The sequence below is a fragment of the Leucopleurus acutus genome (genome assembly GCF_964270905.1).
Source record: "Leucopleurus acutus genome assembly, chromosome: 6".
Taxonomy (NCBI): domain Eukaryota; kingdom Metazoa; phylum Chordata; class Mammalia; order Artiodactyla; family Delphinidae; genus Leucopleurus; species Leucopleurus acutus.
Genome location: NC_139149.1, coordinates 60,718,632 through 60,862,810, shown reverse-complemented (window position 1 = coordinate 60,862,810; position 144,179 = coordinate 60,718,632). Strand labels below are relative to the sequence as shown.

Sequence of the window (144,179 nt, the reverse complement as noted above, 5' to 3'; positions counted from 1 at the left end):
ATTTTTGTAATTGAGATATAATTCACATACCATAAAATTCACTATCTGAAAGTACACAATTCAGTGGTTTTTAGTATACAAGGCTATGCAACAATCACTATATAATTCCAGAACATTTTCATCACTCCATCTCCATTACATTTTTTAAAGCTTTGTTTGGCTTTTAGTGAACAACGTACACTTTGACTACATCTCAGTCAATATAATTATTCTATTTTATAATCACTCATAGTATTTACTGTATGTCAGACACTGTTCTGCACATTTTATAAAGAATAAACCCTATGTGGGAAGATTCATATCAGCATCGGCATCATCCCATGTTACTGAATAAGAAACTGAGACACGGAAAGGACAGGAATCTTAAGAACACACAGCTAGAAGCAGCTGAGCTGTAATTTGAACCTAAGATGCCTGAGTCCATGCTCCTCACCACACCTGCTACCTCTTTTTTTTTTTTAGCGGTACGCGGGCCTCTCACTGTTGTGGCCTCTCCCGTTGCGGAGCACAGGCTCCGGACGCGCAGGCTCAGCGGCCATGGCTCACGGGCCCAGCCGCTCCGCGGCATGTGGGATCTTCCTGGACCGGGGCATGAACCCGTGTCCCCTGCATCGGCAGGTGGACTCTCAACCACTGCGCCACCAGGGAAGCCCCCCTGCTACCTCTTGACTGAAGCATTAAGATTTAACAACCAATCAACCAGAAATAAGCAAACACGTAACCCTTAAGCATTAAGAGCCCATTTTCTTCCTCCTTTATTTATTTATCAGTTACGCTTGGCTGTGATTTTTTTCTAAACGTGAATGAAGAGCCCACCACTGGCCCTGGGCTAGGCTTTGTAAGTGACATAAAAATCAAGAAGCCCTGGTCCTTGCCCTTCAAGAGTGAAGAGCATGGAACAACAGTACAGGTAGAAGGTGATGTACAAACACGGGCATTCAGACATGGGAGAGTGTGGCCACTGGTGACGGCAGAAACCTGGGACTTACAGTTCCCAAAAGAATCATAAATAAGGAAATAGTTCTGGGAAGACCAGAGGGATTGTTTTCTTTCTTTAAGATGAAATTCAGATTTCTTTACATAGGTTGAATTTGCTCATGAATTGGGCAAATATTCTTTCACTTTAAACTCTATTATTTCATTCGCAGGTGACTAAAAACACATTGCTCTCCTTTTACCTTAATAATGCTACCTCCTACATTTAAATTTTCTATACACTGTCATTTATAGGGGCTGTTTTTAGATAGCAGCACACACTTTGACAGAAACAATGTCACTGAAAAATAGTATGTAGATGTGATTTGGGGAATTCAAATGTTTTTTTTTCTAAACGCACAGTACTAGGAACAAAAAAACAAACAACCCAATCCAAAAATGGGCAGAAGACCTAAATAGACATTTCTCCAAAGAAGATATACAGACTGCCAACAAACACATGAAAGAATGCGCAACATCATTAGAGAAATGCAAATCAAAACTACAATGAGATATCATCTCACGCCAGTCAGAATGGCCATCATCAAAAAATCTAGAAACAATAAATGCTGGAGAGGGTGTGGAGAAAAGGGAACCCTCTTGCACTCTTGGTGGGAATGTAAATTGATACAGCCACTGTGGAGAACAGTATGGAGGTTCCTTAAAAAACTACAAATAGAACTACCATATGACCCAGCAATCCCACTACTGGGCCTATACCCTGAGAAAACCATAATTCAAAAAGAGTCATGTTCCAAAATGTTCATTGCAGCTCTATCTACAATAGCCCAGAGATGGAAACAACCTACGTGTCCATCATCGGATGAATGGATAAAGAAGATGTGGCACATATACACAATGGAATATTATTCAGCCATAAAAAGAAATGAAATTGAGCTATTTGTAATGAGGTGGATAGACCTAGAGTCTGTCATACAGAGTGAAGTAAGTCAGAAAGAGAGAGACAAATACCGTATGCTAACACATATATATGGAATTAAAAAAAAAAAATGTCATGAAAAACCTAGGGGTGAAACAGGAATAAAGACACAGACTTACTAGAGAATGGACTTGAGGCTATGGGGAGGGGGAAGGGTAAACGGTGACAAAGCGATAAAGAGGCATGGACATATATACACTACCAAACGTAAGGTAGATAGCTAGTGGGAAGCAGCCGCATAGCACAGGGAGATCAGCTCGGTGCTTTGTGACCGCCTGGAGGGGTGGGATAGGGAGGGTGGGAGGGAGGGAGACGCAAGCGGGAAGAGATATGGGAATATATGTATATATATAACTGATTCATTTTGTTGTGAAGCTGAAACTAACATACCATTGTAAAGCAATTATACTCCAATAAAGATGTTGAAAAAAAAAAAAGATGATGTGGCACATATACACAATGGAATATTATTCAGCCATAAAAAGAAATGAAATTGAGCTATTTGTAATGAGGTGGATGGACCTAGAGTCTGTCATACAGAGTGAAGTAAGTCAGAAAGAGAAAGACAAATACCATATGCTAACACATATATATGGAATTTAAGGGAAAAAAATGTCGTGAAGAACCAAGGGGTTAGACAGGAATAAAGACACAGACCTTCTAGAGAATGGACTTGAGGATACGGGGAGGGGAAAGGGTAAGCTGTGACAAAGCGAGAGAGAGGCATGGACATATATATACACTACCAAACGTAAGGTAGATAGCTAGTGGGAAGCAGCCACATAGCACAGGGAGATCAGCTCGGTGCTTTGTGACCGCCTGGAGGGGTGGGATAGGGAGGGTGGGAGGGAGGGAGACGCAAGAGGGAAGAGATATGGGAACATATGTATATGTATAACTGATTCATTTTGTTATAAAGCAAAAACTAACACACCACTGTAAAGCAATTATACTCCAATAAAGATGTAAAAATAAATAAATAAATGTACAGTACTAGGAAGCTTGCTATTGGAAAAATTCTGTAAAGAATCCGTCAGTAAATTAAGAAATCCTTTGAAATCATATACACAATTATTTGCTAATTTTCCCCCAAACTCTGATTACTATAAATATCAGGTGTTCTTATTCAAGACACACCTGAATTTTGGCTACTTCGTAATCTACACTTTGTAGCTCCTTGCAAAAGAAATTGCACATCCTAAGTTCAAAGGTCTGGACCAAACTAAGATCTCTCCTAGACATTGATCCTCATGAAACCTTGGGCACGTAGAAGTGACTGTTATCTCAGATTTGTTGCCCACATATGAGGTCCTAAAGCATTTTTATAAGCAAAGCTCCCATACTGGGAAACCCTGGATTATTTAGGGCTCTGAAGAACAGTCCGCCTGGTCTAAGGTATTTGTTTATAAAACTTTTAAAGTATATTTTATATATTTTTAAATATTTTTAATGTATTTTTTCCTACTAATCATGTAACAGGAGAAATTCTTTTCAGAAAATAATGCACCATCGATAATAACTTTATTGTATTGATAGGAAGTTTGGGGTTGGTGGGCTATTTGGGGGGAGGGTAGTTAAGTGGCACAATATATTACACTGTAATTTGAGAAAAATGGGCAAACCTAGAGAAATACTACTGTTTTAGTTAAGTAAGCTGGGCAGCAGCTCCCTCTTGTGCTGAAAAGTAAGTACTGCAGCCACTGAATTGAAATGGGAGAAAGCATCCCTTAGTAGATACACATAAAACTTGCTTAAACTAAGAGCTTTCCCCAAATGCTCTAAGCCCAAGAAAAACATAGTGTTTAGTAACTCTTTATTTAAACTAGCACATATATCACCAGTAATACTTATTTAATGAATCCTTCAAACATTTATTGAGCACTTACTGGGTACAGGGATCTAGGTACACTCGGGTGATTACACAGTTGCAGCTCCCACATTGCTCACATAGTTTGGTGCATCTAGATGTCACCTTTCTCATAATGCTTTTGCTGGTCCCCTGTCAACTGTGACCTCTGCCTCCTCTGAACTGTTCCCCTTTTCCCCACCCCACTCCCCCGAGACTGAGTCATCTCATGCCTTTCCCCCACTGTCCTCCCTTTACCACAGTTGGTCATTTTCTTATCACCCTACTGGGTTGTAACCTCTTGGAAGGCAGAAGTCACATCTGATCCACTCCTAGTTTTCCCACAGCCCCTCATTCCATGTTCGTCCAGTTAGGATTCAAATGTATATTTGTTCAATTGAACAAAATTACAAAGCAGTAGGGCTAATTAAATTTAGAATCCGGTGGAGAATGTATTTCACCGGCTTTGTACACGTAACTCTCAAACACGGCAACATTTTGCTGCCAAAATGCATGTTGAATTTCTCATCAGTTTCTGTGGTATAATAAGGACACCAGTGGAAGGTTAGATTTATTCTACTCTAGAATCCATGATGTCGGAAAGAGTCTGCTCCGTCACCTCCCTGCCTGTCATGAAAGGATGCTGCAGTGCAGAGGTGTGCCTGTGAGTGCCACGTCCGGTACCCGAATGTGAATGCTTGCTCTGGCCCAGCCACCTGGGGCGCCAAGGTTCTAACTCAGTGCTTCCCACACTTGTGAATTTCAAGTGTAAGCATAAAATATTTTAAAGAAATTGTTTTCAGGGACTGACATGAGTCTGCTAACATCTTATATTGCTAACTATGAACAGTTTTAAAATCATCATTCATTATGACCTTCAGTTTATGGGGAAAAAAAGAACTTTTAACACCAAAAATTAGGAAGGGCATAATCTCAGAATAAAGAAGGTTTTTTTTTTTTCTGTTGAATACATTTAACTCTAGTTCTGGACCGCACATGGGAATCCAAATATTGGAGAGAGAAAGCGGAGGGCACACGCGAGGGAACACACCTGACACCCATCTTCTGCCCACGTTTCTCCTAACTGGCCTCATAGTTTCTTTTCATTGGATCATCCTCTCACTCAGGTTTGCCTTGTTGTGTGTGAGAATGAGCAAGAAGCCACGTCCCTGGGGAACAGGAGCTCAAGTGGAAACCAGCTGATGCTGAAGCCCGAGTGAGGGGATTGTCAAATGAAAAGCTCTGAATCCGATAGAGGAGAAAGGCGGGCGGAAGGTGGGAGCCAGGTGATTGCCTTCGGTGCCACCCTCCACTTCTCTCCAGTGTCTTGGTCCCAGTGTGTGGTTTGGTTGGCTGGATTGTAGGGGAGCATGCGGACGGCCTCGTGTGGGTTATGGGGAGGAAGGGGAAAGAGAGAAGGAATTGACCCCAATTGCTGGGAGCAAACTTCTCTCCTGACTGCGAGGTAAACAGCCGAGTGAGAGCCTGCAGCTGTCTTGTGCTCTGCTTCCTAGAAAGGCTTTTCAAATAGCCTTTTCTACTGCGTCACCTCCATACGACCAAGCCGTCTGATCTCAGGAAGGGACTGGTGGTGGAATTCTCTCCCTCCCACTCCAGGACTCAGATTAAAAAGGGGAAAGGCTCTCAGTTACTCCTCTCACAACCAGAAAAAGGGGATGCGTGCGTGCGTGCGTGCGTGTGTGCAGGGGCTTAACCCAGACTGAATGTCTGTGGGCAGCAGTGAGAAAGAAACCTATAGCTTGCATCCCTCGCATCACTCCTTAAATTGCCTTAAACATACCACCCCCTCCCAAAGAGGGGGAGCCCATCAGTGAAGGGCCAAAGGGGCTGATGGCCCACCGAGACAACGCCCCAGCCAAGAGGACAGTCTTCCCAGGGCTCTTCTGCAAAAATGACAGCCTCGGTGCTCACGTTACTCCTGGTTCCGCAGAGTCCAGGGGGAGCCCCGCCACCAACAAGCAGGTGTCCCTCTGAGTCAGACAGGACCACTGCAGAGCACTGGCCTTGCCGGTGGAGACCTCTTCCCAGACCCACTCCTGCCCGCAGCACAGCCCCAGGACTGATTCTCACATGCGCCTGCAGCACTCAATGTGTAAGACCATGGTTCATCTCCCTCCTCCTCTTACCGTCTTTTCTCACACCAACAGGAGAAAGCTCTCAAATCACCTTTAAGGTAAAAAAGAGAGCAAATGAAGAAAAAGCCCTGCTAATCTTCTCTGCACATTCTGGGTAAATAACATACCGAAAATGTCACGGTTGAAATAGACAACACCTGAAACTTTACACCAGTTACCAGTAACCATCCTCCTGCCTTCAGGGCATGGGAAGGACAACTCATCACCTGACGCTGAGCTTTCCAAACTCCTCTTTATCTTTTCCCCAAAGGGCTCATTCTGTCCTTAATCTCTTAAAGCTCCACACCCTGAAAGGGTCTAGCGTTGTCTCCATTTGTTCCTCAGGAAATCTTGGTCATCTTCCCTCCAGTTTCTCTGGACCTTCCATCACCTTCCACCATTCCCCTCACCCTCATTTGGTTTCTCTTCCCCCTTCTCCTAAAGCCGGCTCCAAAATAACCCCAGTGACTGCTGGGAGAAAAGAACCAATGCAACAGTTTGTTTCTAAGAGGCAATCCCTCTTCATGGCATTGGCTGTAACAGAGTTTTACTTCTATAACTTAAGTCCCTGTGACCTAAGGCTCTTAAACAAGAGTTGCCAGATAAGGTACAGTACAACCAGTTAAATTTGAATTTCAGATAAACAACTAACTTTTTATTATAAGTATATTCCATGCAGTATTTCAGACCCTGTGTTATGATGTGATTTCTTTCATGTCATGATTCCTACTCATCTGGTGTGAAACTCATAGGATTTAAGCTGTGTTAAGTAATTCAAGATGGAATTGCAGTGGCCAACACGAACTTCCATATTATTTGTTTTGGAACATCCAGTATAGGACTGTGGTGTCTTCGTATGATAAATTGTTACTTTAGATAAGGAAATTGTTTGGTAATGTCCTCGGAAAAACTTCACTGGAACAGGAGGAGCAACTGATAGAGACAAGACCCCCTGGGGCGCAGTCTCATTCGCTTCTGACAGACTCCTTAACATGGGACCCCTGAGTCCAGTGACTTGAAGGCTCTTCGCTGGAGAACCCAGCTCCACACTGCTGAGACCTGATCCAGGGACACCGGAGGCCCTGTCAGAGCAGAGGGTGACTTTCTTTTTTTTTTTTTTTGTGGTACGTGGGCCTCTCACTGTTGTGGCCTCTCCCGTTGCGGAGCACAGGCTCCGGATGCGCAGGCGCAGCGGCCATGGCTCACGGGCCCAGCCGCTCCGCAGCATGTGGGATCTTCCCGGACCGGGGCACGAACACGTGTCCCCTGCATGGCAGGCGGACTCTCAACCGCTGCGCCACCAGGGAAGCCCCCAGAGGGTGACTTTCTATTCACGCTTGTCGCAAGACCTGTTGCTGGACCAGAGACCACTGCCTGTGTTAGACGCCTCCTTCCCAAACTTCTCCCGGGACTGGTTTATTACCCACCCTCTTTTCCTCCCTACTTTGACTAACCTGTGTTTCATGCTAATTGTGTGCAATAATCCCAGTGATTCATGAATTGAATCTTGGCTACGTTTACTTTATCACTAACCCTGTAATTCTCACCTTACTGCTGGGCCCTGTGACACAACCTTTCCTCGCTAATCTGGCAATCCTGTCTTAAGTAGATGTAACAATAGAAATGACCTACCACTCACTGAGCACCTAGCATGTGCCCTTTAATTAAGGAGACCACATGTGTCACTTTGTCGGGGACAGTGCCACTAGGCGGGCTCCTGTGGAATTACTAATAACGCCCCGTTCACGCTCTCAAGTGTTTCACTTTGGGTCCTTATAAAGTATGTTCCATTTTCATTCCCATGACAATGCTACACAAGGACGTTTTATTACCTTCATTTTGCAGACAAAATTGATTTTCAGGAGAAAGAAATAATTAGCCTAACGTCATGAGGGAAGCAAGGAAGTAGCAGTGCCAGGATTATGGCCCAGCCTGCCTGCCCACTCAAGGCCCTTCTCTGGGCAGACGCAGCCCCTCTTGGGAGGGAGGCTGTGGAGCTGGTGAAGAAGTCCCAACTTCCACAGGGCTTACTCCCTTTGTCCCTTCTGGACTTGGAATCAAAACTGTGCCCACCTACAGAAGATCTAAGTAGACATTTCTCCAAAGAATACATACAGATGGCCAACACGCACATGAAAAGGTGCTCAACATCGCTAATCATTAGAGAAATGCAAATCAAAACCACAATGAGGCATCACTTCACACTAGTCAGAATGGCCATCATCAAAAAGACGACAAATCATAAATGCTGGAGAGGGTGTGGGAAACGGGAACCCTCCTACACTGTTGGTGGAAATGTAAATTGATACAGCCACTATGGAGAACAGTATGAAGGTTCCTTAAAAAACTAAAAATAGAGCTACCATATTATCCAGCAATTCCACTCCTCAGCATATATCGGAAAAAAACTCTAATTTGGAAAGATACATGCATCCCAATGTTCATAGCAGCACTATTTACAATAGCCAAGACATGGAAGCAACCTAAGTATCCATCGACAGATGAATGGATAAAGAAGATGTGGTATGTGTGTGCGCGTGTGTGTGTGTATATATATATATATATGAAACCCCTTTTACAATCTCAGGGTCTGTGGGTCAACTTTCTTCGTAGCCACAGGCTTCCGTGGATTACATTGGAATCCACCTTTCTTATCGTTTCCTGCGCCAACGAAAATTCCACTTCACATCCAACCACCACTTCGGCTTCGAAGCTGCTGCTTGATACTGACATTCTGTAGATGTTGTATGACTATTTCTTTACGTATCTATTTATTGATGAGGCTCATAGGCCCTTTAGTATTAATTAGTACAACTGACTTCCAATCAGTTAGTTTCGGTACACCTCGAAAAAGAACAATAAACCTAATACTGACCCTATTAACAAACACAATACTAGTCTCATTACTCCTACTTATTGCCTTCTGACTTCCTCAACGAAACATCTACGCAGAAAAAACAAGCCCCTATGAATGAGGATTTGACCCTATAGGATCCGCCCACCTACCCTTTTCTATAAAATTCTTCCTAATAGCAATCACCTTCCTTCTCTTCGACCTAGAAATTGCCCTCCTACTACCCCTCCCCTGAGCAACCCAAACAAACAACCTAGAAACAATACTTATCATAACCCTGTTTCTACTTTCAGTACTAGCAACCAGCCTGGCCTACGAGTGAACTCAAAAGGGCTTGGAGTGGGCTGAACATGGTATTTAGTTTAAAATAAAACACGTGATGTCGACTCATTAGATTGTGATTAAACTCATAACTACCAAGTGTCTCTAGTACATATAAACATTATAATAACCTTCACCATATCCCTTATAGGTTTACTAATATACCGATCCCATCTAATATCCTCACTACTTTGTTTACAAGGTATAATATTATCACTGTTTATCCTAGCAGCCCTAACAATCTTTTTTTAATTTTTTATTAATTTATTTATTTATTTTTAGCTGTGTTGGGTCTTCGTTTCTGTGCGAGGGCTTTCTCCAGTTGCGGTGAGTGGGGGCCACTCTTCATCGCGGTGTGCGGGCCTCTCACTGTCACAGCCTCTCCCGTTGCAGAGCACAGGCTCCAGACGCGCAGGCTCAGTAGTTGAGCCTGTAGCCTCAGTAGGCCTCATGGGCCCAGCCGCTCCGCGGCATGTGGGATCTTCCCGGACCAGGGCTTGAACCCGTGTCCCCTGCATTGGCAGGCAGATTCTTAACCACCGCGCCACCAGGGAAGCCCCTCTAACAATTTTAAACTCGCACTTCACCTTAGCCAGCATAATACCAATCATCCTACTGGTATTCGCAGCCTGCGAAGCAGCTCTCAGATTAGCCTTATTAGTAATAGTATCGAATACATATGGGACCGATTATGTACAAAACCTCAACCTTCTCCAATGCTAAAAACTTATCATCCCCACAATCATACTAATACCCCCAACCTGGCTATCAAAAACAACATGATCTGAATCAACTCCACAACCCACAGCCTATTAATTAGCTTCACAAGCCTACTTCTTCTTAATCAGTTCAACGACAATAGCCTCAACTATTCATTAACATTCTTCTCCGACTCCCTTTCCACACCACTACTAATCCTAACGGTATGACTCCTCCCCCAATCTTAATGGCTAGCCGATCCCACCTACTCAAAGAACCACTAATCCGAAAAAAACTTTACCTCCCAATACTAATCGTGTTACAAACACTTCTAACCATAACATTTACGCCACAGAACTAATCCTATTTTATATTATACTTGAAGCCACACTACTCCTCACCCTTATTATCCTTACCTGCTGAGGTAACCAAACAGAACGACTTAATGCAGGACTCTACTTTCTATTCTATATACTAACTGGATCACTTCCATTCCTAGTGGCATTAACATATTTACAAAACACTGTAGGCTCCTTAAATTTCCTATTACTCCAATATTGAACCCAACCACTACCCATCTCCTGGTCCAACGTCTTTATGTGATTAGCCTGCATGATAGCATTTATAGTAAAAATGACCCTCGGCAGCCTCCACCTTGGACTACCCAAAGCACACGTAGAAGCCCCATCACAGGCTCCCTAGTCCTTGCAGCCGTACCACTAAAGCTCGGGGGTTATGGCATGCTGCAAATCACATCAGTACTTAACCCTCTAACAAAATATATAGCATACTCTTTCCTTATGCTTTCCTTACGAGGAATAATCATAACTAGCTCTATCTGCCTACATCACACAGACCTAAAATCACTCATCGCCTACTCCTCAGTCAGCCACATAGCACTCGTTATCGCAGCTATCCTTATTCAAACCCCTTGAAGTTATAGAGGGGCTACCGCCCTAATGATTGCTCTTGGCCTCACATCATCTATGTTGTTTGGCCTAGCAAACTCAAATTACGAGCGAATTCATAGTCAACCGTAATCTTGGCCTGAGGCCTGCAAATTCTTCTCCCACTGGTAGCCACTTGATGACTACTAGCAAGCCTAACAAACCTCGCCCTACCCCCTACCGTTAACCTAATCGGAGAACCGTTCAGTCGTGTCAACTTTCTCATGATCAAATCTCACTATTATCCTAATAGGAAGCAATATTGTAATTACAACCCTGTACTCCATGTATATACTAATCATAACACAACGAGGCAAACATACACACCATGTCAATAACATTATACCCTTCTTCACATGAGAACATGCTCTTATAACCCTACATATCTTCCCACTTCTACTCCTATCACTAAACCCCAAGATCATCTTGGTCCCCTGTACTGTAGATATAGTTTAAAAAACACACTAGATTGTGAATCTAGCAACAGAAGACTAAGACTTCTTATTTACCGAAAAAGTATTGCAAGAACTGCTAATTCATGTCCCCATACCTAATAGTATGGTTTTTTCAAACTTCTAAAGGACAGTAGTTATCTATTGGTCTTAGGAACCAAAGAATTGGTGCAACTCCAAATAAAATAAACCTATTCTCTTCTTTGGCCCTCATTACATTACTAATACTAATTATTCCAATCATGATAACTAGCACGAACTTCTACAAAAATAACAAATACCCATGATATGTAAAAAATACTGTCTCCTGTGCTTTCATTACTAGTCTAATCCCAACAATAATATTCCTTCACACAGGCCAAGAAATATTCATCTCAAACTGACAGTGAATTACCATCCAAACCCTCAAACTAATACTTAGCTTCAAAATAGACTACTTCTCAATCATAGTCGTACCATTGTTCATCACATGGTCCATGACAGAATTCTCAATGTGATACATACACTCCGACCCTTGTATTAACCAATATTCTTCAAATATTTACTCCTCTTGCTTATCACCGTACTAATCTTTGTTACAGCCAACAACCTCTTCCAACTTTTTATTGGATGAGAAGGAGTAGGAATCATATCTTTCCTGCTTATCGGATGATGGCTCAGGCGAGCAGACGCAAACACAGCTGCTCTTCGAGCAATTTTATATAACCTCATGGGAGACGGCGGATTCATCATATCAATGGCATGATTTTTTTTTTTTTTTTTTTTTTTTTTTTTGCAGTACGCGGGCCTCTCACTGTTGTGGCCTCTCCCCTTGCGGAGCACAGGCTCCGGACGCGCAGGCTCAGCAGCCATGGCTCACGGGCCCAGCCGCTCCGCGGCATGTGGGATCCTCCCGGACCGGGGCACGAACCCGTGTCCCCTGCATCGGCAGGCGGACTCTCAACCACTGCGCCACCAGGGAAGCCCAATGGCATGAGTTTTATCTAACACAAACGCATGAGACCTACAACAAATGTCCACGCTCAACCAAAACTCTTTAAACCTCCCCCTCACGGGACTCGCACCAGCCGCAGCCGGAAAATCAGCCCGATTGGGACTTCATCCCTGACTCCCCTCAGCAATAGAAGGTCCTACCCCAGTCTCGGCCCTACTCCACTCAAGCACAATGGTTGTAGCAGGAGTTTTCCTACTTATCCGATTTTACCCTTTAATAGAAAACAACAAACTCATTCAAACAAGAACGTTCTGCCTAGGAGCCCTTATCACCCAGTTTACAGCTATCTGCTCCCTCACCCAAAACGATATTAAAAAAATTATTGCCTTCTCTACCTCCAGCCAACTAGGTTTAATTATAGTAACGACTGGCCTCAACCAACCTCATCTAGCATTTTTACACATTTGCACGCACGCTCTCTTTAAAGTCGTATTGTTCCTATGCTCTGGGTCTATCATTCACAACCTAGACAACGAGCAGGACGTTCGAAAAGTAGGAGCGTTATTCGAGACCTTACCCTTCACTGCAACAGCCCTTCTCATTGGATGCCTAGCACTAACAGGAATACCTTTTCTCACCGGATTTTACTCTAAAGACCTAATTATCGAAACCGCCACTACGACTTATACCAACACCTGAGCCCTATTAGTAACTCTAACCGCTACCTCCCTCACAGCCATCTATAGCACTCGCATTATCTTCTTTGCACTACTAGGACAGCCACGCTTCTCTCCTTCAGAGACAACCCCTCTTAATCAACTCCATCAAGAGCCTGTTTATCGGTAGTATTTTTGCTGGCTTCCTCATCTCCAACAGCATTCCTCCAACAACCATCCCCCTACATTTAAAATTGACTGCCCTTGTAGTAACAACCTTGGGCTTTGTACTAGCATTCGAAATCAACCTTAACACACAAACCTTAAAATATATACACCCATCAGACTCCTCCAAGTTCTCCACTCTCTTAGGATACTTCCCCACCATCATACACCACCTACCTCCTCATCTAAATCTATGAATAAGCCAAAAATTAGCAACCTCCTTACTAAACTTAATCTGACTAGAAACCATCCTACCAAAGAATACAGCCTTCATTCAACTAAAATCTTCCACATTAGTCTCAAATCAAAAAGGCCTTATCAATCTCTCCTTTTTATCATTCCTCAGCATACTCCTATTGAATTACCCCGAGTAATCTCCGTAATAACCACAACACCAATAAATAAGGACCAACCCGTAACAACCACCAACCAAGTACCATAACTATGTAATGCCGCGATTCCCATAGCCTCTGCACTGAAAAACCCAGGATCACCAGTAACATAAATAACTCAATCTCCACATCGTCATCCTTCAAAATATAAAGTCCCATTAAAAACGCTACTACCAACCCTAAACGAAATGCCCCCAGTACAACCTTATTAGAAACCCAAACCTCAAGGCCCTGTTCCGTGGCCATAGCCGTCGCATAACCAAACACAACCAATATTTCCCCTAAATAAATCAGAAGCACCATTAAACCTAGAAATGAACCACCAAAATTTAACACAATCCCACACCCAACACCACCCCCCACAATCAACCCTAGACCCCCATAAATAGGAGAAGGCTTCGAAGAAACCCCACAAAACTCATCACAAAAATAATGCTTAAAATAAATACATGTCATCATTATTCTCACACGGACTTCACCCATGACCAATGACATGAAAAATCATCATTACCATTCCACTACGAGAACACCAATGACCAACACCCGAAAAACCCACCCGCTCATAAAAATTCTCAACACATTCATCGACCTCCCCACCGCATCAAATTTCTCCTCATGATGAAACTCTGGCTCCTTACTAGGCATCTGCCTAATCCTACAAGTCCTAACAGGCCTATTCTTGGCAATACACTACACACCAGACACAACAACTGCCTTCTCATCAGTAACACACATTTGCCAAGACGTCAACTCCGGCCGAATCATCCTGTACATACGTGCACATGGAGCTTCCATGGTTTTTATTTGCTTTTATGCCCATGTAGGACGCGGCCTATACTGTGGATCCTATGCCTTTCAGGAAACATGGAACATTGGAATTATCCTGCTACTGATAGTCATAGCCACCGCATTCATAGGCTACGTCCTACCCGGAGAACAAATATTCTGAGGCACAACTGTCATCACAAACCTACTCTCAGCAATCCCATATATCGGCACCACCCTTGTCAGATGAATCTGAGGTGGTTTTTCCATAGGTAAAGCAACGCTAACACGACTCTTTTTTTTTTTTGCGGTACGCGGCCTCTCACTGTTGTGGCCTCTCCCGTTGCGGAGCACAGGCTCCGGACGCGCAGGCTCAGCAGCCATGGCTCACAGGCCCAGCCGCTCTGCGGCATGTGGGATCTTCCCGGACCGGGGCACGAACCCGTGTCCCCTGCATCGGCAGGCGGACTCTCAACCACTGCGCCACCAGGGAAGCCCCAACTAACACGATTCTTTGCCTTCCACTTCATTCTCCCTTTCATCATCACAGCACTAGCGGCCGTTCAACTATTATTCCTCCATGAAACAGGATCCAACAACCCCACAGGAATACCATCCGATACAGACAAAATCCCATTCCACCCCTATTATACAATTAAATATATACATTTACAAAATACATCTTGGGCACTTTATGGTTAATCTTAGCCTCATTAATACTAGCACTATTCTCACCCGACCTGTTAGGAGATCCTGACAACTACACCCCTGCAAACCCACTCAGCACGCCACCATGCATCTATTCGCATGCAATTCTATGATCAATCCCCAGCAAACTAGGAGGAGTCTTAGCCATGCTGCTCTCAATCCTAATCCTGGCATTCATTCCAATACTCCATACATCTAAACAATGAAGCATAATATTTCGGCCCTTCAGTCAATTCTTGTTCTGAGTATTAGTGGCAGACTTACTGACACTAACATGAATCGGAGGACAGCCTGTGGACTATCCATATATATGGCTGTTGGACAGCTTGCATCTATCCTATACTTTCTTTTAATTCTAGTATTAATACCAATAATTAGTCTCATTGAAAACAAGCTCCCGAAATGAAGAGTCTTTGTAGTATAACACAATACCCTGGTCTTGTAAACCGGAAAATGGAGAACAGCACATCTCCCCAAGACTCAAGGAAGAAGTACTATGCTTCACCGCCAGCACCCAAGCCTGAAATTCTATATAAACTATTCCCTGAAAAAGGATATAAGACATTCACAAAACTACAGTGCTATGTCAGTACTAAAAATAATTCATTTTACTACATACATGCTATGTACACTGTGCATGTCTGTATATATATATATACACACACACACACAATGGATTACTCAGCCATAAAAACGAATGAAATAATGCCATTTGCAGCAACCTTGATGGACCTAAAGATTACCATACTAAGTGATGTCAGAAAGACAAATATCATATGATATCGCTTATATGTGAAATCTAAAAAAAAATGATACAGATGAACTTATTTACAAAACAGAAATAGACTCACAGACATAGAAAACAAACATGTATTACCAAAGGGGAAAAAGGGGGGGAGGGATAAATTAGGAGTTAGGGATTAACAGATACTACTATATGTAAAATGGATAAACAACAAGGATTTACTGTATAGCACAGGGAACTATTTTCAATATCTTGTAAAAACCTATAATGGAAAAGAATCTGAAAAAGAATACATATACATGTATGTATAACTGAATCATTTTGCTGTACACCAGAAACTAACACAATATTGTAAATCAACTATACTTCAATATAATAAAAAACAAAAACAGACAAAAAAAACTGTTCTCACGTTCATTGTGGAAGATTCTTCTCCAAGCAATGAGATCCCCACCGCCAATTTAACTGAAGTAGGTGAAAAGCTCTCCACTAACTTCAGAGAAGCCCACTGGAGTTTCGGGTTCATACCTTAAAAGGACACACTTCTTGTGGTGACACCAGAATCACTGAGAGGAACTGTGAAAACAAGGTGTTAGAGGCAACGATGAGATGGGATAACATACTGGCCTTTCCTTCAATCCTAACAGCGCAGGTTGGCAGGCCCAGAACAGACAGAGATGGGGATGAGTCTCCCGTCTGGTCATCATGTTTATACCTCAGGACTCTTCTATTCTGTATCCACACAGTACACCTAGCACATACACTCATTATGTGGAGGCAAAACGCTAGACGCTCCCCAAACTGCCGCTGAGCCCCACCCTCACGGGCTTAGGGGCTAGGGGAGAGTCCAGGTGAGTCTCCTGGGGAGGCGTCAGGCTGGTTTACTCACCTGGCCCAGCCGGCCCTCTCTCTCTCCTTTGCCTGGAACGGTTTGGGTCCAGTCCTCCCTGGTACCCAGGGAGTTCCTGCGCCTGTTGGTTGGGCAGCAAGAGGGTCAGGGAACACTTGAGCCTGGAGCGTGGACTCCAGTCAGTACGTGCCCATCGATAAACCCAAGCGCGAGCCTTGGCCCGGCGCTTTGCCGCACGTCTCACGCAATGCTTCGGCATCCCCAAGAGCTAGGCACGGTCACTGGTCCAGTTTCAACAGAGGGAACACTGAGACTTGGAACAGTCAGGTGGCTGTCTAGGTCACACAGGCAGACCTTTCTCCAGGTTGGGGAGCCAGCACGGGAACCTGGCCGTCTGCTTCCGCCTGAACCATGGCCCCAGGTGCAAGGCTCTTGGGGTTGGGGGGAGGGCTGGAAAACACAGCACTAAAGCCTTCTGGGCAGGGGCGGGGTTGGGGTGGGGCTGGAGAGCAGAGCAGCAAATCCTGAAGGCGCTTACCCCGTGCAGACGCCACCCTAGCTGCTTGGCACAGATTACGTCGTTTAACCACCACCTCGGCCCTGTGAGCCAGGGTTTTATAGATGACAAAAGAAGCACGGGGAGATTAAGGAACCTGCCCAAAGAGACCTAGAGAGTTAAGTGGTAGATATGTCAGTGCTTCTACGTTCTTGCTTCCTGAACTTTAACTTGAATATGAATCACCTGGGGACCTTGTTAAACTCACTAGGGCTGGTGTTGGGCCCCAATCTCTGCATCGCTAACAAGCTCCCCCGACGCTGATGCTGCTGACTCAGGGCCAGTTTTACGCTCTCTTGCCTTTTGGTAGTTCAGCTGCCTTTTTATCATCAATTAAACTCGTCCAAATGGCTCAAGGGTGTGAGCAATAACTTTAGCTGATTTTTATTGAGTGCTTACTCTATAGCAGGCCCTGTACTAAGAGCTTTCTGTGGATTATCTCATTGATTAAAGGAAGCAGTGTCCCGTTTGACACACGAGGAAACCGAGGTGCACAGTTTAAAGAACTTGCCCAAGGTCACAAAGCCAGTGAGCGGCAGTGCTGGTCCCGTTTGTTCTTGCAGCACACCTGGGAAGCAGGGAAAGCGGAGCATTGCTAGCTCGTTCTATATATGGAGAGATTGTTCAATATTTTAAAGCAGGGCCTGGGATCCATCTGGTTCTCATAATACAAAATCCAATGCCTTTTCCCTTTCCCCCTCCCTAACCATGAACAAACAATTCCAGTAAGAGATTTCTCCCTTCAGACAGATCTGAAGGAGTCCTAAACCAAACCATTATCATCCCCCCGGGACTTGAACAACGTTCCTTGCTCAGCTGTCTCCATTTTCTTAAAAAATCCATTATGCTGGTTAGAATCCCGGGAGGCCTGCAGCATCTCGGGGAAGGAATCAAAAGCCTCCAGAACTCCTGGAAAGGCCCTTCTATTGCAGACAAGGGTGCATTTTCCCAGAGTCACTTATTACCAGGTTTAATTGGCAGCAGTGGTGCCAGGTATGTCAGGCCCAAAACCTGATGTAAACTTTCAGTGACTTTATGCAAAAATCCACAGGATGTGGTTGTTTTCCCTCCAGCCCCTCAGTCCTCAGCTCCTCTCCCCTCTGCTTTCAGGTACTGTGCCCCTCCCTCCCTTCTTTTTTTTTTTTTTTTTTTTTTTCCGGTACGCGGGCCTCTCACTGTTGTGACCTCTCCCGTTGCGGAGCACAGGCTCCGGACGCGCAGGCGCAGCGGCCATGGCTCACGGGCCCAGCCGCTCCGCGGCATGTAGGATCCTCCCGAACCGGGGCACGAACCCGTGTCCCCTGCATCGGCAGGCAGACTCTCAACCACTGCGCCACCAGGGAAGCCCCCTCCCTCCTTTATTACACATTCTCTTCTCCAACTTGCTTTCCAGAAAGGAGACTGGTGATTCCTTTCTAAACTGCATTCTAAACTGATGACTGATAATGTTTAAACAATTGTATCGGGACTTCCCTGGTGGCACAGTGGTTATGAATCTGCCTGCCAATGCAGGGGACACGGGTTCAATCCCTGGCCCGGGACGATCCCACATGCCGCGGAGCAACTAAGCCCATGCACTACAACTACTGAGCTTGCACTCTACAGCCTGCGAGCCACAACTACTGAGCCCACGCACTGCAGCTACTGCAGCCCGCATGCCTAGAGCCTGTGCTCCACAACAAGAGAAGCCACCGCAATGAGAAGCCCGCGCACCACAACGAAGAGTAGCCCCTGCTCGCCGCAACTAGAGAAAGCCTGCTCACAGCAACGAAGACCCAACGCAGCCAAAAAATAAATTAAAAAAAAAATTGTATCAATTATTCCAAGTGCTGGGAATGGGAATGGAGGACTTAGAGATTCAAACGATTCCTGCACTTGAGAAGTTTACAGTTTAGTAAGGGTAACAGATACAGAAAGAATTTCAGTAGAAAGAGGTAACTTCTCAGATGTAGACATCTCAAGGGCACTATGGGAGCCCAGAGACCTTATCAAAGGAGATGCCATCACAGGTGAATTCTGAAGACTGGGCCAGAGGCAGCCAGTGGAAAGACATTCCAAGCAGAAGGAACAGCATTAGCCAAAGCACAGAGGCATGAAACAGCTCAGATGGGTGGGAGCAATGCTATACTTTGAGGCATAAAACGTAAATCAAGGAGTGCCCGAGGACAAGACTGGAAGGTAAAATAGAAGGAATGTCAAGGGGCTTGGAGTTGCTTCTCTAGGCACTGGTTCTCAAATTGCGCCTCGGGGTTCATTTTGGAAGCCAAGCATGGACAGACGTCTGAGCTCCCACCCTGCAGCTCCCCTGCCCTTCCACCAGGGCAGCTCGGCCTTGGCTGGCTTTATATATTTGGTGTTGTGCATAAAGAGAGTTCTGCTGTCAGAAGACATGTGCAACCAGTGCTGTACCTGACGGGGCACCATCACAGAGGAACTCGGGACTTCAGGGATTGGGGAGAGGCTGAATTTGGGGTTTCCTCTAGTTGGCAGATGGCCAAGGAGCTCTTTCTCTCTACAGGCCAGGAAGTGGCCGTTTCATTTCCTGATTCAATTGTGTGATGAGGAAGGAAGTGGGAGCTGCTTCCTTCTTCCCGGCTGAAGGGAAGGCCGAGCTAGCTAGCCCAGCCTGCCCCACTGACCCCTCAGCCCTCACTAGCTCCACCGGCCACACTGGCCGCATCAGCCCTCCGAGTCCAATCTCTCGAGTCCAGCCCACAGGGGCTTATCACTCCAGTGACCCTTGATACCAAGTTATGACTATGGGTTTGACAGGCCCCACCGTGCTGCCGGAACTGGACTTGCTGATGGAATCTATCCATTTGAAAGTCTTGCTGGGTCTCCCCATGACCGCCATGACTTACCTCATTGATGAATAGCCCACGTAAGCCAGTCTTATCTTCCCCTCCTGCCAGAGGACCTGGTTCTCCCAGCGCTCCACACCAGCCTCCCCGGCCTGCCGGTCACTTGGCCAGGTCATGAATATTCTGGTTCTTTTACGTTCTCCACATAAACCAAGTCCCTCAGCCCCTAATCCTGACTGCTGCTCTGCGGGACACCCTCCCTTCAGGCTGCCTGACTGGTACCACCCCGGCCCCAGGAAGGCAGCCTCAGTAATTCATCCTCCAGCACCACCTTCCAAGAGTGCTTACCAAGACACCGCCAGACACTCACGAGCCATGTGAAGCTGACTTTCTCCATGGGAAAGCATTAGTCCAGAGGGCAACAAACATTTCGAATGTGCACAGTATCAGCACAAATGTTTGAGGGTGCAACTCCCCGCCATAGACTGATGATGACTTACAGATTATAATCAGGTGTTACTGTGATACTCCATTGTGTACATTATTAAACATACACAAAAATATAAATTAAAGTGAATGAGTTAGAGGTAAACAGTATTTTAAAGTGCTTTATTATTAATGGTACAAAATTTTTGCTCTCACTTTAAAAATGCAACAAGAATATTCTTTCTAAGAGGACTATAATTGAATATGTTTCATTTTAAAAAAATTAATAGACTTTATTTTGAGAGGTAGTTTTAGATTTACAGAAACATTGAGCAGAAAATACAAAGAGTTCCCATATATCCACTCAAAACCCTCCTCTCCCCAGTTTCCCAGATTAATAACAGCTCATATTGGTGTGGTACATTTGTTATAAAACAATGAGCCAATATTGATATATATTATTATTAACTAAAGTCTGTAGCCGGCATTAGAGTTCACTCTTCGTGTTGTACATTTTATGGGCTTTGATGAATGCATAACGACACGATCCACCATGACAGTATCATACACAGTAATTTCATTGCCCTAAAAATTCCCTGTGCTCCGCCTATTCATCCCTCTTCCCTGGCCCCAGCCCCTGGCAACCATAGATGGTTTTTTTTTTTTTTTTTTTTTTTTTAGCGGTACGCGGGCCTCTCACTGTTGTGGCCTCTCCCGTTGCGGAGCACAGGCTCCGGACGCTCAGGCTCAGCGGCCATGGCTCACGGGCCCAGCCGCTCCGCGGCATGTGGGATCTTCCCGGACCGGGGCACAAACCCGCGTCCCCTGCCTCGGCAGGTGGACTCTCAACCACTGTGCCACCAGGGAAGCCCCATAGATCTTTTTAGTGCTCCATCATTTTTTACAACCTTAGTTTAACCCTTTGTGATAAAATTGAATTGGGAGGTCCAATTCCAAGTACACTACTTGCTTTTGAACCACGCGGCTGGCATAGCAGAAGAGGCCTCCCAACGAGTACCTGCTCCCCACGAGGAAGAGGAGCACTGGGTGCACTTAGGAAATCACAGTAATTGTTTCAGTCTCACTCACCTGTTATGTAAAGGTCTCTATTGACATTCAGCTGGTAAATTTCTCTGGTCCCTGCAGTCAATAATTTATTCTTGAAAGGTTATTAGAATCTGATGCATTTTACAAGTTTAACAAAGGGCTCAGCTGTCCGCCTCTCTTCTAAAATATGTTGATAGGAAGGTTTTTAAGCAGATCTAAAATTCTTCTCCAAGTTTTCAAAGTAAATAGATATAAAGGTTTTTATAGATAATAAACTTGATTTTTTAAAAAAAACAAAACCATAGGATGATGGAAATACTTCCAAATACCTCTTTTCAAAAATACTTTCTAGAGTACAAATTTCTTTTCAAAGGCTGTTTCTCTCACATCATTAAAATGTCACTTACATTAAAGGGATAGATTAAGAGAACTTATTTTTTTCTAAACTATTAAATAGGTAGCACACTGCTAACGACCATTTATCATCACAGAAAAGAAGAGCAAATTTAGAACGCTTGCCTTTTTTGAAAAGAAAAGGAATACACACACTTGAAGATTTAAAAAGTTTTAGGTTCAGTAACATCTTTAAGTACTTTCACACAGATAATGTCTTCACAAATTACAGATTTTCAGTCAACCCCATCTCATAGATTCTACTGTTTAATTTTATCATCACTATTTTGATATGTTTTATATTTTTACATATATTTAACTTTTGTAATTTTTAAAACCTACTGCAGAAGGTTGAGTTCATCACTTGCCTGGGTCTGTGACACATTATCATTCTTCAAAATACCCTTGGGATATTTTAGCAAGTGCCCTCCTTACCTTTTAAAGGGCTGTCTTCCAGATCAATCATCTTTTAACAGCATCTTCACAAAGTGTTTTTTAAAGTGAATATCAATTTGCCACAATAAATAAACAAATTCAGCCTTCCCTGCCCCCTTCCAGCATCCTCCACTTCTGCAGGTGTACAGCATGGAATAACCATCCCAGCACGGCTACACTTCCACAGGGACTCCCTGTGAATGCTGAGACTGGGAAGAAAAAGGCCCACTCTGAGTCCTGGGGGTCACCCCACTTCCTGGTTATGGTATTAAGGGTCCACTTATCGCTGGTCCTCCAGCTGTGCCACCTCATCTCACTGAAGTTAGGCGCCTGGATCCTTGTTACAGGAGGAGGACATTTGGAAAACCTTGTGCCTTTGGAAGCTCCTAAGGTCTTCGCAGGTACCTGCCCTGGCACCTGACCAATGAAGCAAGGCTTAATCATCCATCAGAGTCATCAGAACAAACGCCTTTCATGCCATTAAGTCCATTCCCCACATAAATAAAACCTACAGCCCGCTTGACACCATTCTTCATCTGAAGGTCACAACTCCTGCCAGCAGCCCCCTCCCAGACACTTACTTGGGACCTGCCTGCCAGTTGTGTTTCAATCGTCGTACCTTCCTCACTGCTCCTGTAGGGGCACCAGAAACCAGCAGTTGGATCAAACTCCTCTGGACTTGTGCTCCCTGCCACCACCCTTTCCTGCCCCCTGTGCTGGACACTGAGGGTTAACTGCCTTTCAGTTCCTCTTTTATGTGAAAGGACATGATGTCGGGTCCCCGGGAAACATCGGTTAGTGAACAGCTGTGCCTGCCTGTGCTGGCCATTTTCCATTCCTCCCTCCAATCCTGGGGGGCTGACCTGTGCGGACAGCATGGCGGGTTTCCTTGTCCTCTGGCTCCTGACTGGGTTCACGTGGTGGTGACACTGGCAGGAGAGAAGTCAGGGTATTTATGGCTCCAGTCCCACCCCAGGGTCACTGTGGCTTGACACCATTCTTCATCTGAAGGTCACAACTCCTGCCAGCAGCCCCCTCCCAGAGCTGAAGCTACCCTCTCACATTCTGTCCCCTTCAGGCCTGGGGGCAGTAATGGCAGCGTCCCTTGTTCCTTTTCCTAAACACCTTTGTAAACAATTCCTTGATTAAGCTTTCCTATATTACCTCATTTGAGAAGATTTCTGTTTCCTGATGGAAACTGCCTGCTGTACTGTCCAAACAGCAGCTGTGGTGTAAATGCCATTCTTTTGTTCTTGATGTGATGCTGGGTCAAATAGGAAAATGGGTGTGAGTAATGAACAAGGATGATGATAATAACAACAATAATAATGAACTTTTCTTGAGTGCTTGCTAAGAATCAGACGCCATGTGTATTCTTTTACATGCATGAACTCATTTGAACCTCACAACACTTTCATGAGGAGAGTGGTAGGCAGCCTCTAATGACTCCAGTGACCCCTGACTGCTAATATTCACACCCTTGTACTACACCTTCACCCCAAGTGCAGGCTGGATTTAGTGACTTGCTTCTAATGGCTAGAATGTGGCAGAGCAATGAGGTGTCCCTTTCAAGATTACAAAAAGACCGTGGTTTCCATCTTGGGTGCTGCCCGTTGCTCACTTACTCTGAGGGAAAACAGTTGCCACGATGTGGGCTGACCTATGGAGACATCCATGTGGCAACGAACTAATGTCTTTAGCCAACAGCCAGTGAGTGAACTTGAAAGTGCATCCTCCTCCAATCAAGCCTTGAGATGACGGCATCCTTGCAAGAGACCCTAACCCAAAACACCCAGCTAAGCTGCACCCAGATTTCTAACCTCTAGAAATTATGAGATAATAAGTGTGTGTTGTTTTAAGTCATTAAGTTTTGAGGTAATTTGTTACACGGCAACTGATAACTAATACAAAGGGATGCCATTTTTATCCTCTCTTTAGAGATACAGAAGCTAATGCTTAGCCACCTGCTCCAGCTCATGCAATTAGGAAATCAAAGAGTCAAGACAAAACACCTGACAGAGAGTCTGTGCACTTAACCATTACACTTATGGCCTCCTGATGAAACAGTCTATGAAGGGAATTTAAGTGTTTATAAGAATTAGCTATTTCCATTCTTCAGTGTTGTCATTCAAAGTATAAATTGGTATCATGTTTTGGAGAGCAATTTGGCAGGATCTATCAAAAGGTGCAAACCCTTCCACCCTGCACCTCCACTTCTAGGATGCTAATTTACAGAAGGACACAGGTGTGTCGGCATTTAAGCGCATGAATCTTTATTGCGTATTTCTAAAAGGCAAATAACTGGAAGCAACATAAATGTCTGCTAATAGGGGATTTGGTTGGATTATGATTCATCATACAGTGAAAGACTACATAGCTATTAAAAAGAATGAAGTAGATTTATATTTAGGGAAATGGAAAGGTAAACCTATGTATCTACAGTAGGTAGGATTCTAGGATGGTCCCAAGATTTCTACTCCCGGTACACACATATTTTCTCCAAGTTGTTCAATCAAGCACTAATATAGATGCTGCTGTAAAGGGATTTTGTAGATGTACTTAAGGCCCTAAATTAGTTGAGTATGGGATAGGGAGATTGTGCTCAATGGACCTAATGCAATCAGCTGAGCTTTTAAAAAGGATTGAGCTTTTCCTGGTAAAAGACATTGAAAGTGTGAGAAGGATTCAATGTGAGGGAATTCTCCACTGCTGGCTTTGAAGATGGAGGACGCTAGAATGCAGGTGGCCTCTAGGAGCTGAAAGCAGCCACTTGGTGACAGCCAGTAAGTAAATGGGTACCCTAGTCCTATTACCATAAGGAACTTAATTCTGCTAATAATGATTTGAATGAGCTTGGAGGTGGATTTTCCCCAAAGCCTGAAGAGAAGTACTCAGCCCTGGCTGAAACCTTGATTTCAGACTGTGATGCCTTGAACAGAGAACCCAGTCATGCCATGTCCAGACTTCTAACCTACAGAACCATGAAATAATAAATGGATGTTGTTTTAAGCTGCTAAATTTATGGAAGTTTGTTATATAGCAACAGAAAAACAATGCAATAGATTATTTAGTGGGAAAAGAAAGGCAAATTACAGAAGAAAATGTGTAGTATGGCCCCGTTTATTTGGCTTTTCATAAATATTTGCTGATTTTTTTAAAATTAAGGATATATAGGAAAAATATGGAGAAGAATATATATCCTACTATTACAGTGGTTATCTCTGGAGAATGGGATTGCAGGAGTCTTTAGCCTTCCATACCTATGCTTATGGAATACCTGAATTATTTAGAATGAGAATATATTTTTAATAAGGAAAGAAGATGATTAAATTTGCTAGCTTGGACTAAGGTTTAAATTCATCACATTCAATTCTCACTGTCTTAAGTTTTTTTGGAATAAGGTGTGATACTAAGTACACCCTGATTCTCTGCAGCATCCCCTTGACCTAGCCTGGTGCTCTTGTCCCACATAACATTCTATGTTCTCCCTGCATTAAGTCAGAAGAGAGAACCCAAATCACTTGTCAGTATAGAGCCTTTAACCAGATATACCTGAACCCCAGTAAGTCTGTTCAAAGATCAATAAGTTTTCTTCTTTTGCTATTTGGCAGCAAGGAACCTGGATGCTAGTCAATTCAGGTCATTCGCACCAGCAGAAGCTCAGAGGTGGAATAAACACAAGAAGTAGGGTCAAGAGACAGTATGCACAGTAGTTAGAGTCAGGGCGTTGCTGTCAAAATAATCTGGATTCTGATGTTCACAAGTTGAGTGATCTTGGGCAGGTTGCCTAAGTTCTTTAAGTCACAGTTTCCTCATCTGTAAAATGGTGACAAATATCTATTCAGTTAATTTGCCTTGAGAATTAAATGAGATACTATATGTAAAAGGACCTAGCTTAATGCCTGGAATATTCATTCATCCAGTGGTCATGAGTACTAGAAATGTGCCAGGTGTTGGGAGTACTGTGGTGAACCAGTTGCCTTCACATGCCCCTCCCCCCAAAGGGGACTACTGCCTTGGGGGAGGGGTGAGGAGACAGGCATTTAAAAAGTAATTGCAATAAACAAATAATTGTTATAAGAGGGGAAGTTCTAAAACACCACAAGCCTAGTTTAGAGGTTAGGGTGAGTCCCAAAATGGTAGCTCTGAAATGATAAGCACATATATATCATTAATAACATTGGGTTCTGGTAAATTTGTCTTAATTTTGCCAGTCTCAATGTCCTTCTATCTCCCTCCCTTTTCCTTCTTTCCCAAGATCATTATAATATTCCTAGCCTAACTTTGCCTTCAAGCAGCATTCAAGAAGTCATTTTTTCTTCATTCATTTCGAAGTGCCCATGACTGCAGAGGTTTAGCATGATACCTTTGCCTGGTGCCTGGTAATAACTTCATTCATTTTTTAAAAAAATAAATTTATTTTTTTTTTATTTTTGGCTGCATTGGGTCTTCATTGTCGCACACGGGCTTTCTCTAGTTGTGGCAAGTGGGGGCTACTCTTCATTGCGGTGCACGGGCTTCTCATTGCCGTGGCTTCTCTTGTTGCGGAGCATGGGCTCTAGGAGTGCAGGCTCAATAGTTGTGGCTCACAGGCTCTAGAGTGCAGGCTCAGTATTTGTGGCACACGGGCTTAGTTGCTCTGTGGCATGTGGGATCTCCCCAGACGAGGGCTCGAACCCATGTCCCCTAAATTGGCAGGCGAATTCTTAACCACTGTGCCACCAGGGAAGTCCCCTAACTTCATTCTTCATTTTGTATCTTTTTCCCCCCCTCTTTGGCCAAGCTTTGTGGCTTGTGGGATCTTAATTCCCCGACCAGGGATGGAACCCCAGCTCTCAGCAGTGAAGGCGCAGAGTCCTAACCACTGGACCACTGGGGAATTCCCTCAGTATCTTAATTTTAAAGTATAATTTAACATCACGCAAGGGAAGAAGGTATCTGTTGTAGAATTTTAGGTTTTGATCTTTTTAAGATGAAAATTTAACTTTTTCAACTTGAAATTATTTGAAACTTACAACTAAGTTGTGAAAATAGTAAAAAATGTTTCCACGTACCCTTCACTCAGCTTTCCTAAATGTTAACATCTAACATAACCATAGCCCACTCACGGAAACTAGAAAATTACCCCTGATAAAATACTGTTCAGGTTTTGACCTTACTGAGAGAAATGCTGTCTGAGGAGAGAAAGCCAGGGGACTCTGGACAACTGATCACTGACTTTATGGGTGACTTAAAACAGTAGACAATTCAGAATACCATTTATTTTTGGCTTCCAATGATGAAATAATGGGAACGGACATATATTTTATCTTCCTAATTTTCTTTTTTGTGTACGAATGCAAAATTTTTATGGATTCTTGAAAGACACACACTCCAGAGAGTTCTTATCCCAACCAACATTTCATCAATTCCTTAAAAGTTGCCAGGAGCTCTACTGGGCTTTGGGGAATTAAAGATAAGTAAAAATTCCTGTTCCACTTGTGTGCCGCTACTCTCCTTATCTTTAGAGGGATTATCACGTTGAATCCTTACAACAATCCTGAGAGGTAAGAGCTATTGTTATCCCTATTTACCTGAAGCAAAAACTGAGGCTTAGAGAGCTGACAGGAGCCAGCTCCTGGACTTAACTTCCTTGATACACAGTGGTAAGTGCTACTGACTTTTTTTTCCAAGTCTGGAATAATATACTGATATATGAAATCAATGGTCTTCATTTTATATAAAACACAGCAAGCATATCAGTATAGAAATGGTTGAAAAAGAAAAGCTTCGAATGATGAAATACGTAATGAACCTTTAAAAGATGGGTACACTTAGGGACAAATTTTGTCACTGGAAAGTTTATCCATGTTACCGACCTCTTTCCCAGAAGAATTATTGTATCTGTTAAGAGCATGCGTGTCAAGGTACAAGTATGCACATGGAAACTGGCATAGGAGCAGACAGCCTAAAGTCAAGGATGAACCACCTTTTCAGCCTAGGACATCAATTCTGAAGTGCCTATGTTCCCACCTTTTCTGCTTTTATTTAAGGGGATACGCAGCCTTGATATTTTAACAATATGATGAAATGGTTATTATATCGATCGTAACTTGTTCTTTTCAAACGCACACGTTCTAACACCTGTGTCGTCTTAGCGTGTATTAACTTTTCTTTGGAGCCTGGAGATGGCGGCTTTCAGAGCCGGTCAGTAGCAGCTCCGGCAACAGAGTAGAGCTTCAGCTTTCTCCAAATGTTTGCTGTTGATGCCACCGTATTTGAGGATGTGGGTGGCTGATGACAAATCCATCCCCACTAGGAGCAAAACCATTCAATCCCAGCCGATTCTTGGTGCTGGGGGGAGGGGGAGGGGGAGGGGCGGGCATCTTTACACGAGAGGAGTAGCAGTGCTGTCCCCACGCAGTGTTCAGGAAGACAGATGTGGATGGACCCTGGGCCTCTGTGGGCGCCACTCCATTTTAAAATTTATTTTTAAGTTGAATTTCTATTTAAGATGTCTCAAAGCAGGCCCCTTCTTTTGAGAACAGAGGAGAAGGCGATGAGAAAAGGCTTTCCCTCGGGGTTGGGAGGGTAACCCCGGCAGCGGGAAGCTGGAGAGCTTGCAGTCCTTGCGGGAAAGGGCCCTCGGCTGGACACCCCTTCCAGTTCCCGCTCCTCTGCAAACACAGGGGAGGGAGACGGAGCGACACACGAGCCCCAGACTCCTAACCGCCCCACTACTGCCACGTTCCTCCAGGGTCCCGAGGCCACGGGGCGCAGAACCTCGGCAAGGGGCAGCGCGGGCGCGGCGCGCAGACAGGAGGGCGAAGGGCAGACGGCTGCCTCGCCGCGCGTCCACATGTGGCAGGGCCGCAGGGGGGTGGGGACCGGGAGCCGAGGGGGAGGGTTTACATCCCAGCGAAGTTCCCGGATGGTCGCAGCCTCCCGGCGCTGAGCACTTTTCCTGCCCGGCTGCTCAGCCCTACGGACTGGGGAGAAGTTTCCCAGAAAAAAATGCCCGGCGCGCCGCGAGGCCCTGGAGCCCCACGGAGCCGCTGCGCGGTAAGGGACGCGCCGCCGCCGCCACCGAGGGCGCGACCGGGTTCCAGGGACGCAGGGCAACGCCCGTGGAGACCCTGGCAGCCGCCGGGGACCCCGGGGAGGGGCTGGGCGGCGCGGCGCGGCTCGGCGCCGGGTGGGCACGGGCGGGGGCCGCGGGGACGTCGGGGCTGCGTCCGCTGCGGGCGGGGGCGCGGGCGCGTGGTCTCCTGGGGGGCTCGACTCGGGCCCGGCGGCTCGCGCGTCCTGCCGGCTGGCCGGCGGGCGGGGGAGGAAGGGGCCGCGGACCGATGGGCTCCGGACGCGGGCGCCTCTGGGGCTGGGCGTGCTGCTTGGCTCCGCCGAGCCTGGGGCCGCCCGGGGGGCTCGGCCCCGCTCGCGCTGTGGGTACCCGGGGCAGGGGCTTCGCGGGGATGCGCTGGGGCGCGTCTTCCCCCTTGCTCCCCATCCCCAGCGCCGGCGGATGGGGACTTTCGGGCATCCCCGGGGCCAGTTCCTGCTCTGGAGCCGCTTCGCTTTCTTCGCTGGGGAATCGTACCCATCCCGCAACTCGGCTTCCCAAACTCTCTTCCCGCCGGGTGCCCCAGGCTGCTGCTCGCGCAGTGGGCGGTGTAGACGCGCGCGTTCGATGTGTGCAGTGACCTTAGAGGACTTATAGTCCCCGTCAGCGATTTTCTCCTGGGGCCTCTCCCGAACTTTCCGGACAGTTTCACTGCAGTCTCATTCCCTCTACATTTTCTTTTTAAAATAGAACAGTTAAAGAAAGTTGCAAGGGTAAGAGAAACCAGCTGACCCAGTCAGGGGGACCCTAAATCTTCAACTCGTGTTTAGACTTTGAACTCTTTGAGATTAACAAAGGGTGCTTCTGCGAGGGGCCCAGCCTGGCCAGGTCCTTGGTCCTGCTCAATCCCGGAGGAATACATATTCCTTCCTGGGCCACCGGCTCCTGACTTTATCTCAGTTCTCTGGGAAGCCTCTCAGGTTGTCAGCAGTGACTGGATGGACTTGGTACCTTTTTCTGAAAATTGCGTGTCACTATTGTCCCCTGCATGGTCACTGGATCCCACCCCCAATCGCTGGCCGTGGGTAGTCCCAGACTTTAGGCGGTGCAGCCGCGGAGCCCCTGGACAGAGTCCCGCCCTAGGTGGGTTTTCTTTTGCCAGTTTCCCAAGGCAATTCCAAAACAATACTGCAGCTTCATTTTGAGTCATTGGCATATTTTTCCTCCTCAAAAAAATGCCTTTTTCTCTAGCAGATAAAATAACTCCGAAGAATTTTCCTTTTCAGTTTGCATAAAATACTTTTTGACTTCCGGAGGTGAGAGATCCCGCATAGGCCAGCAATATTTACATCTTAATCCCTCTTTACAGTGCTTACAACTCTGCCTTCACTCTTGCTGTGTATCTTTACCTGCCTGACATCCCCACAAGGTTGCGTTTCTCAGGGACCAAATCCGCCGCCACCTGTAGGAGCCCATTACCTGTTGAGTGGAATTGTGCAGACTAGACTCTGCAGATGTTATTAAAACATTTTAATATCATCTTCTTCCTTGGGACCTACCCAACCTCTGCCATAATTTTGGCTCCCTGAGCAGCACATAAACTCTTAGGTTTGTGGGATGTAGAACAGAGAGATTTGTAAGCAAGGTAACATCAGATTCTGGTACATTTAGAGACAATGAGATTACTTCCAGGTGGAGCGATTCATGCCTTCTTTCATTTGTTTGTTCATTTCAGCAATTAAGTGTCTGCTGTGTGTTCAACCACTTTCTGGCCCCTTAGGCCTATCATGCATATTGTGTACCTTGAGCCTCACTTATCTCATCCAAGAAATGGGGTTGATAACCTTTGCTCTTCCTCCATCTCATCGTGTGAGGATCAGGTGGGATAATGGCGTGTGAAACAGCAAAAAGCAGCACAGCACAGGGCATTGGAGGGCCACACAGACACAATAAAGGGCTAAAGTTGTGGGACAGGGGCAGTGAGGAGGTGGGATGCCTTTACTTTTTAAACGCACTGTCTTAGTTGCTCTGGCCAGGGATGAGCCCGCTTTTGTGGGAAGTATTTGTTACTGGGTCTGTGTCACTGTCTTAGATATTTCAGGGTGTTCCTCACTACAGTTGTAATTTTAGGAACATACATGGTTTTTACAGTGCACATCAGGAGAACAGAATTAAAGAAAAGCGCCTTTTGTTGTTGTTGCTGTAACCCCTTCAGTTTTCAGCATCTGTTATTTGGGATTGTGTGTCCCAGAGCCGTCATCTTCCGGAAGCCTGCCCTCCGGTGAGGTCTACCAAATTCCTAATGATTTTCATACAGAGGTTTCTCTGCCACTGTGACCCAGCAATCCACAATTATGTTGCAGTGCTGGACGGTTTGTTAGGCCTTGTGAATAGCCAGGACCCACGTATGTGAATCGGCTCACAGTTGAAATCAAGCAACATGCTCATTTGGCATTGAGGGTCCCTTTTAGGGGTCACTGTTGTGCCCTGTGCCAGGGTAGAAGGGGAGACCTAGCTCAGAAGCAGATGGGGTTTGGTCCCTGAATGCTTACCTCCTGGTAGAGATGAGACATGGTTTTGAACAGCAGGAATGCAGGGTAGAATGTGGTAAATAAGATGAAAAAAAGGTACAGAGCAAATACAGGGAATTTAGAGGAAAGTGAAATTACTTCCAGCTGGAGGGAGTCAGGCTTCCCTCATTTGTCTATCTAACGAGTATCTACCAAGTGTCTTCCATGTGCCAGGCATGGGAAGATTCATAGGCACATGTACATTGTGTTCCATCTTCCCTGCTTCAACTGAGGAACAGTTCAGTTTCCTCCTCCCTGGGAGAAATGAATACTTTCTTACGGGCCTCATTGCCCAGCCCAACATTTATCAGTTGTTTTCACCTTGTAGGGATTACGGTCAGGTTAGAATAATTAACTCTGCCTTTTATACTTGGAAGTAATAAAAACTCTGAGGCTCGCCATATTCCCCAGAATACCTTCAGTTAGTGGAGAAACGCTATCTACCTAACACGCTTTAAGCAGTATTGAAGTACGCTGGTCCTTAGGCATGGGTGTGACTTAAAAAGGCTTGATTCTGTGAGGCTGGGGTGAGGCCCAGGAATCTATTTTTGAAAGCCCCCCCAGGTGGTACTGACGCACTGCCACCTGCAGAGTCCCTAAAGGTAAAACCGTGAGCCAGGGGGTCAGGCAGATCTTCCATTCCCAGCTCTGTCTTCCACATGTTCTGCGACTTCTGTTTCTTTATCTTTCAAATCGGAGTACTGTAACCACCTGTACCTACGGGGTTGTTCTGAGGGTCGGATGAAGTCATGGATGTGAATCACTTGGCGGATTGTCCAGGACACGCGGCTGCTAGGTATTTGTGGGCCATTATTATTATTATTTTTCTTCAGTGAAGACAGCAAAAGAGATGATTTATTGTACACATGTTACATTCAGCCACAGCTGAGAACAGAACTAGTCCAGAATGTCACAAGTCCAGGGCAAAGGACTGAAAGGGACCGTTTTGATACCAGCAAGATGGGCCTCTCAGAGGTGGTCGAGGCGATCAGAATGGCCATAAGTGTTCCAGATCCATTGAGACAAGTTCTAGACAGTTGGCATGCAGTCCGACGACTTGTACCAGCGTGCCTGGCCTCTGGCTTCCCTTGTTTCTGCTCCTGTGGCTTCCATGGGTGTACGAGTTTACTTGGACCTCTGCCCCATCTCTCTTCTTTTGCGCTTCAGCCTGCGCCTTTGCTTCTTCCTCCACCACCACCTCCTCTGCTTCTCCCCAAACTATCCTTCCTCTCCCAACAGCTCTTGGGCACCCTTGAGAACCCAGTGATCCAGAACGATGGCGGCCTTCCCTTGCCACGTCTACTCCCACAGTCTCCAGTTCTCACAGCCTCAGCCCACTGGCAGGGACTGCTCACCTTCGCTCTCGTGGTGCGGAGGTTTCTCAGAAGATGGCGCCAAGGCCGAGACTGGGGGTCTTTGTTATTATCAGTGTTAATTTGCGCAAAACACTGTGTAGGTATTCCTCTTTCCATATGGAAATTAAAAAAGAGCCCAAACATAGGAACTGCTTTTGTATATAAAGTAACACGTAATGATCCCTCAGCTGTCTGTAGTTTATTGAGCATTTCACACTGATCACCTCATGTATTCTCTCAACAGCTGAGGAGGAGGGCTATCACAGAGGAGAACATCAGTGTGGGGGGTGAGGGGAGGGCTACCAGCCTGTGGTATCTGCTTAGCCAATCAAGCTACTCTGTTGAGACGACCAGGGCAGATAAAGGGCCAGGGGAAGAAAGATGCGCTACTTTCCTGTCCCTTTGGCACCAGGAAGTGCTGGGGTAACATGTTGTGGTGGTCGCACAGGGGCCCTCATCCGTGTGGGGTGACCAGGGGGACCGCCTGTCCCAGGCCAAGCTGCTTTGGTCGCAGGTAGAGCGCCCACGCCCACCGGATGGGAGCAGCTCTGCTCTCGTGTTCTCTGGCGGCCAGGAGCCAAGAAACGTTGGCTGATTCCTGGGGAGCCTGCTTAGCATTGCGGCCTTCAGGTCAGGCGTCCATACTTGGTGAGAAGTCAAAAATAATTGACTTCGCTAATACTCAATAAAAGGAGAACGTAGCTAAAAGAAACAGGCAAAACAATCACCTACAATTTTCATTAGTTTAGAAGCTTCAGAAACATGGTTCATATTGTAAAACCATGTTGCTGTGATGTTATACAAGTAGTCATCCCTTGGTGTCCGAGGGGCATTGGCCCAGGGCTCCCTGTGGATACCAAAATCTGCAGATGTATAAAAATCTGCTGACTATAACAAAATCTGCTGACTATAACATTTTAGCATTCCCTACGAGGGATATATTGTTTCTCTTCTAATAAGCCATCTTTCCATTGTAACTCAGTAATTTCCTTTTAATTTCCTTTTATTGCTTAGTTATATTAATTTAAGTGAATCAGATTTTCAAAGCTTTCTGTGATCTGGCCCAAGCTTTACAAAATCTCTCCTTCCTTTCCTTCCTTCCTTCCTTCCTCCCTCCCTCCCTCCCTCCCTCCCTTCCTCCCTCTTTCCTTTCTTTAACATTACCACTTACTGTGTGTCATTTAATTGAATCATTTAATAGTCACACAGCCCCGTGAGGTAGATTCTATACATGTATGTGGAGCCTGAGACTGAGAGAAGTTCAGTAACTTGCCCAAGGTCACACAGCTAGTGACAGAACTAGTATTCAAGCCTGGGGCAGTCTGATTCCAAGCTCTGCACTTTTAACCCTTAACTTCACCTTCTGCTGTATTATACACGACTTTTCATTGCTGTGGACTCCAGCCAAAGATTCTTTTCCATTCCCATCTGTATGCCTCTGCTTTGCCATTTCTTCTCTTGACACTGCCCTTTTCCTCACTTGTATGTTGAATCCTATAGATTCTTCATATTGGCCACAAGTACTTGTTGAGGAGAAAAATAGCAGACTTTGTTAATACTCAATAAGAGAAGAATACAGCTAAAATAAACAGGAGACACAATCACCTACAAATTTTGTTAGTTCAGTGGCTTCGATGAACATGGTTCACATTGTAAAAACATGCTTCTTAAGAAAAGTCAAAACGCCGTCTTCTTCTGGAACCGATTCATCCCTCTTAGTAAATTCTCATTGCTGTCTGTTTGGGCCTCACCTGTGGCTCGGAATCCACTCTATTCCGTTTTGGAGTCACTTGCATGTGTTTTTTTCTCCCTCATTAGATTGTAAACTCTTTGAAGGAAATAACTTAATTTTTTTTTTTTACATTCTCTCAGAAACAGTAGGTTCTTGTATAGTAGGTTCTCAATTAATGTTTGTTGAATGACAGTTTATTTCCACCACTCTGGTTGTAAGGTTTGAGGTGAGTGAATTTTTTACGAAGGCAAAATCGATTTTGATGTTGGCTTCTGAAGATGCTGGGAAACAAGTTTCATCCTAAGAGTGATTTCATCCTTCACCATGATTGATATGTATAATACATTACTTTTCATCACATACATAATTATCTTTAAATGCTGTTTATCTTTATTTCTTCCAAACTGAAAAATAACAATGATCCTAATAATAAAGGAATGGGATTTTGTGTTCTTGTGGGGAATGTGGAAATTATTATTGTAGAACCTAAGAAGTAACATTTCCTGATCTAATGCCTGTATGTGGTTCACTTCCACATTAGTGAGTGTTCAGGCTCTCCCACCCACGGATTTTCCATCTTTTTCTTTGAGCTAAGAGGTGATGTACAACTTGAGAAAGGAGTTTAAGCAAAATTGAAGGACATTAGCCTCTCCCCAGACTGCCACAGACTCCTTTGTATTTGGAGGATAAATAGTCCTCTCAGGTAAGAGGTGTCTGCAGGAGGAAGGAAATGGTGAATAAAATGGAAAATTGAGGGCCAAATAGTTTCCTTGGCCAGAGGAGTCGATTACGATTTAAAATAAAAGTTAATTTTACATATGTTCTATTTTTCTTACATAGGCAATACACACACACACACACACACACACACACACACACACATATATATATACACACACACATTTACATTATTTAAATATATATTTTCTCTCATAGGCAATACTTGGTTACTTTAAATACTGAATATGTAATGTGTACACCTTACCTCATTGTAACAGCTAAACACAGCTTGATTACATTCCTCCTATTCTCCCTCCTCCACCCCACATGTTTGAGACTGGGTTATTTGCATTTTGCTTGCCTGATAGTTTTAGCGTTTCTTGGACATATTGCTACTATGTTCTTAATAGTTGCATGGCATTCTGCTGTCCGGCTGGATATATTTTCCTGTTCAATGACCATCGTCTCATCTGTTAGCTCTTGCTAATGATGCCCAGACAGCTAGTCCATTGAGTCAAGGCAGACAACCAACCAATTCAATGACAGCATCAATATAGTCATTTAGTTGGCTTACACAGACCAAATGGGCAGTTGGTTGAATTTCTTGCTTTTCAACCACTTGTGTGTCACCCAGCCCGTTTCTGAAACTTCCCAAGCATTTTTCTATAGACGTATGCAGATTAGGTCTGTTGACTGAAGAATTTAGGCCTGGGAGGGACCAAGAAAGAAATCTGGCCACATCTTTGATGCAATTTTGAAGTGTTGAACATGTTATCAAATAATATTTCAGGAAACTCTGAGACTATTTTCTGCCCTAGGCAGGATAGATTTTGAAAGCAGAGAACCTTTAGACCTTGGAGAAGATCTTGAGAAAATATGTACCCTAGCTATTTTTTTAAAAAAAATGTAAACAGTGAGGTCAGTGTCTTCACCACAATAGACTTGTGTTATGGGGATGGATATTTAAATAGAGGAGACAGATCAGCCAGACATAAAAGGGGAAGAAATGGGTATTCTCGAGCAGGCTCATGTAATGTAAGGAGCACACGTATGTGCTGCGGGAGGGTCTTTCGGGAAGGACCAGGGTGATGGATTGAGAGAAAAGGGTGGGGGCAGGGAGAATACAACAAGACGAAACCAGTTATCTTTCCCAGGCCCCAGAAGGCAAGCTGGGGGACACTAAGACAAGTTTTCAGATGGTACTGACATTTCTAATTCAATTTTTGAGGGCCTAGAAAAAGGCAAAGTAGTTGAAGTCTTTTAAAAAATCTTTAAAAAGTAGTAATGTACTTTAGCAGTGCCTATTCTTATCTATTAGAGCAAGACTTTGATTGCCGCACATGGTTTAACATTTAACCCAAAGCATCCGTTTAAATAATCCCAGGTTTTGTGAGTAAAATTCCACATTATTCTTTTCCCTAGAGTTTTAGCACTGCTTAAAAAAGAAAAGCCTCACGTGTTGTTTGAGACAAAATAAAAAATTAGATCATTGTTAAAATTGGGGATTACTTTACGTGGTACTTTACAAAGATGCTGGAGCTAGGACCTTATTAATTAAACATTGTAAACCTTTCCCCCCTTAATCCTCTCCCTTTGATGAGGAACTGGCAGAAGAAAAAGAGAAAACAATTCTCAGTTGGTTAAAGGTTGTGCGTGGGGTATTATGGTATTACTTTAACCACAACGTTCCTTTCTGTACAGAATGTTTGCATACATCATCTCTACTTTGCTGTGATGAAACATGTCCCTTTTGTCAACCACCAAGCCAGGTGCTCAGTCTTTCTAATTCAGTCTTTGCTTCCTAGTTTTTGCTGAAAATGTGACTCTTATCACTTAAAAAAAATTAAATTATAGTTTTTACCTTGTTGAGATTACAAAAGTATCATGTGCTTGATATAAATAAAACAGAAGAGAAAGACATATACAAAGAAAAAGTTAATTTTTCTCCTATGTCTCTCAAACCTAACCACTCGAGGTAATCAATATTACCAGTTTGGGGTGTGCCCGTCTTTTCTCTTTGCTTGTAAAACTATGTGCAAATATATATGCACATATATAGTTTTTCTATTAAAAATAGAAACCTTATACACATTAGGCTACATGATTTTTAATTGCGGCATAATTGACACAAAACATTGTATAAGTTTAAGGTATACAACAAGTTGATTTGATACACTCATATATTGTAATATATTACCACCATAGATTGGCTAACCTCCAACATGTCACATAATTATCATTTCTTTTTAGTGATGAGAACAGTTAAGATCTAGTCTCTTAGCAACTTTCAAGTATTTAAAACAGTATTGTTAACTGTAATCACAATACTGTACCTTAGATCCCTAGAACTTATTCATCTTCTAACTGCAAGTTTGTACCCTTTGACGAACATCTTCCCAATTCTCCTACCTCCCCCCACCCTACCCTGGCCCTGGTAACCACCATTCTAATCTCTGTTTCTACAAGTTCGGCTTTTTTAGATTCTACATTTAAGTGAGATCATACGGTATTTGTCTTTTTCTGACTTATTTCACTTAGCATATTACCTTCAGGATCCATCCATGTTGTCAGAAATGGAAGGATTTCCTTCTTTTTCTTGGCTGAATGATATTCGTGTGTGTGAGGTATTTTCTGTATCCATCCATTGATGAACACTTAGGTTGTTTCCTTATCTTGGCTGTTGTAAATAATGCTACCATAAACATGGGGGTGAAGATATCTTTTTTGATATCCACAAGATTTATTTTTTATTTATTTTATTTATTTACTTTTGGCTGCGTTGGGTCTTCATTGCTGCACGTGGGCTTTCTGTAGTGTGGTGAGCAGGGGCTACTCTTCGTTGCGGTGCGTGGGCTTCTCATTGCAGTGGCTTCTCTTGTTGCGGAGCATGGGCTCTAGGCACATGGGCTTCAGTATTTGCAAGCGTGCGGGCTCAGTAGTAGTGGCACGCGGGCCCTAGAGTGCGTGGGCTTCAGTAGTTGCGGCGCATGGGCTCTAGGACGCGTGGACTTCAGTAGATGTGGCATGCAGGCTCAGAGGTTGTGGCTCGCGGGCTGTAGAGTGCAGGCTAAGTAGTTGTGGCTCACGGGCTTAATTACTCCGCTGCATGTGGGATCTTCCCGGACCAGGGATTGAACCCATGTCCCCTACATTGACAGGCAGAGTTTTAACCACTGCACCACCAGGGAAGTCCCAAGATTTTTTTTTTAACATAACAAAACATTATAGCCATTCTCTGCAAATTAAAAACTCATTTATACTATGGCTGATTGATATTCCGTAATTTAACCATTCATATTATTTCAAGTTTTGTGCTACTACAGTTCTTCCCCGAATATCCATGTGTTCGGAACATACTAGCATACAGAAGCTTTGATTTCTGTCACAGTCCCTAAAGTGGTATTACTTTCTAAAAGTTGTAGTAATTCATAGTCCTACTAAAACTATTTGAAAATATCTGTTTCCCCACATCCTTGCCAGTGTAATTCATTTTAGAAGTATAAACTTTCTAATCTCTTTTTCCTGTTTTGTTTCACATGATTTCTTTAGGGAGCACTTGTCACTCTCTTTACCTTTTTTTCTTTTTTAATTCCATTCATTTGGATTATTCATGCCCTGTCTTTTCCTTAATTTTCTAATGTGCATATGGTTTGTCTTCTAGACCTGGAGAAGAGAAACTTGAGCCTAAGCTCACTGAGCTTAATTGTTCTGTATTGAAATGAAACAAAACACTTGATATCTACATATAACAAAGTAAATACAGAACTTTTGATTCCAGTTTTCTCTTTCTGAAGTATATTATGTAAGAAATGTCTCAGGAAATATAAATGTCTTACCAGGAAAAATGGAAACTTATAAAACGCAAAGATGGGAAATTTTAAAGGAGTTTTAAGCTTGCACAGCTAACTGGGTTTCCCTCTTGAATCTTAAAGTCTGAAGACAAACATTCTTTGAGAGCATGAGTTATAAGTTATGCTGAATTATTACATCAAGAGGAAAAAGTGAATCATAGCAGATAGGAATTTAAACCTGGAGTGTGGTTGAAAGCCCCTGCCCTTGTCGCTCCTGCTTGTTTTTCTGGGAGGTGAGACTAGATTCCACTGCTCCTGTCCTTGTAGTTGCTGAGTTCACTATAAAATTGTTTGTATATAACTCCAGCAGTACATTGGTTAATCAGAAACAGCTGTACAACTGGATTCATTTATATGAACAGAATAACTAAATCAATCTGCAAAATTTCTTGTATCTGGGTAGGTCGGGCCAACATTGTGTAGCCCAGAATAATAACAGTGCTTTGTAACTAACCTGACACAGATGGCAAAAAGATTGTGTCTGGGCAGCAGACGTTGGAACTGAAAATTAAGAAGCCCTGTGAGTCCTTGATATCTGCCATAATAAAATGTTGCTCTATTTTTAATGTGAGTGTTTTAAAGGCTAGGAAGCTTCATAAAGGGATGTGCTGTTTAAGAAAGAACACATCAGAGTTGGACCCTCTGAGAGTTGGATCTCCTGAATGAGGCTGAATTGTCCAGATCAGTGTCCCCGGAAAGATCAGTTTGTACCTCCTGCCAAACTGTCGGGGCTGCGACAAGCCAAGGGCCTCCTGCTGGGAAGAGGCCACAGACTAGACGGGCAAACTGACGTGTCTGCCTGGAGGGAGCCAGGCCAAAGCAGGGAGAAGCACAAGGTTCCAGGCGAGACTGAGGCTGAAGTCCGGACATAATGGAGCCAGAGGAATTCCTCAGGACGTGTGTTCTTGTGCAGAACCCTAAGGTCCACGGGAGCTGAGTGAGTTCAGTTCAGAATGCAGCCTTGTCCATATGCCTCTCACAGTCAGTCTTTTTTTTTTTTTTTTTTGCGGTACGCGGACCTCTCACTGTTGTGGCTTCTCCCGTTGCGGAGCACAGGCTCCAGACGCGCAGGCTCAGCGGCCATGGCTCACGGGCGCAGCCGCTCCGCGGCATGTGGGATCTTCCCGGACCAGGGCACGAACCCGTGTCCCCTGCATCGGCAGGCGGACTCTCAACCACTGCGCCACCAGGGAAGCCCCACAGTCAGTCTTAATGGAGACTTCAGTGCAGTAAGATGGGAGGTCTGATGAGAACAGGAAAATCTCTAGACCTTGAGTCTCCATGGGTGGCCCAGTCCTGCAGGACTGAACTCTCCACCACTCAAAAAAGCAGGTTATTCTCAAGGCCAGAAATCCACTGGCCCTCAACTAGCCAGAGTCCTAAGTCTGGACTGAGTTCTGGGTGCCTGGTTGGCCTTGGTAGGTAGCTGTATTAGGTATTAGCCAGAGAGTGGCAGTGAGGGAAAGTGGTGCCCAGGGGGAACTGGGCACAGACCATAGTTTTGGCATTGGGATTTGCAAACACTCAGCTTCTTGGGGTGCTCATATGCTGTTGCCTGAGGGCATGTGTCCCCTCTGCCCTGCCTTCACTTTCACTCTGCCCCTGGTTTTGGATGTCCATCAATCCTCAGAAATAGACTCTTGAAAGTCAAGTCACTTTCAGGCTAAGACCTGATATCAACCAGCTTATTTACTTAATTCCTTTTGCACTGAATCCTCTGCTAAAGGTAGAGTAGTAAAGTGAAAAGTGCAGAAGAGCCGTAGACTAGGAGTTTACCATTGTTTTATAATCCTAGCTTTCTTGCCTAGTGGTCACATGACCTTGACAACAATAAAACATTGTGCAAAAGTAGAGTAGGGGAATTTCTAAGAATGGGAAGAAGGCTGAGGCTAGGATGTCTGTGATGCCTGTGGTGGGACAGACCCGACATCTCCAGATAAGGCACTGTCTAAACAATGCAGTTGTTAACAGTTTAACTTATCAGTCAGAAATTGGATAAGTCTGAAATGTTACTTTACCTGTTTTTGACTAAGTATTAGGTAAATAAGGGAGAGAAATAGATGTTTATCTCATTCCTCATTTAGCTAAAATAGTGTGGCTGTGTGACGTGGAACTCATAGGGTTCTTCATTAATACTTGAATCTTACTGTATGCTTGAAAAAAGACCATTAGCTGTTATCCCAAGATTTTCGTGTAATGTTATTTGTGGGAGTGAGACGTGAACCAGGTGAGTCCAGGTATGCCTGGCAGATCTTATTTTATTTACATCCAGTGAAAATCACACTAGCTCGTGGGTACCTACACACATCCATTATACTCACTTTTATTCTGTATTAGTGCACACATGGTCCCAACCCTGAAACCATGTGTCCCCATCATCTACCACCCATGGGTGCATGTGTACACACACACACACACACACACACACGTGCACACACATGTCACTGGCTTACCCCTTTTAAAGAACACTTCAGATAGAGCCAGGAAGTACCAATTCTAAATGTTGCTGGGAAAGCACATGGATTGCTGAGTTTTGTACACGTCTGCCTTTGCAGTGTCTTAGAAAGCAGAAGTCATTGCTCACTAATGTGCCCTTTGTACAGTCTCACACCAAACACCAAATGCAGGTGACTGTAAGTGTGCGCTTTGAAGGATGTTCACTACGATGGTGGGGATTCCCGGGGGTGGAGAAAAATACCCACTTGGGGCTTTGCCTTGGGAGTTCTGCAGTGACCATTGATTGGTGGTTGTGACCATCGCTGGGTGAGTGTCTTGTTTGTGTTTCTTAATCCTGGTCTGAGGAACAACACATTGCTGTTTTGGCTCAGAGGCAGACCATCTTGGATGGCATCCAAGAAACTGCACACTGCTCTTGCTTCTTGAGATTGGTGCTAACATTACAGGGTCTCCAGTTGTGCATAGAAAGATCCTGGACCAACACACTTGTAAATGGTACCCCTGTGGACTCTTTGCTTTACAGAGAGGTTAGACAAACTTGGCCACCCCGGAAGCTGAACCTTAGGACTGGTGCCCGAGGGAGCGCAACCACCATTTGTAGATAAGGTTGTGACTAGGAGAAGATGTTTTCTGAGTTCCAACCCAGATGCCCATGGAAGGATGGAGGCCTAGTAGAAACTTCCCCTTTGTCCCCTTCAGCTCTGGCCCCAGCAACACAGAGGGAGGAAGGAAAAGGGAGGATGTTCCTGGTGGTGGAGAGAGTACAGAGGTCAGCAGTGACAACAGGGAAAGGATCTGGTGGTGCTGAGCTACGGGGAGACGCCTCAGCAGTGGGAGTGAAGGGACTCGGATCCTAAGCGTCCTCTGCAGGGTAAGAAGCTTCCTGACCTAAGGAGGTTGCTGGGTGGGGGCCCTGGAAGTGCAGGGAGAAGTGATGAGCTGCACTAAGCGGTGGCCGCCCTTACTAAGAAGTCATTAGGAAACAGAAGCAAGAGGGTGCCTGCCTGCTCTCGCTTACAGACAGAAGTCAGGAATGAATTATTCCTCTTCAGATTTCTAGTAATGATGTGTGGACAAGGAGTAATAATAACAGCATCTAATAACATAGATATTGCTTAGTATGTGCCAGGTAATGTTCTAAGTGCTCTGAATTAACTCACTGAATCCATATAACAACCCTATGAGGCAGACACTCTTATCTTCATTTTACAGATGAGGAATTTGAGGATGGTCAGCTTGTCCAAGTTCACGTGGCTAACTTGGCAGAGGTGAGATTCAGTCGAGTCCGTGTGGCTTCAGAGCCTGCTCTGAACCACAGTGCCCACCTGCCCCTTCAGTAAGGGACATTCAGTTGTAAAGGACCTAGGTGGCCCCAGCTTTCTTCATGTAGATGGTTGACCATTGATCCATTGTTCTGGGGAAGTAACCTGGACTTCCTGTTTCTCTGCATACTTCTGGGTTAGTGTCACCAATGCATTGCAAAAAGGACAGCCAGAAAAAATAAAGACCAACAGCTGACCTGTCAGCAGAAGGGCCTGCTCTTTTCATGGTGTTTGGAGTACCACATTAGCTTTACTCTGAATCACCCACTTCAACACCTGACACCCGTCACAGCCATACATTCTAAATGACCCCTAAGACTTCAGCAGTCTCTAATGAGGAAGAAAATCTTCCTAGAGCGTCACAAATGCTGCCTAGTATCATTGACTAGTGACACATGATGTTCTCAAGAATAAATGAACAGGGGCTTCCCTAGAGGCACAGTGGTTAAGAATCTGCCTGCCAATGCAAGGGACATGGGTTCAATCCCTGGTCCAGGAAGATCCCACATGCCATGGAGCAACTAAGCCCGTGCATCACAACTACTGAGCCCAAGTGCTACAGCTACTGAGCCCAAGTGCTGCAACTACTGAAGCCCGCATGCCTAGAGCCCATGCTCCACAACAAGGGAAACCACCGCAGTGAGAAGCCCGTGCACCACAACGAAGAGTAGCCCCCGCTCGCCACAACTAGAGAAAGCCCGTGCGCAGCAACAAAGACCCAACACAGCCAAAAAAAAAATTAATTAATTAATAAAAAATTAAAAAAAAGAATAAATGAATGACATTCAACCTGTGGGGAAGGAGTATAATATTCAACTATAAAATGTAGAATCTTTCATAAAATCCCAGAATGTTGGACATGGGAAGCCAAGTGAAGAGTAAGACCATTTTGCCTAACCTCTCGGTAGAAGGAGAACCCCAGAGAAGTTATGTGACTTGCCCAAGGCCAATGGCTAGTTGGTAACAGGCCTGCTGAGTTCCAGTCCAGTTCTCTTTCCTCTGCCTGAGACTGTATAAAATATTCTGTAAGTGATTTTCTTATTAAATTACAGATGAAACAAAGAATGGTCTATTTCTTTGCTGGGCAGGGCCAAGGTTAACCCTGACTTAAAGATGTGAGGGATGCAGCTGGACACCTCCTTCAGGTACAGGACGCAGTAAGCCCAGGTGAGGAAAAGGCAAGGCAGGGTTCCAGTGGCAGCTGCTCCCAGGGAGTTTGCAGTACTGAGCCGCTGCCTTCTAGAAGGTCCCTGGTACCCTCTGCTCAAGTCTCTTTTGGAGGTTAGGGAATCAAACTGACTCGGCTTATAGCAGAGTTCAGTGAGGGACGTGAGGGAGAAGAGGAAATGGTCACTTCCTATCCATAGAGAAAAATGTTTCTCAAAACCCTGCTGCTGTCAGGCAGCCAGGCCTTAGCCAAGCTCTGGCCATATTGGCCTTGGGGCCCGAGAGGCCTGCCCACTACAGGGCTCTTTCTTGCTCCACTGCTGGGATGGAGAACATCGAGCCCTTCCTGGAAGAGGCTCAGGCAGCCTGCGGAGGCCTGCCCAGGGGGCTCTGGGCAGCCCTGCCCCCGTCTGCAGCCAGGACCACAGGGCTCGACAGCCATTTCTGCGGACAGGGACAACTACAGGTCACCTTCGTACCTGCAGAGCAATGACCCAGGGATCCCCACAGGCAAGAATGGAGAGGAGGTCACATAAAGACAGAGACCCAGGCCTGGAGGGGCATCCAGAGCTGTTTTCCCCACCTGGGCGGTACTGCCTCCAAATAAGCCCAAAGTGGGCTGTAAGGTAAAATTGTCAGGGCTGATTTCAGCCCTGGTCAGTGTGATCCCACCCTCAGCAGAAGCGTCTGGGGGGAATCGAGGGGCATTCTCCACAGTGCCTGCAGAGACCGGGACGAGCAGTCCCTAAAGGTCCCCTCCCCAAGGGGCAGGGCTGCTTTACTCCTTCAGGCCCCGCTGGCCGCTTATCTGGCCATCTCATCAAGCCCAGGGAAGGACAGAATAGAAGAGCTCTCCAGAGAGCAGGAGGTAAAACAAAACCCGCTCCATTCTCAAGCCCGTCCGATGTGGGAAGCTTTTCAGGGAGGTGTGCTGCTCTGAGCCCCAAGGGGCCTTTCCAGCCTCAAATCCACAGGTCACCGCTCTTGGTCAGAGGGTAACAGGATCTTTGTGTTTTTCTGATGTGACCCGGAGCCCTTCTGTTACAGAATTAAGGAAGAAACCAGAGGCAGAGCTAGGATTCAAATTTAGAAGGTTGTGCTGTCCAGTTCTGTGGTCTCCGTGCCTTGGCTTGGTTAGAACGACAGTTTTTTGTTTGTTTGTTTGTTTGTTTTGTGGTACGCGGGCCTCTCACTGTCGTGGCCTCTCCCGTTGCGGAGCACAGGCTCCGGACGCGCAGGCTCAGCGGCCATGGCTAACGGGCGCAGCCGCTCCGCGGCATGTGGGATCTTCCCAGACCGGGGCATGAACCCGCGTCCCGTGCTTCGGCAGGCGGGCTCTCAACCACTGCGCCACCAGGGAAGCCCAGAACGACAGTTTTGGTGAGCTGTGCTGTGCGAGCAGCAGCCACCCCCGTCCTGCCTCCCTGGCACATGCGGGCTGCTGCCTCGTTGCTGCGTCTCCCCCTCCTCAAGCCTGGATGGTGTGCAGAGTGGGAAAGTGGCTTCCGGCCCTCCCTCTGTGTGGTCGCGGGGTACGGAGGGGACTGCTGTGGGCCAGCCCTGGTGGGTGCAGGTGGGACCCACCTTCTCCTGATCTTACCATCCCAGCTCCACTGTAAACTGATGAACTCTCATGAAACCAGCAGTGGCCTGCTTGCCAGGAGGAACTAGAGGGTAGCGTGTGCTTTAACTGATCCTGTTCAGTAAGGCAGCCCAGGGAGTTCCTCCTTTTTCCCCCCATGAGGTACCTCAGAAGGGCCCAAGGCACGAGAGCTGCACGAGTAAACTCGGTCCTAGTACAGAGGCCACAGGCAGGAACCTTGTACTGTGAAGATTCTGGGGTCTGGGAATTTAAGAGACTACACGTGGTTTAAATTTTAAAAAAACAGCAAAAAGAAGCATGCTTAGAGTGCCTTATTCCTTGAATGACAGATGTGACAGATCACAATGTCAGATGCCAGATGGCATCTGGGCGATATTTGAGAAGAAATCTCTCTGTGAACAGTGAGTACTCCATGTAAAGAAGCATTATCTAAACTAGCGTTTCAAAACCTTTTTTGACCATGACCCACAGTAAGAAATGTATTCTTCTTTGAGATCCAGTATAGATAGATAGATTGATAATAGAAACAAAGCCTTATAAAACAATTCCCATCCTTCCCACGTGCAGTACATTTTTATTTTTATTTAAAAAGAAGCAACAGCTGGTTGCAACCCATTAAATGGATTTGACAGCCAGAGAATAGGCAGCAATTTGCAGTTTGAAAAATACTGATTTAAACAGAAATGTATCAGGCGTGTAGAAACCAATTCTCGTTGTAGCTGTGGCAGATCTCTGCAGAAGGAGATCCAGTAACAGGCCTTGTAGTCTTTGAAGAGGTTTTCCTCGCGCTTTCAATCGCTGGAAGTTGGTGAGATGGTGATGGAGATGGAAGACCAAGGAAAGGAGGAGACGAAGCTGAGTTTTCATTCTGCTCATACAGAGAACACTGAGTGTCCCTGATGCCTTGTCCTGGCGCAAATAAGACAGACCCTGCTTGTTCTGTGAGGGTGCTCACAGTTGAATAAGTGTACGCTCATCACCATCCAACATGGTCTATAGTGAAATGGAAGCATAAACAGGATGATGCAGGGCAGCTGAAGCCCCTTCGTTCCGAGTTCCCTAAATGGAGGAGCCACGTTACAGGGAAGGGTATATTCAGTGTTACATCCCTAGTTCTGTGTCTCACATATAATAAGTATTCAATAAATATTTATTGAAAGACCATGTTATCGAATTAATACTTGCAATGAGACTAGTAATACTCCTAATTATCTATGGTAATATTAAGAAAACATTTTTGAAGGGCACTTTAACACACTTGATTCATCATGGAGCATAAGAAGGGACAGGACAGTTTAAAAAGACCCCAAGAAGTTGAGGTTAAAGAGCAGAACTGCTAAACCCCACCCAGGCTTCAGGTCCTCCGCATAGCAAGCCTTTAAAAAGTTGAGGTTGGTCTGCCCTGACTTGTAGGTGTGGGCGACTCATTGGTGGGTCTTGGGACAAGTTGCTCTGGCTCTTTGCTTGGAGGTGAGAAGTCAGAGCGGTGAGGCGTGCGTTGCCCCTGGCCAAGCGGGGAACACAGGCAGGAGTGCCTTCTGACTTTCCACCCCTGCGCATCTGAAACGGCTGCGTCTGCCCACTCGGGTCAAGCAGTTCGAGAGGATGTGATTCAGGCCTGAATCACCCAAGGTTCTGGGTGGTAGGTTTCTGGAGAGAGGAAGGTGCTTGCAGACCACTCTCTGTCGGGTCCTAAATGGAGTCTTTGTTTCAAGTTCTGGACCAACCCAGCACTAACCAGGCATTAAGGCTCTGAAGTGGTCAGGAGCCGTGGAGACCCTGGTGTGGGTGCCACTGCACGGTGGGAGGAGTTCCCTGGCGCCCTCTGAGCTGAGCTTCCTGTAAGGGTCCAGCCCCCGGGGCCAGCCTTCAGTATCTAGCTGGGCCTGTTGGTCCAGACCCCAGCCTGCCATCCTGCTGCTACACTGAATTAGCTACAGGTCCTTCTTTCAAGCAATTGTGGGGCGAAGAGTGGGGGAGTGGGGAGTAGGCAGGGAAGCAGGGGTGTGAGGAGAGGAGAGGGAAAGACATGTGACCTGAGAAAAATACTTGAATAAGGGTGGTTTCCGTCCAAATGAGGTCACCTCACTTGAGCTTGGACTGAGGAGACACCCGTAAAAGTAGACAAATTTAACCTCGGGGTGACTGCTGTCCATTTTAGACATTCGTTCAAGTTTTACATGACCCGACCCCAGAGAGAATAGTTAGGGATGACCGGGAACTAGGAACCAGTCACAAAGAATAGGTCGCCCTTCGGCCCTGGAGCTTGAATACGGCCTTGGGACCTTGGACGCGTGAGGGGCTTCACAGGATGGCAGGTGCACCTAGCAAACTCCGTCTGTGTTTAATAATTTGCCTAGTTATTTACACCTATTTAAGATAAAAAACGTTCTTGGATAAAACCAAATCTAAATGCAAAAGAGCATTAAAAATAAGAAAGGCAGCCCCGGTGCCCCAGCTTCTAGCTCCAGCTCTGTCCCTGTCTGTGTGACATTGGGCCTCAAGAGTCCTCATGGGTAAATTGAGGGGGAGTGGGGATTTGGAGATGCTTCCCCAGATCTCCCTCAGCTCAAACACCCTGTGGCTCTCTGCAGCCCGAGACACGTTTTCTGGCAGGAGAGAGGCTGCCAGAGCTTCCTTCTCAGGCAGCCAATGAGTACATTCTTTCCTGTGCCCACATATGGAAGCAATTTCTAGATTATCCAAGGCACTTGTGCCGCTGAGCTCAACCAAAACAGAGGAGCTCGGCAGTGGAAAGTGGAAAAAGAGAAAAAAACCTTGTGTGCGTTCTCTTACCTATGTACACTTTCACATCTGGAATCCCCCATGCAATTTGCCTATCTGTGCTATCTCAGGGGTGTGCCAGTGGGTTTGGGGCATTCCACAGATAAAATCAAAACTAAATGAGGTTTGAGCTCACTGCTTCTCCCCTGAAGCCGAAGGCCTCTGCCTTTCCCCTCTGGAAGCTTATGGCCGGAGGCTGGGGAGGAGTGCAAATTCCAGAGTTTTGTTCCCACATTTATGGTAATCTTTCTCTCCGGTCTGTTAATAAGGACTATTAATGGCTGCTTTCAAGGTTCTCTGTGAAGTTGAATTGGCAAACATTAGCCAAGTGCTTTGAAGGGGAAAATGTTTGATTAGTTCCTTTTCTGCCCAACCCTTTACTTACCTTTCTCTTCTGAACTCTTCAGGGGTTTTGGTAGTGGTTGAATGGTAGCTCTTTCACCTGTAAACCGGAGGCGCGGGGCATTTGCTCCTGAACTTAGGTCAGGAGAGTGACTTTTTCTAGGACACGACCTTATTCAAAAAGTCTCATCTGTGGTCCCGGTCCCCATAGATGTTCCTAAGACCCTTATTTCCTCCTCCTCTCTCTCACCCTTGACCTTAATTCCTGGGAAAGAAGGTTACTGAAAAGGACATGTTTATAGAGAAGTGCTTTTTGTTCCCCTTTCATTTTGTCTCTAACTTCTCTACTGCCTAATCCCCCACCAACGTTAAAGTTTAATCTGTAAAGCAGTGATATTCTTCCTAGGTATGAAATTCGAGTAAGTAGAGCTCTGTAAACGTTTACCAACGCTTGTTAAAAACCATTGCATGGATGTTCTCATAACAATCCAGGGTACCACCTCCAGATAACTTTCTGGAAAAAACTCTCAAAATCAAGACAGTAGGCTGATGGATGCCGAAAGGCTCTTAGCGGGAACCACATTCTTTTTTGTTGTTCTTGCTGGGTCTCCAGCTTAGAGCCTTCTGGTCAAAGCAGCCGTCTTTTTCCCTTCAGAGAGCATGTTTACGGCTCTGGTTTGCTTCATCTGGGATTGCTGCTCTGGAGGGCCAGAAATCAAACATGACGTGAAGATAGAAACGCTTGCGGGAACCTCACATGCCTGGCTGCCCTGTTTAAGGACGCTCAGATTAGCTCTGCTTGGCTGTGAATAGGGTGGCGATTCCACACATGGATTTTCCCCCATGGGATTCTTGCTGGTTTTAAAGCAGCTAAACTTCGCCGCCCTGTAGAACCGCCGTCAGGAATGTTTATTTGAAGCTCCATCTCTGCAGGACTCTGTGCTCGATTCTCCTCAGCCCTCTTCAGAAAACGTCAGCCGACCCGCCTCTTGTCTGCTGGGTGCTGAGGGCCTGAAACCACACTCCAGGAGAAGAGTTACTGAGTGCAGGCCTGTTCCTGCCACACACGTGTGCAGTATTAACTCGGGGCCGGGTTAGGTACCTGTGCCAGCCAGAGTGATGCCACTCCCTGCTGTGCTGAGAAGGTGAAGACCATTCAGTTCATCTGTCCGTTCCCTCCAGGGATTCCTTCCCCTTCCCAGGCAACCTCTTCTCTCTAACGCAGCCACAGACACACCCACCCAGACCCCAGGCTCCCACTGAGCAATACAGTTGAACCCACCTCTCCAGGTCGGTCACCCACAAACCTCCTTACTACTCTGCAGCCTGGTTCTTTTTCCGGTACGCGGGCCTCTCACTGTCGTGGCCTCTCCCGTAGTGGAGCACAGGCTCCGGACGCGCAGGCTCAGCGGCCATGGCTCACGGGCCCAGTGTGGGATCTTCCCGGACCGGGGCACGAACCTGTGTCCCCTGCATTGGCAGGCGGACTCTCAACCACTGCGCCACCAGGGAAGCCCTGCAGCCTGGTTTTGCTTCATCTCTTCACTCAGCAAACATTTGCTCAGTGCTCACTGTTGAAGCTTGCAGAAGGCAGGCTCCCTATCTCTGTGGAATGTATGTTCTAGGAGGGAGAAACAGCAAACAAGTAACTCAGACAAATTAATGAATGCTTCAGTAATTAACGCTTAGTTAATTACTTAGGTAGTTTAGTAGTGATAAGGGCTATGAAACAAGGCTGACAGGATGATGGGATGGAATGGTAGGGATGCTACTTGAGGTACAGCTGTTAAGGGAAGTTTATGAGAGTTGAGATATGAATGACAAGGAGCCAGACGTGAGGATCTGGGGAGAAGTGTGCATCAGGCAGAGGGAATGGCAAATGCAAAGGCCCTGAGGTGAGAACAAGCTGGACAGGTCCCAGGGAAAGAAGGAGGGCTGTGAGGAGAGGGGTGGGGACGAAGTCAGAGGTGCAGGCCTGGCCAGGTACTCTGCAAGGACCATACTGTAATCTAATAGGGTTTTAGCCCATGGAGTGATGCCGCCTGCTGTGTTTCAAGAAAATCACTCTTGCCTCCATCCCATCTCCACCCAGCTCTGAGCTCGTGGCCTCACACCCTGACTCACTCCTGCTTGTTGGTTAGGGTGCCCTCAGCTCCGCCCACCGCACCCTGGCCCGGCTCCGGCCCTCCCATGCCCGCTGCCCGTGTTCAGGCCCGTCACTTCTGCAGCCCCAGCACCAACTGACCAGCCGTGCCTGGGGGTTCAGAGGGTGGGTGAGTCAGTCTTCCCCGAGCTGGACTGAGCGCTGGACAGAGAAGAGAGTGAGGTGCTTACTGGGCTGTGAGACCTTGGACAGACTCCTCTGTGCTGGGCTGTACTTGTATCACACTCACTCCTCTGAGACTGGCACTGTTGTCATGCCCATTCTACAGTGGAGGAAACTGAGGCACAGAGAGGTTAAGTAACTTTTCCAGAGTCCCCAGCTAGCATGTGGTTGAGCCAGGATTCAAAGCAGATGGTCTGATAGCCCCATGTTCTAAATCACATTCCACTGCCACATGCAGTGGGGATGGCTGTTCCTTCCCAGCCGCCTGACAGTCCTGAACGAGGTCCTTTTCCAGAGTGCTCAGCCCAGAGTGCTGCCCTCACTGGGGACACCAGATGCCCCCTGCTGACACGCTCAGCCTCAAGCCGTCAGCAGACCCGTTGAGTTCACCGAGTTAGGGCGGCATCTCCAACCTCAGTCAAGCCAGTGCTGACTGTCCTCTCCAGGAGGAGCCCAACAGCCCTTTCCTCGTCCACCTGTGAAAACCCCACTCTGGGCACATCCACCACCTGCCAAGTAACAGTCAGGAATAGTAATAGGAGCAAGCGATTACGGAGCACTCCCTATGGAATTCTTATTTTACCGATGGAGAAACTAAAGCACACCCTGCTTAATTTAAGGTCACAGAGCTAGTAAATGGCAGAACCAGGATTTGAACCCAGGCAGTTTGGCTCTGGAGACCCTTTAGAGTACAATTATTATTCTTTTTTTTTTTTTTTTTGCGGTACACGGACCTCTCACTGTTGTGGCCTCTCCCGTTGCGGAGCACAGGCTCCGGACGCACAGGCTCAGCGGCCATGGCTCACGGGCCCAGCCGCCGCTCCGCGGCATGTGGGATCTTCCCGGACAGGGGCACGAACCCGTGTCCCCTGCATCGGCAGGCGGACTCTCAACCACTGCGCCACCAGGGAAGCCCCTCTTATTCATTTTTTAAAATTTATTATTATTATTTTTTGCGGTATGGGGACCTCTCACCGTTGTGGCCTCTCCCGTTGCGGAGCACAGGCTCTGGACGCGCAGGCTCAGCGGCCATGGCTCACGGGCCCAGCTGCTCCGCGGCATGTTGGATCTTCCCGGACCGGGGCACGAACCCGTGTCCCCTGCATCGGCAGGTGGACTCTCAACCACTGCGCCACCAGGGAAGCCCTAGAGTACAATTCTTCATACTGAAGAATTCCCCTCCTGTGGTTTCCACGTTGTGGTCCATACTCTAATCCTTGTAGCCACAGAATGGTCTAATTTTATTAACATAAGACAGACCTGTCAGTATTTGAAGACAACTATCACATCTCTCTCGGTTCCAAACCACCACACCAAGCTCTCAGGGAGCAGTTCTACCCTGAGTCCCTTTCTTTCTCCCAGAAAAGCACAAAGAGTGCTTTGTCATTCTCCATCCAAATCCAGATACTTGTGAGAGGCGAGGGAGCACAATTAATAATTATGCTGGGACAACAGGCATAAATGTGGACTGTGCTGGGTGAACCAGGAAGTGGTTCTCCCTACCCCCAGGCCACAGCAGAAATACCACCACTTGGCACGCCTTCTGAGCATTCTGTTCAAGTGGATTATCGGGAAGTTGAGCTAACTTTACACAGATACGTTATTGATGGGACATCAGGTTTGAGGAGTCTGCCATTCGTCAGACTTCTTCCAGTGGAAAAGTGCTGGATGTAAGGTCAAGTCCCACAGTTGCCACTGTGAACTTGGATGAGTCACCTCCCATCCGTGCTCACTGTTTTCTTGTCTGTAAAATAGAGGTTGATCACCCGGGAGTCCCTTCTAGTTCTAAATCTCTGATCCCACGTCAGCCTTCCCAACACAAGCAAAGGTCTAAGTTCTCACTTTGAAGCCATGAACATGGAACTTGAAGGTTTTAACCCATTTTCTGTCAGTTTAGCAGCTCTTCTACCAGCTTATTTGCCAAACCCCAGAGGTAGATTTTGAGAGTAAGATCCCCTTATCTTGTCTACTCTGGGGGTGTCAGTGAAACTGTGCTGAGCACTAATTATCTTTAAATAATGCTTTTCCTCCGAGACAGCCATGGATTTTGTCGATACAAACACAGGAGATAGAAAATGGCCTCCAAGGAAGGTGCCTGTTGACTTACTGAGAAATTTCTTTATTTTAAAAAAAGAAAGAAAGCCTTTTATGTTCCCTAAAACCTGTACCTCTGAAATAATTTCGAAGTGTTTTCACATAATTTATCACATTAGATCCTCAAAATGGCCGTGTAAGATAGGTGTCGTCTTTGTTGTCCGGATATTGAAACAGAGGCTCAAGGAGACGAAATGGCTGGTCTGAGGGCGCACAGCTGGTTAGTGGTAGGGCTGCAACTCACATTCACGTCTGCAGGATCCTTATCTAAGAGTTTCTGTGCTGCACCAGTAGTTCTCACTTTGTTTGAGTCTTTTAGCAGAGAACTCATTTTTTTTCAAGCAGAAGGGAAGCTTTTCTGGGTAAAGTCGAGTGTATGTGCCTTCCGTGGTGCTCTGTGAGGGGGTCCCTGCAACCCGCACAGAGCATGGCTTGAACAACCCTGCACTTTTCCAAGGTGCCTCACACTGTTTTGCCCTTTTCTAGGGTATAGAGTGCTTGTGGGATTAGGTACAGTTTCACTGTACATGAATTTGTTGCATTTAATAAGCTTCACCATGATTCTCGGTCACCTGGTCAAACATCTGGGGGCTTGTGTCAGCTGCATGGACGCGGTCTTTGCTAGGAGGTTTGGCTCCCTCCTTCCCGCCCCCCTCCCCTAATCCCCAAGGCTCAGTTATGAACCTCTCCACCCTGTTTTTCCACTTTGCTCTGCGGAATCCCAGTTCCACCTGTACCATTCACAGACTCCTGTGGCCTTTCTGGATAGGACTTGCCTGCCTTCGTCATTCATCCACCCACCCAATAAACACATTAAATACGTACTAAGTAAAATCATGTGAAAAGGCCCAGCCTAGCAACTGGCACATAAGGAAAATGAGTTCCCATCCCTACCACAAAGCGTGGTACCCCTTCATTTCCTTGTATCTGAGATGACTGGCTTCCCCATGACAGTCTCCCAGGTCCCGTCTCTTGAGAAACGCTTTTGCTGTTCTGCCAGCCTTTTCTCTTCCCTCGAAGGTAAAAATGGGGTGCTGGGCTTATTGTCACGGCCTGCGTATCCTGTCCTCTCCCCACAGTCAAAGCACAAGTCTGTGCCTCCACCAGAAGTTACCCCCCAAAAGAGGAAAATTTAGAGAACAAGCTTTCCATTCTCTGAGGTTGCTGGGTTGCAGGGAGCAGCTAAGTGGCATCTGTTCACAGAGCCCCCCTATCGAGGAGAAAAAAAAGAGCGGGAAATAGTTCCCATTTTTTAAGTCTGGATTTTGCTCTCCCTCAGCAGCGTGTAAATGCCCAGTCTCACCAACTGACAGGACATGTAATAAATGCTGAAGGTGTATGTTTATGCTTAAGGTTCTGTTACTCTTGCTTAGAGTCCGGAGCTTTGCACACACTGGGAACTGATCCTCCTCTTTCAAAACACGCAGCATACATGCTGCCAGATTTTTCTTAAATCTACTTCTTCAGTCTCCACCAGATAAGGTTTATTAATTGGAGATAGTTTTAAAAGACATGATAGGACTTCCCTGGTAGTACAGTGGTTAAGAATCCGCCTGCCAGTGCAGGGGACACGGGTTCGAGCCCTGATCCGGGAAGATCCCATAGGCGGCGGAGCAACTAAGCCCATGTGCCACAACTACTGAGCCTGCGCTCTAGAGCCCGTGAGCCACAACTACTGAAGCCCGTGTGCCTAGAGCCCGTGCTCCGCAACAAGAGAAGCCACCACAGTGAGAAGCCCACACACCGCAACAAAGAGTAGCCCCTGCTTGCCACAACTAGAGAAAGCCCGCATGCAGCAATGAAGACCCAACGCAGCCAAAAATAATAATAAAATAGAAGACATGATATATTCTCAAAAATACGTTGATAATTTTACCTTCTATAGATCATTCAGAAACGTCAAAGCATTAGTCCAGTATGAACTGTTAGAAAATATTTTTGACATTCTGTTTTTTGGTTTTTGTGAAAGACAGATACTTAGCTTAGACCCTGTTTCTTTTACGATGATCCTTTTTCTTTCTGAAAGAGAAGTAATTATGAGAAGCATCAATCCAAAGTTCCACCAAACCGCTGTAAATTTAGCACTTTCTCTTCATTCTGCCTATCTACGTGGGTCTTTAAAGAGAATCTAGCCATATCCTGGATTATGTAATAGTGCCTCAGCTGTCTCCATGGGACATCAGTATAGTATGTGTGTGTATGTGTTTGTGTAAGTGATTGGATGCCTGGGCTAAAGTCATGGGTAGCTGTCTGTTTTACCTGTAATGATCATTTTAGTTTCTAGTCAAAATTGGCCGTTTTGTTCTTTGGCTGATTTTCACACTGAACTGAGCATCTGATGCTCAGTCCAGCTAAGCCAGGAGCCCCTACAATGTTCCAGTCTGCCCTGAACACAGCAGCCCCCATGCCCTCATCCACAGCTTTGGATCTACCCTACCGCTAAGTAAGAGGAAGTGGAACAGCAGGATGGGCTGGTCACCTGCTAGTTTCCATTAGTGTCTTAATGTTCACATTAGATCCTTGGTTGGACTCCTTAATTTTTAATGTCAGACCAGGAATCCTTTAAAAAAAAAAGTAGGGAAATCTTTTCATTGGAAAATATCTTAAAACCAAAGAAAACGACAGAGGAAAATTGTGATGTATTTTAAATGGAAGCTGGTGGTATGAGTTCCTCGATATCCTTTTAATGCTGTTGCTCTTTTCTTAGATCTGCCTTTTAGAAACTTCAACTTGTCTTTGCATAAAAGTTATTCTGTGATTTTTGTATTCCATTTTATTTATATATTGAATTTATTATAGTTACGTGTTGGTATGTAACAAACCACCCCAAAACTTAGTGGCTTAAAAACACAATCATTTAATTGCTTACAATTCTGCAATCTGGGCTGGGCTCAGCTGGGCAGCTCTTCTGCCATTCTTGCCTGTGGTCAGTCTGGGGCTGCATTCAGATGGCAGGTTAGCTGCGGCAGGACTGAGCTGGGCTTCTCTTTTTCTCCAGGAAATGTCAGGACCTTTCACTTTCCAAGTGGCCTCTCCAAGTGGTCTTTCCATATGGTCTCTTCAGCAGGATTGCTGGACTTTTTACATGGTAGTTAGAATCAGAAAAGCAGAAGCTGCCAGGCCTTCTTAAGACTCAGGCCCAGAACTAGCAGGTTCTTCACTTTCTTTCTTTTAAATCAAGTCACAGGTACAGCCCAGTTCAAGGGGAGGGGACTACACAAGGTGTGAATACCAGGAGGCATGCTTCATTGGAGGCCAGCAATAGAACAGACTACCCCACAGTCATTCTTCAATCACATGACACTTACCAAGTGCATGTCATGCACCAGGCAGTGAGCATACAATGGTGAAGAAGCAAAGCCTTGTCCCTGCCCTTATGGAGTTTATTAGTCTGTGGGGAGCACAGGAAATGAGGAATCAGAAAATTACCATGCCAGCGCTGAGTGCTGGGATGGGAGGAATGCTAGGGGCCCTGGGAGCACACCTGGACTTCATGGAAAGACAGAGGAGGCATCCTGTGGAGATGGCTGAGAGGGCTGCTGGGAAAAGAACAGCATGCTCCCTGGCCAAGAGACAAGAGAAAATATGGCTCTTCCGTGGAGCTGAAGAAGTTTTGTGTGGCTAGCGAGTGCAGTGTGGAGGGTAGAGCTGCGTGGGTATGTTCGGTGGGGGGAGGGGAGGAGTCACACCTCGGGTTCAAACAAAAGGCCCAAGAACTAAGCAGGAGCCTCCTCACTTATTGAGAGCCTGGTAAGCCAAGTTTGGACTAGACTTGATTTCAGTTGTGATAGGAAGAGAATTTTAAGCAGATTTGCCTTTCAGAGAGATCATAGCTACATCATGCTGAGAATGGAAGGACCTGGGCCTGGAGACCCCAAGAAACTGTTCTGGGGCCAGGCAGGGGAGAGTGGTGGATGGCTCAGGGGACGAGTCCAGAGATACTAGGAAGTAGAATCTGCAAATCTTGGTCATTGGTTGATTGGTTATAGGAGTGAATGAGAGGGAAGAGGCGAGGGTTACCTTCAGGTTTTTGGCTTGGGCGGCCAGTGATAGTCTCATCTGCTCCAGTAGGGAGCCCTGGAAGAGAGGCAGGGTTGGATCCCATCGAGGTGGGCTGGAAGTAGCAAGGAGAGCCAACTGGAATGTACCAAGTTTGATTCCTTTGGGTTTTAGTCCACTGCAAACCTTTTTCAGACTAACATGTTGTGAGAACCTTATTAGAACCTGCTTCTGCTTCCCTCCCCCACTTCTCTCACCCACTGTGTTGCTTTCTGCTTCTCTCCTTTCCTCCCATGGGGAAGAGTAGAATGACCAGGTCTGAGGCAGGAGTGTCCAAGGATGGCACCTTCTTGAACCTTTCACTTTGAGGGCAGTGGGTTGGAAACACTGGTGATGAAGAGTTATAGGATTTGAGGTTGGCAGCTTACAGAGAGCAACTCAGGTCACAGGGTTGAGAAGTGCAAAGGCGAGGGGATTTAGGACAAAATTGGGAAAAGGAGAAGAGAAAAAAAAAAAAAACACGCCAGTTAAGGCAAGGAAAATGAATCATCTGAGGAGGAAATACTGAACAGAATAGAAAAAGCAAAGAGAAAGAGGCAGCCCCACAGCTATGACCTCTGTCATGGAAGACTCTAGAATCTTGTTCTTTCATGCCTCCTTTTCACATCCACATTCTGAAAGTTAGAAAAGTAAAATAAGCCTTTTTCCCGAAAGCCTCAGTGGGCCTTCAGATAAGCTTTCTTGTAATATATGAAAAAGGGAAATGAGCAGTTAATACACTAAGATAACCTCTAGTCCTTTTGTGGAAGAAAAGGAACCCTAAGAAAGGGACATGCATACAAACCATTAAAGTCAATTTTTAAAAAATTATTGTCTATTCTCAAGCGATCTGACAGAAAAATATCTGTAGCCTGAGAAGATGGGGAGAGAGCATGTCCCTGTGATCAATTTTTAATAAACGTAAATGGTATAATAAATTATGCATTGAGGAGTGGTATAAAGCATTAAACAATGAAGGATAAATAATTTAAATGATTAAAAACTGCCTCTGTCATATGTTTGATGTGTGAGAACTCTATTTGACTTTTCAAGGAAATAGAGGAGGATTTCTTTTTTTAAAGGGGATTTTTCAAAATAGATTTTTTAAAAGGAAAATCATGTGATGGTCTGCCGAGAGAGGGTGTTGAGCACAGAAACACCAATTTCCATGATCCCGTATCTTGTGCTCCTTTGATAAATACATGAGTTGTGCCTTGCTAGTGGATGGGATTCTATCAGGTGATCAATGGTGGAGGTACTGCCCATCTTCTAGAAGGCTGAGACTCCAGATCTCTTTCCTCGTGTTCAGAGAGACGTGGTCTGGGTGTTGGAGTACAGTGACCTTATACAGTCTTAAACTTCCAGTATTCTGTGTAGGAGGAACTGTCTCTGCATATTCAGTGCCTCAGGTAAACTTCCATTTCTATCACAAAATTAGAGTAACTGGATGGGTTATAACCAAAGAAGTGTTGACCAAGGCTTGCCCCCTTCTTGGACACCACTCACCTGTGGTTTAGGGGAGCCGCATTCATCAAAAGCACCATATTATAACATGCAGTGGCTAAGAGCACAAGTATCGGGGTCAGACCTGTCTGGGTGTGAACCACTGTGTACCACTCAGGAGCTTTATCACCTTTGTCAGGTTAATTAACCTCCTGGAAGCACCATTTCCTTATTTGTAAAATGGGTTCAGTAATACCCCAAAGGACTGTTGAGCATTAAATAAGGAACAAATGTCAGTAGCTTAGCTCAGTGTCTGGAACATAGTAAATGCTCAATACATGTTTATTAACTACATAATTATATACTGAGGGTTTATTTTCTGGTCTCAGAGGAGTGCAGAATAGACCAATAGAACCAGAACAAAAACTGTAAACCTAAGAAATGTCCACCATGTAATCTCAATCAAAGATCGTAAGCTGTGGTCTAAGAGCCATTTCTGGAAAATGCAGTATCTTTTAAAAATCAAATTCAGATACCTTAAGGCAAAGGACACATGTGCTCCAGTTAACCCCAGTCCACAGTATTTCCATTGGCTTTTACTTCTCTACTTGCCCAGCTCTGATAGAAGTTTGAATTTGCCACCTCAAACTGAATAGTTAGTTCTATAAAGTTAAATTGGTTTCCCCTAAGTTTCCTTAGGTGTTTTAATTTAGCTTGGGGCATCTGATTGCTCTATAGCCTTAGTGGAAATAGGGGAAAAAATTTTTTTCCCAACAGAATAATTTTGATAAAATTAAAGGCAAAACAGACCAACAAATCTGCCAGTTGTATACTTTGTTGTTCTTCCAAATTAATATTTTCCTGTTCTTCCAAATTAATATTTTCCTAAGATCCATGTAGGCATTTTATTGCCTCCATGGCAATTCAGAATCTGATTATCCAGAAATATAATTGCAGGCATTTATGGTCGATATTCTGAAAACACAAATGCTGATCAATAAAAGTTCAAGTTCCAAATATTGGTGCACCAGACAACGGGAAACTGAAGGCTCACTCTAGGCATTTGAAATCATGGCTGCAAATATGTTGACACTTCTCCCATTGAGAGGTGGGTCTATGTCCCCTTCCTTTGACTCTGGTGGGGGAAGGGGATTGTACTTCTTTTACTAAGAGAGTAAGACAGAAGTGGCCCCATGTGACTTTCAAGGCTAGGTCATAAATGGCTGTACTTCTGCCGTGTTCACTGGGAACACAGAGACTTGAGCCACCAAGTAAGAAGTCTAGATGTAAGTGCTGTGGTGGACAGCCTTGGTGAGCCCATCCTTTAGCCTTCCCAGCCTTGCGTCAGACATAAATGAAGAAACCATCAAGGAAGTGGATTCTCCAGCCCTAGCCTTCTCGCCCCCAAGTTATCAATGATCCCAGCTAAGACCACAGATAATATGGAACAGAGACGAGTTGTCTTCATCATGACCCTTCTAAATTCCTGACCCACAGAATCCATGAGGATAATGAAATGGTGGTTTTACAAAGCTGAGTTTTGGGCTCATTTGTTACACAGCAGTAGATAACGAGAGCACTCACCCACCATGGTGGGCTGGCTGTATAGCTGGGGTAGTTACAGTATCACACCATTGTATTTATAAGATCTTGACTGTAACAACCACCTGGTCCCATCAAAATGTACCATATTATTGCTAGGTTTTTTCCATACAAGATAAACATGGGAGAGTGAGCTAATCAGTTAATAGATATGTATTGAACTGAGACCCAGTAATAGGTGACAAACCAAGCTCTTCTGCAATTTTAGAGCTTGCTCGGAGGAGTATGTTATTGTTTTTCATTTAGCAGTAAGTCCGTGTCACCACCTCTAAAGTAGAAATAACAGCTTTCTTCAATGATGATGAATTAGGCAATGCATTAAAAAGCACTTAGGGTTTGTTTTTTGGTTTTTTTTTTAAAGAAAAACATTGTTAATACATATAAACACTTAATGTCATAATTATTTTAGGTTAATGGATAACGCTAATAGTTTGTGCTATTAAGAGCATTTACAAAGCAATCTGAGCATATACAGGAGAATTAGGCTATTAGGGCCTGAGGTAGCATGTGCTGCAGAAGCAGCTGAACTGGAGTAGCAGTCTTAGAACTTACATTTGGAATCAGTTTAGTGGTCTTTTTATGAAAAGTCTGAGTTCAGTCTGAATTTTGAAAATCAGGGTATGGCAGATCCCAGGGCAGATCCCTTCTGAGAGGCTGTGTGGAGAAATCTTTATTTTTTCTAATCGCTGCCTTTTCAGCCCAGCCAGCAACAGAGAAAGCCAGCTCCTTGTGGGTCAAAACGCATATTCCTAGATCAGGGGTAGCAAATTCACAGCACAACGCAATGCCAGTAAACCAGGCTGTCTCTAGACACGTTAAGTTCACCATAGTGCCAGTCTCAAGTGTGCTTGTGTGGCCATCACACGTGAGTCCTCATGGCAGGCACCTGCATGGCCATTTCTCACTGCCCATCCTTCTGAAGAGAGCCCATGGGCACCTTGAACCAGAACAAAGATCACTAGCACAGGTATAACTGAAGATAGATTGGTTGCTTTCTATTTGTCAAAGACTTTCTATCTTGTTTGGACACCACTCTGTTAAAAATACTGTCAGGAGGTGTACTATTTATGTTTAATCCTAGAAAGAAAACCGAAAAGCAAGGAGATTTCATTTTTTTTTTTTTTGACTGCTAAGGAGAGCAGTCGAGATGGTATTATGATTCAGTGAAAGTAGAAGGCCCAAGAAACACTAGTACAGGAGATTGTAGAAGGAGGGACAAAGGGAACTTTATATCCAGTTTCACCTTAAGATCTATAAATTACTAGGCAGGTTAACTTAGAATTGGAATCAGCATTTTTCATTTTCAAGCTTTTATATTTTGTGCATACACAGAGTGGACCGTTTATAAAACTGGTAAACTGGACTGTGGATTTGAGAATGAGGAATTCCTCTGTTCTTTGTTTTGGGGAGGCAGTGATCGTTCATTCATTCAGTAAACACCTGCAAGGTGCCAAGCCCCTTTCTTTCCCCTAACCTCCAGATGGGCTGGTAAGGAGTGGTCTAGGGGATGACTGGTCCAGTGGAGTGAGGGGGTGAGACTCTACTGAGAGGGTTGAGAGGAAGAAGGAAGGAAGGAAGGGAGGGAGGGAGGAAGGGGCTGACCTTCGACCAAGGCCAAGATTGGCATCACAGGAGACAGAACACCTCTCTCTTGAGATGCTTATTGCCTTAAGTTTCACGCTTTACTTCAGAGATGTACTGAGAGATGGAAAGTAATTTCTTTGTTTCGCTACATATTGTTCCAGACTTTTTGTAAGGGCTGATAAAGCAGACTGCGGTGGGGAGCATGTCATTAGCACATTGTCATGTGTTAGGACAGTCACTCACCTCTGGGTATGCCTCCTCTTTTCCTTTAAAAGGGCCAGTAATGTTCCAAACTTCCCGTCTCCTTTCGAGAGACATGAAACTATCACAGGTACAGGACAACAGTAAAAGGCTGTTGTTGGTTTTTTAAAATCCGTCTCAAATCTTTCCTTCATCAGCTTGGCATAAGGAGAACGTGAGGGAGGGACTGTCCAGAAGGAACGGTGGTTTATAACTGAGCCTTGGAGTCACTGCAGCAGCAGAGCTTCTGAGCTGCCGTTGTCAGGATGGGGAACCACGTTGAGATAAAGAAGTATCTGGTCCAGTGCAGTTCAGTGACGTTTACAGTTGTGGCTAAGGTAGCAATTTACTCTATTCGGAATTACTCTTGATCACTGTCTCCTTGGTTGACATGAACTGGCTGGTTGCCATTTGTGAGCCCTGGCGTGTGAAAAATATGTGTTTTTGAAGATGGGCATTATACCCAGCGTGGCATGCCCGTGACAACCACAGATTCACATCCCTCCTCTCAGGAGACTCGGGGCGCACTCATTGCACGGAACGGTGAGTGAAATGGCTGTCACTGTGTATATTGTTTTTTCTCTCTTTTTCCTTCAAGCATAAAGAGTTGGATTTCTGTAAGTAAAATATGCCTGTTATTGCAACTGCACAAATGAGAAACATAATCCTAAGATGTGTCTGTGCACCGTTAGCACAGTTTGGTCGTGGGTTCCTAGATTTTTTTTCTTTACAATTTGGATAGCAAATTGGATTGCAAGACAGTTTATCATTAATGACAACCCAGGGTTGTGTTGGTGTTGCTTTGCTTTATTTGTTTTTGTTTTTGTAACCCTAAATCCTTGTCTTTAATCAAGCTAAATGAATTATTTTTAACCTGAGTTTATACATTTAGTTGTACATTTAGTAGCACACTACTTGTTACAGCTTATCTTCCCCCTGCATATCCCTTATTGCTTAGGAAGGCTTTACACTTATGAAGTCTAGTTACTAAAAACGTCAACGTATTTTGATGAATATTACAGTTCATGGTGTTCATTTTCCAGTAAAAAGGGAAGTATAATTTATTAAAACAGTTCATCATAATATTCCATTAACTCCTATTCTGCCTATACTTCCAACAGTGTTATTAATGATCCACAGTGCCCCTAAGGTTAAAATGCAGTTTATATAAAATGTTCAGGAAACATATTGAAATAAGTACACTTATGTTATTAGATGCAGAGATGTTTGATCATTTTTGTGTATACGTTTGTCCTTGGAAGTTAGTAGCTGCTGTGTTGCCTTTAGTACAGTAAGTATATCATTGAGAGATGTGCAACAGTAATTTAGCAAATAGCACCTTGTTTTATTTTAGATACCTCTCAGAGCACCAACTTTATTTCTAGGCAAAGAAAATAATAGGTAATCATATATAAAATATATTGTTACTCATTCAGAATGACTGTGAGTAATTAATAAAATCTTGAGAGAGGTTTCTCTTTTGAAAGTTTACCTCATTTATAGAATCGTGTAATTCAGCCTGTCTACAGCCACTTCAAAATCCAAATCATAATCCAGAAAATACGTGATAAACACATGTGGTTGGGTTTGATGTTGCTCAGCTGGATGTGACCCACACTCTTAATTGTAACCTGAATAAATCTAGAAGCCCCACATGGTCCAGATCCTGCTTGGAGTCTCATTCAAAGAAAACATCAGAAAGCCAGAAAGCCTTGAAGAGTAATGTATCTCTTTCATCTAAGGTTTTCTAAAAGGCATGGCTTAAAGGTGTTACAGTTTGCACCACATAAACAATTTCTCCAAAATTCTGTGTAGCCATCTGTTCCTCTCCCTACACTCATGGCCACTGCTAAACCTCTCTGTCTATCTCATCCACATAGTTTTTCACTGGCTATGCAACCCTTCATCATTCAAAAAAAATTAATGGAGATATAATTCACAAACCATTTTCCTCCTAATTTTTTGATCAGACACAAATACATCCATCTCTTCCAAATTTAGAAGCATAAATGCTACACCACTTCCAAAGTTAGAATATGCAGATGGATTTCCTGTTCTACTTCCTGGATGGACTGTGCCTCTCTAGAATGACTGGAGGACCTGTAGCTCCACTGCCTCTGATTTCTGAATATCTTTTATTTCCTGTTTACCCAGCACCCTCCGAAGTAAAGCCCATTGCCTCACTCTGATTGCATTTCTTTTTCTTTTTTAATAAATTTATTTATTTGTTTATTTATTTTTGGCTGCATTGGGTCTTCGTTGCCGCTTGCGGGCTTTCTCTAGTTGCCGCGAGCAGGGGCTACTCTTCGTTGCGGTGCGTGGGCTTCTCATCGCGGTGGCTTCTCTTGCTGTGGAGCACGGGCTCTAGGCGTGCGGGCTTCAGTAGTTGTGGCACGCGGGCTTAGTCGCTCCGTGGCATGTGGGATCTTCCCGGATCAGGGCTCGAACCCGTGTCCCCTGCACTGGCAGGTGGATTCTTAACCACTGTGCCACCAGGGAAGTCCCTGATTGCATTTCTTGTAAGAAATTCTAACGTAGAATTTCCTAATAAAATTTCCGCCTACTAACAGTAACAGGAGCCACCGTTTATGCACTGCACTGGCTAAGCTCTTTGAATGCAGCATCACACTCAGTACTCAGAAGGTTATCTGCATGTTACAGATGAGTAAACTGGGACCTAAAGAATAAAGTAATTCACTGCAATTAGTAAGTGATGGATCTGGGATTTGAACCCAGGTAGTTTGATTCCAGAATCCTTCCTTTTAGGAATGACATGGGCTTGTTTACCCATTCTACCGTATTCTATGTGCTCTTAAATGTGGAAGGGAGGGATGCATCTGAGTAGGAAGATTGTGAAAACAGGCAATTAGTTAGCTGTTCTCTTGGTCCCGTGTTATGTATACGTGTGAGAAAAACACAAATCCTGAATCAGGGCTACAGATCTGCGTAATACCCACTCATGATCTCTCCCAGGAACCTTGGTTCACTTCTGAATTGTAAGATTGCCTTATATTCTTCTTTTCTCTATTCAGCCTAAAAGAAAGGAGCAAGAAATATGTGAGAGGGTCTTGGTTCTCAATACTGTCTACAACCTCTGGAGTTCTGTGTTTATGAGCCTTCTTAAAACTCATGCTGGGTGAATGTCAAGGCTTTCTGTGTGCCCCTAGCCAGTCTTTTTTTGAACAAGGGAATTTGCCATATGCTTTCAATGTTTTGATCAACAGCAAAGATGAGTGAGGGGCCTAGTTATTTGGAATTAAGCTGTGTGAAATTGGAAACAGCCAGTTTGGTTGTTGGCCTCAGGTCCCGTAGTATGCCAAAGAATGACTGTCAGGTAGGGCTCTGGCTTTAAAGACAGCTGGCCAGAGTGCTTGATGATTCTGGCTTAGATTACATTACAATGGCATAGTCAAATGTACCAGAGTGCGGTGCTTCATCAAGAGAACTTTCTTGACTTTTCATCTTCTTTTTAGCTGTTCCAAGTGCTCAGAAATGTGGTGCATGGTGTCTTTTTGCATGACTGCTAATGAGGAAAGCCTTTGGCATGACATAATGCTCCCAAAACCCCTGAGGGTCAGTGTAGAAACAACTGCTCTGGGGTCCGGCTGGACTGTTTGACCTACATGGTGAAGCACTGACTGCCAAGGGTGTGCCTTGCTGCAATTTCTCTCTGCAAAACATGCATGTGGTGTGCATGGGTTTAGCTTTCTCTGAAACAGAAGTTTTGGTGTATGTTGGAAATGACACTGGACTTGTAGTCAGAAGCTTTGGGTTTAAATCCCAGTTCTATTACTTACTTATTTGTTTGAACAAATCCCTTCAACTCTTGGAATCCCTTAGTCTCCCCTTTTGTATTATGAGAATGCTTAAAAAAAGATTTACTTCATAAAATTTTATGTGGCTAAATTAATTTTTTAAATATGTTAGAACAGAAACACTCTTTTAAGGTATTTAATCACTTCTTCTTTGTGATCCAAACCAGAATCTCAGTCCAGTAAATTGAGAGTTAATGGCAGGTCTTCAAACAGTTGCTTCACCTTTATCCCTCTTCCCTCCCTCCCACTGGGATTCTCCATGAAAAATTAAATATGGAATTTTAATGTTAACCTTTATTCAAACACATGCACTTATAGAAACACATACAAAGAATACACATACATAGGTATTTTATGGCCAGAATTTTCTCCATCACCCCTGCACCTATATCAAAGTTTTAAGAAAGTGGAAACCACCTCATTTTTAGGGGAAAAAAAAGGTGGATTCTTGTTGATTACTGAGCTTTCTTAACTAGACATTAAGAAACTCAGAATTCTAGCCTCCTAAGCAGGTCTAGCAACATTTATTTTCTCATTTGGATTCTTCACCTCTTTAGAGGGTATGTTTACATTCTTGTGATCTTACTGTTGCACTCTTAGCTAATTCTAGATTAGATTTCTCAGCTGATGATGACTTCTAGAGACTGGAAGTGAAGTAGCAGGAAACTCACCCTGACAGCCTCCCTTCTACAGATACGTCTACAGATCTCCAAAGTGCATGTATGTCTCAGAGTCCAGAATTTGCAGAAGCATTCCTTAAGATGTTCCTGGCTGTATCCCAACCACTAGGTTCTTGACTGCCCCTCTACCCCACACTCATCCACAAGATTTGTGAAAGCTGTAGTAGCCAGTCCTTGTTGTAGGAAGGGAGAAGGGAAGTAAATGGAGATCTGATCACATACTCTTTTAGAAGGGTTTCTAATACCTATGTAGTGTCATTCCCATATATACACAAAATCTATTATTGCTACTAACATGAATCTACCATTAAATTTCCCAAAGCAATGGACTGACCTTACCAATTAACAGGGTCCTACTATGCAGTTCTCTGATGTTCACCAAGAAAGGTCACATGTATTTGATCTTTAGAAAAAAATATAGGTAGAATTTCTAAACCATTAGATATTAAAACACACACACAGAGCTAGGGGTGCTACAATAATAAAAACCATAGTCTATCAGCAAAGGTCAAGAAAAGAGGGAAAAAAAGTAAGAAGAAAACCATATGATAAAATAGCAAGCATAAGATAAACATATAACAATAAATGTGACTAGGTTAAATTCCTATATTAAAATCAGTGACTCTCAGATTGATTAAAAAGATAATCCAGCTAAATGCTGTCTTTAGGAATCTTTGTATACCAAAATTACACAGAAAGGCAGAAAATAAAGGGATAGGTTGGTGAATTCTAACTAACAAAACAAAAATAGGGATAGTAATATTAATTCTAAAAAGTGTGGGATTCAATGTAAAAAGAAATATTGAACGAGACATAAAAGAATAGATATAAATCAAACAAGATTCAATAACAATGAAACTTTATGTACTGAACATTTAGCACTGAATTAAAGTAAAATTTGTTAAAAATACAAGCAAAATAATTCAAATAAAAATAAATTAAAAAATTTAAAGCGTAAATAAACTTTTCCATAATCATAGTGGGAGACTTTAACAAAACACTTTCAGAATTTTATCAAGTAAATAAAATTAAGTAGGAACAGAAGATTTGAATAACATAGTTATTATTATTAACCTAACTCAACAAATAGGAAGTATACACAGTTTTTTTAAAAGACCATGCATCATTTTCAAAAATTGATGAAATACTACACCACAAAGAAACTAAAACTAACCAAAAAGTAGACATATAACAATAACATAGCATTGAAAGTTACACAAGATGGCTCCTGCCCCTACCTCCATCCAAGCACTTGGAAACTAAGATACGGTCCTTTTAAATAATTCTTGGATCAAAAAGGAAATCACTACTGCAACTATAGACTATTTTAAAATTAACAATGAAAATACAGTGCACTGAATTATGGGGATTGTACTAAAAATATAGTTAGATAAAAAGTTAAGCTTTTTATTTAAAGGACTGAAAAGAAAATAAGCTTAGAATTTAAGAAGCTAATAAATGAAAAACAAAATTAAACAACAGAGTAGGGGGAGGGAAATTATGATGTTAAATTATTTACCTTTTTGAGAAAAATTGTGAATTTTTTCCAATAAGAAAAAAAATTTGTTTGGCAGTTAGGCAAAAGTTCAGAGTTAACAGGAAAGCTGCTGGAATGAGGCTGGAAAGCTGAGTTAATGGGCTAAAAGACACTGTCCCTGTCCTCACTGTCACTTAGGTTTGGCTGAGGTGAAAAGCATGTGCAAAAAATAATTAGAGAACAAGACTGTATTCAATAAAGTGCCCGTTTGTGAGTTATAGATGGTAAACCATTTATAGCAAAGAGAAGCATTAGGCTCTGAGTCTCTGGCTTCAAACTTATCAAGGGCCTCTGGGTGGTTATTTAGCTCCTCGACTTGGCTACTTATCTGTGAAGTGGGGATCACAGTACCTACCTCAAAGGATTGCTGTGAGAATTAAAGTACACTGGGCCCTCTGTATCCTCCGAAGTGGAACCTCGGATACACAGGGCTGACTGTAAGGGACTTGAGCATCCGTGGATTTTGGTGTGTGTGTGGTGTGGGGGGGGTCCTGGTACCAATCCCCTGCAGATACCAAGGGACAACTCCGTGCATGTGGTAAGGGCTGCCAAAAAAAGTCAGTGTGGCATCTCTTCCAATCTCTTCTGGATGCTGGTGAGATGGTTAGGGCACAGTCAGTATGTTAGTATATTTTACACAGGAGTAGGACACGTAATGATGTTTAGAGTACCCAAGTTCTATCTGCATGGGTGAAAAGACTGGGCATTTTGTCTGTGACTCTTGAAATATGCCTGTGGTGATTAGATAAACGAGTCTCTGTCCATTAAAAGAAAACAATCTATAAAGCATGACACTCCCAAAGCAGCGGCAGTTCATGAGTTCCTGGCCACAGAGAAAGAAATGACCAGTTTTGCCATTATGTAATCAGATGGCTTCCCCAAGTAGGAAAGGGGGGGACCAAGGAGTCCTTCCTGATCTACTTCTGAGCAGTAAGCACTTTTAGTCCTCATGTGTAAGAGTGAGACATCATTCTTGCAACCATTTAGTGTCGGCATTAGGCTCCTCAGGCATGATGATGGATTCTGAGATCTTGAAAAAGTGACCTGGTAAACATAAAAGGAATCAGATAGTAAACCCATAAAAAATGGAAGAGAATTTAATGCTTGATGAGCATATGTGGTTTGAGGTAAAGTTAGAATGTGTCTGGGAGTAGGTAAAAATCTGCAGATGCTACACATCAAACCACTTTAGTCAAAATATTTGTTCAGTGGGGGAAAAATGTCAGTGAAAGTAGTTAAATGACGTCTACGGTCCAAACAAGAATTAATCGTCTGCTCTGCTTCCTCCATTCCCAAGACACCATCAGCTGTAAGGTGCACCATCAACTTTATGACAGGTGAGGAGGCGGGGGCAAGGACATGGTATTAAACGTATACTTTGGTTCCAGAAATGTTAGAATATGAAGGCAAAAAGCACTATCAACACAAACATGCATCTTGGAATTAAGGAAATGCAGAATTTCACACAGTTGATGTTTTGGTGTTTTCTTGCTGGTAGAGGATAGGACTAATTTTATAAAAACAACTTTTAAAATGTTCACTAATACATGGGGCAGAACTAATGACAACTGAAGGCAAATTTAAGTTTTCTCAGGCCCATAGATTTATTTTCTTTTATTCTCTTGTCAAGACAAAATAAACCATGGACCGTTCGGGCGGTACTATACGTGATAAGCGTGGAACATATTTTAGTGCCAGAAAATAATGAAATGCTCAAAAACAAAAACCAAGACACAAAATATTGGTGGGAGAATGTCAAAGGAGCACAAGAGCCAACTGAAAGAGGTCTCACCAGTCAAAGGTAGAACAATTTGAGCAACACAATTAGTAAAATAGTGTTGAATTAGAACCCAAAGTATAAAATGAATACCTATGAGGCCATACTGATGTAAATAAACGGTTGAAAACATTGTTGAATGGGGAGAAGAGATAAATCTTCCGTGAAGAAGAATTCAAAATAATTTATACAGATACTCCACCCTCAAGCTTTTCCTTCCAAAGTGTATGGTATGGAAGCGGGTAAGGAGCAACCTTCCAGTGGAGAAACCTGACAAACACTACCTCGGGTGATCAAGGCCAACGTCAATAGTATTAAATTATGTTGATAGTATATGTGCTTGATCTGATGTGATTAAAATGGCAGTTTACCTCTGTGGTCTTCCTCCAAACAGCCCATCACCCCAGTATCATGAGAAAGATCCCCATTGTGGGACATTCTACAAAATACCTAACCAGTACTCAGAACTGTCAAGGTCATCAAAACCAGGGAAAGTCTAAGAAACTGTCACAGCCAAGAGGAGTCTAAGGAGACTTGATGACTAAACGTAATATGGTGTCCTGGATGGGATCCTGGAACAGATGAAGGACATTGGGGAAAAAAATTAAGGAAATCTAAATAACCTATGGCCTTTAGTTGATGATAATGTGTCCATATTGGGTTTCTTAATTATTTATCTATCATATTAAATGTAAGATTTTAATAGCGGGGAGATTGGATACAGAATGTGTGGGAACCTTACTCTCGTCTTGATTTTTCTATAATTACAACTGTTCTAAAAGATAAAGTCTATTAAAATTCTTTTAATGCCTAAACAGAAAGAAAAAAAAAATTCATGGACAGGAGGCTAGATTCTAGAGTTTAAAAGGAAGTTATAAGGCATTTTGTTGAGACCTTTAAAAATTCCACACAGAGCATGGCTGAAGCAGAACATATGTAACTGCTTAGCTGAAAAAAATGGAACTGGCAGCTTAGCCCAGAATGTGACACTTCTGAATAAATTTAAATGGACTCATTATTATTTATCATCGATGGAGTATTTTGTTTTTCCAAGATGGCAAAGTTTTACCATTATTCCTATTTTAAAGCGAATGCCGTGCTTTCAGCCATCTTGACTCACTCAACTGGCTAATCTAACTGTACAGTTCAATCAGAAAACCAGCCATCAACTGTCAAAATGGTAAAAAACAGTTATGCATGTTTTCAAAGCCAGAAATGTAATTATGTGGTGAGACTTCAGGGTTTTAGTGTTCTCCAGGGTTCTGACTCCCGGGGTTCGTTCCCTTACTCGGTAGAAACTCACATGGAAAAATTCTTTGAGGGAATTATAGGGTAATATTTTCAAGACTTGGAACAGTGAGCTTGTCTACGGTTACCTTCCTAAAAAACAACTAAAAAATGCCTTTAAAAGCATTTTTTAAAAAAAGAATTGTGCCAGCGTAGCCAAATAGAGGCAACTTTGGGGTTTCTGCACTGAGTCAAGTTGCACAAACTGCAGAATATTCCCCTCTGTCCAGGACATCGTTTTACTCCCACATACCACTTCCTACATCCACAAATTCCAGTGTGTTGGACCTCCAGAGAGCTAGAGGAATTATAAAAGGAAAGAGGCGGGTACTGACCACAGGAACAAGTAAGCTAGAATGGCAGCCCTGGACTTCTTGCTTGGTCCTGCCTCAGCTCTTCTCCAGGCCTCCCCGCTCCAGGCCTCTCCCAGGTGCTCTTGCCAGGCCAGCATCAGGGTCCCCCGTGGCCAGGGCTCACGTGCCGCCAGGACCCCCCCACCATCCCACAGGAAGACAAAGTCAGCCCTTTCAGGGGAAACCAAAAGGCTGGCATATTTTGGAGACCAGCAGGGGGGAAGTGTGTGCCAGTTATTTAGTCCTGGGAGGCAGGGAGTACTGGGGCTTTGTTTGCTGAGCCCAGAATTAGGGCACACAGTCCGTCAGCAGGACTAGCTAGACGGGATGTGAACTTGAGACTGTCCCCGGAAACTCAGAGTGAGTGGCCCCTGTCGCTGCAGGGTGCAGAACCACGAGCCAGGCCCTGGGTGTGCTCCTCCGGGCTGGTGCCCTCCAGAGAGCGCCCTGGGGACACCCTGGGTGCAGCACCACGGCCGCCCTTCCTCAGCAGTTCCCAGGGCAGTAGCACCAAGGCCTGCCTGTCCTGGTGATAGGACAGCGCCTAAGCCCCAGTGAGCTCAGACGCCCCTACCCCAAGATGGGCAGCCTCGGGCCCAAGAGTCTCTGTCTCTCCCTTTCTCCCGCTCCCTCCTTGTGGAGTCAGAAGAGCCAGGAGCCCGTATACTACTGTCCCCGGCCCCCCACCCCCTTAGCTTCTCTCCTCTTTACCTGAGCCCTAGGGATGCCTGAAGCCAGCTGGGGACCCCTGCGAGGACACAGCATTTCTTCAGACACAGGATTACCCCAGCGTGAAGCAGGCAGGGAGATGGTCTTATCACATGCCTCTGACGGCTCCTTGAACGAGTCAGAGAAGGTGCAGTAAGGAAGTATAATGTCACATGCCACACTTACAGGAAGCTGGCCAGAAGACAGAGGGGGAACTTGAGAACCTGGGTCATTTCAGCCGATTAAAACAACACAGGTTAGTGCCTTTTTTTTCTCCCCCTGAAAAATCTTTCATAGCCATTCTAAAATACCTAACTGGTTCTCTTTCCTTAAACCGTCTTTAACTCTTTGCAATGTGGAGAAATTGCTCCGGCTTTGGATGTAAGAGCCAGGGCGTAGCTGGTAGCCACATGTTATTAGAGGAACCAGCAGCAAGCCATTATTATGAAAATGAAATTCTCAGAACCTCCCGCTTCCCTATTCAGAACTTCTGTACCCTAAAAAACAAACCTTCAGATGGTCATTAAATTACTTATTTCATGGAATCCAGCTAAGCCTCTCCTCGAGTTTACCTATTAGCGTACATTGGGACACATCATTTTGTGTTTGGAGGCAGACGCTGGGTGCTCAAAGGGCGGTAGAAAATGCAGCAATAGTGTGTGGACAAACTCGCTGCAAGGCTGCATGCAAAAGTTTGCTGTTTTTATGCACTTTTTGCCTGGCAGAACGAATCTTTTGGCTTGTATTTCCTGTTAAAATAATTTCTTGTATCTTTATAAATTCTTAAGTTCCCTTTTCTTTTATATATTTTTTTCTGCCCTCTTCCTTTCTGTGTTCTTTTTTTATTGCAATTTTCCTTCTTTTATTAGCAGAAAATGGGAGTAGAGGGGTGTGGGCAGTTTGAACGTGGGATGAGGAAGTCCCCTGCCTCCCCCTGCCCCAGGGTTTCAGAGCACAGCCTGGGGCTGTCATGTGCAGGGTGTATAGAAGCCATGAGGTCTGTCACTAGAGCTTTGTGTCTTCAGCTTGTTCTTCCTCTAGAAGGGAAGATTTGAGGAGTCTAGAGAAGAGCCCAAGAGATGGTCAAAGCATTGGAAATTAGAGCCCAGAAACAGCTAAAGGGCCCAAGATTATTCATCCTGTGGTCCTCGAGGGACAGTTTAATAAAGAAGTTCAGTAAAAGGCTCTTACACAACGGCCTGCCGCTTTCAGACCTGTATGACAAAGGAAAGCGTCTCAAATCTGAGTGAGAGGAAGGAAGTCACCACCTTCTTGGGCTCTCGTTAAGCACTAAAACAGGTTAGCCAGAGAGGTTGCCGAGCTTTTTTTCTGGGCCATTTGCAAACGAACTAGCCTTCTTCTGTGGCTGTTCACGTGTTAACAGAGGCAGGGAGAGAAAGGCAGAGAAGAGCCCAGGTTTGGGAGCTTCTTGTTTCCTTCTCTTCATTCCAAAGTGTACTACAAAGTGTCTGTGCTGGAAAACAGAACGACAGTGGGGTGAGGGGTTAGTGGACCCGTGTGTTGTTTATGTCCCAGTACTGCAAAATAACCAAAACTGTGAGGCAAGAGGAAAAACATCATTGTTGATGATGTCCTGAGATTGCCACATTTATTTCATGTTTTGCTACCACGTTATGCAAGAAGATGGAGAGGAAGCTGACAGACTATGGGAGGATTCTAAGTTGGAGTTCTCAGCCCAAGTGGTTTCAGAAACCCTGCACTAGCTCTGACTGAGGCAGCCCACGTTTCCACTGGGGGTCGGAGCTGGAGGGGAGATTGGACTTTATTTGATGTTTGGAGCCCTTTGCACAAATAAATGCCTGGAGGAGACACATGGAGGAGGACTGCAGTGGAAAGGTCTCTTGCACATGGTACCAGGAGCTCTCCTGAGCACCAGAAAGAGGCTTACAACTTAGCCATGGCTGGACATCCCTAGAAGGAGCTCTTCTTTCGGTTTTGTTTTGATTTTTAATTGGTCCTAGAGGTTTGTTGATCAGGGAGTTTTGTACTCTGCTAATCTGCTGCTCATAGCAGAAAAGGGCTTTTTATTTTGTTAAATACTTTCCAGATGGACCTGACATCTTTTTTCTTGGAGTGCATCCTTCCAAAAGCTGTTTCCCTTTCTCCTGGGGGAATCTGTTCTCTCCCCAGCCATTTCTCCAGCTTCCTACCGTCACTGTGCTCCTTTGTGTTTGAGATGCAAGAGAAGGTTTATAAAGTGTCATTATTATGCAGCGCCTTTGATCCCCCAATCTGGAAGTGGTTCCGGAAAAGAAAAAAGGCAAAAAGAAGAGGTCTCAGAATGGCAGAAGGTGGTAGATCGTGTTGGATGGTGGAGAACACCTGGAATATTAATCTCACGTGTAATTCTTAGACAGGAAGTACTGCCAGTTCAGTGTGAAGGTCAAAAGTAGAAAGAGAGAAGTGGTCATCTTTTATCTGGAGAAAAGATGATGAACTTTATGGGGAGGGACTGCATGGGCATGTTACTGAATTCTCTAAATAAGAAGAGGAAGGGGGCTTCCCTGGTGGCGCAGTGGTTGAGAATCTGCCTGCTAAGGCAGGGGACACGGGTTCGAGCCCTGGTCTGGGAAGATCCCACATGCCGCGGAGCAACTAGGCCCGTGAACCATGGCCGCTGAGCCTGCGCGTCCGGAGCCTGTGCTCCGCAACAAGAGAGGCCGCGATAGTGAGAGGCCCACACACCGCGATGAAGAGTGGCCCCCGCTTGCCGCAACTAGAGAAAGCCCTCGCACAGAAACGAAGACCCAACACAGCAAAAATAAATAAATTAATTAATAAACAACTTTGAGGAACTAATTCATATTAAGCAAACACAGAGGAACCTGATTTATACACCAGAATGCCAATTTACAATATTAATTTAAAAAAAAAATAAAAAAAGAAGAGGAAGGGGGTTGACTTCACATATCCCTCCTCTCCTGGACCCTGACATTTAGGCAGGCCTCTTGTCCCCAGAATCCCAGATAATGCAGAGTAGCACTTCAGAATCAGCATCCACAGACGTTTGGGTGGCCTGAGTTTCAGAGGAGTGTAATGGTGAGATATTCAAAGTATTCATGTTAGTGGAGAAGAAGAAAATAAAACTCCGATGAGTGCAACCATGTAGTTGAATTTATCCTCGGCCGTCCTTTTGAGTTGGCATCAGCGAGTCTGTAGGCCGCCCTCTGGGCCTCTCAGAGAGAAGTTCCTGGGTGTGTCTGAGGTGTTATTGTTAACGTCACTAGCATACTGGGAGCCAGAGATTTGGTTTTTCCAACTGTGGTAAAATACACATAAAATTTACCACCTTAACTATTAAATGTGTGGTTCAGTAGCGTTAAATATATTCACGTTGTTGTAAAACTCCAGAACGTTTTCATTTTGTGAAATGGAAACTCTATAGCCATGAAACAACAACTCTCCACTTGCCCTCCCCCAGCCCCTGGCAACCACATTCTACTTTCTGTTTCTATGAGATTGACTACGCTAGGTACTTCATATAAGTGGAAGCATACAGTATTTGTCTTCTTGTGACTACTTTATTTCACTTGGCGTGATGTCCTCAGGGTTCATCCATGGTATAGCGTGTGTCAGAATCTCCTTCCTTTTTGAGGCTGAATAATAGTCCATTATACGTATAGACCACATTTTCTTCATCCATTCATCTGTGGATGACATTTGCATTGCTTCCACCTTTGGCTTTTGTCACTAATGCTGCTGTGAACATGGGTGTCCAAATACCTCTGTGAGACCCTGCTTTCAATTCTTCTGTATATATATCCAAAAGCGGTATTGGTAGATCATATGGTAGTTCTATTTTTAATTTTTTGAGGAATTGCCATACTGTTTTCCATAGCAGTTACACCCTTTTACATTCCCACCAACACTGCCCAAGGGTTTCATTTGCTCCACAACCTAGCTAATAACGTGTTGTTTTCTGTTTGTTTGGTTTTTTTATAGCAGCCATCCTGATGGATGTAAGATGATATAGTTTTGATTTGCATTTTTCTAACAATTAGTGATATTGAGCATCTTTTTATGTGCTTGTTGTTGTTTGTATATCTTCTTTAGAGAAATGTCAGTTCAAGTCCCTTGCCCATTTTTAAATGAGGTTATTTGGTTTTTTGTTGTTGAGTTTTAAGGGCTCTTTATGTATTCTAAATATTTAGGGAACTGTAGATTTTTAAAGTATTGTATGTGCAGGTTCTAATGTTCACATTATCTGCTAGGAACCAGCTGCCTCCTGTGGTCTACACCCTTGGGAAAGAGCATGAGTTTCAATAATATGTTTTTTTTTTCCCAACAGTATGATTTTTATCCTAACTCTGGAGTGCTATACAAAATCTCAGTCATTTTCAGCTTATAAGCAGTTTGGTTTTTGAGAACTGACAAAGGTGAAGAGAAGGAAAAGAAAGGGAAGAGCTTGGGGTAATGCTTTTTATTCCTTCCATAATTTATACTTTTTCAGCTATGTAAACGTCAGGAGAAAGCCTTATCCTCAATTCTGTTGACTAAAACTAGACTCTGTGCAAGAAGAAACATACTTTCTGAGAATCATCCAGTAATTATGTCTTCTTATACCACCCTCCCTCCAAACCCACAGACTTGAATTCACCTCAGATTATGAAACCATTATCATTTTCCTTCATGAATGCCTCAAGCAAAATGCATTTAGCTTCTGAGTAGTAAGGACCCAAAGAGGACTTGGCCTGCTGTCCCAGGAAAAGGAGCAAGAAAGGCGGGACTCTTCTGGAGCTGTGGCCAGGGGGTTTGTGTAGATTTCAGATTTTCAGGAAGGAACTGGTAGGGAAGATGTGATGGACAGGCGGGCACAGTGCTGTGGTAGGGCTACTTTTGCTGGAGGTGCTACTTCTAAATGGAGTATCATTGTGGTTAGGGAAGGGATTGCCTGTGTGCCCGACTGATTCTTCACTCTACCGTTTCAATTTCCCTCCACTTCCTCATCAGTTACAAAGTTGGTGCTGTTTCAACCCCCCCCCCAAAAAGCCTTAGTGTCCCTCCTCTCCTCTCCCACACCCACCCCCCCCAAAAAGCAAGCTATCAGGAAATGACAAGAACAGTAACATGTATTTGTTTGTTGATGAAAGGACAGAGAAAGCTTTGTCTTGAAAAGAATAACAGAATAAACTGGGAAAATATGAGTCCTGGAGGCGGAACCCTGTTATGATGCAACAAACCGACAAACTTCAGAGGCACCTCTTCCTAGTGTACATGACATCCTACGCCAGTGCCACCCGGAGGTATTCATACAACACCAACGTTGTAATTTCTCCATACTAATTCGAAGTTACTGCTTTGAGACTGTCAGACTAGCTAGATACTTACCAGAATGTCTGTTTTTGATACTTTCTGGTATGAATTAGGCTAGCTTTCTGCTTTTGTTTGTGCCTGTGTTTAAATAATATGTCATATTTTAGGTTCACTCATTGTATTGGTTTGTAATCCTAGTGTGACTTAAAAACAGAGACTTTTTTTTTTTTATAGTAGGATACATGTTTGCACACATGCATGTACCCACCCCTCCTAAAAATTCTTTAGGGCATATGCTTCCTCAGTTAAAAGTCATTAGATGATATCTTGGCACCTACAATTATTTAGAATATGCTGCTAGCTTCAGGCTAGGCAGTTATTCATGTATTATACCTATAGATGCGTTTGGAGGGTCTGCTAGTGAATTGCTCTTCTTTCAATAAATCACTGACTTATTAAGTGGTGGTTTGGAGCATCTTTGATTTCCAGGATGGCTACGGAAAGATTTGGTCTTCCTTAAAGGCTTTAGAAACCTGTAGAATGATCCTGGCTCCTGGAAACTGGGTGTGGGACCAGTAGCGGGGCTGTCCAATACCTCACCAGCTTGCTACGCAGACAGATGCGCAGAGAGAGCTGCTAAAGGACAGGAGTTGGCGTTCCAGCTCCGCCCTCTCACTGTGGTGTGACTTCGTAGGAAAGTCCCAGTTCCAGAAGCCATTTAACCAACTGAACATTCTTGATGGGCTGCCACCAGGGCTTCGCCTAAAAGCTCTTTCAAAGCAAACAACATGTGCCTTCACTCTTTCTCTCCTTCCCTTTGCGTTCCCCCTTCCTGCCCATCATCTCCTGAAAACTGAGACCAGAACTCACCTGCGCGGACAGCTTGCTTCCTCCCACAGCCCCGCCTCTAACCTTTGTGTTCCATTTCCTCAGAGCATTTAATACCCTTCTCTGCAAAACAGGGACAAATCAAGGCTGATGAGCATAGTTGCCACAATGAAAGTGTTTGTGTGGTTTTTCATAGGAAGAATAATTGGGGGGGGGAGGGCGGGGGGAATAATGTTATTATGAGATAGATCCTGATGAATATGGAAGGGTGAATAGTTTCCTTTTTTAAAGCTTTTTTTAAGGATTCATAAGGAGGTAGCAGTAGGGGAAAGGGAATTGAAAAGGCCAGAGGATAATTTGCTCTAAAAGACAAAATAGTTAGGTTATTCAAAAACTATTTTTTTCTCCTACTTCGGTGCCAGGAACATCTGGCCTTGGGAAAAGTTTCGGAAACCGGGTTTCAGATGCTGTTGTCATTATTTAAAACTTAAAGAGGTAGGTAAAAAATAGAACTCTGGGTTTTTAGAAATAGAAGGGATCTTCAAGGGTTCAATCCCCTCATTTTTACTTTTTGAATTAATTTTTTTTTGGCTGCATTGGGTCTTCGTTGCTGCACATGGGCTTTCTGTAGTTGTGGTGAGTGGAGGCTACTCTTCCTTGAGTTGTGCAGGCTTCTCATTGCAGTGGCTTCTCTTGTTGTGGAGCACCAGCTCTAGGCATGCGGGCTCAGTAGTTGTGGCACTCAGGCTCAGTAGTTGTGGCTCATGGGCTTAGTTGTTCCGTGGCATGTGGGATCTTCCCGGACCGGGACTTGAACCCATGTCCCCTGCATTGGCAGGTGGATTCTTAACCACTGCGCCACCAGGGAAACCCTCCCCTCATTTTTAGATTTGGAAACGGAGGCCCCGAAAGTTTAGGTGATTCGTCTTGGCCAAAAGAGCTAATTAGTGAGAGTGGTGAACATCACTCACGGCTCCTGGCTCCTGGCTCCAGCACGGGCTGCAATGTTGAGAGCTCCCAAGGACTTGGACTCTGGATGTTCTACCCCTCTGGGACCTACAGAGGCCAGACCCATGCCTAAGAGGGGCAGGCCAAGTGACTGAGGAGCTTATGAGCTCACAAAACTCCAGCCAAGTGACCTCTGTTTCTGGAAGGTGGCACAGCAATATGGGTGTAACCTGACCAGGAGACACCTAATCCGTCCTACCTGGAGAAAGTTTGTGTGCAGTGAACGGTGATGGTCCCCTTGGAGCAAAGAAGACGACAGCCCAGAAAGGAAAAATTCCCAGCAGTTGCCCGGGATTGACCAGTAAAAGAGACCCTCAATCTGGCGGACATGACTGTGGATTGAGAGGGCTGTCCGTTGAGCAGTGTGGCTGAAGATCAGGCCCAGATTAAGTAGCCTTTCCAGTGACCATGGCCCAGATTAAACAGCCTTCAAGAGGCTTACCCATCCTTAGCCCTGATTCCAAGATCCCTGAACCACCTTCTGAACATTAAATCAGTTTCCTTGCTACCACTGTCTCAGAAGAGTATATTCTGGACAATGGCCATGGTCACTGGAAAGAAATGCCATCATTTGTGAATTCTGGTGTGCCAGGGAGGCTCTCGTGAATTTGTAAGATGGGTCGGTCATTCTGAGTCTGATCCCTCTGACTCCCAGATAAAAAGGAGATTTGGGGAACTCTATGGCGAAGTCCCTATGCTGGAAGTGTGGTGATCTACCCCTCCCCGGGAATGCCACGCCACAGGGTCTTTCCTGGGCAAGCAGCATCCTTTCCTCAGTGTCAGTCCTACTTCTTTGTCACTCCTCTTTAAAATGCCACAGCATTATGAAAAGAAGAAAATGGGGCTTCCCTGGTGGTGCAGTGGTTGAGAGTCCGCCTGCCGATGCGGGGGACGCGGGTTTGTGCCCCGGTCCGGGAGGATCCCACATGCCACGGAGCGGCTGGGCCCGTGAGCCATGGCCGCTGAGCCTGAGCATCTGGAGCCTGTGCTCCGCAGCAGGAGAAGCCACAACAGTGAGAGGCCCGCGTACCGCAAAAAAGGAAAAAAAGAAGAAAATGAAATATAATATGTGGGTCCTGCAGTTGGACATCACAAGCCCTTTTTTGGACTCTTGATATCTTATGGGGTCTTTTTTCTGCCCTTTGGGGGGCATTTTCCCTTAATTCAGAAATATTTACCGAGCACCTTCCATGTAGATCTTAAATTCTAGGTGGGGGATGTGGACAATAACAATAACCCTAATAAAATAGTACGTCACGTGGTATAGGACAAGGTTAAAAGTAGCGAGGACTGTGGAAGGAGTGCAGCAGGGTAGGAAGAGTGGCAAGGCAGGGGTGGGTGTATGGATTTAAGTGGGGCAGGTAGGGTGATTGTCACGGAGAAGGTGGCATTTGAGTGAAGACTTGGAAGAGGTGAGAGAATTCGCCTTGCAGTTACTGGGGAAAAGGCACAGGGGCCTTGAGGCAGGAGCAAGCCTGGCATATTGAAGGAATAAGGAGGAGCTGGCGTGACCAGGCAGAGTAAGTGAGGAGGAGGGAAGTAGGGGGAAGTCCTGGAGGGCCTTGTAGGCCCTTGTAGGACTCTGGCTTGGGAGATCAGCTCGGTGCTTTGTGACCACCTAGAGGGGTGGGATAGGGAGGGTGGGAGGGAGGGAGATGCAAGAGGGAAGAGATATGGGAACATATGTATATGTATAACTGATTCACTTTGTTATACAGCAGAAACTAACGCACCATTGTAAAGCAATTATACTCCAATAAAGATGTAAAAAAAAAAAAAAAAAGAACATCCTGCTGAGTGAGGTTTACGTTAGAACGTATTGCCACAATTATTTTGAGATTTTATGGCTCTGAATTTGAAAAGATAAAAAAGGAAAGAGTGAGAGGGAGCTTTGGGATCACTTTGAGCCCTGGAGAGACGGGTGGTCTGGCTTTGTTCTTTAAAGGATGCCTCTGGCTACTGTATTGAGAGTACCGTACAGGAGAGTAAGAGTTGAAGAGAGAGACTATTCCAGTACTCTGGTGAGAGATGAGGGTGCCTTGGACCAGGGTGGCAGCACTAGAGGTGACGGTGAGGAGTAATCAGAGCCTGCTTTTTTTTGTTTTTAATTGAAGTTTCATTGATCTACAATGTTGTGTTAGTTTCGGGTGTACAGCAAAGTTCATGTTCTTTTCCATTATGGTTTATTACAGGATATTGAATATAGTTACCTGTGCTATAAGATAGGACCTTGTTGTTTATCCATTCTATATATAATAGTTTGCACCTGCTAGTACCAAACTCCCCATCCAACTCTCCCCTGCCCCTCCCCCCTTGGCAACCACAAGTCTGTTCTCTATGTCTGTGAGTCTGTTTTGTAGATATGTTCATTTGTGTTGTATTTTAGATTCCACATATAAGTGATAGCATGTGGTATTTGTCCTTCTCTCTCTGACTTACTTCACTTAGTATGATAATCTCTAGGTCCATCCATGTTGCTGCAAATGGCATTTTTTCTTTTTTTTTTTTTTACATCTTTATTGGAGTATAATTGCTTTACAATGGTGTGTTAGTTTCTGCTTTATAACAAAGTGAATCAGTTATACATATATATATGTTCCCATATCTCTTCCCTCTTGCGTCTCCCTCCCTCCCACCCTCCTTATCCCACCCCTCTAGGTGGTCACAAAGCACCGAGCTGATCTCCCTGTGCTATGCGGCTGCCTCCCACTAGCTATCCATTTTACGTTTGGTAGTGTATATACGTCCATGCCTCTCTCTCACTTTGTCACAGCTTACCCTTCCCCCTCCCCATATCCTCAAGTCCATTCTCTAGTAGGTCTGTGTCTTTATTCCTGTCTTACCCCTAGGTTCTTCATGACATTTTTTTTTCCCTTAAATTCCATATATATGTGTTAGCATACGGTATTTGTCTTTCTCTTTCTGACTTACTTCACTCTGTATGACAGACTCTAGGTCCATCCACCTCATTACAAATAGCTCAATTTTGTTTCTTTTTATGGCTGAGTATATTCCATTGTATGTATGTGCCACATCTTCTTTATCCATTCATCTGATGATGGACACTAGGTTGTTTCCATCTCCGGGCTATTGTAAATAGAGGTGCAATGAACATTTTGGTGCATGTCTCTTTTTGAATTATGGTTTTCTCAGGGTATATGCCCAGTAGTGGGATTGCTGGGTCATATGGTAGTTCTATTTGTAGTTTTTTAAGGAACCTCCATACTGTTCTCCATAGTGGCTGTACCAATTCACATTCCCACCAGCAGTGCAAGAGTGTTCCCTTTTCTCCACACCCTCTCTCTTTTCATCTTTTAGTGTTTATGTTTATATTATCTTGATTTGAAATTGCATTTATTGTGATTGAAACAAATGTTAGCTAGTTATACGAATATTAATGAATTAATGTATGGTAGCTATCTTCCTGGTTTTAAAAGGAGGTATGTTAACTTCATTCAGTAGGGAGAACGCTGAGTTCTTATAGGTTGGATCTAAGTCTGTGCCAAACCTATTGAATACATTTGACCTCTAAATTCGCCCTTTGTCTGCTTTTTAGTCAGCTTGAGTGAACAAAAAAGACCTATTTAAGAAATACTTAAATTAGTACACTGGAGTAACACTGGAATTTCCTACCCCAAACAGAGACTAGTTTTTATTCTCAATCTTGTGCTCAGTTTATAAGAGTATCTATCAGTTTCATCTTTGTCTCGTTGGACCCTCGACCAGCCTACAAGACAGGCTCTGTGTGAGCCCCATTTACAGAAGTTTTTACATTGCCTCAGAGGGGAAGTGACTGGACTGCAGTCCCCTGAGCCAGAATTCAGACCCAGGGCTACCTGTAGCCAAAGCCTCCCCTCCTCTGTTTACCAGAAGCAAGAGCAAAGTAGACCAACCAGAGCATTTTAGCAAAATAATATAGACCAAGAGGCACTGCAGAATGACCTCTTTTATGAAAAAGCGAAACGTGAGCTCCATTCAGGAATTTCAGGTAGTTGCTAAACCAGTCCTTGAAATGAGAGGGTACACGAAAAAAGTCTCTTTTTTCATCGCTGCCCCCTACGGTGGTGGGGCTGCTTGGGTGGTGTGATGCCTGTGGACTGCGAACATGCCCCTCCATCAGACTTACAGGAAACACCCAGCCCTCTCTTGCGTAGAAGTTCTTTGGTGCCAGCTGGCAACAGCTGTCCAGGCTGCTCCTAGAAGGTGCCTGGGAGCTGGGAGACTGCAGCCAGCCAGCCCTGAGAAGACATGAGCAGGGGGTTCTGAGAGCCTTGGAAGTGGTCCAGGACCTAGAGGCACTGACCTCAGCTCCAGGCGCAGAGAGAAGGGCTGGGCTCTGTCCCCACAGTACCAGCCAAACAGAGTGCCGAAGGGCAATAGGGTCAGCTCCCACACTGGAACCCTCCATGGGGACCCTTGGGAGGAGCAGCCCCCCTCTGCAGCAGATGCTATTCAGACTGCTAGCACCGGTGCAGCCGCGCTGGTTACTAAAATACCGAGATGCTTCAAAACCCGTTGGTGACTCCTCACCAACCTCAGTCACCCGAGTACACCCCCAGCACCCCCAAGACCTCTCTCATATTTCAGCAACTAAGGATTAATGCCTGGCACAGCAAGGGGTGCCCCAGGACCCTGCTCCAGCATCAGACATTGTTTGGATTGGTTATTGCCTGTGCCTTATTGGTTGTTAAATATTTTGAATATAACTCCTGTCTCACCCCCAATACAATGGAACACCTAGGCATTTCTGTGAGCAGGCGATGACGAGTTTTGATTGGGGTCCAGGAGGGCAAAATTGAAACTATAATTGTGTACAAAGGTCACTGGTTCTCTGCTCTGGGCCTGTCGTTAGCATCCCAGGCTATTCTTCACCATCTAGAAGGAAAATACCTGCAGTGGCTGTGCCTGGAAAGGTCATAAGCAGAGGTCAGGCAGGGCCCTTAGAAATATAATTTTGATGCATGTTTTCAGAGGGCCCCACGTTTAAGAAGATCGGATTTTTTTAGGAATACAACATGTCTCCTCTATTTGCTTTCTACTCCGATCCTACCTGTCATTAGAAAAATGGTTAGCCCTTTGAAACATGACTTGTTTGTCCCAGTAGATCAGTTTCTCCTCCTGCCCAGAGGAGGTGAAAGTTTCACTATAAGCCGAGCTCCACTAATCCTGATTTATTAGTGCCAAACACTTGCTTTTTGCAGCTGTGGGAACAGTTTTCAAAGTTTTCAAAGTCGATTTATTTCTGAGTTGGACTAGCAGTACCACAAGGTTAAGAAAAAAAAAAAAAAAGGATTCTTTCACAAACATGGTAAATGCCCACACAGGGTGGTTCCAGGGGTATGTGAGGAGTTGTTGTGCCCATCCACAAAGCAGCAGACTGATTTTCAGGTGGTGCGAGGTATGCTGAGTTCTTTAACACAAGGGGGTTTAAGCTGAAGTCTGTGAACATAATACGCCTTTATTTTCACGAACCTCTAACTGAAAATTTGCATGTCCTACAAGTATGAATGTAGCCAACAAACTGCAGTAGTTTTAGCAGCACTTGTGACATCATCACCAATAGAGGTCATTGATATTTTACATCATTACCTGGTAGGCAGCTTCTAAGATAGCCCCCAAGGATCCCCACCTCCTGGAATTCACACCGTTATTTAAATCCCTCCCCTTCACGTGGGCTAGATTTAGTGATTCATGTATATTGAACAGGATGCAGCAGAGAGGATGGGATATCACTTCTGGGATTTAATTATAAAAGACTGTGGTTTCCATCTTGGGGGCTTTCTGTCACTCTGTTGCTTTACTGTGAGGGAAGCCAACTACCATGTTCTGAACTACCCCACAGACCCACACGGCACAGAATAGAGGGAGGCTTTGACCAATAGCCAGTGAGGAACTGAGTCCTGCCAACATGTGAGTGAGCTTGCAAGTGGGTTCTCCCCTAGTTATCATGTATGCTAGAAAAAATATCTAACAACACATGAAATCCATGGTTTCAGGGATCTAGTCACTTAGGATGACACTAAATTATGTATTCAGATTTTTTAAGGTTAGTTGAATTAAATAAAAATATTAAGTAAATGATATCATTTGGGTGGTATGCAGCCATCCCAGAATTATGAAGTCGGTTTGCAAATGTTTGACATTTGGGAACCACTGCCTTAGGAAACTTATTGGTAGACCAGACACATATACAGATTAAGAGATAACCAATTCAAGTTCAGGTGGATCTGAGTTCAATCAGATTGCTTCCCAGATGTTTGATAACCTAATAAGTAAGGTTTAGAGGGGTAATCCCTATCCTTCACCCCTTTCAACCTTCCGTCACATGTGACGCTGCCCCTTTGCCACTGCCTCTCAGAGCACGAGAAGGGGGTGGTGGGTAGTGATCTGGGGGGCTCAACAGGCTCCTCATTGTTCTCTCATCTGTAAAATTAAGTTCTGTTTAATTTAATTCCACAAATTCCAAGGCCTAGAGAAACGTCATGTTGGTGCCTAAATCACCCTTGCGGTTCACCATCTAGTCCTGCATATAGTCCCCTTGAAATGTCGCTGATCGGAATTGATATGGGCTGGGCTGTAGGTGTAAAGGATACGTAGGATGTGAAGATTTAGTATGAAAAGATGACTGTAAAATATCTCATTAGTAATCTTTATATTGATTCATTTTGAAATGATATTTTAGATATACGGGGTTAAATAAAACATTCCTAAAGTGAATTTCACCTGTCACTGTTTTTCATGTGTCTACTAGGAAACTGTAAATTGTGTATATGGCTGGCATATTTCTAACGGGCAGTGCTGCCTGCAGGTGAGGGGAAGCACGCAAGTGTACGTGGGGGGATGTTGGAGGGGGAGGGGTGGTTAGCCCCATGCTGCTCATGCTGACCTGTGACCTGTGCTTGTCCCTCCCTGACCTCCAGATTGTATCTCCATTTGCTTTCTGGGTATACCTGATGTCTCGCCAGGTCTCAAGGTCAATGCGAGCAAATGCCTTCCCTCTAGAACCTGGACCTCCTCCTGCCTTCCCCACCTCATTAGTGGCACCCCCGTCTAATCAATCTCCGTGTCATGTTATTTCTCAAATAACATTCAGCATTACTCGATTCCATGTCCTCTTTTATGTTTCCTCTGCCTCTTCCCTGAATTATACCTTCAAAGCCTGTGGGCCGGACTAGTGCAGATAAGGTCTCCTGCCTTCCAAGACTCCAGCCCTTCCCCTCGCTGCCATCAGAGTGAGCTGATAAAGCACGGCTTTGACCGTGGCACCACTGCTTAAACGTCTTTCATGGGCCAGGCACCTCCAGTTTGGGAGTCCAAATTCCTGAACACTGCCCGACCCCAGAATGCCTTTCCAGCCTCATCTCCCCAGGCCGCCATGTTTCGGCCGCATCTGACCAGCAGCCTTACTCTCTCACTGCCTGGGAGGCTCCTCTCCTCCTCTGCTCAGTAGACTGCTTTCAAGTACAAGCCCAGCTCCTGGCCAGCTCCTGTGTGAAGCCTTCCACATCCATCGCTCTGCCACCACCACAGCACCCGTGCACTCCTGTCACCACCCAGTCACGTGGACTGTGATTGTTTGCTCACGTCTTCCTGCCCACCCACCCCCCAAGAATGAATCCCTCGTTTCTTACCTTGGGACACTTCCCCCCCTGCTACCCCAACACCTAGCCCAGCCCCTGGCCACAGTATCTTTTTAGTGAATGTTGGTCAGATGAGAAGGTCATAGATCAATGCTGAATATTTTAATGCTTGCGGGGGAAAAAAATCTTACTATAGATTTAAACCAGGATCTTAAGAACAGAGTAGTACTTAGATGTGAGCTTTTGCTTTTGTCCATAGAACAAGTTATTCTGACTTGATGTCAAAGATAAAATAGAATTTAGATCAGTAATGGTTTCCTTTTCAAATATTGTATGCTGTTTTTTTCCTTTATACTTTCACTCTGTTGCTTCTGTTAGGTTGTCAACCTGTTCTAAAGAAATGACTCATGGGGCAAGACAACTAGATGCTAGTTCTAACTCGAATACATTGCCCAGGTCCCTTACCTCTCAGAACTTTGGTTACCTTATTTATAAACCAAAACAGTTTATTCACTGATCCCTAAAGTAATTTCCATTTATAAAATTCGACCGCATTTTAAGGCTCCAGGGGCGTGAAGTTGGGGACGGATGATCATAGGCTTATTTTACTCTTGTTCGTAAGTGCCTCTTCTGAAATTTACTTTGGAGCATAGAGTTTCAATATATACTCTGTTCTGACCCATTGAAGAAACCAAATTAAGATACAGCTTTTCTAAAACTAATATTCAGCGTTGGCAAGAGTACGGTGAATGGGGCATTCCTTTATGATGCCAGAGGAAATGGGAGCCTTCCCAATGTGTGTATGCACTGTGTATCAAGAGAGTTTAAATTATTCAAACTGTTTGATCCAATACTTCTGTTTCTATAATTTATTCTATTGCATAATCCTAGCTGAGCACAAGAATCTGTATATAATGATATTGATATTGGCACACTTATAAAAGGAAAGTAAGAGATAACTAGATGACCAGCAATAGAAGAACGTTAAATAAATTTTGATGTAGGATATCATGCAGTCATTAAAAATGAAAAATTGGTTTCCAAACTTACATACATCACAATCCTAATTTTAAGACATTTCATGTATGTATAAAGACCAGAAGGAAATAATCCGAAAAGTTAACAAATGTATATTTCTACCCAGTAGGATTATAGGTAATTGATCTTCTTTAAACTTATTTATGTTCACCAGTTTGCACGGTAGACTTTGGAATTTGGGGAAGACAATTACTTAAAATGTATTAAAGGCATGTCGATGCAGAGCAGGGTGGTGGTTGCTGTAGGGTTCGACAGATGAGACAGTGTGACACCCGGCGTCTGGGAGCACCCACCTTGCAAGTGCTACAGACATATATGAACATCGTTTAGCGGCGATGGGGCCCGTACCATGAACAAGTGGCCTACCCTGAGCTTCGGTAGGACGGAGCAAAGGCCGTGGTTCGTACTCCTGAGATGCTGCTCTGCAGTGTCTGGGGGGAACGTGGCAGCCCCACCTACAGGCACATATTCTTTCTGAGCGAGTCCCAGCCAGCATGAGCATAACTGTTGCCCTCCCCACAGCCTCTCTCTGACCCGGAATCCTAGGAAGGGAAGACCTCTGAAACTTAGGAAGGACGTTTGAAATCCTAGGAGGGAAACCATCTTCAACATGTCTGTTTTTGTTCTGGTGATTTATTTTTCATTTTTTTTGTTGAAGTATAGTTGATTTACAATATTATGTTAGTTTCAAGTGTACAGCAAAGTGATTCAGTTATACATATGTGTATATATATTCTTTTTCAGATTCTTTTCCATTATAGGTTATTACAAGATATTTTCCCTGTGCTATACACTAGGTCCTTGTTGGTTATCTATTTTATATATAGTAGTTTGTATATGTTAATCCCAAACTCCTAATTTATCTCTCCCCCACCCCCGCTCCCCCATCCCCTTTGGTAACCATAAGTTTGTTTTCTGCTTCTGTGAGTCTATTTCTGTTTTGTAAATAAGTTCATTTGCATCATTTTTTTAGATTCCACATATAAGTGATATCATATGATATTTGTCTTTCTCTGTCTGACTTGACTTAATATGGTATGATAACCTCTGGGTCCATCCATGTTGCTGCAAATGGCATTATTTCATTCTTTTTTATGGCTGAGTAATATTCCATTGTATATATGTACCACATCTTCTTTCCATTCATCTGTCAGTGGACACTTAGGTTGCTTCCAGGTCTTGGCTATTGTAAATAGTGCTGCTGTGAACATTGAGGTGCATGTATCTTTTCAAATTAGAGTTTTCCCCAGATATATGCCCAGGAGTGGGATTGCAAGATTATATGGTAACTCTATTTTTAGTTTTTTAAGGATTGGTGATTTTTTTTTTTTTTGCGGTACGCGGGCCTCTCACGGTTGTGGCCTCTCCCGTTGCGGAGCAGAGGCTCCGGACACTCAGGCTCAGCGGCCATGGCTCACGGGCCTAGCCTCTCCGTGGCATGTGGGATCCTCCCAGACCAGGGCACGAACCCGTGTCCCCTGCATCGGCAGGCGGACTCTCAACCACTGCGCCAACAGGGAAGCCCAAGGATTGGTGATTTTTTAAATGTGCTTTTTTTAGACATTATTTTATCAATGAGCTCAGGATACAATATAGTATTGTGCAAAAATAAGACACAATGTGTACAAAGATAGGATATCATAGTATACATATCACGCATAAGTGATATAGGCGTGTTACATATGGACGTGTGACCTTACAGAGTAGACGCTGGAAGCGCATTCGAGGGGGTGGGGTTTGCACACCAACTCTCTTTCTACCAAAGATAAGGTTCCCGAGAGCTGGAACAGCTTCCAGAGCTCATAGCGGTTCCTGGCACGTAGTAAGCCTTAAATGGTTCTTGAATTAATAAATATATACTTAAGTTACTGAGATTCGTGAGTGGCACCAAGAAAAATGCTAATCTTGAGACAATAGGGGAGCAAGAAATAGACACTCTGTCAGGCCTCCCTAACAGAGGCACTTTATTGCAGGAAGGGCAATTAGGAAACAGGGCACCCAGGACTAGCCCCACAGGGAGACACATGTTGATTAGAAGCATGGACTCTGGGGCCAGGCCATTTGAGTTCAGGTTGTGTCTCTACCACTTAAAAGCTGTGTAGCCTTGGTCAAGTTACTTAATTCTCTGTGCTTCAGTGCCAACATCATCATCATCATCTACGTCATAAAATTATTGTGAAAATGATTGGATTAATATTTGTAAAAGGGCCTATAATGCTCCTTAACATAAAGTGAGCGTGCGATGAATGTTAGCTAGTATTGTTGTTCTTGTTACTGTTAATACTGTTAAAATCGTTGAAGACGGGGATGCCGTTTAGGGACCTGAAAAACCATGATGTGCCAGGAGATGGATCATCTCCTCTGTCTTCATGTCCACTGCTTAACTGGCTCAGCTGTTCCTTTCTGTCTCTTGTCTGGTGCCATCAGCCGACTGCCCCTCCCTCTCCATGATTCCCAGTCCATCCTTCTGAGACTGGGAGGAACCTGACTGCGCTATGTGAGTAGAGTTTTTCATGCCCGGCCGGCTCAGTGTGCTATCCAGCCTGAAGACTGGCCACTCCCCGCCAGGGACCTGCTCTCGTCCAGCTGGCCATGGCTAGGGTGGGTCTAGCTGCAGTTGGTCTCAGAAGGGGAACATAGGCACAAAGGAAGCACTTGTAATTATGGAATTTTAAATTATTCTGAAAAGAGGACTTTAGAATAAAGAAAGGGTTAAAAAAAAAAAACCTAACACTGTTGAAGAGAGCCATTGACCTCTGGCATTTTCCACCTAGTACCCCATTCATTTTCTAAGGCCCATTAGTCACTGGTAAGATCCAGAAAGGAAATTTATGTGACTAAGAACTGTGGAAATGAAACCTCAGAGACCTTTTTTGAATCCTTGCCCTCCTAAGTCATGCCCTTTCCTCCTCTTCATCAGTTCACTTTGTAGCTCGTCTACTTTCTGGGATCTTACTCAATTCTTTCTATGCCCACGGACCAGCCAAGAAAGCATCGTATGATGTGTAAACTACACACAGAGATGTTGATGGGCCTTTTAATTGTTTTCTAAAGCTGAATGATGCCTTTGGGAAAGCTCATAGGGAAGATACTAACATCACACGGTGTGCAATCTCATGGCGCACACTTCCTTCTCTCACTGTCACTGCCATGGACCCGCATCTTTTCACCACTCCCTGTATCCTCACGGTGATCAGACAACATTTCACTCCCTAGAAGTCGACCACTGCCCTTTAAGTCCCCCTATCGCTTGAGTCAAGTCTGATAGAAATGGCTCTTTGCTCCAATGCTTGTAGCTCCACAGGCAGCAGACAGCAGGAGACGAGCCTTTAGGGGGTCACCGCTCACAGGCTGTGTAAGACCATTGTTTTTTCTGGGCCATCTCTCTTTTCCAGATGCCTATGATTTGGTATTTCTTCTGGCCAGAGAATAGCACAGGAAACATTGAACAGAAAGCATTCTGTCCTTTCTTACTCAATGTGTTTTTACCAGAGAAGCCCAAAAGGTTATGTTGGGTTTTATGAGCTTCAGAGGATTGCTGACGGGTGTTCCACCTAGAAAGACAAATGTCGAAAACTGTAGCGTGGAGCTGCTCTTGTGGGTGGGCTCCTGAGCTGAGACAAAATCTCTGCTTCCTGCACCCAGCCTGAATATTGTCAAGGGGAAGGGAAAGCATCCTTTCAAATACTTTCATTGTCCCCACATGTGACCTGGGTACTAAAAGTTTTAAACTAAAAATCTTACTACCCAGTTGACGGTCAATGGCACGTTTCTGATATTAAAATTCAATCACTTTTTCCTGTCTTCCTCTCACAAAAATGAAAATCAAATCAAATAAATAAGCCTTCAGCTGTGAGATGAATTTCCTCAACTGATCAGAACTGAAGGGCTTTTGGAACTTCCTTCACCCTATCAGCAAGAAAGACGTCAAAGTAGTGATACAAAAGCAGGATTGAAAAAACAATTTAAAGGCTTTTGCTGACATAGCTAATGATCTTCTCAAATGAAAGTTATTTGAAAATAAAAATAAGGATCTTTTTAAGATTTTGGTAGCAATCTCCATCTATTCTGTCAGAAAAGTAGCTGCTTTTACAGAAAATTCCAAATGGTTTTCAAAACCAAATATAAATGTGATCTTTGTTGTTGATGTGTTGGCTTAATTTGAAGAATATTTTTAAATGCTCAAAAGTTGAAAATTCAATATTGTTCATTTTAAAAGATTGTAGATGTATTTCAGCCTAATGTTGACACACACACACACACAAAAAAGTTTTAGGTGCCCTGCTCCTTTCTTAGCTCTGTAAGGACAGCATTGTGGAAGGAAAACCCATGGAAAGGCTTCAGTGATGGAGAGACCATATGTTAGAGTCTCAGAATGGCTTCTGATCTACTACTGGCTTCAGGGAGGGACGTCAGATTCTAGGGCCCACTGGTCTCATGGAGAGAATGGTGTGAAGTCCCCTTACATACATGTGAATCTGTGTGGGAGGCCATGTGGGGTGGGGTATCGTCTCTTATTCCATTCTGGCCCCAGGATGGATAATCTTCCCCTTTCATCCCCTTTGGCATAGAACAAAATCACTGGATAATTGCTGACCCTCAGTTTTCCTGCGTGTGTGTGTGTGTGTGTGTGTGTGTGTGTGTGTGTGTGTGTGTGTGTGTGTGTGTGTGTGGTTATAGCCAAGGTAAACTGGTCTCTTGGGTTTATTTTGAGTTGAAAATTAGCTGAGCTGTTTGTTTCCTCTGAGCCATATACAGATGCTTTTTGAACTATCTTTGTGTTTGAGGGATTTTTTTTTTCATGGTATCAGCACACCACTTCCTCCAAGTCATTACTTCGAAACAGTTTTGCAGAGGGAGATATTCCTGCCGGCAGTCAGCCTAGCCAAGCAAAGCGATGATTGAGGGATGGCAGCAAACCTTTACAGTCTATTTCATTTTTGTGTATGACTTCATGAAATGATTCCTCATCCACTAATTTTGGCAGACAGGGTGGGCTGTCATCTGACCTTACCCGTAGAAAACTGCATTTTGTTAATATCAGGCATTGGCTCCCCTGTTTGAATGGTATTCAAAGTTTAGGCTAAAATAATGTCCTCAGATGACCCTTTGCCTGCTCTCTCTTTCTGAGAATTCCATGGAACTCTCTTGAATGTGGGTTTCTACTTAATCTTTGATACGTCCAGGCTCTCTGGTTCTGATAAATTTTTAGAAACTGCAAGTTTGAGTAAAGCAATTCTTAACTTTCCTTTAATTATACTTTAAATATTACACTTTAATTTTTGTTTTTTTTTTGGATACGCCACATGGCATGCAAGATCTTAGTTCCCTGACCAGGGATCAAACCCACGCCCCCTGCAGTGGAAGCCTGGAGTCTTAACCACTGGACCACCAAGGAGGTCCTCAATATTTTAAAATAAATGACCTTTGAATACTTTGAAATGTTGATATGCAAACATATGCAAGTGCTTTTACTAACATGTTTTATAAATATTATTCCCTTTTCCATAAATTCATGAATTTCTTTTGTTACGAAGATAGTAATATTTTACATTATCTTACAAGTAAATTCTAAAGCTTTCAATACTTTAATACTTATGCTGAGGAAAATAGAACTAGAGATTTTAAATATATTACCATGATAAACTTATAGTGATTTTATATTCCCAGATTTATGGATTAAAAAAAAAACTGATTTGACTTTCATCCAGTTCTGATTTTATATTTTTTAAAATGTAATTGCTTGCTTGTGTGTGGGAGGGAGTGGGAGGGGTTACACTTAAGGAAAATACCCACTGAGTTGATCCAGTCCTTCTGTGGACTTTATTTTTGTAAAAGCCCAAATGCTAGCAAAGCAATAACAGGTCCCAGTTACTTCCTAAGTAATATATATTGTACACTGCCTTTTACACTGTTTTTAAGTAATTGTTAGTGAATCCAGGGTATAATATGTGTTGTTGTTCTCCGTTGTTCAACCTTGTGCGTCTTTATGCCTATGAAGACTTTGAGATACCTCAACTTTATGTATCTCTCAGCGTTTCTGAGAAACTGTCATCTGTATCTGCAAGATGTAGGGAGAGGGCGGAAAGCAAGGGAAGAAAACCTAATCTCTGCATTGGTGCATTAGAGGCCGAAGAGAATTCAGTAGGCACTGCTGATGAAGAGTATTAGAAATGTGCCCCTACAGAGCATTTTGCACGAGGTAGGAGTAAACCCAGGATGACTAGAAAGTTCTGTACTGTACTTTGGAAAATAAAATTTCACACCGGTGATCTTCATATTGATTTTCCGTGAATTCCCTGCCAACGAGAGTTGGATCCGCAAAGCGTTTTCTGTGTGGTATTCAGTTCTGCTGAAGCTTTACTTGACTCTGGGCACAACTGTGTTTCACGTCTGAGTCCCTCATCTTGTGGTGGCTGAACCTGGGCATAATGATAGGAATCATTTTGTTTTCTCACTTGTTCAGAGACCCCAGATCTTGTCTCAAGGCCTGCTTTCTTTCAGTTCATTATGTGCCACCTCTGAAAACATTCACAGACCATTACTGTTCTTTCTGCACTCCTCAACCACTAGAATAAAGCAGACTTGAAAAGAAGTTCTTTCTTCCATTTCCCAGTTGGGTGAGACAGTCCCCAAGGGCTTTGGGACATTTTCTTAGTGCACTGAAGATAAGCCTGCTCTCTGAAGTGAAGGATTTGGGGTCCCCATCCTCCTGGAACTCTCACCTGCAGTTGGCAGGGAGCCTCTCCAGGTGAAATGAAAACAAGGCAGTGAACATAAACTCAATTTATGAATCCCTATTTCTCCTTAACTTTTAGGAGAAACGGTATTTTTAGGAAGTTTCTGGGGCATTTTTTCTGAATTTGTGTTCATTAAGTCTAGTGATATTTGAAATTGCACAAAAAAGCAGAGGCATTCATAAAAGAGAATTGTGTAGATCAATGCCATCTTTTTGAAATAGGCCTAAGTAGACTTGAAAACGAGCTGTAGAACCAATATAAAATGGAGACTCTGAAATTACAAGTACCCAGGTTTTCTCAACTATGACATAGAGTAAATTCTTTATTCTTAAATTACATTGAATTATCCCTCTTTTTAACAAAAAGAGCCACTTCATCTGTTGTGTTCCCTCTTTTACCAAGTAGCACTAACTGGGGAGAAGTTTAGCTCACTTAACAATAGTAATGATAGCTGATGTTGCCGAGTGTTTAGTGTTGTGCCAGCATCTTCTAAGTCCAGGAGAGAAAACTGTACCAAGTAAGGAATAGCTCTTGACTTGGGAAGACACAGGTGGAAAGGAGACCGGAGAATGTCATTCCAGCCCAGGTCCTCCGGTGAATCATCAAATAGATAACTGTAGTTACTTTGAATGACTTAGGCTCAGAAAGGTTTTTAGCACCAAGTTTTCAATCAAAAAAATTCTAAGTTAGATTTTACTTTTTTCAGAATATTTGCAGAATTACTAAGGAAAATGGCAAACATAACAGAAGCTTGGATGCTCATTAGGTCAGCCTAAATTACTCCTTAGTTCCTGGGAACTTTGGTCTTGTGAAAAATGGAATAAGGTGACTCAGGGTCATAATGGTTGTTTTCTGTACTCAGACTTTAGAGGTTTACACATGTCTGCACGTGTGTAGCAGAAATCAGGGTATTCCTACTTCTGCTTTTGAGACGGGAAGAACCGTGGTCAGATGTGCCTGGATGTCCTGCTCCTTCCTCCCGGTATGGGATGGAAACATTTCTTAGACGTTGAACATTCTCAGAGGCTGCACAAAATTATCCACAGTTGCAATCTCAGGGAATTCTTTTGTAAATGTATATCTTTTGGGAGTAGGGGCGATTCTGGATTTATGAAATTTTATTTATAAACACACAGAAATGGTCACTGCTATCCACCCAGTCCCCCAATGGTCAGAACACTTTATTTTGTCTATGAAAAGTCATGGAGCTTTTAGGTGGTCTTTAAATTCAAAAGTGGAAGAAATAAGGGAAAAGATTAAAACCCTGTGATTTAAAAAAAAAATCCAGATAACTAATGGAGAAAGATATACTAATAATGGAGAAGACAATAAATATATATAAAACATTGTTAACCTCATTAATAATCAAAGAAATGAAAATTAAAATGGCTCATACATACAATTTTTTTGTCTATCAAACTGGCACATTTTGAAAAGTGATAAAAGCAATGTTGAAAAGAAATGAAATGGGTGCTAGTGAGAATATGAATACGAAAACTAAGAAAACAGTATAACAACATGTATCAAGGGGAAAAAGGAAAAACTTCCTATCTTCCATTCTAGTAATTGTACTCTAATAAATTTATCCTAAGGAAATAATCTGAAAGGACCACAAACATTTGGATACAAGTGTGTTAATCATAGTAGGATTTGTAATAATAAATTGGATGCAGTTTAAATATCTAACAATGAAGAGTATTTACCTAGGTAATGGAACATCTATAAAAATGAAATATGCAACTATTAAAATTGTGTTAGGATAATATTTAATAACACGGGGAAGTGTGAGAAAGAAGAGTATGAAACTATATATATACAGTATGATTCCATTTCAGATGCACACACAGAGAGGAAGAAAGACTGGAAGGAAATTCCAAAATGGTAACTGGTTTTCTCTGAGTACTAATGGGTCACTTTAAAAATTATATTATTCCTATTTTCTAAACTTTTCATGTATGACTTTTTCATAAGAAAATATATATATATTTAAGTGAAGGAAGAAAACTATAAAAAGTAGGAGAAACTTAAGAAAGTTTACCCTAGACAGTGTGACTGCACTGTACAGCACCTCCCTCCAACCAAATGGCTTCCTTTCTCTCAACAAAATGTCCACTAACTCAATGTCGTTTGGGTTAACAACTCCTCTGTCTTTAAAGATAAAAGGCAACAAGTCGATTTCCTCCTGACATCTTGATGAGGTCATCTTACCCTGTGGAGGGGAATTATGACTTCTGGGTAAGAAGTACTTAGGGACAGGAGCCCCTTATGTCCTGAGTGCGGTCAAGGGAAGGTGTAGGGCCGGCTTGGGGATGGGGCAGAGGCTGAGGCTGGCGCAGCAGAGAATCATGAAGCCCTCTCCCATCCATCAATTCTGAGTCCTCTCCCTTGAAGAATTGGAACTAAAGTTTTAGTTTAGTCATGTTATGAATTAAATAGACTTTTGTGGGCTGGCCTGGCAGTGCGCCCTCAATTACGTTTGTACGGAAATGGTTCTCAAATCGAAATGATTACCCCAGGACTTTGGTGCACTATACGTTTACACTAGAGTCTGCCTGAATTAGCCCTTCCTCTGGCAGTGACCTGGGTACTCTGTAACACCTGTGCGGCACGGAATGGGGGGTAAATTGTTTTCCTTCCATCACATCATCAACTCAGATATGAACGTGAGCTCTGTGAGGGTGGAGATCACTGTGTGATCTCACCTGTCTGATCCCTGTGGCATCCGCGACACCTAAAACAGCACTTGGCACACAGTGGATACTGAGTGTTGAATGACTGCCTGGGAGCCCTCGCAGCGTTCCGGCTCCCTAGTCAGCCGTGAGGTCAGAGACAGGTACATGGGGAGAGCAGGTAAAGATCATCGAAGATTTGATTCCTAGGAAGGAGTCTTCTTTGTGCGTCTTTCTTTCTGGTTGGAGAAGACTGGCCGGGAGGTTGAGCATGGGGCCACAAGAGCTGGAGTTGGAGAAGCGACTCTGGAAGGAAGCAGCTGTGATGACCGAGAGGAGCGGTGGCCGGGCCGGGAGGAGCTGTGGCCCCGGCGGCCATTATGCTTGACCTTAGCCGTGGAACCCAGACAGCTACATATTTGCCTTGTTCGACAGAGCTGCCACCCCGAGGCCAAGAGTAACACCCAGATTGGGTTCTGTTTAATTGCTGTTTAGTCTTATTTTGTTTTTTATTTCTTAATGGTTGTAGGTAAGGGTGAGGGAGAAACCAGTTTGATTTTTTTTAACTATGTCCATTTACCTTCCTGAGGGTGTCCTATAAAACATAAACCACATGTGGTTTTTACACCTCAAGTCTTTGTGGTTTGCTCTTCTCAAACTAGTCAATATTTAAACATAGTCCTGGAGTTGCTTTTTACGTAAGCCATCATTCTGTCCATTCTGTTGGAATGGTTCTCAAACAGGATGAAATGATCCAGGACTGAATTAAGCAGCTTCCATGCAGCAGGGGAAGAGTCATTTAGTCAGCACTGAGCAAAAACAAAAAAACCCAATAAAGCAAAACACACACACAAAATGGTAGAGCAGATCACCTTGTGGTCGCACCTCTTCTGATCTCTGGCCCCTGGGCCTATATTTGGAGTTGAGGGAACACATACGTGCATTTGGTCCAGCGGGAGGCATTTCCGTCGTCTGATAGGGCGGCCATCCCTTTAGAGACAACCTGGAGGTGTTTTTCCAACAGTCTGTTTTCCCAGTCAGTCATTTGGAGATTCCAGAGCAGCCAAATGGGAGGCGGAAAGTTCTTGAAGTGGCAAAATCAGATGGAATCTGGGGTCATTCGAGTAGAACAAATTGTTTGAGCCAAGCCACTGAGAGAAGCAGGGCCTGCTGAGAAACAGGGGCAAGAAGCACCGCATGCAGCTGTGACCGTTGGGAAACAAAGTGTGAGATTCCCTCCCAGGATTATAGGTGAGCGGCTGTGATGTCCCCGTGGGCTCCTCTCTTTATTTCCCGGGCTGGACAAGCAGAGCCCTCAAACTACCGTGCCTGACTTTAAAGGAGCTCAGTCAGGGGTATGCACGGAAGCGGTGGCTTGCAGCCCTGTCTGAGCCCGGGCTCACTTTGAATAACAGTATTTTCTAATGCCCCCTTCACAAGCTTCAGTGAACCTTCACCGGGGAAATAATCGGACCTCACACATCATGTCCCCCCAGATCCATGTAATCTTTATCTGTAATTAAAAAGAGAAATGAAAGGAATGTAATTTATTATAAAATAACTTCAATTTGGAAGTGATCGGGTACAACTGATTAGCAAACGGGTTTGCAGCTACACTGATAATCACTGTGAGTGGGACAGCTGCAACTGCAGGCTAATTTGGGTAAGAGAGACTTAGGTACCGCAAGTGGCGATACCTTGGGACACATTTTCCAGCAGAGGTGAGCAACCCTGGGTAAAGAGCTGAGCAAAACATAGTATTTCATTTATATGACAGTTGCATTACTGGAAAATTCAGGGACTAATACAGCAGTGCAATAATTACTTTGAATTGTATGTAAAATGGAGTTAAGTTCTCGGCTCAGATAACTAAGCAGTTTTTTCACCTACAGCAGTTCCAACAGGACCTCTGTAGGTTATGCGGGTCAATTCTTTATTGAGTGGGACAGTCTGGTACATTGCAGGTTGTCTAGCATCCTTGGTCTGAATCCCAGACGGGCCCTCCCTGTTGTGACACCCACAAACACCCCCATTTCCTGTCCCCGTGCTGAGGATCTGGGTCTGCTTCTCCACATAGCAGCTGCACTAGCCTGGCGCTGCTTCTTTGGAGTCAGGGGGCACCAGGGGGAGTCTCGGGTCAGTGAGCCCTTCCTTCAGGCTTCAGATGAGTGCCATCAGGCCCAAAGGTGCAGAGCTGGATAGAGCCTTTTTTCCTGAGAAGCCCAGGGAAGGGCTTTCTTGTCCACATGGTTCTATTCTCCAGCAGGAGACACTGAGTAACCAGCCATATGGCTGGAGAGAAGACTGAACAGGGAACAATATAGCTGTTGTCCCCACCCCAGAAATCATTATAGAGACCCCATCCTGGGCTTCATACCTAATGATTAGCAACCAGATTAGCAGCCAGAAGGAACACACAGCTATCCATATTCCAGCAGCTTCTCCCTGGGTGTGTGCGCAGATACATGGCAGGATGTAAAAACAGGGCTTTCCACCCATTGGCCACTTGAGTTGTAAGAAACATTTTTCTATATCTCACGTGTTTTTTTCCCCTGGGGGGGCCACTTGTATTGAATGTTGGTGACCACCTGGGAAATGTTTGCATTTTAATCTAATCATTTAGGATAAGACGGGGCTCCTTCCCACCAGGCCCTCACCATCTAGAGAAGTGTTGTCCAGTGTGGTAGCGGTTCTTGGGCATTTGAAATGTCACCCATAGTAAAATACACACTGTTTTTGAAGACTTAATAGGAAAAAAGAGTGCAAAATGCCAAATTAATAGGTTTTTTATTGTGAGTACATGTTGTAATGATATTTTTGAAATAGGGTGTTAAATAAAATGTTATTAGTATTTCACTTTTTTTTCTTTTTAATGTAGCTAGTAGAAAATATAGAACTGCACATATAGCTCAAATTATTTCTACTAGACAGTGCTGATCTAGGAGGAGCGTTGCTTTCTTTTGTTCTTTGGTTGGTTGGTTGGAATTTAGATTTTTGCTTTTTTGTTGTCATTAAGAGGGTCTCCAATTTTGAGTTGAATGCTTTTCTAGGAAGAGCTACTTGGGTTCTGAATCAGTATAAGGGAGCCCTCAGTCTCTGTCCCGTTTCATCTATCAACCAAAGAGATCATTATGAGGAGAAAAAGCTAACTTCTGTAACTCCCAGGTCTGAGCATGATTATAACAGAGTGAGCAAACCCCTTTAACAGCCTCTAGTGGATGAAGAAGGGAGTGAGCCTCGAGTCATTTTTATTTTACTGTTTAAACTTTTTATTACAGAAACATTTCAAATGTATATGAAAAGTAGTCAGAACATTATAACAAACTGCCACGTGGGCCTCACGCAGCTTCAAGAATGATTATCTCTGGCCAATTTTGTTTTCTTTAAACCTTTAGCTATTTTCCCCCTTTTTCACTTCAGGGCAAACCTAGACATCATACCTTTCCATCCACAAATATTTCAGTATGTATCTTGAAAAATTTAAGGACTCTTTGTAAAAAACAACATAACCTCAATAACATTATCATGCTTAAAAATTAGCAATAATCTTTTTTTTTTTTTTTTTTTTTTTTGTGGTACGCGGGCCTCTCACTGTTGTGGCCCCTCCCGTTGCGGAGCACAGGCTCCGGACGCACAGGCTCAGCGGCCACGGCTCATGGGCCCAGCCGCTCCGCGGCACGTGGGATCTTCCCGGACCGGGGCACGAACCCGTGTCCCCTGCATCGGCAGGTGGACTCTCAACCGCTGCGCCACCAGGGAAGCCCTGATTCAGTTTTATATATCTATGTACATATTCTTTTTCATATTCTTTTCCATTTTGGTTTATTACAGGATATTGAATATAGTTCCCTGTGCTATAAGATAGGACCTTGTTGTTTATTTTATATATAATAGTTTGTATCTGCTGATCCCAAACTCCTGATTATCTCTCCCCAACCCTCTTCCCCCTTGGGTAACCATAAGTTTGTTTTCTATGTCTGTGAGTCTGTTTCTGTTTTGTAAATAAGTTCATTTGTGTCATTTTTTAAAGATTCCACACATAAGTGATATGATATTTGTCTTTCTCTGACTTAATTCACTTAGTATGATAATCTCTAGGTCCATCCAAGTTGCTACAAGTGGCATCATTTCATTCTTTTTTATGGTTGAGTAGTATTCCATTGTGTATACATACCACATCTTCTTTATCCATTCCTCTGTCACTGGACACTTAGGTTGCTTCCACGTCTTGACTATTGTAAATAGTGCTGCTGTGAACATCGGGGTGCATGTATCTTTTTGAATTAGAGTTTTCTCCAGATATATGCCCAGGAGTGGGATATAGTAGTGTGTATCTGTTAATCCCAAACTCCTAATTTATCCGTTAGTCTCAGGCTCCTCTCACAGCTTGTTCACTGCACGGGCTTCATTCTCAGTCTCCGTGTGTGTACAGTGTGGCTGTCATACCACCAGTCCCAGCCCCACACATCTTAGAAAAAGTCTCATTGCATCTCCTTGGTACGAAGTAGTCACATGCTCATCTCTGAACCAATCACTGCAGCCAGGGAACTGCAGGCTCTAAGTGGCCAGGGCTGGTCACTTTCCATTCCTGGAGCCCGGGTGGAGTTAGCCCAACTGAAGCCAGAAGAGCAGGAGTAGAGATCAGTGGATGTCTCTCTCCCCAGATCTGAGGCTCTACTGTAATTCAGAAGAATGGATGCTGGACAGCCCCAAAGCAACCAGTGTATACTCTATTTACCTATGCAACACACATCTTCCCACACATACAGTTTCAAAAATGCTCCCACATAATAAATCACACTCACCCTCCTCCCCAAAATAGGTGGCCAATCCAGGTCCAAGTCCAGCGCCGAGTGCATACTTTCCAGTCTTGTCCGTCAGTGCTGAAGGTAGTATCTCATGGTCCAGTGCTAAATTAAATTTAACACCCAGTATACAATGGTGGAGGGAGAGCAGTAGAAGAATTTCACAATTAAACTTCCATTTGGGAAAGGAGCGGAGACATTGCTCTCCTGTCTCTAGCATATTTTATAACCCACTGAACAGATTCTAGCTGTGTGGCAACGGAATGAGGACTTTGGTCATCCAGTGGCTTAACCTCCTGCTCTCTGGGTGGGCCTTCCTTATCTGTTGCCTTCAGAGCCGTCTCTAAGAGCAGGGCTGCCCCTGTTCCACGGCCTACACCCTGTTCTCCTGGCTTCGGGGATCTAGGGATTGACTTAGGATCTGAGCAATCATAAACTGTTTTCGACCGTTCTGGGGCTTTATCCTCTAGTGCTTAGAAACGTGGTAGGATTCTCTAATGCCTGAACTCCATGGACTAGTGAACAAAACTCAGGATTGCGTTGAGTCATACTCTTTGAATGTGAAGCCAAGCCTGGGCATTTCTGTCTTCCAGCAAATGAACCATCCTCCACTCCCAAATTTTGTGGCCTCTGATTGGGTACAGTTTGAAACAGTGGCCTGAGGCGGTGAAGCCACTAATAATTTACTCCTCGCTCCTGAGATGGAAACCCGTGTATCACAATGAATGTCACGGGCCTTCTGCTCAGATGAGAGACCACAGTCTCTTTGGAGAGACGATGGGGAATCGGGCTTCTCCTAGGTTTCAAACCTCTTTCCTGATATTGTTCTTACCGTCTGGCCTTGCTCTCTCTAATGTTAGCATAGTGTTGAGAATTTGGGTTTTTAAACCCACAAAGCTCCAGATTTTTTGACTCTTCAACCATCTTGGTTGCACCTCACATGAAAAAAAAAAAGGCCTCTATTAACGAAACCCTTTTTCCCTGCCTCTGGGCTTCCAATCAGTTTCATCCTATGTTTATCTCTTTCCTGGGGCTCTCACTGAAGGCTGCAAGTAGCCGACACACTCCAACCTTCTAAATTTCATCTCCAAATCCTTTAACGGTGCACCTTCAGGAGGCTCGTGGTCTTAGACCCAGGATTCGATAGGTGGCACCATAACCAGCAGTGTTGCCATCACATAGCCGGGATGGTCAACCTCCTAGTGCAGGAAGCCTGCACTAGCTGTCATCCAACCTTAAATCAGCCAGTTGCACATTTTAGGGTTAGTCACATTCAACATTCACTTCTAGTACTGATTTCTGTATCACGTAAGAGTGTTTGTATTGCCAGTGATAGAAAACCTGATCACACTAGCTTAAACAAAATAGAGAATTTATTTGCTAGTGTAAGTTAAAAGTCCAAAATAGAGCTAGCTTCAGGTATAGATGGATTCAGCCAACAACGTCAACAGCTGGGTGTTCTCCATCCCCAGCTCCCCCACTTTGTTGGTCTCATTTTCAAACCCCATGTGGGTGAGAGGATGAGTGAGCCAATTCCAGCCCCTCCATCTTCACAGATCCAACTCCAGTCTCATCCCACAGGAAGAGTCCTCTCCTCTGGCCACAAATTCCCTTGGTTCTGATGAGGTCACAGGCTATCGCCAAAAAAGTCTCTGGGGCCACATGAATGCAAGGATCCCATGAGCCAGCTCTTCGTGCATCTGGAATGGAAGTGAATTTCTCTGGACGCACAGGGTCTGGGAAGCAGGGAAGGAGGGAGGGAGGGATGGATGTGTCTCCAAACGAAAACTGAAGGACATCATTGTAAGTAGGGTCAGTGGAGGCTGAGCTGCCAAAACATAAGGAAATGTATTGCAAATATTTCCCCAAGTAAAATTATACCAATTTATATTAGCAGGACATAGAATAGGACAAAATTTGTTTTTAATTTCTCTGTTTCTGAGATTATTTTTAAATGATCAGCCCTCTATGTAGCTGTACTGATAAGTTTATGGGGAAGAAGTTAATTCCTTTGTTTCTGCTCTTTTAAATCACATAATTCCCATATTTTAACAAGTTGCACGTAGAATTTCTCTTACAATAAATGCATACATTTAATTCGGTACTGTTTCCTTTTCCCCCGAAAAAGCTATAAGGGGGGGATTTTGCTATTGAAGAAGGTGGTGTTTTAGAATGGAAGGAATACAGTATTCTAAAATATGTTTCTACTACCAGGGAAATACTGAACCATAACAGGTAGTCATGGAAACACAACTTGAAAAACCAGAATTATAAAAAACAATTGTTGATTTGGGGTCACCACAGGAGGGTCGCTGGCTGTGATTCTTTACGGCTTTACCCAGACTGGTGAGAACCACCGTGTTGTACTATAATCTCTGTCCGTCCTTCATTTTCTGTTTCTGTAGATTAACATGGAGGATTCTTCATCTGATTTGTCCGGAGACTGTTGATTATTGTTTTACTCTGTCATTAGGCTGGGACTGGTCTATGTATTGAATAGGGTGATATACGCATTTAAAATTCTCTTTGAAGTCCAGGATTGTGATTATCTTTATTCGCCTCGGGGTCTCAATCCACTTTTCTTCGGCCTTTGATTATAATAACATCCCCAACAGCAATACAAACCCTACCCTCAACTGCTTCCCTCCACATCACAGCCTTCTCTCTACCCCTCTTCCTTCCACCTCTTCTTATGCTTATAGAGAGGAATTAAGTGAAATCCTCCTCTGAACTTAAAATGAGGCTTAAGGCCATAATGACACTGGACCATGGAGAGAGAGACCGGGCTTCTGGCACCAGCTCTGCTGCTGCCTGCTGTGTGACAGAGGCAGGTCACTTAACCTCTCTGGACCCCCGTCTCCTCTTCTGTAAATGATGGTGTAGACTCTGATCTCTGCAGTCTCATTCGTCCTTAAAATTCCTTATTCGGAGAAACTGATGCAGATCTGGGAACACCTGGGCACAGAGGAAGGGCAGAAAGCGCTTTCACATCCAACACCTACACCCACTGCGGAGGGTGGCCTCCAAGGCCACTTTGTCAGTGATGCAGTTGGAACCGGCCCCCGCCCACCATGTGATCTCACCTTTGTCTCCATCTTTTCCTGCCTTATTTCCTTTATCTTTTAATTTCTTCCCCTTCCTTTCCGATTGAATTATTTGTTTGTTTTTAACTTTCCTGACCCATTCTTCTCTTCCCCACTGCCCAGTGACATGAGCCACTTGCACTGCATGAGACTCTGCACACACTGCCAAGCCCCCCGGTTGGCTAAAGGGTTTACTGCTCATCTCCAGTGTCCTTTCCCTGGCAGATTTCCCTTTAACCTAAGCCTTCCCAAGAAGAAAGTGCAAGTCTAGCCTTGGCATTCCTTAGTCACTGCTTTAGGGGGAACAGCCTTAGGCTCTTAAACAAATGTTATGTTCTGGTAGAATTTTTAAGAGAGATTGATTTTCTTTTTCATTCAACAAATAATATTTATTGAGCACCTACCAGGAGTCAGATGCTGTTCTAGATGCTGAGGTGACAGCAGGAAACAAGGTCCTATGGGAGCTTGAATTCTAGTGGGGAGGGATGTACAAGTAAATAAACAATTAAATGAAAACATGTCAGGTGGTGACATGTGCAATGTATAAAAGAAAATGGGAGTAGAGATGGGACATGAGAGGGGGCATTTTTGCTGACAACTGGAGAATGAAAAGGAACCAGGGAGGTGAGTGTACCAGGTGAGAGGGCTTACAAGTGTCAGGGCCAGGATGCAAATGAGCTTGTGCATTTAAGGAACAGAAAGACCTGGAAGGAAATTAGCAAGAGGGAGTTTACTTGAGATGAGGTCAGAGAGCTGGGTGTGCGGGGGACGCAGACCTTGTGGGTCCTTGTGAGCCTAGGCAGAGCTTGGATTTTTAAAGTGAAATGAGAAACCATTGGAGGGTTTTAAACAGGGAGGAACCTTATCTGATTTATGTCCTATGGTGCATAGTGGACACCTCATAAATGTATCCAAAGTTGACTGTGCTTACAAGTTCTCATTAAAGATGAAATAGACCCAAACCCTAGACCAACTACTCCCTTGTGTGTCTCACAGGCTCCAGACTTCTAAGTGACATACCCCCTTCTAGTTGAGTTTTTCCTAATGGGTGAGAATAGTCATGAACTGTAGTGTCCTAGGATATGTGTGTGTGTGTGTGTGTGTGTGTGTGTGTGTGTGGGTGGGTGTGTGGGTGGGTGTTTGGGGCACATTACTTATTAGAGAACTTCAAAGTAATTCTGTAAATACATAGAGAAATCACCCTATTGCCCATGTTCTCTTTTTAGACCCAACTATAGTTAGACTTCCCCAAAGGGTCACTCAGACATTTATTTACCTGGTAGGTGATCAAGTTCTGTGTTTTCCCGAGGTTAGTGGAGAGCGAAGGAGATAATAGCTGCAGGCCTCCACCTCTGTCCAGCCTCAGGCCTGCATGTATTTATTCATGTATTGAGTGTCCCTTGGACTCCAGGCCCTACGTTAGTTGAGAAGAATAAAGTCTGTACCATCAAGTGGCACCAGGCAAAGTAGAAGACTCCAGGTCACTAATCCTTGGAAGCTCCACTTCTAGGAATTCTGCCATGGCTTGGCATCATGAAACTCCTTGTAAGGCTAGACTCGTATCTCAAAGAATTGAGAGTTAAAAGAACCTTGGACGTCAGCTATCCCAGTACTTCTCCAAAATGTGCCTCTGTTTTTCATTCTTTCAGCTGGTACCGTTTTCTCAGAGGTACATGGTGTGTGTCACAAATATAAGTCTGAACCTTTCAGGTGGATTGAGAAAAAATTATGAGCATTTTCAGATTTTTATACACTTCTCAAGCTTTCGGTCTAATATTTTTTGCCTATATTCCATTGCCTACCCACCTCTTAGAGTCCTTTGAGAGTGAGGAATCTGAGTTTCCTCCTTGTGTACTCATCATCTCTGTGCTTCTGTCAAGCATCCTCTGGGAGAGTTATTGTCACCCCATTAAGTGTGGCGGACGGAAACAAAACGTTTTGGCTTAGAAAGCTCTGATCTTCAGCTGACTTGAGCTGTACAAGCTTACTTCGGAGATACTGAAGATTCCGTTCCAGGCTACTGCAGTAAAGCAAATACCGCAATAAAGCAAGTCACACCGATATTTTTGGTTTCCCAGTGCATGTACAAGTTATGCTTATACTCTACTGTAGGCTATTAAGTGTGCAGTAGCATCATGTCTAAAAAAAATGTACATACCTTAATTAAAAACTACTTTATTGCTATTGTAAATCAACTGTACCTCAATTTAAAAAAACTTCATTCAAGTGGTAATCATCATCTGAGCCTTCAGCGAGTCGTGGTAGTAACATCAAAGATCAGTAATCACAGATCACCATAACCAAGATAATAATAATGAAGAAGTTTGAAATGTTGCTTGAATTATCAAAATGAGACACAAGGTGAGCAAATACTTTGGGAAGAATGGCGCCAATAGACTTGCGTGACTCAGGGTTGCCACAGACCTTCAATTTGTTAAAAAAAAAAAGATAAAATGTACAATCTGAAAAAAAATAAAGAAAGGCTTGACACTAAATGTAAAGAGACACACTGAATCAAACAACCCCACTAACCCATATTCTACCTTATAATGAGGTTTGGAGGCAGAAAGCCAAAACCAATAAAGTGCCAGTGATTTTTATAACTTTGCTCAATACAAACAGTAGAAGTGAAAACAAACAAATATAAAGAGCCTAGAATATTAAAATGGGCATTTGTGTGTGTGAATATTTATGGCTTTTGTTAGAAAGTCCTTAGACATACTTAATCCCTGAAGACCATAATCTCAAGAGAATAAATTACTTCCATAGAGTCAAACCAGTGATGGGCCAAGGTTTAAAAATTCCACGTTCCAAACAGTTTAAAGAGAGAAACAGGATTTAATGAGAGTTTGTGGGACTACAAAGAGATGCACTGAAGTTATTAACCAAATTATTGGAAATGCCTTGAAAGTAAGAGTTTTCTCAGTGTAATATGAATTTTAAATAAATATAATTTTGGTACTTTAAAAAATAAATAAAATAAAATGTAATATCTGCAAAGCACAATAAAGCGAAGCACAATAAGTTGTGCCTGTATATCATTTATCCTGACTTGGGCACCAAAATCACGTTTCAAAACTCATTTGCCTTCCTACACCTGACTAGCTCTCTTCACCTGCGTTTATAACTTACTCCCTACCCCGCTCTGTAGATGAGGAAGGATCACTTATGTTATTTATTAGTGCTGCTTAGAGCTTTTAGTTCTTGAGTGACTCTTTCCCTTAATCCTAAATGTTATCATCAATATCGAGAGTGATGCTTTAAAATGGAATTTCTTGAAGGAATCTCACGTTCCGTGAGCAGGTGTTTTTGTGGAGGTGTCTAGAATAAAGTTGGGCTGTTGACCAGATGGAAGTGCTCATCTCCTCTTGTCCCTCTTGTCTCCTCTTGTACCAAAAGGTATGTTACACCTGGTGGGAAGGAGAAACAATTAATTTTCCAAATTTAGGGGTTTCTTCTTGCTTGCTTCTGAAGTAAAACCTATCTAGCTTTTTTTTCTGCATAAAAGGAGGAAGGAACAAGCAACAAATTAATCAGACAGGAAGTGAATAACCACAGAAGGATGTCTGCCTCTGACTCAGTGTGTCACATTTAACGAGAGGCCAGAGCTTGTCCGAAACGGCTGTCCAAAAACGACCCCACGTTTGCGTTAGAAGATGATGCCTTTCTCAGGGACGGTTTTCTCTCTCATATCTTACTTGCTCCCTGTCTGCCTGTGTCCCTGATCATGCCTTCCTGCAGTATCCTTTAACGGTAAGAAAGATTATATTCAAACTAAATGTATTTCCTTTATTCAGTTAGAGGGAAGGACTCGATGGCTTTTGGTGGACCATAGTATGTTGAGATAAAGTTGTTTAATTTTTCAGTAGAGTACCATGTGGTCGAGTCCTGTTGCACACAGGACTAGTTTCACTGCTATAGTGATTGTGGGCAATTTAGAACTTGCGTTTTGAACCAAAATGTAAGCGAGATTTTCAGGAGAATTTTTCCTGACCACTGGGGCAAGTTTGGATCCACAGGAATTTTTTCTGCCATTTAAAATGGGGGTTTATGTCAGTAACTGTATCCTTTCGGTGGATGGTGCAATTGTCCACATGACTGCCTTTGAATTGTCACTTTGGCCGACAACAGTAAGTGCTTTTCAAGCAAAAGGAGCCACTGGAAGCTTCAAAGGAAAGTACCGTGGAGCTAAGCTCTTGCCAGTCTGTTGCTACAAACCTGTTACTTAAGTTCAGATCCCAAACCATTTCTAAGCAGAGTCTTTTAGGACAGTTTGTCTTTTAGAATCATTCTGTTCAACATCCTAACAGTGCGGTGCACAATTACTATTGCTAATCAAATTCTGCAGTGTTCATTGTAACTAGTTACATTTAATATGATTAATATTTTGACATAAAATAATTGTAATTTTCGTATTTCAAACGGTGTACCCAGAGATCTACAGAGCAGGATTAAGGAAACTATTTTGTATCAAAAAAATGCTTTTTTTTTTCTTTGGGGCATATATGAAAAAGCAACTTGACTTATATTCCTTTTACCCCATGCAGAAATGTAAAATAAAGCTTTAAAAAGTTAAGAGGGCACAACTTTGGTCAATAAGTATAAGTTCTTTTAAATAATTCAGTGGCATAACTAGTGTATACAGTAGAAAATAGACAAGTGATAAAACGAAGAAAAGACTATAGGAGGGTTCTAAATAGAAAAGTAGGACAGCTTGGTAGAGAGAAAGATAGTGGGAAAGCAGGATAAAGAAGAAGACAGGATAGTGAGAGAGGAAGATGAGAAGCCTGAAAAAGATTTTGAGGTCCATTAGTGTGGAAACCATACCCTCACTAGTCACTTGGGCTGTGGGTCTAACATTTTGCGTTAACTTCATAAAGTTATGTTGCTTCTGAACTGGAACATCATTTAGTCGAAATTCTCCTTTTATAGTCTAAAGAGGTTAAATGGTTTATCTAAAATCATGGGTTGTTTTCTGATGCTCTTGGAAAAGTTCACCTGTTGGTTAATTGCTCACAGCTCTTCAATTACTCTAATATCTAAACTTTTAAGGATTACACATACTCTGAATGAACTGCAGTATTCAGAGACCTTCCCATGGTGAAGAATTTTCTCTGGGGTCCAGCAGCAATTTCACTCTGATCGTTGACGAAATCAAATTCTAGATCTTCCCTATAGGCTGGAAGTTCCCCAACCTGTGCTAAAATGTAAGAGGAAGTGAGCTACCTAATTCCTGGACCTTTCAAGTTTTACGCACTTTTGGAGTCTGCTTAACATTTCATGAACACGTCATTTTCGTTGGGAGTTTCTGGCTAGTTAAATTGTGATTCGTTCCTGCTTTAAAGGTTTGACTCATTTTTATTTTTCCAAATTGTCATACATTTACTTATTGTTGAAAAGAGCATTTCCCCTGGACTATCAAATACCTCTGTCTGTATTTTGCAACCCTGAGTCCTGAAAATTAAAACTGAAAAAAAGAATACTAGAATAAGTAATGCCTTAATTAGTGTGCTTTTCTGAGAAATTTAAAGTGCACTTTATATGCACCTCCCTTTGCCATTCATTTGTAATGCAGAGGTTTGCATGGGTGTGCACATGTAGGCTACATCATCAGCTCGTGGTTTCTCTTTCTCATGGTTAAAAAAAGGAAAAGACAGTGTTCATTGAGCGCTCACTGTATGTTAGGCTCTTGACTTTTGCTTATTTATTTTTTTTAAATGCTAATACTTATTTAGCACTTGCCTCATTTAACTTTTTTTTTTTTTTTTTTGCGGTACGCGGGCCTCTCACTGTTGTGGCCTCTCCCGTTGCGGAGCACAGGCTCCGGACGCGCAGGCTCAGCGGCCATGGCTCACGGGCCCAGCCGCTCCGCGGCATGTGGGATCCTCCCGGACCGGGGCACGAACCCGTGTCCCCCGCATCAGCAGGCGGACTCTCAACCACTGCGCCACCATGGACGCCCCTCATTTAACTCTTGAATAGTCCTGTTGAGTCGGTACCCTTCTCGCCATTTTATTGTGGGAACTGGACTTAGGCTAAGCAATTTGCCCAAGGCCACTAACAACTAACTGTAATTTCAAGAGCTTTTTTCGTAAGTACAGTTAGGAGGCCACAAGATGTCCTTTTCTAATCCCGAGAATCTGGGATTGTACAAATGCTTTGTTTTAAATGTCACAGCCACAGTAAATATCTTTACCTGAATAATCTCAGGTAAGACCATTTCCTTTCTAAGTCTTCTGACCTTTTCAGAAGTAAATGTGGTGACTCTTCTGCTTATATTATAAGGCTACACTTTCAATGGTTAAATGAATAAAATAAGTTGAGTTTGTTGACCTATATGCTGTGAGTATGTGTGCATGAGTGTGTGTGTGTGTGTGTGTGTGTGTGTGTGTGTAGTGGAGAACAGGGAGGGGCAGATCTTAATCATCTGGTAAAACTAAATGTGGTGCTGAGGATTTAGGGAAACGTAGTTTTGAGATTTGAGGCCCTTAAAGAGAGTACTAAAAAAAAAACAACAACCAGTACTTGTTAGAGATGGGAAGTTGTGGGAGGCAAATTGGTACTTTTTAGTTAAGTGGATAAAGTAGAAAAGATTTCTCTTCCCTTTCCCATAGTTAAACAAGGACAAGTAGGTGGGTCATTGAACTTACCTTCATTTTCTCATTTTTGAGAGGGTTTAGCTGTCTATGAATCTGCACTAATTTTTCAATTAAACATGTAGGACAATGTATTAAAAAATAATTTTACTTCATAGCAACCCTTATTTCCCCAGCAGTTACTCTTACAATAAAATTGTGGGTTTGTGTCCAAGCTCCCCTCTAATCGTAATGCCATTGTAGATGCTTCAAAATGTCTTCTCTGAAAAATCCCCCCTACTCCCCAAATTATCCAACTCTTTATCTAAAAGAAGTATTTCTGAAATAGCCAGGGACCCTCCAAGTACAGCAGAGACACAAACCCTTACCATTGAGAAGACAGCCCGTAAGCAGAATTCACTTAAGCTATTGCCTTAAATGATGATCAACGGAGAAAAGGGCAAGTACATTTTGAGAAATGAGGGGTCCCGTGTACAGCTCAGATTGAGAAAAACAATGATTATGAACTAGGTGAGGCAGTTGCTTTGCTTATAAAGGAAAGCTTGTTTCTCTTCTCTACCTTTGGCTTCTTCTTGGGTTGAGCAGCCTTTTCTGCTTCTCCTCTTGCATTGATTGCCTCATTGCCTTCAGCCCTCTGGAGCCTGGACTGAGGAGAGGAAGAGTCACAATAATAGAAACAAACTTTATGCAAACGTATTAAAAGTTGCTAAAATGGCCAAAAACGACATGCCGGGCTTGGGGGTGGGGCACTGAGCTGTTGCACTGGGCCTGGTATCAGAAAATAGAAACTACGGGCAACTGCAGCTGTGAAAAGACTGCTAAAGAAACAGGATGGCTGTGGTTTGCTGTGAGCATCAATTTTCCTGTTGAGCATTTTTACAGGAAGTTGAAGAACAAAGCCAACTTCATCTTAATTAGTTCTGATGGTTTGCAGATCTTATACACATCCAACTAAGTTTGTCTCTTGGAGGAGTTTCTAAAGAATAGAACCCCAAATAATCATGAGTAGGAATCCCCAAACTACCAGTGTTAGCAGCAATTTGAGTTTTTGCTAAATGATTTTATTTTAACGGTATAACTTGGAGTAGATTCATTACCTTTATAATGAATGCCTTTGCAATCTTTTTTTTATGGCTGCAATAACTCGATATGAATTTAAGGGCCTTTCCTTATTAAAACACTGTCGAGTTGTATGTATTATAAATTTCCTTCTGTTAATATTTATTGGTCAAACAGTTGTGCATGTGTGTATTTATATAGATACAAAGAGGTATGTGTGTGTTTGTATATAAAAGCTGGAAAAATATACATCAAAAAGTTAACAAGAATTATCTCTGGGTATTATCAACCCCAACCCTTTTGCACCTAATATTTAATTATTATCAAATGCTTCCTTCAATGGTTAAATACAACTGTCGTGTTTTATTTTCATCTTTGTATTTTTATATCGTTTATAATTTTCTAAATGAATATATGCTACTTTTGGAAGCAGAAAAAAAATTCTCAAAAATCTAACCTGAAGACGCCAAGAGCACAGAAGAAATATATACATGAAAAAGAGTTAAGAGCATTATATATAAAGTAAAATATCAAGGAATATAAATAAAAATAAGATAGAGAATAGAAAGTAATGAGGGCAAGAGAACATTGGACGTTAGGATCTTTTCAGTTGTATTATTTCTATTATGTCCTTTCCCTGTACCCCCCCCCCACACACACACACAGTGATAAATTTAACCTTTTCTGAACAAAAAGTTTACTTTTCTCCCATTCATTTTAGGTAGAATAGTATTTAAGGGTGACTTTTGGCAAGATTTGCATAGCAAAATGCTTTATATTTTTGAATGGTCCAAAATTGTGATCCAACATAACTGGATAAACCTGCTTCTTATCTTCTCTGCTAGAACTTGGCCGATTCACACCCACGTCTTCAGGATTAGAGGCCGGCCTTCTGAGGATTATTTCATTGGACAGTGTTGGAAATCTCTCCCCTCTTCCTGTCATTCTATAGTGTGGGCCTCACATGACATAATCTAGAATGAATTTGACATTGGTTGGAAGAAACTAAGAAACAGTTTATTTAAATAACTTGCCAGTTCTCTTGATCATTTTACATTCAGAGATAATTCTGCTTTCTTAGATGAGCATATTGAAGAAGAAAGCATAAGTTTCCTGGGGCAACTCTGGACTGAACTCTGGGCTCTGATTGAGTGTCTAGTTGTCCATGCTGTTGGGGGAATACGTCACAGTAGGGTGGGGAGCAGTTCACTCTCTCACAAGGTGTTCCCCATAACCAGTATTACACATTGAGCAGATGGCTCGGGGCCACCAGCTACCCTGGTTGATCTAGGGTCAGTGTGTGATGCTGTCCACTGTCCAGCATCATTAAACCATGATGCTGACCTACTAGAAGTGTGGTAAAACCAACAAAATCATCCATGTCTCTCACAGAACTAGGAAATTCCAGAATTTCTAAATATTGATGTATATTGTGTGTATATATGTACGTGTGTGTAGGTGACAAAGAAGAGCCAATTAGTGGATTTTTTTAAATTTATTAATTTATTTATTTATGGCTGTGTTGGGTCTTTGTTTCTGTGTGAGGGCTTTCTCTAGTTGTGGCAAGTGGGGGCCACTCTTCATCGTGGTGCGCGGGCCTCTCACTATCGCGGCCTCTCTTGTTGCGGAGCACAGGCTCCAGACGCGCAGGCTCAGTAGTTGTGGCTCACGGGCCCAGTTGCTCCGCGGCATGTGGGATCTTCCCAGACCAGGGCTCGAACCCGTGTCCCCTGCATTGGCAGGCAGATTCTCAACCACTGCGCCACCAGGGAAGCCCCAATTAGTGGATTTTTGAAGTCATTTATGTAAAATATTCTACTCTGTTCTCTCAACCCAAAGAATCAATTCCTTTATGAAAGGTTTATTGGTAGATCCCTCCCCTCATCTCAATAGTTTCCACCAAAAATTTGTTGACTTTTTTAGGGATTCAGTTATTAAATAAAACTTTGGTAATCACTCACGTTCCCTAGGGTTCAGGATTTTTTTAATATATGTTTTATCTATTTATTTATTTATTTATCTATTTATTTATTTAGGCTGTGTCGGGTCTTAGTTGAGGCATGCGGGCTGTTCATTGTGGCACGTCGATTTTCTCTTCTCTAGTTGTGGCGTGTGGGCTCCAGGGCATGTGGGTTCTGTAGTTTGCGGCATGCGGGTTCCAGTTGAGTCACGGGAGCTCAGTAGTTGTGGCATGCGGGCTTAGTTGGCCCGCAGCATGTGGGATCTTAGTTCCCCTACCAGGGATCGAACCCACGTCCCCTGCATTGGAAGGCAGGTTCTTTACCACTGGACCACCAGGGAAGTCCCCCCTCAGGTTGACTTTTAATTTCTTTAATGTATGACAGACAATCCAGAGATAGTTTGGGTGAGAAATCAATTGATGGATTTTATTCAAAAGCTATTATCTTATAATTTTCACTGTGGATAGCAGACATGATAGATAACATGTATTGTTAAAACTGTGTTTATCATTTGCTAGGGCTGCCATATCAAAGTACCACAGACTGGGTGGCTCGAACAGCAGAATTTTGTTATCTCACATTTCTGGAGGTCGGAAGTCAGAGATCAAGGTGTCGGTGAGAGCGCCCACCCGCAGATCCTCTCCCCGTTGTTTATCGGAGGGGGCGGGGCAGGGGCAGGCCCAGCCTCTGTGCTCCAGAGGTTTATTTATAAGTCAGTTAATGCACAGAGAGAGCCATAATAGCAACGACAGAAAACTGTAAAATACTTAGATTAAAGAGGCCTTACAGGGTGGCAGTCCCCTGAGAGTGTCCCTGTTCCATCATCTGGCCCCTCAGGCGTACAGAAGTTCAGTTTTATCTTTGCAACCAGAGACTGGTTTATGAGAACCAAACCCGTAAGAGGTTCCCGGTAGCTGATCAGAATCCACTTCTTCCTCAGTATTAGGATTAACAGGATGGCAGGTTAGCTGGTGAGCGTAGAACCTGACACAACGGAGTGTTGAGGGGCCTTTCATCCACTGAGCACGTGGACAGTCTGTCCCATGGAGCCCATCTCTCGGGCCCTCTGGGTGGACCCGGCCACCCCTTACTTGGTTAGCTCCCTCCTCAGCTGTTCAGACCATTGCTTTGGCCATAGCAGCTCTGACAGTTAGTTGGGCCTGAATCCCGTTTCAGATCCCCATCCTTCCTCCTGGTCCTAGGACACAACCCTGAGGCTTCTGGAGGTGCCCCTGCAGCTGGAGCACCCCCTTCATAGGCCTCCAAACACAGGCCCCCCAGCCCTCCTTATTACACTGCCCGTGTAGCCCCACGGGGGACCGATTGGTGTCACCCAGAAAAGACCAATGTAAGGAACAGATTTTAAAAGAACCCCTGTCTGAGACAGGCTCTTATTGAAAACCGGATTCTGACCGAGTTTACAGGTGAGCTGCAGTACTAGTTAGCCCTTTACCTGCCTAAAAATGCTTATCTAAGAAGAGCAGGGATCAAAAGGACTTGATGTGAATGAGTTTCGCGGGTCTTTTAGCGAGTTATTAATTTCTCTGAGTCCCAGCGTCCTCCTCTGTAAAATGAGTGGAATTATGCTAGTTTGCAGTGTGGTCATAAGTATTCAAGACGACAGAAATAAAGTGCCCTTTATCATCCACTTGACTGTTAATAGATGAGAGCAGCTCTTGCTGCTCCAGAGTTTTTCAAATTTCATTTTCTAGATGGCACTCAGAATAGAACTGTCAGAAGCTCTCTTGATTCCTGTCTTCCAGTAGCTTTGACAAGTTTGGCCATGTCCTCTTAGCTTTTCCATTCCGTTACTGTCACAGAAAGCAAGCCATCCATCCAGCAAAACTTCTATGGAAAGTAACAGCTGACCCTTGAACGATGCGAGGGTTAGGGGCACCGACCCTCTGCACGCAGTCAGCCCTCTGTATCCACGGGTCCTCTGCACCCGGATTCCACATCCTCGGATTCAACTACCCATGGATGGTATAGTACTATGATGTTTACTATTGAAAACAATCCACATCTAAGTGGACCCGTTGTTCAAGGGTCATCTGTATTTGTTTCAAGGTATAAGTTTTCCACGTTAACTTTCAGTGGTTGAACTAAGTTAATACTTTAAATTGTTTTTTCTTTTGGCCATGCCATGTGACTTGTGGGGTTTTGGTTTCCCGACCAGGGATCGAACCTGGGCCCCCAGCAGTGGAAGTGCAGAGTCCTAACCACTGGACCCCCAGGGAATTCCCTAATACTTTAAATTCTAAGAGGTTGTTTTCTGCAATTAAGAGACTATTGAAAATAAAAGATAACTCTGAGGTTTGAAATTCAGGACACATGTTCCACAGAAACAACGTTATTCAGGTGGTCAGTGTTCCAGGCTGCTCACTTGGTTTAAGGCTCTACCACCAGGCTTCTCAAACGGATATGAATCACCCAGGGATCTTGTGAAAATGCTGAAACAAATGCAGTGCAGGCAGAGGGACTGAGATTTGATGTTTCTAACAGCTCTGGGTGATGCCCCGCTGCCAATCCGGGAGCGCTGCTGATCCAGGAGTGGCAAGATCTGGGTGGGAGAAGCTGGGATACTGAGGGGTGAGTAGGTGGGTGAGGGCTGCGGCCTGGGGCTTCCGCTTAGACCCAGGGATGGGACTCCGAGGACTGGGGGAAAGGGAGACAGGGTTCATTGCTGGCACAGCTCTGGGGGCACGTCCTTGCCATTGTTTCTTCAGCCCCTCATGTTTGCCAGGCTGCCCCCTTCGCCGCTGCTACCCACCAGGGCTTCCCTACGCTGTCTCACCGCCGCGGACTCTGGCCTTCCCTTTGTCCCCAGAGCAATTAGACTCTGCAGAAATCCTTTCTAAGGAAGCCTATTGGTAGTAAACAGCCCAGAGTCAGAGGTTTGATTCCTCCTCTCTTTTTCCCCCCCTTTTTTTCCACTTGGATCCTGTAAGGAAATGCCAAGTAGCATAGAGGTAGGAATCCAGCCTCCTTGCCCATCTTATCTTCCCGTATTCCCATCTCCTTTCCCCGGAGGACTGTAGGAACTTTGAGGGCAAGTATAGAAATATAGATTCATCTTTGCATTCCTGGGTGCTACCCAGACCTAGACAAATGTCAGGAATCTCAGAGAAGAAAAGCAGCGGAGTGGAGAAGAAACGTCAGGAATGTTGGAGAAGAAAAGCGCGGGCACGGAGTTGGCGGGAGAACGGAAGAGGGCTGCGCCATGGAGATGAGTGAAGAGGAGCCACTTGAACATCGGACTTGGCCAGGATACATTTCTAGCCGTTTCCTAATAACCTCCCAGCTTACTCGGGCGGCAGGCCAGGGTCCTTCCCCCAACCTGCTTTGGTGGTGGTGGGATTGAGCAGCATGAGGCACTGGGTTTTGCTTCCAGTATCTCCAGGCACTTCGGCTGAGAAGCCTTCCCTGCTGACCTCCTTCCAGAATAGTAACATCCTAGCCATGCCGTAAAGCAATTCCACCTCTTATAAAAGGTGGGCTTCGTGAATAGCTGCCACTTTGACGGGAAAGCGGGAAGGAAGATTAGGATGGAGTATTACTAAGAAGTCTAATACGTGATGGTGCTTTGTTTCTTTTTGTTTTTCCAGATTTGTCAGCCAGACTGCTGAAAGCGTAACTATCCAGGATGCCCGTACCGCCCCCTCCAGCACCCCCGCCACCGCCCACGTTTTCTCTGGTGAGTGATTCTCCCCATCCATGGCCCATGCACGAAGCAAGCTAAACAAACTTGAACCTGGCACACGTGTATTTGTTTTCAGTGTATTCACATTCTGGCTTAAATATGAATGATATGGTAAGCTTTCCAGGTGCTGGAGTAAATAAGCCAGAGCCTGAGATGCAGCAGATAACAATACGAAAATGTTTTGTAGTCTAAGGTCTCATGTGATGCATAGGACACGCGTGGAATGTGGATTAGTTAAGTTTCCTCTGCCTCGTCCGTCCATCAAGGAGACACGTCCTGTTCATTTGAACACGCTGGCCCAAGACGGTTGGCAGGAGCGGTTCTGCCCAGCCTGCACTGTTTTCAGCTTCTAGACTTTAACATCTGGGCAGGATAGTCCAGAGACCCAGTCTGCCTGTCTGAAAATGCATCCATTAAAGTGTCCTCCAGACTCACTTTCTTTTTCTCTGCCTTTCACCATCTTTCTTCCCACTCTGTTTTTGACAAATAACCCCCATCTTCCCCTCCCCCCGCCCCCCCCCCCCCAACTTACTTCGCCCTTTAAATCCATCCTCGCAGTTCCATGTGTACTTTCCTAAGGAATTTCTTCTCTGGGCTCATCCTGGCCCCCTGATGGACCCATCCTCAGAAGTTAGTGCACCCTCTTCCAGGAAGCCGGCAGCCCTCCCCGCAGTGATACGGAAGGTCTCCCAGACGCACCCCCCCCAGTATGTGAGGCCTTCGCTGCTAAGGAGCCTCCCAGTGATGGGCCCTTCACTTTTCACTTGAGGAACTGGAGCTCAGAGAGGAAAAGTCTCTTGCCTAGGCTTCCATGGTACACATTTTTTATAACCCATCTAAGGCTGGAACCTAGTTGGAAGAAGAGACCATTGATTAGCTCATTGCTATTCCAAGTGTGATCCTCCAACTCCTGGTTAGAGTCCCCAAAAAATAAGTACAGAAATTTAGAGTAAGCGCTTAGAAACACTTATAGCAATCTGATAGTGGTGTTATGTCTGTTGTTTCTAAGATTGTATTTTGTGTGTCTTTTTTAAACTGATTCATTTTTCTAATAAGTCATTGCTATTTTACAAAATATTGGTCCATGACGGATTGGAAATTTTTTTCTTAAAAATTCGTCCTTCCCTTAGATAAGTTTGAAAAGCTGTGATCTGGCTAACATAGAAGGACTAGTTTATACTTCCCCAAAAGTATAGGTTTTGCACCACTGCTGAGTCCTATGTGCCTTGATTTTTTTTTTTAATTTTAATGCTCGTGTTTAATATGTATTCTAAAAGTTATAACTGGCACACCCAGGGTTTAATAGTGAGTTAATTTAAAAGAAATGTTCACTGAGAAATAGTATAGTAAATAATATAGTGAATTAACTTAATGAAAAATATTAAATAATAACACAGGTAGCATGAGAAGATGACAAAAGTCACAAAAGTTGTACCAGAATGGTTGAAGTTTGGGACACCCTGGTTTATCCTATCCACTCATTTCTATCCATTATTACCTGACTAAAAGCAAGATCCTAGAGAGACAGGATATAGAGACGAGAAAATGGAAAGGTTGGTGGCCATCGTAGGACACCATCCGGTGGAACAGCACAGTCAAGAGATAAGTCAGCACCCAAGGAGGTCAGGTGTCAAAATAAATTTTGAGGCAGAACAGGAGGCCAGGGAGGGTTGCTGATCCAAAACCACGAAGAGAACCAACGTGGACGTGGCGCTTAACCTCTAGACGCCTCAGGTTTTTTCATCCTTAAGACGAAGACAATAGGTAATTCAAAAAGCTCTTTCTGAGATGTCCAAGGCATGTTGTTAAGTTATAAAAACAAGTTTCAGAGCAATAGAGCGTGATCCCATTAGCAAAAGCGAACTGTATATGCAAAGAGCGTTTCTGGAACTGACTGCCAAGAAGCTCTTAACAGGCTTGCTTCAGAGGAGGGTTGGAGGCCAGTGGGGAAAGGGCATTTTATTTATTAATTTTTTTTCAACTGAGATATAATTGACATATAACACTGTATAAATTTAAGGTGGACAGCACATTGATTTGATACATTTATGTATTATAATTACCACCATAGTTGTAGCTAATGCCTCTATCACATCACATAATTATCATTTCTTTTTTGTGGTGAGAACATCTAAGTTCTGGTCTCTTAACAGCTTTGAAGTATATCATACAGCATTGTTAACTATAATCACTATGCTGTACATTAGATTTCCAGAACTTATTCATGTTTTAGTTGCAAGTTTGTACTCTTTAACACCTCCCCATTTCCGGGGAAGGGCATTCTAGACCCCGCGTTTATCCTTCTGTCAGGTTATAGGGAAGGCTCCGGAGTCAGGCTGCCAGGCTTTGAATCCGAGCTCCTCCTCTTACCAGCTGGGTAACTGGGTTGATGATTTTAACTTCCCTGTGCCTCAGTTTCCTTGACTCTAAAATGAAAGTCATGACTCACAGGGTTGATGAATTAGTATACTTAAAATGCTAAAAACGGTGCCTGACCCATAGTAAAAGCTATATAAATGTGAGCTGTTATTATCGTGAGCAAGTACTACTTTGTAATTTAATTAAGACCCTTTCAGTTTCATACACAGAGATTCTGTTTAGCCTGCTTCAGGGTTTTTCTTAGCTCTCCCTCCGCCTCTAATAAATAGCTGGGTCAGGTATCAAGCTAAACTTGCCCAGGTTTACTCCTTGTGGCCCTTGCTGGCATCTGTGAAATCAGAGCCTTTCAGAAGGGCTGGGGCGAGCCTGAAAGGACTCTCACGGCTGCCAGAAGTACCACTGGGTTTGGGGAAGACAACTCTCCCCAGGACCAGGCCAGACCAAGCCAGTTTCCAAGTGTGACAGACACAGGTACACGCCTACTTCCGAGTCCATTTGCTGGCGTCTTAGTGTTCCCACTCCCTAAAAGAACCCTGAAAAAACAAAATCCCAATTTCACAGTAAGAATCTTTCCCAGGAATTCTGAAATTATAGAAAATACCCAAAGGTTTTATTTATTTTTTTATTTTTTATTTTTTGGCTGCTCATCGCAGCTTGTGGGATCTTAGTTCCCCGACCAGGGATCAACCCCACACCCCTGCAGTGGAAGCACGGAGTCTTGACCACTGGACCGCCAGGGAAGTCTTCCCAAAGGTTTTAAAGCAGCACCATTGTCAGCTGTGCAGTCTCTGTGGGCTAAGCTTTCAAAGGGATTAGGGAACTATGTTCAATATCCTGTAATAAACCATAATGGAAAAGAATTTTAAAATAAAAAAAATTTTTAAAGGGATTAAACATCAGGAACACCTTAGCCCAGAGGAACATGAAGGGAGTTGGGGGGTAATGGAAGTGTTGTATATCTTGACTGTGGCGGTGGCTACACGATTGTATATGTTTGTCAGAATTCACAGGACTGTACACTAAAAGGGTGATTTTACTATTTGTAAATTATACCTCCAATCTGCCTTAAATTAAAAAGAAAAAAATCTCTTGTCAGTGTAACCAGAGGGAATTATTTTCTAAAATTTTGGTGGATTAAAAAAAAATAAAGCTGACCCTTTTTGATAAAGACAATTTTCCTCTTGCACCAGGTTAGTTCCAAAAGACAAGAAAGAGATGTTCTTCAGAGAACATTCTAGAGGATGAAGCCTCATAGTATGCAGCAAATTCCTCGCAGACTTAAAATTCCCTGCTCGTTTCTAGCCATCCACCCCTTGCTCTGTTGGTTACGGCCAGATTGTGGTCTGAATTTTCAGAGACTTTTATCAGGGAGTGACTCTTCCTGCATTAAAAATGAATGTAATGTATTGCTGCATCTGCTCCCAAATGTCTGGGTCTTAAAAAGAGTGACATCGGGTCTAAAACTTGTAGAGAATTTACAGCCTATTGCCAAGAATCTTAATAACAAGCTCCCAATGCGCTAGCTGTCCCCACCGAGTGTTGTACTACATGATTTTAATTCAAAAGATGAATACGAGTTTGCGTGTTTCCTTTCAGGCCAATACAGAAAAGCCTACCTTGAGTAAGTCAGAGCAGGCTGGGAGAAATGCTCTTCTCTCTGACATCAACAAAGGGAAGAAACTAAAGAAGACAGTCACCAATGACAGAAGTGCACCAGTATTGGACAGTAAGTGAAAAAAGTTATTTTCCATGGAGATAAATGGTTTATGACCTAACAATCAACTCTACTCTTCCCACCCAAAAAAAAAAATTTTTTTTTTTTTTTTTGGTTAACAACAGCTGCAAAGCTAGCAGAATAAGGGACTGTATCACTCATTGTAGGCCATGGCTCTGGCTTGGGTTCCCTCTAATGCTGCAGGAAGCCAGTATAATAATTCTTTGTCCAAGACACACACAGCAGCAATTCTCTGAATTATTCACAACTCTTTACAGCACTTTCTGGAAATTAACCCTTTGCTCATCTTACCACAGCGCAAAAGGCAGCATGAAATATGGAAAGAGCCCTAGTCTTGGAATCAAAGGATGTAGGTTCGAGCCCTGACCATCTCCAACCCTTTGTCTTCATTTGTAAAATGGAGATAATACCTGTTCTACTACCCTCACAAGTCTGTTGTGAGCATCAAATGAGACAATGCTTCTGAAAGTGTTTTGTTGCCTGGAATGTATAATTCAAGTGTAGTTATGATTATTAGGGGGTTAGAGAGAGAGGAAATGAGATCACAGCTTTGCTTATTGACCCATCATAAATCTGAGATACTTTCTGGAACAAGGCAGGGTATGTGTAAACAAACAAGTACCCACCATACAGGGCTACTTATTAACATTTACAACAGAATGAAACATTACAGATGGCTAGAATCTACCGGAAGTTAATTATCAGGCCTCAAGATATCATCTCACACTCCTCACACATTTCCACTGCCAGCCAGATGTGCCCAGAATTCATCCTCGACCACAGATGCCACTTGGACTCAACAGGAATTAGACTGTCCTAAACTCACCAGAGGGAGTTTGGAGACAAGTGAATAACAATGTAGGATTTTAGCCAAGTGGAGGAATTTCTAGGAAAAGTGCCTAACGAGTAGAAGAGAAAGATCAGCGTTAGGTGAGAACATTGGTGAGGGAGGAAGGTGGAAAAGAGGAAGACCAAGACAAAGGCCTTTGAGTTTTGCTCTGTTACCAGGCAAGGTGGTGCAGATGGAATGCACCACACCTCAGTGGAACTAGAGGGTCTTTGACTTTTGACGAAGTCTTACCTCTGGGTCAGAATGCCCACAAAATGGTGTGGTTATTGTATAGTCAATTGCTTAGTTTTCCTGATCTGTGTCACAAGGTTCTCCCTGGGGTTGCCCAGCCCAGTCGCTTCTTTCTGGTCCAATACCCATTGAATCGTGGTGCCTGGGATGGGGCCAGAGGAACTCCACAAACTGCCAACCTCTAGACCAGAGCCCAGTGGTTCTCTCCACTATGAGAGGGAGCCTAGGCTCTGGAGAATTCCCTAGATGTTGAAGGAGAATGGACAGTCTGGGGCCTAGTCCTGAATCCACTAGTGGAAGTTCATTATATTCTTCAAGATAGATACACTTCTCTCATTAAATGGAAAAGAGTGTTAGTTCTCCCTCCCATCTGCTCAGTGATGTTTAAGAATGCACTTTGCCTTGTGGACACCAGATGCAACCCAATGCATGCCCTTGTTCGTGAACTTAACTGGACGCTAACACTGTTGTTAGAAGCTCTTTGCAAGTGGCAAAGTCCATCCATGGTTTTGTATTTGTTTGCAGGTGAAACCTCCCTGGGTTCTATGTCAAAATTTTGACCATGGTTATACAGGATATAACTCTTGAGGTCAGCTTTGTCCTCCAATTTAATTGTTAGCAGAGTGACCTAGAGCCAGTTAGCTGTCCTCAACTAGTGTAGCTTCTCTATCAGAAAGCTGTACAACTGTTGCAAGTTAAGAACACTAGTGGACGATGTCTGATAGAACAAGTTCATCGATCTCTTTGAATGTTCAATACCAAGTAAAGGTGTCCTATGAAATGCAGTATTGCAGAACGCATCGTTCATCAACCAATAACATTTTAATGTCAAGGGCATTATTAATATTATTGGCAATAATTTAAATGAGTAAAACTTTTAAATTTTATATGGAAGCAATTTTGCGTGCACTTCCAGAAATTGTTATTCTAATTTGATATAGCGTACTAGGCGAAGTAATTCTTGTGAGCTCAGTATCAGATTGTTTCTTCTATCAGCAGAGTTCCCATAAGTATCCCAGAAAGTTCCACACCTAGAAAAGATACAGAGCTGACACAGACTTATGATCAATCGAATCCAGAAAAAAAGAAAACACAAATGAATAAATAGAGCTCAGAAAGCAGATTAAATAAAAGATTCAAAGCAGATTTTCTAAAATTAAGGATGCTACAATGAAGTTATTCTTAAAGAATTTAACTTTTTAAGAAAAGTACAAGTTTACCAAAAATCAATCATGAAGCTTCAGTGAGCAAGGAAAAAGTTGAAAACTTTATCAAATTACTTTTTCTCTAAAAAGCTTTAGAGCCAGATGATTTTATCAGAAAATTATTTCAGATTTTAAGAAACAACAAATTCAAATGCTATATAAATCATTCCTAAATGTAGGAAGACATGGAAAGCTATCTGTTAGGTATAATGAGATTGGCATGATCTTAATATCAAAACATGACAAAAGCAGCATATATACAGAAAGAAAGCTGGTGTATCAGTGTCTCAGGGGACACATGGCAATGCCTGGAGGCATTTTTAGTTATCACAACTTGGTGAGGGAGGGTTCCTACTGACACCTAGTGGGTAGAGGCCAGGGATGCTGTAAACATTCTACAGGGAACAAGATGGTCACCCACAACAAAGAATTATCTGACCCCCAAATGTCCGTAGTTCCAAGGCTAAGAAACCCTACTATAGACCACTTATGATCACAGACGAGAGGATACTAACTAAAAATCCAGAAACTCTAATTCAATAGTATGTTAAAAAAATAATTCACCAAATCCAGAGTTTGTCTCATTTTTAATGTTAGAAAGTCTATATATCCACCATATCAAATAAGGAAAACCATATAATGATCTCAGTAGATCCTGGATAGGCATTTGATAACATTCCATGCCATAAGAAAGTCTTAAAAACCCAGAGTGGAAGGATCCTTGCTAACCACGAATACTTAGAAAAAAAAGTTATTTCAAACCAACAGTCAGTATGTAACTTGGGGGTTTCCCTGGTGGTGCAGTGGTTAAGAATCCGCCTGCCAATGCAGGGGACACAAGGTCGAGCCCTGATCCAGGAAGACGCCACATGCCGCCGAACAACTAAGCCCGTGCGCCACAACTACTGAGCCTGTGCTCTAGAGCCTGTGCTCCGCAACAAGAGAAGCCACCCCAGTGAGAAGCCCGTGCACCACAACGAAGAGTAGCCCCCACTCGCCACAACTAGAGAAAGCCCGCACGCAGCAACAAAGACCCAATGCAGCCAAAAATAAACAAATAAATAAATTTATTTTTTAAAAAAATGTAACTTTGAAACATTAGAGGCATTCTCATTAAAATCAAAACATGATTTCCTTTATTTTTAAAATACTAATAACGTTAATAATTTATGTTTAAGATAAATATATAAATGTATATTTATTCTTTATAATTATTTTAAAATAAATTGTCTTTAATAAAACATTAATAACTTACACTGTTATGGAAGCTCAGTCATCAAAGTAATTTCTTATATAAAACAGAAATAAGATACACAACTCTTAGAAAAGAAGGCATACACCTTACCTTTATTATTTGCAGAGCATTTGTCTACTAGAAAATCCAAGGTAAAAAATAAATTTTAATTCTGAAAATGCAGGAAAGTGATTTATTAGATATCAAATGAAATTTCCTGATGCCAATAATAACCAAATCCAAAATATAGTAGGAAAAACATTCCTTTCATAATTTCAACAAACAAAAATGTATTTGAAGTGACTCTAAAAGAACTATGGGTGACCCACATCATGAAAATTACAAAACTTTACTGAATAAATCAGAAGACATGGGAAAATATACCATGTTTCCATAAAGTCTAAATATCATGAAAGTGTCAGTTCTCCCAGATTAATTTGTAGATCTCGTGTAATACTTACCAAAGACTCAACAAGGTTTTCCAGGGGTAGAACTTTAAACAGTACTTAACCTCATAAAACATATATACGTACATAAATTGTTAAGAGACAGTTTTTTAAAGAGGGTATAATCATGGCTCTAATACAGATATAAAATAAACATATATCAAAGATTTTATTTAGCTCATTAATTAATGAGGGAACCAATATAATGTTATCAATTCAAAGGAGAATTCGAAGTACCACACATATGTAGGCAGGTGAGTGTTGAAATGAATTTACAAATAGGTGCAAAACAGGTCAATCAGTTGCATGACACTGAACACAACCAATATGCATTTCTATGGACAAATATCATTTGCATTATTATCAGTTTTGTACAATTTAATAGAGTTGCAGACTAGCTCAAAGGCAATGGGAAATAACCCAGAAGGCTAGACTGGATACTTAGTAATCTTTTTCTTTCTTCTTCTTCCTTTTTTTTCTTGTTTTCTTGTTTGCCTATTTTGAAATCTTTCACAGTTTTTTGGCAACAAATGCAAAATAAAACAAAATCTTTGCATCGTCTCAAGTTGCAAAGAATTTAAAAAATGTTAAAGTCTACTGTTGGGTTTTATGATATTAAAAAATTGAAATCAACCTGGAAGGCCATCAAATAGGTAGATGGATAAATAAATTACAGTACATTCAGTGTTCTAAAACACAATGCAATCCTTTAAACTCATGTTTTCAAAAAATATTTAGTGACATGGGAAATGCTAACAATAAAGTATTGACTGAAAAAAGCAGGCTGAAAACTATGTAGTGAATTTGGTCGTGAGAAAAAATATGTAAAATGAAAAAACAAAAAAACCCACCAAAACCTGGCAGGGAAAAATACACCAAAAAAGTGGGTATTTCAATGAAGCAAAATTATGGGGTATTTTATTTTCTTCTCCTTTATTTTTACTGTTTCCTTTCTTCTCACCTTTTATTGCATCTCCTCCCTTAAGACTTTCTTTCTTTGAAGATACTTTTATTTACCAAATCCTATGATACACAATAGATATTAACTCATGTGGCAGCCAGCCAAGCAGGGGAAAGTCATTATCTATTACTGATTCTTCTACCTCTGGGCTTGCGACTGCCCTGGAGTAGAAAGAACCCTCTGCTTTTCTGACGGAGGATAGGGTGAATCCTTAAAGTCCTACCCTTTAATGAAATTCCAGGTGTCCACCATGGGCTTAGGTTCTGCCAGCTCCCTGTTGTATTGTGATTGTTTACTTGGGCGAGGACTGGTAAAGTTCTCTGGTGGTGTCTTCATACATGTGTAAAGGCTGTGTTTTCTTCCTTCTGCAGAACCTAAAGGAGCTGGTGGTGGTGGCGGAGGCGGCAGTGGGAGTTTTGGAGGGGGTGGACCACCCGGTTTGGGAGGACTGTTCCAGGCTGGGATGCCAAAGCTGAGATCCACAGCCAACAGGGAGAGTGGTAAGGAGAGGTTCCTTCCTTAGTTACTGAAGACCAGGCTGAGTCTGGCGGTTTTGAGACTTGGCATCCCCTCTAAGGCACTGTGCCCTGTGAAACATTTTAGATTTCTTGAAATGTTAACACTGTTTTATAAGAGGGACTCAAGGGACTTTCCTGGTGGCACGGTGGTTAAGAATCCGCCTGCCAACACAGGGGACACGGGTTCAAGCCCTGGTCCAGGAAGATCCCACGTGCCACAAAGCAACTAAGCCCGTTCTCCACAACTACTGAGCCTGTGCTCTAGAGCCTGCGAGCCACAACTACTGAGCCCACGTGCCACAACTACTGAAGCCCGCACACCTAGAGCCTGTGCTCCGCAACAAGAGAAGCCGCTCTGCAATGAGAAGTCCGCGCACCACAACGAAGAGTAGCCCCCGCTCGCCGCAACTAGAGGAAGCCTGCGCACAGCAACAAAGACCCAACACCGCCAAAAATAAATGAAATAATTTTTTTTACAAAAAGAGGGACTCTATTTAGCATCTTTTTTTTTTTTTCTTTTTCTTTTTCAATCAGGATCAGACAGCTACATCGAGCTGTTAAATATTTGCCCAGTGTCCTTGGGGTAACTTGTACTTTTTTATACTTTTCTAAAGGGTAAGCTAGAGTGGGAAGAAAAGGAAGGAGCAAATGGGACTTGGACCCCTGGAAACTCTGCCTGGTGACATGGCAGATTCAGCTTTCTTTGTGAGGTAGTCTGACCCACCTGTTGAGTGTAGTAAATACTTGTGGGTCTCTTTTCAAATACACAATGGAGCATGTCATATGAAATATAATTACATATCTCACAAAACCTAAAAAGGTGTTTTGCCTGACATTTGGCATTTTAGAGCTAGTGATTCTAAGTATTCTCTGCAGGAAGCCATGGAAATGAGTCCTACAGGATTGTCTGTGAACACGATGGCACAGAAAAAAGTTAAACCTGGTCATGCCTAAATAAAAAACCTTACAGAGTGTGTGAGGCTCTCCCCTGACTATGACAGAAGCTCAAGAAATTTCCCCATGAAACTTTACTTTTTAATGTTTACTGTGTTAGAAGAATTTTATTTCTAATTCTATGGTCTTTTAAAATGTCCACTGGGAAAGTGTGAAACTGTCACATTCATATGAAGATAAAGTCACTGAATCCTCAGGGTTACCTGGCTATTCTAGTTTTGGATTGTCAACATCTAGAAGGAGACTCAAGAATATGAGAGATTCTATCTTGCCAGGCCTGCATTTAAATTTGTTTATTTAAAACCCACTGAAAGGACTTGAGGCAACTGACAAATGCATACATTCAGTACTTTAACAGTAGGTGAAGAAATTCAGGCAAAAGACAACTGGAAGTAAAACAATGAAATGAAGACGGAATTTAAGTTAGTACACAAAATGCTACAGTATTTGCATAGTATACTATCTGCATAATGGGTCCCATCCCTGTAACATATATGTGGATAGTAACTGCACCTTTAATCCAAATTTGGAAGGTAAAACTTATCACAAGTTGGTGACATAGAACTATACCACACAGTCAAGGAAAATATAGCTCACGTCTAGTGCTAAAGTCAAAATAAAAAATTCTTTCTAGAGTTCACATTATTCATAAATCCAGCCAAATGTCTCTCATTGTGCCTTGGATAAAATCTGAACGCCTTCTGGCCTACAAGGCTCTTTATGACCAGGCCCCTGCTAGCCACTCAGGCTACATTTCGTAGGGTTCTCCTCCATGCTCACTGTGCCCCACACACATAAAAGCCTTGGTTTTTTAACTTGAAGCTCATTTCCACCTCAGGGTCTTTGCACCTGCTGGCCCTGACTGAAGCACTTCTCTTCCTCCTCTCCATGGCGGGCCTCAGCTCAAATGTCACATCCTCAGAAGGGCCACCCCCATCTATCCTGGCCTCTCTGGGCATTCTTCATCTCATCAGCCTATTTTAGTTTCTTTTTAGTCCTTATAACTATCTGAAAATATTTATGTTTACTGGTTTTTTGTTTATCTCCCCCAGAAGAACATAAACTACAAGAGAGCCAGATCTTTTCTGTTTTGTTTACTCCTCTGCCTCTAGCATCTAGAATAATGGCTGGCGTATAGTATAGCAGGTTAATATTTGGTATATTAATTAGCTCATAGTTGAACTAGGTAAAGTTTTTTCAGACTAAGCATTTTACAAGAATTAGTTTAGGTTCTAAGAGACTCTGGGGTGGTGGTTTGGGTTTTTCCATAACTTTGGTTCCTCTTTAGCTCTTCCCTTTGTTGAACCAAAGTAGTTGAATATTAATTATGTATTAATAGTAGGGTTGTTCTGTCCTGTCAGTATTAAAGTGGAAGTTGACCTAGTAGGGAAAAACGTTGTATAGTTGCCTACTTGTTGGTAGATTAAGACCATCCACTGGTGTCAACTCTTTTAAACTTTGACAGTTTCTTTTTCCTTTGGCAGTTTCTTATTTCAATCATAACTCTTCCACTATATTTTTCCATTCTCTCTTAGAAATTTACCTTTAAAGGTTCTAGGTAAGCCCTCCCATACAGAAACTTACATTGGGATAACTAATTTCTTCATCTAAGAAAGCTACATTATTTTTCAAACCTGAGAGGTACAGGGTGGGGGGACAGGGATAGTGATGGGGAGAAAAGAAAATCATTAGCAGAAATCCCATGTACCAGTGCCATCCTGTTCTCGACCTCTTGTAATGAACAGGGATGTCTCCAGAACTCTTACCAACCTCATCCTGGTTCTTGTCCATCCATAATGCCAAGAGAGCTCTCCAGAATCCCTTTGAAAGCTGATGGGTTGTGGAATCTGGGAGTAGAAGAGAAACAGAGAGCTGTGATCTGTCCCTCTGCTTCCAGGAAGGACACACAAAACCTAGTTTATATAAGTAATAGTTACCTGTCGTTTGCAGCATCTAGGAAAGGGCTTCCAGTAGCTGGCAATTTACTCTAGTTCTCTGATTGCCTTTAAGGTTCCTAACTTACTGATTTTTTTTTTTCTGTTCTTCAGATTCTGGAGGGAGCCGACCCCCGATTTTGCCACCAGGAGGAAGACCCACATCTGCCAAACCTTTCTCGCCCCCAAGTGGCCCAGGGAGGTTCCCTGTGCCTTCTCCAGGCCACAGAAGCGGACCTCCAGAACCTCAGAGGAACCGCATGCCTCCCCCGAGGCCCGACGTGGGCGCGAAGCCTGATAACATTCCGCCTCCAGTGCCTAATACTCCAAGACCCGTTCAGTCAAGTCTGCACAACCGGGGGTCCACCCTAGTGCCCGGGGCCCCCAGGCAGCCCAGCCCTGGGCCGACTCCTCCCCCTCTCCCCGGAAACCGAGGGGCTGCTTTCGGGGGAGGCTCCGCCCGCCAGACCCCGTCAGGCTCCTCCTCGCCCTTCTCCAACCGGCCTCCCCTCCCCCCTACCCCGAGCAGGGCCTTGGATGACAAACCCCCTCCTCCGCCCCCTCCAGTGGGCAGCAGGCCCTCCATCCACAGGGAGGCCGTCCCCCCGCCTCCCCCTCAGAACAGCAAGCCCCCGGTGCCCTCCACCCCGCGGCCTTCCCCCTCCGCGCAGGCCCCGCCCCCGCCCCCCAGCCGGCCGGGCCCTCCCCCAGTGCCCCCAGGGTCCAGTGGCGGGGGCGGCGGCGACGAAATCCCGAGGCTCCCACAGCGGAACCTGTCCCTCTCGTCGTCCTCGTCGTCTTCATCATCTGCGCCTCCCTTACCTTCACCTGGGCGGTCGGGACCTCTTCCTCCCCCGCCCAACGAGAGACCCCCTCCTCCAGTGAGGGACCCACCGGGCAGATCAGGTATGGCCAGAGCGCGGTGAGTTGTGCCCCTGTGACCCAGCCAGCCCAGAAGTCACTACCAACTGCACACGAAGAGAGCCCAACAAAAGCTTAAGTGAACTCTCGGGCTGCTTTGACCTTGGAAGTGACACATAACCCATATGATTTCCTCTTGGCCTCACGTAACCTCTGAAGAGAGTGGGACCCATACTTCTGTCCACGTTTCAGAAGTGAGGAGACTAAGTAACCAATGAAGTGAAATGATCCCAAGCGAGTTAATAAAGAACAGGCCACTCACTCACCTTCCATCTCACCACTCTACCTGACATCTCCTGAAAGGGAATTTCTGCTGTCTTAACTGGGAACTAAATACCCATCTCCTGCAGGAGGGCCCATTATTCCAACAAGAAGGGCAGTTATTTAAGAGTGAATGCACTTCCCCTGTACTTCTCTTCATCGGTCAAGTTTTGACACATACTAGAGTCCATTTTGCTGTCTGTTCACATCTCTGACACATAGATCCCTTGGAGAATCAGATAAAGGTATAATAAGGCCTTCTCTCCATAAAAATGCTCATAAGCATAAACTCAAAATTGCCTGCTGTTTCATGGATTGAAGGACCTGCTGAAGCCCATCTGTGTCCCCACCCAGGGCTGGAAACCTGGATCTAAGGGGAGAACCTGCACAGTGTGAAATGAAGTGTGAGGAGTCTGTACTCTCTCTCCTACTTTTAATAGGTGCTTGTTTGTTTTCTGTTTGTTATTGATGGATTCAGAAGAACTATCTAGTTTTGGGATTTAACCTTACCATACCTACAGGATGTCTGGAAATGGGGCATTTTGTGCTCTGTGAGAAGCTAACTGACCTTTGACCCCCTGACCTCAGGAACCTAATAAACACTTCTTTAAAATAGTCCTCAAACTTGACCACATACTGGAATCACCTGGGAGCTTTAAAAACCACCATGCCTGGGTTCCTACCCCAGGATTTCTGGTTTCATTGGTCTGGGTTACAAACTGGGCATCAGGATATTTGGAAGCTCCCCGGTGACTGTAATGTGTAGCAAAGTGAAAACCACTCCTTCAAACCACTTTGCCAGGGAGAGTCAGCTACAAATATAAAAAGTTGGTAGTCTATTCAGTCTAGACATTGTGGCATCTCATTAAGTATGCTTCAATGAACAAATAAGAACAAGTAGTCAGATGAATGAAATGCATCATTTTCTTCTTATCCAACAGGTATGGATTTTCCCACAAAATGGCTGAGGAGCTGTTTGCTTGGTTCTACCAAATGATTTAATCAACAGATTAAATATTCCCCCAAATAGGATAGGCAGTGATATATATTTGTTGTTTCTTTCAATTACATTAAGTCATACCTGTTTATTATACAAAATACATAAAAGTATAATGAAAATAAAAATCATCTATAATTCTGCCACCACCATCATCCAGATATAACATTGTTTATATACCCTTTCAGTCTTTTTTAAATGCATATATATACATGTTTGCAAAATTAGTATCATACTACATATATTGTTTGCTAATTTTCTTTTTATTTAATTTAGCTCATTATTTTCTGATATGATTAACTCTTCTTTTACAACCTGACTTTTAATGGCTGCATAATATTAAATGCCACAAAAGTACCTTGGCTTATTTATTAGTCATGTGGTCATACGGGCCATTTCTAGAGTTTTGCTATTGCAGATAATGCAGGGCTACATTCTTGTAGCTAAATATTTGTGCACATCTCTGTGTATTTCTTTTGGATGAATTCCTAGGAATGGAATTTCTAGGACAATGGATGTGCACAGTAAACTATGGATTTCATAGGTATTGCCAAATTAGCCTCTAGAAAATTCCCACCAATTTACATTTCCATAAGGAACCTATGAGAAGTCATCAAGGGCCATCTATATTTTGAGAGGTGGCTTGGCTTCATTGTTAGGGGAGTGTTTTAGAATTTGACAGAATGGAGTCAAATCCTATTCTTCCACTCATTAGTGTACTGATTTGGGCTCTTTAACCTTCCAACACCTCTGAGGCCTCACCTGCTGTCCTGATGCTCCTCGGGGCTGTTGTAAGAATTAAATGAGACCAGTGTGTATAGTGGTTATCTTACTTCCCCGCATGTAGTAGCATTCAACAAATGATCATTTTCATTATTATACTGCCAACAGGAAATAGAAATCTGTTTTCTGTTATGCTTGCCTAGGTTTGGAGCAGAGGGCTGGAAGGTTGGAGAGTAAGGAACATGAACAGTTACTTTAAAGGAGAGAGAGATCAAGTTGATCAGGTTACGTAGTACCAGGCCCCATAGTATTGGAAGTCTAGTTTGCATTCAGTGACAGTTATGTGGTGGTACTACCACTGCCATTAAGCCCACAGCGTGTGAGCCACTTCTCCCCCCAGTAAATCTACTCATACTAACTAGGACTCCAGCAGTGAGAAGTAGATGGGGCAATAAATAAACCCTACCAGATTAGGCACTGAAGACTCCTTGAGAGACGAACCAGGGCTGGGCATGCCTCCCACCTCCATCAGAGATCTGGGTGGGTCATTCACTTTAAGGTCCTCTAGTTGGATTCTGAATCTGTAATTAACAAGACATATTTATACTTATAGCACCATAAGACATTGTGTTTACATAAAGATGTCAGCATGTTGCTAGTGGAACACACCACTGAAGGTCAGGAATAATTACTAAGGCCATTTTGATTTGCATGAGAGATGCTCAAGTTCTTTTTTTCTTTTTAAAAATTTACTCATGACCCAAACAGCCTCTGCATTTGGAGGATGGGAAAAGCAAGATATGTTCCTTTGTACTATCAAAAAGAAGAATTTACTTTGAATTATTTACTAAGAACTTAAAATTTTCTGATTATACCACACCACTGCATTTTTAAAACATGGTTTCAAATACTATATAATACTTTTTATTTGCTTTTTGACTGAGTATTTCTGGCAACAGTGCAGTGAGAAAGGTGTTCTTTCATAGACAGGAAATCAAGTTCCACAGGACAACCAGCCTGCACAGGGTCAGGATACTGCACCAGCATTTACAGCCATGCACATTGATTAGCTGATTGTCACTCCCTCTGTTAATCTGACTCCCCAGAGAGGAAGAACCAAGAAGGAACTCCTACTGTTCTCGGGATAACTGATGTTTGGTTTCCTGATCCCCCTTCTGCCTGGAAATAGATCATATGCATCACAGAAACATGCTTGTATAATTAGCGATAATACTATGCATTTATAGAACTTAGTCCCTCTGGAGACCTAAAATAAGTTCATAACTATCTTATTTTTAAAACAGCATTTACTTAATAAGTAACATGTCACAGTAATTAGTTCAACAGCTGTTTAAAAGGAATTTTAAATGTTTTTTAAAGTATACAGTTGTCAATATAAACAAATGATTACCATTGTCAACTGCATCACCTCCAATCTCAACTCAAAGCCAAACAGCCATTTAGCTATCAATGTGCACTTGTTCCACGTATGTGTGTAACATTTGTGCATTTCTGTGCTTATATGCGCCTAATCATTTCTTGGCTAAACCTCCTAGGAACTCTCCACCATTTCTCCACATTCCCTAGTAAAAGGGCATGTATCCAGCAGGCACTCAATAATTGCATGTTGATGACCATGATGATAGTAATGTACAGTGTAAGGTATAGCACTAAATGTCATTTTTCTTTTGCTCCAGGCCCTCTCCCACCACCTCCTCCAATGAACAGAAATGGCAGCACATCTCGGGCCCTGCCTGCCACCCCTCAGTTGCCATCCAGGAGTGGAACAGACAGTCCCAGAAGTGGGCCCCGGCCTCCGCTTCCTCCCGACAGGCCTGGCACTGGGGTGCCTCCCCCACCTCCACCATCAACATCAATTAGAAACGGCTTCCAAGACTCTTCATGTGAAGGTGAGGTGTGGTCCCGGCTCCTTGGAAATGTACAAGCTATAGTAGGGCAGCAGTTGAATGGCAGGTGTGTTTGTGTCTGTTTGTATGTTTGCATTAACATTTCGTGTTTGTGTGACCCTCATTGTTATCATACTGCACAGCACTAATCTAAGCACTCTAGGGCCCACCATGATTTCAAATGAAAAATAGTAATCCCCCTTCCTCCACTCCCCAAAAAGGCAGATCATTTTTCTCTGTTCCTTGTTTGAGTCTCATTTTGGTTAACTTTCCAGAGGTTCCAGAATTCTGAAAAGAACCATTTTTGTAGCTAACCTTATACCTACCTTTCTGAACAGTTCATGGTGGGTAAGAGGCCCAATGGCCTGCAGATATTGAGCAGCTTATCTCTGCCATTGTTATCAGAGGGTCCTAGTTATTCCTTCCACTGATGAAGGAATAATTAAGAAAGGCATCCCAAACCTTAGTCCCCAGCTCCTGAGAGGGACTGGCTGGGTCCTAGTCACTCTAGTTAAAGTCACCTGGATCTGTCTTTGGTTTGATACGCAGACCACTATGTTTTATCGCTGTGCTAATCAGTGACATTTGTAGCACTTCCGGCTTTTCTCTAAACTTCTAGACATAAAACCAGAAGCGATCTCTGCCATTCTCTCTGTATTTCATTCTGTGCCTTTCGTTACATAAGTCTTCAGAGAAGATTGTCTGTTACTGAAGATATTGTTTGTTTCTCTCCCTCAGATGAGTGGGAAAGCAGATTCTTCTTCCATCCGATTTCTGATTTGCCACCTCCAGAGCCATATGTACCAACAACCAAAAGTTATCCCAGTAAATTGGCAAGAAATGAAAGCCGGAGTGAGTATTTCTACAAGGGCAATTGGATGCCTTCATACTTGAGTAGCCTGGGTTATACACAACTGAGGGTTGTATAGGAAATCCAGGTCTCTTGCCTGGAGTGGGGCGATTTCAGAGAAATCACTCCTGGATTTGGAACCATATAAATTCTAGTAAACTCCCTTTTTACACTCATTGAGGAAAATGGAGACATCCAGAATGCATATGAGAAATGATTATTTTAATGTGTCATCACAAGCTCAAAATACCTTTAGTTTGCTAGTAGGTTAAATTTTATTATTTTGCTTGTTTGGACAATCTTTCCCCATTTTGATCTTCCTAAGATGGCACGATTAGAGCCATCTTCTATTCCTACTAGTTTTGAGACTGGCAGAATGTCTAATTATAACAAAAACTCACTGTAACTGCCTTGATCGTTTAAATATAATCATAACTTTACAGACCATTACATGAAAATTTTAAGTATACCCATAATCTCTCTACATAACATAACAGATATTTTCATTTTACTAGGTTGTCTTCTAATTTTTATCCATCTAATTCTGATTAATTTATATAGTTTAATAATTATAGAGTATGGGTTTTGCTGATGAGATTTATATAACATTGCTGAGTAAACACTTTCCTATTTTATCACATGGTTTTTATTCTACAGAATTCCATCAAGTCAGCATATAATAATTTAGTTTACCATTATTGGACATTTAGATTGTTTTTTTCCTTATAGATGTAATGCTACCATAAAGAAGTGAATCAGTTTTCCCCTACTGAAAAGAAATACGTGAACAAGAAGAGGAAATAGAAAAACTGATATTTCACAACAATAAATGTATAGAACTAAGGAAGAATTAGCATGAAATATACATATATCACTGATGAGGCCCCATCTTGTAACAGCCTTAGCTTCAGACCAAACTCCCAAGCCAGAAATGAGTGGAGAAAAAGTGTTTGAGCATGTCAAAGAACTGTCACATGATCCTAGTCTTGTCCTCATTGCCCAGCAGAGTTCCCTCATGTACTCTGAGCCTAATGACTCTTTCTTAACACACAGTTCTTAATTTTTGCTTGGTTGGTTCCCAGCCTTAGAGCAGATTAATATCAGCTGAAGTCAAGGTTGGTTAGAAGCAAAATCACTGACTTCGGGGAGAAGAGATAGGTGGCAGTCTTGGGTTAAAGGAGGAGCTAGGAACACAGAGCTCTGCTAGGTATCACAGCACTGGACAATACAGTTGTTTCTGTTGGGTTATTAAGAACAAGACAAATTGTGCTTTGTGCTTCTGTTGAAGAATTCAAAGAATTAGAAAATATTTTAGAAAAATTTCCCTGAAAAAAAATGCCAGAAGTAAATAGAATATTGCTGCTTGAAAGGACAAGTTTAATTCCTAGAAAAACTTATTTATGTGGAATACTGCATTCTAGATGATGCCTAATAAAAGAGGTATAACTGTAATAAAATTATCATACAAGAGTTGGTGGTTGAAATTTTTGGTGAAAAAGTCTTCACGTGGGAACAGCATCCTCGAGTTCTCTTCCCCCACCCCACTCTGTGCTATTTGTATATTTACGTCAATAACAGAGCCATCCTCCCCAGCCCCTCTAGATTTTTAATTTAATAGCTGAACACATTCCTTCCCCCCAACTTCCTGTCTTTATGACTGTCCACAGCTTGAGAACTGGAACTAGGCCCTGCTCACTACTGCATCTTCTGAAAGTGGCACAGAGCTTGAAATACAGCAGCATTTAAAAATATTTCTTAGATCGGTAAATTAATTTCCACAGCCCTCCAAAAATGTTTTTGTAGCTTTAAAAAAATATTTCTAGCATTGGGCATGTTTAATATTTTATAATGATAATGGATCATCTCTCTAACACAAAAAAAGTACTATGGAGTGGTTTTTATCCTGCTCCTGTACCTGCCTCAGCCTCCAGGCCCACTACCTGGTAGGGCACCCAGACAGCCCTGAACAGTGCCTCCTAATTGCAGCTTTGCACAAGGCCAGCCCTTGTTTTGCTCAACATTTGTGGTGTGTCAATTGACAGTCAAGTCTCCATGACAGATAGCTGATTTACATCCAGATGAGTCTTTCCTCAGGTCCCTGCCCAAGAAAAGACTTGGTTGGGATAAAAACAGGAAGAGGCAAGGTAATGGACTGCCACTGTTTTCCTCTAACTCCTCCCCTTGCTCAGAGATTTGTTCTAACTCAGGAATCCCTAAGTGGGCTACTTTGGTTGCTGTCAGGGAAGTGGTGGCCTGCTGAGGAATCCATCAATGCCAGTCCACCTGAGTATCAGAACTGTGGCCTTAGCAGACCTACTCCATTGACTCAAGTCCCTGGTAGACCTACTCACAGCATCTGAGCACCTGGTTTCGTGCCTAACACCTGTTAGATCCTCAAAACAAAATGTGCATGGGACAAATGAATTTTTTAATTGTGAATGGATTTTAAACCTAGTTATGGCATGCTGACAGCCCATGAATATGCATAGTTTTTAAAAGAACACTATCAATAGAGTGAAGAGAAAACCCATGAAATGGGATAAAATATTTGCAAATCATATATCTGATAAAAGGTTAATATCTGGAATACATAAAGAATTCCTACAATTCAACAACAACAAAACAACCCAATTTTTAAAATGGTTGAATACTTGCACAGATATTTCTTGAAATAAGATATACAGCTTGCCAATAAGCACATAAAAAGATGCTCAGCATCACCAATCATTAGGAAAACACAAATAAAACTACAAATAAAACTACCACTTTACACCTATTAGGATGGCTGCTATCAAAAAAGCATTGTTTAGAAATTAGAAGATACCTAAATGCCCAAAAAAAGGGGAATGATTAGATAAGTAAACTACAGTATACTTATATAATAGAATGCAATGTGTCATTAACAATTATATTTGTAAAGAGTAATGACTTTGAAAAATGTTCAAATGGACTATATATGATCCTGTTTTTGGAAGGAAAAAGGCAACTGTTTATATATGGAAAATATACATATAATGTTATTGGTTATCTCTGGGTGGTAAAAGCATTGGTGAATTTTTGTTTTGTTTTTCTCATCCATATTTTCTCAATCTATAATATATATATTATATGTAATGTATAATCACACATACTATGTGAAGAGAAAAAAAGTGACTTTTTAAAAACTTTAAGTTCGCACAAGTACTTGGTAGCCAGTGGTAGGTCATCCTTCTCTAGTAAAATTTGTTCAGATCCTTACTTGCTTCTTCCCCTCATCTCTCATGCACATGTGCAAGTTATTTACAGCCTTGATCATGGCGGGGGGCGTGTAGTGGGTTCTTTTGCAACCATTCTTAAGTTTTACAGTGAGAACATAAGCTTTCTAACCAAAATTTATATTTTGTCTATTTTTTCATCAAGGTGGATCCAACCGAAGAGAAAGGGGTGCCCCACCCCTTCCTCCTATCCCGAGGTGATCCTTGCCTGCTCTTCTCCACCCAAGCCCAAGAGCTCCTTCTGCTGTTGCTGTCCAAGTCGCACACCCTCCTTCTCTTGTCTTCCCTTGTCCCCTTCATGATGGCAATAGGGAAGAAGGGAGGTGATGTGGGAATGCATGTGTGCAGGGTGTGTATGCAGTAAAGAAATGCACCTCGCTTTTTATATTGTGTATATTCTTAAAGCTATTGCTTGCTTCAGCTATAGCCTGTTGGCTGCTTTGGGGATCAGTATAGGCTTTTGTGGCAAGTAGGCAGCGATGAATTGTGTCCCAGCTTTCAACCCATGAAATTCAAACATTCACTGCTTTTTTGCTACAGATCACGATATTAAGGTCCCTGAGAGCTGTTTGCTTCCATGCCTTTTTTGCATGTTTGGCCTCCTGTTTCCATGAACCACAGACCACCTAAGCAAGTTGCTTATATAAAATGTTTGCAGTTACAGGCTGTCCAATCTTTGGCCGTCTTGGACAGAGCTGTCCAATAGAAATATAATGTGAGCCACATATACAATTTTACAATTTCTAGTAGCCACATTAAAAAGGAAAATAGGTGAAATTAACTTTAATATATTTTATTTAACCGACATCCAAAATATCATTTCAACCTGCAATCAATATAACAATTTTAATGAGATATTTTATATTCTTTTTTTGGTACTAAGTCTTCAAAATCTGGTATGTATTTTACACTTAGAACACATCTCCATTCAGACTTGTCACATTGCAAATGCTCAATAGCCACACATGGTTGGTGGCTTCCATGTTGGACAGCATAGCTCCAGAAGATAGAGGCTAGTGCAAAAACCTCTTGTTTAAAAAACAAAAAAGCAAGAGGAGCTTTAGCAATTCAAGAGGTAACTAAAAATAAAGTTAGGACCCAACACCTTGTTTGGCAAACAGCTTTCCTTAGATTTTTCTCCCTTATTTCCCTCTTCCCTGGAAATCTGTATACAGATGTTGCTTCACAGTACCAAGGTCAGAAATTGATATCATAGGGTTTACAGTCATGTGGAATAAAGCCATTGGAGAGAAACTGAAAGCCAGTTGGGGCTCTGGGGCTTAGAAGCAGCTGCCTTGAGCTCATCTGTCGGTTGGCCTCCTGCCTTATGCATGGGAAGTGGCTTCATTCCTCTCCAGCTCAGCGTGCTCCTTAGGGCAGGAGGCTCACAGGCTCCATAGTTGTGGGGAAAGTCAGGGAAAGGTAGCAAATCAGAAACGTGGAAGAAGGGGACAGTTTTGAGTTGATGGACAAAACTCTAAAAATCTAAATCTGGTGATTATGGAGTTGAGAGAAAGAGACTGCTGCAGGAAATTGGAGGGAACTTGTTTTGAATCTTTCTGGGAGAATCATTTGCCTTGGATCTATGCAAATAAAGCTCCCCCAGAGGACCATAGGGATGAGCCAGCCTTGCCCTTTTTGTATGGTTTTGTTTACAAAACTTTACTGGGACTTTTAAATCTAGCTATACACTTGGAAAAAAAGATTTCCATTTAGATGTTTTATATGGTTAATTATGTTTAAAATTTACCATTACTTATTTTTTTAAAGTTCACAGCTATATATGTATATGTATATCTACCTAAACTTTGTATTATGGTTTCAGTGAATTGTTCCTGTATTACTGGGAGATGCTAACAAGAAATCAATCCAAAGAAAAATTTGAAAGAAGCATTCCTATTTATAGAATAAATGTTTCATTTATATAAAAGCAAAAGAACTTAGAGTTCTAATAATGGGATGTCTAATAACTTATGAAGTTGCCCATTTGAATCTGTTGTATTTTTATAACTTTCCTTGCCAAAGTCCTGGGCTTATTAAGTACATTAGAGAATTTGGGTTCCCCGCCCACCACCATTAATTTGTCTTTCATACGTTCACTTGGGGGCCTTTACCCAAAGAAAATCAAGAAACATAAAGGTGTGACAAGCTTGGCAAAGTATTTTCAAAAATGTTTTCAATCTCTAATATTTTGGTAATATAGCCGCATCATCTTATTTTGAATTCTTTGATCAGATATCAATAGTTGGTAAAAATCCCTATGATAAAGCCTAATGACCCACTTCAGAAAAGATGGAGTTGGGCCTTCCTAGCAAATATGGCAGAGAAAAGTCTGACCCAAAGAAAATGGGTCTGAATTTTGTAAAGTGTAGTAAGTATGGCCAATTTCCTTATATATCCCAATTTTGCAGATACCATCCTAAGTTTGAAGCAGGGTCACAGCTCAAAGTTGCTATTCATCCAGGATAGAGATGTTTTAAAATGTATTTTTTAAGTGAATATTCCATTAATACATGTACACCCTTTCTTTGAAAGTTAGACACCTAATCACATCCCAAAGTTTGAATGAGGTTCTATGCTAAAATCGTCAACTATGGCAGATCACAAAAATTAATAGTTACTTCCCTGAAACCAGAACTTACATGTGTTTTTTCCCCATAAAATTTCCAGATAAATGTATTCAAGATGCAATACAGTATCTTAATATTCACATATTTTATAATGAAATGTATTACAGTATTAAAATTCAGTGTTCAGTATTTATTTCAATATGCATTTTATTTAGTAAAAACCAAGAAAAATGTTTAATCCAGTGGTGCCTTACTTGGTGATTTGCAAGAAATTGACTTTTTATGTCTAAGTAGCAGATTATTTGCATATCTGTAAGAACTGTTAGGCCTTTATAGTTTAACTTGTAATACCAATTTTTTGTTATTTTAGTAGCAGAAATGTGATGACTGTTAAAGTGCCCAAAATTTTCTGGCATGAAATTAATTTTTCCCTATTTATAGTCAGGGGCTGTAAAGAAAGAAAATGTTTTTCATACCACTGCATTATGTAAACATGCACATTTTGGTACCTATGTCATCAGGGTAGTTTATATGGTGGGGTAGGACCTACCCTAGACATCTGTGTCTTTGTAAGTTAGCCAGACAATGAATAAATGCAGAATGATAAGACTGTCATCTGGTGGGTTTTATTTTAAGTACTCTCTATACAAATATAAATAAATGAAAAAGCAAGTGTCTGTTTTCTGCTTTATACTCTGGTAAAGAAAGACAAACTCAAAAAAAAAGAAGAAGAAGAAGATCCACAAAGTAAGTAAATATTCAGTGCATCCACTTTCTAATCCCCTTGATTTCCTGAGAACTTGCATTTTAGTCAAAAATCTGTAGTCTGCTTACTTGAGGCAAATGCTTCTTCTACTCTGAAGTAAAGGATGGATGGTGGAAGCAATGGAAGATGTAATTACAAAGATTATCACTGACACTGATAAACAAGGAAAGGCCAATGGGAATTTAGGAGGCCTGATAGTTTTTCTGTTTTGGAGGGTTTCTTTGGACAATTACTGTATTTCTAAAATAAAAAAAAAAAAATGATTTGCAAACTGAACTTAAACATTTGTAAAAACTGAGATTCTTCATTTATAGCTTCAATAAATTCAGTACTAAGCTGTACTACAATAACCTTTCTTTCTGGACACAAAAATTCTCTTTTAAAAACTCCATTGATCATTCCCATTGTGATCTCAGAGACACAGTAACCTACTTCAGTGCTTGAGATGGAAAAAGCACAGAGAAAACCTTAAGTTAGTTGTCTTTGACTTTTAAAATCCCTCTCCAATCTCCAGGTTAGTGTAGCTTCCTTCAGTCTTGGTAATCTTGACACTGAAGCATAACTGACTTGACCTTTGCCCCTTTCCTCCTTGGGGATGCCACTGGAGGGCAGGC

At 43.4% G+C, this 144,179-nt stretch overlaps 1 protein-coding gene across 5 annotated transcripts; it reads left to right on the top strand.

Annotated features, from left to right (window-relative positions):
• Positions 1–29,040: 29,040 nt before the first annotated feature.
• On the top strand, positions 29,041–143,610 carry WIPF1 (WAS/WASL interacting protein family member 1). Of its 5 annotated transcripts, none has more exons than XM_082841281.1 (8): positions 29,041–29,143; positions 118,775–118,863; positions 122,845–122,974; positions 128,282–128,410; positions 131,431–132,222; positions 135,916–136,128; positions 136,864–136,977; positions 140,375–143,610. In XM_082841281.1, the coding sequence occupies exons 2-8, from the start codon at positions 118,813–118,815 to the stop codon at positions 140,428–140,430; spliced, it is 1,485 nt and encodes a 494-aa protein (XP_082697407.1). In that variant the 5' UTR covers positions 29,041–29,143; positions 118,775–118,812; the 3' UTR covers positions 140,431–143,610. The 5 variants fall into 5 exon arrangements, with proteins under 5 accessions (XP_082697407.1, XP_082697411.1, XP_082697408.1 ...); XM_082841285.1 differs by lacking the exon at positions 140,375–143,610 and adding an exon at positions 137,705–137,981; XM_082841282.1 differs by lacking the exon at positions 29,041–29,143 and adding an exon at positions 72,725–72,784.
• Positions 143,611–144,179: the final 569 nt, after the last annotated feature.

Excerpts from the sequence above, each read along its gene's own strand:
- WIPF1 (XM_082841281.1), top strand. The coding sequence starts at position 118,813 with ATGCCCGTACCGCCCCCTCCAGCACCCCCGCCACCGCCCACGTTTTCT. Across the intron at positions 118,864-122,844 it reads CACCGCCCACGTTTTCTCTG|GCCAATACAGAAAAGCCTAC; the intron begins GTGAGTGATTCT and ends GTTTCCTTTCAG. Across the intron at positions 128,411-131,430 it reads CACAGCCAACAGGGAGAGTG|ATTCTGGAGGGAGCCGACCC; the intron begins GTAAGGAGAGGT and ends TCTGTTCTTCAG.